Source organism: Vidua macroura, chromosome 4, assembly GCF_024509145.1.
Source record: "Vidua macroura isolate BioBank_ID:100142 chromosome 4, ASM2450914v1, whole genome shotgun sequence".
Classification (NCBI taxonomy): Eukaryota; Metazoa; Chordata; class Aves; order Passeriformes; family Viduidae; genus Vidua; species Vidua macroura.
Window position 1 is genome coordinate 56,175,706 of NC_071574.1, and position 144,179 is coordinate 56,319,884.

Sequence of the window (144,179 nt, forward strand, 5' to 3'; positions counted from 1 at the left end):
TTACTCTATTCCATCTCTAAAAAGGAACAAAACCACTTTTCATGGCTTTGTAGGTTTCTGCTGTTGGTTTTAACACTGAAAAGATCACTTTAAAATGACATGACATGCATTCACGATTTTCATATGATATTAAAAATTGGTTATGTCATTGATTCTTTCTAATATGTTAAGAGTAATAGTTATCCAGACTGCATTTGTGGAGCCAAGTCTAGTTCTAGTTGATTGGAGAAGAGGCTTTTGCATTGTGGATTTTAAATGATGTCTTTACAGGCAAAAAGAGAATTTTCTCTAATTCTTCTGTAATATTGCAGTATTCCTCTAACAATACCACGGTATATTTATGAAATGCTGATATTTTCACATAGATTTTTCCAATAATATTGGGGCTAGTCTTTCCCACAAGCCAGCCAGTAGACTGACCAAGACTTCTGAGTGTGGGACAATGTGAAAAGGTGGATGCTATTTAAAAATAGGTAAAAGAAAAAAACCCGAAGCCCAAGCAAACATAGGTTAATGATTTTCTGCAATGGTTTCACAGCCTCTCAACATTCTCCAGCTGTCTTCTCTGCTTTTCAGTTCAGTGTGCTACTTCTAGGCTGAGGTTGATATTACTAATTTGCATGTGGTATTATTTTAATAACATACACATATATACCATAGTGCTGATCTGGAAAGAGGAAGAAGAATGTCTCATGAAACCTGTGATAGAGGACGTGATGTGAACATAGGGAAAAGATCTAGATTATATCTCGCCCTCATGATTTAAGCACACAGTGAACTAGTCCTCCTGAAGTAAATACATGCATTATGAACAGAATAGAAGTCCATGTAATTTAGGTTCCTAATCCCTAATTAATTAGATTTCTAATCCTGGTCTCCCTCTGTGCAGGCTTTCAAAGGCATCTATCTCTCTTTGTTGATTACAGAGAAAATTTCCACCCTCATCTCCAAAAACATGATGGAGTGGGTTAAGCAGTAGTGGTGAAGAAAGCCTGGAAACTGGAGTAACTGGGAACAATGGAATGAAATCTGATTTAAAATATGGAACTTAGAAATTATGCAGACATGTCTATGTGTATGAGTTTATGATGGAAAGGGGAGACTTTTCAGAAGCACCAGAAAAAAGAAAAAGGGAGTTTTTCTACACTCATTGCACAAAGCTGTTCATAATCATTGCTCATATGCACTCCCTTCAGTTTAGCTACTGCTTGATAATTTTACTGTGATGCCTATTTTCAGTGGAACCTCTTCAACTTAATGAGTTGTTCCTTGACCATTGGAAATCTAAAGGCAAAAAACTTGCCCAAAAAGTAGTACTAGAGGTACTTGAGTTCTGCAGAACAACAGTGGCTTTTAAACTTAACTTCAAAAGTCTGGTTCCTGCCTGGATTCCTGGTTTGTTTGCAATCCGGTTAACTAATCAAAAATGAGCAACATTTTCTCTTGCCTAAGTTGCAGCAGCTATATAAATATCAAACTGTTATTCTGGGTAATCAAACAATGGGAAATTTGTTTATACTGTGTTATTGTTAATTAATTTACATCCAGATGTACTTCAAATATATATGCAAACATACATTAATCATGTTTTAAAGGCGAATGTGGGAAGAGCAGAGCTTGGAAGAGTAGCCATGTAGATATAGAAACCATTAATGTTTCTTCCCTGTGGTAGGAAGAAATATATTAAACATTGATTTTTGGTTTCTGCTTTTTTCTTGGTAGCATTTACAATAAAGGATATAGCAGAAAGTAGTCTTTAAATTGATATTTCAAAGCTTTTTATGTTGGGGATATGTTTTTCTGTATTGTTAATGGGTTTATATAGCAGAGTAAAAAGGTCAGCTTCTGAATATGATGGTTTTATTCTTCTATTAAAAAAAGAGATGAGTTTAGCATTCATGAATTATTTAAATATCAACCAAAATATCTGGCATGGTGCTACAGTAAGTGGTATTCTTAAAACAAGGCTCAGAGGAGTGTGCTGTCCTTTGAATGTAAAGTGAATGCTGTGCAGGAAGGTGGATAACATTAACTCTCTCTCACCTTGTAGCAAGGTGTTGCTTGCTGCTGTATCTGTACACTGTGTGCAGTGAGTGATGAGACATGTATTTATGGGACTTTCACTGCCGTGATTCAATCTTCACCCATTTACACTTCTGTAATTGAAGAGCCTCTCTTCATCCAAAGAAAGTGAACTATAATGTATTTCATAGCCTCTCCCAGTTCATAGCCACACTGTATTGAGCAAGCAGGCCTGTCAGATTGTTTTCTTTTAAAAAGATGCTTTGGAAAATAATAGTGCTTCCCAGCTTTTAGGTACATCTGAAACATGTCTCTGAGAAACCACAGCAGTATGGAGTTGTTCTAGACGCATTCTCATTAATCAAATCCTAACTCTAACACTTTTTTTTATAACTTTTGCAAATAACATGCATTTTTTGAATAATTTCATAAAAGTAGTATTGTCAGGTGGTAAGATTTACAATGTTTTGTTCTAATTCAGCAGAATTCTTCAGGGATATGATTCTGGGTTTTTTTTTCCACAAGTATTTTTTCAACCTTCAATACAGTCATAATGTTTTGAAGTGCTAATTGCCAAACCTCCTAAAGTGTATAAAGAATGGCATTTCATACAGAATCATTGATCATATTTTTAGGGAGCCCATTGATAGATTAATAAACCGCTGTAACCTTCTGTGCAAAAACCACGTTGATAATAAATGGACTGTAATCTAAAAAGCCTACTGCTAAATGAATTGAAGTGGCAGCAGTAACTGAAAAACTGAATAATTATAATATCCTGAAGACAAAACCCTAGTGGGAAAGTTTACTTTCCTGGTTAAGCTCTTTGCAAAGAGCTGCTCATGGAGGTCAGGAACACGTTGTCCCTCCGGTGGTTCCCACTACTTGGCTTGTCAGTGGGGCAGTCAGGATGGGTGGCAGTGGGACTGGGCAGTCCATTCAACCTGGAAAGAGCCTTATCTACAAATATTCATTCTAATTGATGCCATTCAGTGCACTGTGGCAAAATGCTTAGTGCTTTTTTAATGTTGGCATAGCAGCTATAGTACATGAAAAGTGAAAATTTCCATGGTAGGTGAAATAATGTATGAAAAATAATCAGTAATTTAAAATGTAAAGGTAAACGTAAAGGTGTCACTTAGCACTGGTTTAAATTTTTGCAAACTTAAGCTCTTGTTCCTTGAAGTTTGATTACCACATAACCAGATGGATTCATTTTAACATATTTAATCATGATGAAAACAATTGATTCTTGTTTACATTTATATTTAATTAAGTCAGATAGCAAGTTAAAGGTACAGAGAGAGAGAGAGGATTATGATACAGTCTTCTACATGCAGGCTAGTGTTGAGTCAACTTTCTCATCAATTCTGTTAGGACATTCCTTTGCCCTTTTACCTCCCAGCTTATCAGCTATGCAAGGCGTATTTCTGGAAGGGGTTTCAAGCCTTTGTCCTCACAAAGGACATAGAGGACTTGGTGGGTTGTCTCTAAGATGTTGTATTAAAGGCCTCAAACTCCAAGTATTCCCATGACAGTTCTGCATCTGCCTTATTTTTCACATTTATTTTTCATGTTTTTAGGATGTGATGTTATACGGTAACTTGCTAATGTATTTCAGTATCAGCACTTGATGTACAATCAGAAAAATAACTGTATGGACCCTTTATGCATACAAACAGATTCATGTACACATGTACTTGGTCATGTGTATCTGTGTATAGAAAGGTTTTGCATTCTAGTCGCACGCTGTGGTGCCATCATACCTCTCTACCCACCATGTCCACATGAGTTCTGTTTTACAGTGTTGTGCTGTGGGAAAGGGTTAAACCCAGCCAATATCAGTCTCTTACTATACTGGTCTCCATAGCACTGCTGTCCCCTGTCCTGCCAGGCAGGATTTTGGAGTGGCTGGCATGAACAGGAGTCAGCAGGGTCCAGCCTGCGGGTGACCCTGTCACGGGTGATGGTGCTGACCCAGTGGATGCATGTAGGGACTTCAGATGCACAGCAGCCATTTTCAGACTGGGACTTCCCTGTGAAAGGAGGGACTCAGGGCAAACCATGAATTTTTAGACCCTTTCTTTTATCATAATTGATGTTTCCATCTTACTCTTCTGTTCTTCTAAGTTATGACATTGTGTCCAAAACGACATTATGATATTCCCTCAAAATGTCATGGCATGAATGAGTAATTTCTCCTGAATGAATCCCCAAAGGGACAATTTGAACTCTCTCTGCTCCTGCTATTGAATCCTATTCAATTAAACGTGGAAGTCCACAGTCAGTTAAATGTGGAAGAGGAAAGCTTCATGGGATCTTGCCTGAAAGGCAACTGTTAGCAGTAGGAAAACATTGAAGTCAGCACTCTTTAGTGGTGTTTCCTTTGTAAGACATACATTAAAAGAGCTGAAATCTCTTGAGGTGCTTGTGATAAGCCCTGATATTAAATACCACGGTCCTATCATGCTTCTTTAAAGGTAAGCATTATTAATAGAGCACTGTTTCTTTCCATTGTGCTTTAGCTGTCTTAATTCTTTGGTTTCTTATGGTTTCTCTCAGGTGCTTTGCTGACTGCTGGGTCCAATGTAGCTAATTTTCTGACATCAGAGTAGCTATATCTTGATGCAGAAGCAGCTCTCCCCTTCTTAGCTTTTAAAGAAAACAACTTACACTTGCATGTTAGGTGGCTTTGGTTACTTTAGTATCTATTCTGCAATAAAGATTAGGGGGCAGCGATGCTGTTGTTATTAGTATCACCTTTGTCATCACCATCACCATCATTTTTTTTGTCAACCTGGGTCCTAGTGCTGGCTGGCTCTACTCCAAGTCCTTTACCTTAAAATTTTTCTGGAAGGTATCTGTGTTTTGCTCCTCTGTGACTGAAGCCTGTACATCTTTTCTTAGCCCTGCTTTATCAAAGCTGGTGTGATCCCAGCCAGCCTCCACAAAGAACTTTAATATGCACAATGCTCAAAACAATCCTCATTTTCAGGCCCTCAGCACACTAAATAGGACATTTTTGGTGGTTTCTTCTGCATTGCTTATCCAGATCTCGTCTCCGAGCGCAGCAGCTCTTTGCACTGTGCGCCGGTCGCTTCCACGTGAGTCCACAAAGAGCAAGCAAAGGCTTGGTTGAGCACCTTGCTCAACTCAAGAGATTAAAATGCTTTTGATCAAAGTTATTGGTTCATTGTTCAGCATTTCCACATGTAATCCATAGTAGTTCATGTTTTCAAACAAAACTTCAAACTAATGCTGCCGTTGTCTCATTTATAGTGGGTTGCAAATCTGTAGTGATTTTCAGCTCAAAAATTGAGTTCACTAAAAGAACAGTATGCTTGGTGGACCATCAGTGCTACTTTCAAGGTTGTGTTTCTCTATAAACACTACAAACTTCCATACATTCTGTTCCTGTAAACCATTCCATGATGTCTCTGTATCAAATAGATAAATGCTGGTATTATTATTTCAATAAATTACAATTCATCAAGAACTTTTGCTGAGAGAAAGTCTCAGATTTCAGTTTTCCAAGGGTAGACCAAAGCGAGGGCCAGTGTTTCAGTTATTCAACTAAACTGTCCTTACTTCCCAGGGTAGCAAATTGAACAGTGGTGCTTTACATTTACATTTACGTTCTTCTTTTCAACTAGAGAAGGTGTGCTGGGGAAGGTTGCATTTACATTCAATTAAGGCAGAAATATTGCATGCTTACAGGTGGATATTTTCAACTGTGTGGAGTGTACCCAGTTATTGAAATGTATGTGAAATACTACTGTGTAATGAGAATGCAGTTCTGTTCAACCAAAGAAAAGGGTGCATGAAATTTTAGTATAGACGGTTGGCTTTATCTTTAAGGAACATTAAAATGGACATCAAAAAATATAGTAATGTAGCGGGTTTAAAAAAAAAAACAGCAAGGAGAAGCACATGAATTTGTGTGACAACCAATTTCATAGCAAAAACTTTGCAAGAAAAAATTATGTATGTCCAATACTGATAAGACGTTGTGAGTGTACATTTTCAGATGTGGTTCTCTTAGTATTCCACCCATTCACGACAGCACTCCAAGAATAGTAAGCACAGTCACCAGCCTTCTCTCTATGAAAGGGGAATATATATAGGGCATGAAACAAAACTTCAGCATACAGAACTGACACTGCAAAGTTAAGGACCTGACATTGAAAGGAAATTGTAAAATTCCCTTCCTTGGCTCATCCTGGCACTGAGAAGCCCTGTCCTGCTGCGTGCCATTTCTGTTTCCAGTGAGGAATATATTTCTGTGTCTTCTTTCAACACTGCTAGACCTAAATACATGAGCTGGTCAGCAGTGAGTAAAAATGTGTCTATCTAAAGCAGCCACTGACACTCACTCATTTTAAATTCATTTGCTGGGCACAGTTTATTTAAATTTTAGCAAAGGTGCTCTTTGTCATGGAGCTTTGAGTTCCCTGCCTGAGATGTGGCTGTTGGCAAAGGGCAGCAGAAATACGAGTCAGGCTCATAGTTGGTGGCATGAAAGAGAGAAGAGCCAGTCCTCAGACTTGTTTCTGGTGGCAGCACGTCCTGAGCAGCTGCAGTGTGTTTCAGCTGAGCTGTAGCCTGCCGGTATTCAGGGCTTCTTCCAACAGCACCAGTCTGAGAGAAGTCATGGTAAAATATGAGCTCTGCATAGTTGCTGTTTTTGCCCCTGAAAAAACAGACTTCTTCTTCCACAAGTTGCTTCTCTATCATCTTGTAAAGAACAGCCCTTAGTAACATGCATTTGCATGTATGTAGACAAAGTGATTTTGAGAAGGGTTTTTCTGAGTGTTTATTTTAGACATAGGCTTACTTATGACATTCTCATGTGACATTCCTGGAGGCTTGATATTTGTGATCCTCACATAGTAATAACATTCACTGTGGTAAGTTAAACATAGGTAGAATAATTCTGCCTTACTGATCTTCGATGACAGGATGTTGTTTCTTTTTGCTTCCAAATAAAACCATGAGGAAAGAAAAGAAGAGCAGTACCCTGCTGCCAGGGAGGGGAGGAGCGATTGGCATGACACGGACTGGCTGTGGTGAAGAGGCCAGCCCATGGCTGCTGCTGCTTCGCTGAGAACTAATTTGTGTGCTGAATGTCAGGAGCCTACCCAAAAAAACCTAGGAGTCCCCATTTCTGCAGTGATAGCAGGCCCTATATCTATAAAGCACACAATATGCAGACAGATGTGGGGATCAGTGACAGCATCATTCTTTTTATGATCTTCATATGTGTAGAAAAGGGCAGGTCAGAAAACAAAGCGTTTATAGGAGAACAGAAGCAGAAAGTGTTAAAATCCCATGGACTGAAACAATCACTTCTTAATGGTGCATCTTTTCATACCAACCCATTCAGAGATGTTGCATACCAGAATATATATTCAGAGCCACTGCTCCCTTCCCCTCACACAAATCGCATTTCATTTTATTGAGATGTAGATAAATGTGCAGGGGGAGAGTATTCTGTTTTTTCAGGCCCGCCCTTAATACTATTAAATAATTGTGTAATTAAAGGCTCCAGCAATTTGCCATCTCTTTTCACATAGAATTACTTCAGATGTCTGGCATACACACTCACCCTGTTGTTCAAAGCCATTACAGTCCATACAGTCAATAATCTGCAGATTAAAAATTCAATAAGTAGACGCATTAAAAATTGCATGGTTCCAATTCAGTCCATACTCCCAATTCAGGCTGCTTAGTGTTGGAAGGTGGTTTCTGAAAAGCAGGAGATGGTGCCACCATTTCAGGATGCCTCAGCTCGTGCCTAACCACGTCGTAGCTGCAGAACAAGGGCTTGCTTGCAAGGGCTGTAGTGAATCTGTAGGTACTATATGAATAGAAAACATAATAAATGGGCATCCATGGCAAATTCTCTCTTAAAACCAAGCTCTCCATGCAGCTTGGCAACCGGGGTGTGCCTGAAATAGGCTTCCCAGTCTCCCTCCATCTCAGCTGGGAAGGGTGTGGTTGAAAGTCTTCCATTTTGAGAATCACTCAGTGCAGATTATTGATGGAGTCTGATGTTACATCTTCACAGAGTGTTTGTTTGTTTGTTTGAATTCAGACTGTTGTTATGGATTTTGGGGAAGAGAGGTAGAAAGGCTGCAAACCATCACGGTTAATGTTTGTGCTTCCAGTTGTTTCCAGTTGTTTTGATGGTGTTTCAAGTCCAGTTTCTAGAAGGGGATTTTTGTATGAAAGCCCAAAATCTTGCAAATGTTGCTTTTCAGTAAGCAGTCCCCACTAGGGAGAGGCCACTGTAATCCAAAATTTACATTTTCAAAATGTCTCTGATCTTACTCCTGGCAGGAAAAAAATGTAATACCTTTGCAGTGGTGAAATTGTTAATGTTGAGCACAGTGAAGGCAGTTTTCCTTTCAAACAAAATGCATGGCTAAGAACTAGCTAATACACCTCACCTGCAGTTTGGGGGCTCTGTATTGTGTGCAGTCTTTGGGAGAAGTTCTGTAGGCACAGGTTGTCTGGCTCCCTTTAAAGGTCACTTAAAGCTGGCAAAATTATTGCTTCCCAAAATCCGGATGACCCTGCTTGTGAAAGGCCTTCTTCTTTACTAGGATTCCTATTCTACCCACTGTTACTTTCCAGAGCTTTATCCATCCCCACCTTTTCCCCCTGATGTGAAAGAAGCTTCTTTACTGCAGCAATTGTGTCTCCTTTGAATCCCTGTCAGTCTTTGCCTTTTATGCAAGAGATGCCATCAGACTGCATAGCATGCTCAGGAAGATGTAAAGCCCCTGATGGCTGTGCCCAGCACAGGCTTGACTTGACAGCAAAGCTAAAAAAAAACCCACTGCCAAAGCTACCAGATGACATTAGTTTTAATCATGACCAACCAATGCAAAAAATATTTTAGACCTTTACCCACACATGTTATTAAGGGCAGTTTTATCTCTAATTATGCTTCATTCATGCAGTGTAGTACAAATGCTTTATATGTCTATTTTATCTGTGGTGAAATGTTTACAGGATGATATTTTTTTCTCTCTCCCTTGTGGCAAAAGGCAGAAAGACCATGAAAGAGGAATTTCCTTCTGGTGCTGGAATGTAAGGGGCAAGGCAGTCACAAGCCCAGTGACAGACGAGACTGTGAACCTTGTACTCAGAGGGGCAGAGATCCCCTCTCTGTGAAGGAGCAGAATCCTGTGTGCTTTACCTGTTTGCTGTGTTTCTGTCCCAGGTGTACAGGGTGATGAGCAGGTGTGGGGATGCCTGAAGAATAAATTACATCAGTCTATTATGCATAATACACCCTGAAGTGGGAGTAAAAATTTTATTCAGTGTTTGGGAAGAGATAGGGATGATGAATTTTAGTTCTGGTGGGTTTGCACCTGAGCAAACCTGATCCTTTGGAGGCTGAGAGGAGTTGGATCTGATAAGGATGCACAGTACTACAGCACACTGTTGGTCTTGGGCTCCTCTCCCAAGTGCATTTAGCCAAGCAGAACTTAGCCTGTTTATCCTGATAATTAGAATCTGGTTTTCTATTTAATATTTACTAATAACACCATGCACTTACAAGGCCTTCCAACCAAGCACTTGACAAACCTTAATGGAATAAGCCTCATAGCACTCTGGGGAGGGAAGTGAATACCATTTTCTTTATCATGCTAAAAGAGTAAGATGATGTAATTGTACCTCCCTGAGTTTATTTATTTCTTGTCTCCCATTATCTGTCTGATAAAAACCACTAAGTAGCAAAAAAATCTATTGTTTTAGAAATCCTTCTGGTAGTTTAACTATAATCCAAGACTAGTAACTAATTTAGACAGAAGCATAATTAGTGTAAATGTTTCTCGTAACTCCCTCTGATGCATGCTGTTGCATTTGGATATTCGCTTGTAGAACATGCAGCTGAGTAGTGAAGAGGTTTTCTCTACAAAAAGTGTGTGAGCGGTGTCTGTGTGTGTATGTATGTATGTATGTATGTATGTATGTATGTATGTGACTTTCTGATCTTAAGTGCAACCAGCTGTTGGTGAGAAGTGGCAGAGCCATTTGAAGTGTAGGTTGAGTGGGGCACCAAGAGTACACAGGATGCCAGGTGAAAGGTGCTGCAGGAGATGGGAGCAGGCCAGACCGATCAAGCATTGGGTGGAAGATGCCAAGGGCACCAACATGTCATGCAGTGGTTCTGACTGCGAGGATAAGGAGTAATTAGAAGGTTGTGTGAGGTGCTAGTGGTCTCTGACAGGCACTGTTCATATAGTCAACTTCGAGGAGTTGAAACAATTGCTTAAAAAAAAGGCAGGAACTGACTTGTATGGGTGATGTATACTGCTGATGTGAGTTGGGGCAGACAAAGAAAAACTGCAAGCTTTTCTTCATTACCAGTACATGCTGGGCTTTACATGTTGGATGTACCCACAAGTCTGTCATCTGCCTGGGCAGTTGCTGGAATTAATACTGTGCTTTATGCAATAACAAAAAAGTAAATGTTGTTTTATATCAAGCTGGGACAGGACTTTATTAGTCCTAATTTGAAGGTAATGCACTAATGGCAGTATTTGTCAGATGGGTTTTTGCAGTGTGAAAGCTGCTAGGAACTGTAGGAAAACAATCCAATGCAATGCTTTGTTTTCACACTCCGGCCCAGAGTGCCTTCTGATACGGCACAACAGCTGAAATGCATAAGGGAAACACATTTTACTTCTTCTGGCTCTGAACTGCAGCAGCAATTTGGCGAATGGGCCTGACATTCCAATCCTGCTGCATTTTAAATGACCAGGTGTCCCCTCACTTGCCTGCCTAGTTCGTTGTCAAAAAGAGGAGCTTCTCACTCTCTGCAGAGTTCATTCTGTGTGAGCACATGGTATATGATACCTCCCCTTCAATCACCATGATACCATTTATTTACCTTTCTTCTCTGATCAGACAGAGAAGGAAGATTCTTCATATTGCATATTTTCTTCCTGTCAGTCTGCCCAACAGATAACTGCCAATACTGGGACATGAGCTACAGCAGTTTTGGGTTTTGGACACATCCCTGCAACAAACCGGTTAGGTATCTTCTCATTAGAACTCCTGAGGTTTCTGCACAACTCCTGTGCATCAAGATAAAAATACCTTGAGCTTTGCATTTTAACAGAAATATCCTCTATCTTTAAAAATATATTTTTAAATATTCACATATGAATGACAGTAGTGCAGTAAAATATTACATCAGACAGAAAATTTTTCTCCCTCCCTTCTCCTTTCTTTCTTTCTTTCTTATAAAGGACTGCTTTCCCATCTGCTTCAGATGGGAAAGCCTAGCCAGCAGGCTGGACTATCTGTTAATTAAAGGGATTTTCTGTGAACTACTGAATTCAAGTGTTAACTCTAAACTCGAAATGCATATATATACATATATATTAATATATATGTATTTATATATATATTTGTATAATAAAAACATATCAATACTCTTTAAAATACCATTATAGAATTGAAATTAAATCACCATGATATTTTGCTTAATTCTTTACAGCGTATCTGAAATATTTGTTGAGACCTCTTTAGTAGGCATTGGTTCAGGCCCTAAACAAGGCAACTTCAAGGGTTTCTGGGTTTGGTTTTTTTCTTTCTTTTTTTTTTTTTTTTTTTTTTTGCAGCCCTTCTTTGTATATTATTATGATGATGCTACTAATACTAATAGTAACAATAATTTCAAGAACAGGAGTAGTAACAAAACAACTGTTAATCTAGGATAGCCTTTAAAATAACTCCCGTGCACATTTAAAAATTCTAAATATAATTTAGTTTGAGATTTTTATGCCATCATAAGTAATTTTTATTAATTTTAAACACAATTCTAGTTGTATAAATCAGTTTTGTTTAGTATTCACTGCAGATAAGGAAATGTATTTCCAAGGGTTTTAAGGTGCAAAAAAATTTAGCAGTTCTTAACAGAAACATAAATGTTATCTAGTGGTTTTGATATAATTAGAAAGTATCAGCAAAAAATCCTAGCCTTGGATTTGTTACCCATTTCATATAATTCATTACAAGCACTGTCTAATAAATTTAGCAGTTTGAAATTGATTTATGCTGAACCTTTGTAGTATTAACATTCTTGTTTTATAATTACAAGCAAAAGGAGCATAACCTTTTCCTAATATATGGAAAAGAGATGTAATGTTTCAGAAAAAAAATCACCGATTCTACTTTTCTCTCTGCCGTTAGCCTTGCTCTCGGTTCTTCAGCTAATGCTGATGCACAGTGACACATAGTGAAAGTACCAAGACTGCAGCAAAACTCTATGACTGTCTCGGTGTTGGGAATACAACATGGTCTTCTGGCACATTCTGTACAGACTGAAGGAGCTTACGGATCCTTGCAGGTTTCTGGGATCTTCAGTAGTACAAAATTAACAAATGCCTTCATAATCTCTACTTTAAAATGTTGACACAGACAAATAAGGACTAATTTTAAACTGCCCTGAGCAGCAATAGCTACACGTCTTTGTTTTTTAGAACCATCTTCAATATGGTACTTCTCATTGGGAGAAATTAAGTATATTAAGATAAAAGAGTTTTATATTTCATTCTGCCTGTGAAAGCAGCCACTATGTACATGCTGTTGTTCTGTGTTGATCCTGATGCTGAAGAAACATCAAAGATTTTTTCCTGCCCTTTGGATTGCTGGTATCCCTTTACACCTTAAATTCCCATTAATATAGTTACAGGGGTTGCTACGAAAATCCCGGAACAACCTACATGCAGTTGTGCTGTCTGTTTAAAGGGCAGCTCCCTTTCCCAGCTCCATCCAGCCTTTGGTCTGCCAAGGTCTGCACAGGTATGTAACAGAGCTGCTGTGGACAATCAGGAATCAAAAGCTGCCCATGACATAGTATAGAATTGCTGCTCTCTCTTAAGCAAAAGAGGAAAAAAAATGTTTTATTTGTTTTTTTAATACTTTTAAGTTCTGAAAATCAGAACACAGGCAAGGTTTTCATCTTTACAGCAGATGGCCATTTTTTTTTTGTCTTATCTTGGCAAAGTACCACCTCCCTATCCCAAAATTATTGAAAAGCATCCAGTACCAAACAATGAAGTGAGTAGCTTTGTAAGAAGAATAGGTTTTCTCTGGATAAAATGTGTGTTGAAAAGAGAGATTTCTGATCAATAACTTTATTGCTACAAAAGGATGACTTTCTATGAATACATTTTTAATAGGCTTTAAAAAAGACACCCTGGAGGCACCCATCACGGCAATGGAAAGCAGCTGCAGCTTCCAACTGATGTTAGAAGACATTTTTACATTGTCTCACCTGGGTGCTATATGAGGTTCTGAAAATACCACAGGTGCTTCATCCTCCTCTCCCACATACCCTCTGGATTTTGGGAGCCCCTGCAGAGACAGACTGTATGCTATGCATAAGGTCTGAAATCTAGAAGAGCGTTTAATTTTTAAGTATGTGAATAATCCTATTGAAGTAATTTAAAGTAATCATATGCTCAAAGTTAAGTGTGTGCTTAAAACCTTTGCTAGGCTGGGGCATAGCCTGTCCCCCTCCCTCAGACACCATACAAAATCAGATCTGTTGTCAAGAGATGTACCACATCCAGCAGGATTGCTTCCCATGCCTTCTGAACTTGAATCTTGTCAGCTAATTTATATAGTTGCTATTAGTATTTCATGACATGTGAAATACCCCAAAATATTGAAGAGAAGGTTCTCAAGAGATTCAAAAGTATAAAATGTGAATGATGTAAGGGAAAATTTCAAATATGACACAAGTGATAAAAAAGTAATTAAAGAAATTATTAATGCTAAAACCAAATAAGTTTTATGTTATGCAAGCATATGCCTGGGATTTGCCTATTACCAAAACTGCAATACACAGAAACAGTGAAAAATCCCTGTACATTACAAAGCTGCTGGAGTGCCAAATTTAAACATGCTTTTTCTTCCCCCCATCCACATTCAGTTCAGTCAGTTTGTTCTAAAGGCCATCCCTTTTCTGTTCTAATGCCCTGTGTTCCTTGGTTTTGTTTTTGATTTGAGAAGGTAAACGTCCTGGATACAGTTTGAGAGAAGATATTATCATAAAGGTAACATATATTACATTTAGAAGCTGATAAAATGGATTTGGATTTCACTTGCTCTGCTGCAGTTGATGATGTTTCAGAAAATTTAATACAAAGGGACTTTATATATTTTTATAATTTTAGCTATTTAAGTCCACTATCAAAACCTGGTTTTGAATCAATGTATAGGTGTCAGAAACATGCATGATACTAACTCTCTCTTGCCTGTACTGCAAGAGAAATAGGCTGTGTTATACCATAGTTTGTGAACTATACCTTATATTTTTGAAATGCTGTTATTTGCCCAGTTAATTCAGTTTTAACTGTCCATTCAATTTCAAAATATAAGTGAGTTCTGTTTACCCAATTTCTTAGTGGGTGGATGTTGTGGTATATGCCAAGTATATTTATGGTTTAAAATGATGATGGTTCAGCAAACTTACTGCATAATAATCTTTACTTCATTGTTATACTGTAAGTGGTTAAAGCCAAGTGTACATGAATATATTAATGTGTTCCTCCAGTTATGTAGCATAGCAATACATTATACTGTTGAGCTACTAAGACATTTATTCCAAAGGAAATGCAGAGAGTGATTTAGAAATGCCAATAACAATAATGCAATTACAGTTGCAAAACATCTTAGTTGACCAAACAAATCTTTTCTAAATGCACCTAGAATATTTCTTTAGCACATTTAATTAAGTATATATTCAGCATATTTAGTTTAGGACCCAATTAAGTACCAGAAGCATAGCAGTATAAAATACAGCACTTGCCTTCCAGGCACTCCAGCTTAAAGTCAGCAACAGTTGCATTTGAAGCTGTAATGCTGCTGCAGAGATGGGAAAGACAATGCATGCACAAGAGGCCATATTGCAAAGTGGCACTGGTATCTACAGTAATTATAGCAATCATTCAGATGTTCTAGCAGTCGATACAGCTGAACTTTAGACACGTTGCAGCTCTTAATTTATTAATGCAATATTTTTTCTTTATGAATTTCTCACATCAATCTCTTCCTTGTACATGTGCAATTACTCGTGTTAGATTCTTTTCAACTTTTTAGGGATGGATCCTAGTGCAGTATTTACAACCATCTTTGCATCTCTGGTTTGTATATCAATGTGTCAAGATGTCTCAGAGGCAAAGAGCAGAACTCATGCAGCAAAAGTGACAGTGACATGAAGTTACATCGCTCCAAACACTAAATCATGTTGCTGAAGAAGCAGAAGACTTTGACAATAAGGTCTAAACAGAAGGACATTTTGACCTACCACATAACACCAGATTAATGACTTGCTGATATTAACTGGCCCTATTTCCAGTGGCTGATAAAGAGCTGCTCTTGATGTTTGTCCAGCTCCTGTCCTATACAGTCTGGGTGCCAGGCAGGACAAGGCAGGAAGCAGTGCCCAGCATGCATGCCAGAAGTGACTCTCATTTGGGTGGACAAGGGGCACCATCCAGCTTCCCTTCCAGCGGGGATCCCACGCTCACAGGCATTGCCAGCTACAGGGAATGTTCATACGTTCCTGCTGGTACTTTCCATGGCACTTGCACATATGCCAGGAAATCTTGTCTCCTCCTATAAAGAAAAGTAGCACTGCTTGTGCCTGGCTGTGTGTTTCTGTCTGGCTCCCCTCGCTCAGAGTCCAGTAGAGTGGCTCCTTGAGCACTGGGGCTGTCATAGCTTCATCTTCCCCTTGCATAGTCATGGCTAGTAAAGCTATCAGTTTTCTTGTCTGTCCTTGGCGTGGTCTAAAGCTTTTTGTCAGGGTTGAAGCAGCAAGGTGCCTTTGTGGTGAGTGGTGCCCACGGAAGTCCCTTCTAGAATTGCTGGGAGGGCTGTGCTTGTGTTCAGGAGTGGGTGCCAACACTGGGCATGGTGTAACTGACTAATGGCAGTGGCTCTGCCATAGAAACAGAGCCGATGAGATCTCGTATGATTACCATAATTGATGTGTGTTTTCAGGATGGGCATATGGTACATCTTTCTGAGATTTTTTTTTCAATGTTGACTGATGGTTTCTGTTGCAGCAGCATGTCCTTAAACTCTGGTGTATTCTTGAGATTTAGGTTAGGCAAACAATGAAAAAATGCTAGAAGGAAAAAACTCTGAATGTCTCATAAAGGGTTTCTTGCCCTTGAAAAATTGATAGGCTGTCATTTAACCTTGTGGCACCTCTTCAAGCTGTCAATCAGACACTGAATATTTGAGACTTGTGAAGTACGATACAGAGTAACAGAATGGTATCTGCTCATTCAAAATTATGAGTATTGGATTAATCTCTTGAAGTATGTTGATAACAGATGGAATAAAAGATCATATGGCACAGATCACTTAGGGTAAGGTTAACCCCAGTGTCCTGCTCAGTGTCCGTTTTCTCGTTTAATGCCGCTGCTAATTAACTGGCACGAGTGTTTGCAGCCGTATGTATGATGTTGCTGAAATCCTGCTGACTTTTGGCATACCTTAATTCCCACCTGTATGGTACTGCCTGGTTTTACTTTAGTTTTGTGCTTGGGGCCCTTAGTAATAGGCTCTTAAATTTACCTGTTTCTCATGTTCTTGCAAGTGAGGGAAGTTCAGTTGCCTCATCAGGAGTTTGGTGAGCTGCTCTGCTTTTTGATCTGTTTGCTTCTCTTGCAGCAGTAGAACAGGTCAGATAAAACTGAAAAAGAATACAGCTGCTAACACAGAGATGCTGGTCTTCTCCCCAAGTTTGCTTTCTTACATTTTGCACTTCATGCAAAATATATCAAGGCTTGAAATAGGAACTGTGGCACAGAGCCCTTACTTTGTTATAAACAGGGGGATGATATTTCATGGGTGCACAGCTGTGGTTTAAGTTCAGTAGATTGCACAGTAAACTTTTTTTCTCTGAAATTTCATTTAGGTTCAGGGTAAAATAATGATTTTTTCCTTGCTAAGCTAAAGAAAATCTTCCTGTCTTTGTTTGTCTAAATACTTGTGTTTTAATATATTTATGTCTTGATTTTGAGGCAGTAAATGCCAAATACATTTATGAGTCTATGTATTCAAGAATAACAGGAACATCCCAGGGATCTGGTCCCATATCTCTTCTGCTTATGCTATTTCCACGGCTTATTTCGTGATGTGACCCCATCAAAAATACTATGTACAATTCAGGTCTTTTGTGTGCACAAAACTGATAAATTCAGTTTAGAATGGTTACCAAGAAGATCAGAGGAATGGAGAGCCTGTCTTGTGAGAGGAGACTTAAAGAGCTTGGCTCGGATAGCCTAGCAAAACAAAGGCAGAGAGAGGATCTGATTGCTTACCATAAATACTTCAGAAGGATAAACACCAGGGAGGGAAAGGACTGTTCAAGCTACAAAACAATGTTGCCACAAGAATAAAAGGGTATAAACTAGCCATGAGTAAAGGCAGGTTGAAAATTGGAGAAAGTTCAGACCATGAACAGTGAAGTCCTGGAAGAGCCTGCTGCTGATGGTAGCAGGGGATTTTTTTTATGGAAGCTGGTGATTGCTTTCCAAGAGGGAATGCATCACATTCTGCCTGTGACACCAAGGGCCTGGATTTGATGACTGAGAAGATCATTTTCATTCCTGAATCCCTGTTGCCCTATTTAGTGCAAGGTTTGTCTTGTACAGATATGCTGGCAGGGCTCCTTTCCCCCTCTTCCATCTAAGAGGAAGGCTTACCAGGCTAAGTCTTGCTTTTCTCTCTGGGCATCATACTGCTGAGATTAGAATCAGGACTTAAATGAATATACAAGAATATGTAACGCTGTGATCTTTCAGAGGATGTTTTATTTTCATCTCTATTTCCTTTCTCACACACATGTGATGCAGGGAGATGTTACTCCTTTGTATGCCAATGTTACTCTTCTGTCAGCTTTTTGGCATGCAAAATTAGGAAAGAAATTGTCCTGGTGTTAAACTATAGATCCAAGGACTGGGAAATTCTCCTGCTCTCTACATGTAGCAGTACAAGGCTATTCTTCAACCTGAAGGAGCTATAGAAGGCAACACATTATGTTGGCAATTGTTGCAGTGAATGCTGCATCGTCTGGCAAGAGGCTCAGTTTGATGTGGACAAAAAGTGAATTTCTCCTTTGTGCCTACATCCTTAGCTCCCTTGTGATGAAAATAGAACCTGCTTTAATCTTCCTGAGGCTGACGGAAAGATACCTTGCAGACTGCAAGTCAGCAGTTGCCCACACAATTGTTTGGCAAAATCTATTTTTAAAAGTCCATAAATTCCCCAACTAGACAAACCGGGATGTAACAAAAAAACATCGTCACTAATGTACTATCCTTTTAAAGAAAGACAATACTCTCTCCTCCCCTCCTTTCCTCTTGTGGAAAACCTGGCTATTCTAAAATGTGAGTGCTGAGTGCCTGCGAGGAGCGCATCAGGCCGGCTGCTGCCCCTGTGCTCTTGCTTCAGAGGTGGTTTGCAGCCCCCATTGATGGCCATGGGCTGGAGACGCTCCCTGACCACCGAGGGTGCGGGAGCGGGTGGCAGGGGACAAGATCCCTGCAGCGACGCCTCGGCAGATCTCATGCGAGCAGCCTTCTCGGGCGTGCGTCAGCAGGGCTGGAAATACAAACTAGGAAATCAGGTTAAGCCTCTTCACGGTTGTCGTTCCTCTGTGCATACCCTTCTTTCCTGCTCACTGGAGTGCACTATGTGGGAAGCTTTAGCTGACTGTGGAATCCACCTCATAATTTTTTTCACTTATTAAAGTTACAGATTAAGAATGAGTTAAAATTGCCTGTTTTTACCGCTGCTTAAAAACGTGGAAGATGTAAGAACTTACTGTGCACATGAGTCACCTAAACACCTTTTGAAAATATAGCCCCAGGCTTTGATCTACAGGCTTGTATTATTTTTCCTACATTTTAAATCATTCACAAGTGATTTTCAGGCTGACCTAAAGGTCTTTTATGCAGAAAATTGTACAGACTACCTGAATTGAATCTGTAGTGCAGAAGTTTTTTTAACTCTCTAGCTTTACATGTAAGAATTTCATATGTGAAAGGGTTATTCGTGCATGAATGAGCTTGCACTTCAAACTTAAACTGTTTATGTAAATAGGCAAATCTTACTGTACATCCTCAGTGCAAAAGTCTCCTTTTTTGAATTAACAACTCCTTCCCTCTAAAAAAACCTCCTCCCCAAACCTGAAACCAACAACGCGGAATGAGAAATGATTATGATAGAATTATGGTTTTCAACTTGTATTATTATATGTGCCTACATTTAGATTCCCAAAGGGACCAATTTACTAATATTAAGTATTCTTGCAATAAATGGGATGTGGTAAAGAGAGCTGCATATATTTTATTTTTTTTTTAAACTTAAGAGTTGAATTTCAAATGAATAATACTAGCACTGGAGTTCCAAATGAGTGGGACTTTTTCCTAAACCTCTTATTAATTAGGAATTATCATAAGGCAAAATATCTGCATTAATTTGCCAAAGGGAGAATAAAGATTGGTGTATTGCAGTACTCACAAACTTGTACTGGTGGTGCTGCAATGCACAAAACTTCTAATAAATTGTGGGAAATGATAAATTTGACAACAGGCAATTAATGCTAATCTTTCCCTTTGCAGGGGTACATTTTATGCTGGTGTTATAAGAGCAGAATTATTAGCTCTTATACTTTGCTTTCAGCCATACTGCATGCAGCACTCTGCAGTATGTTGTAGTAATCTATAAAATGCCCCCTCAATATAATGCTTGTGGCACACAAGCACGAAGTAGATGGATTTGGGGATGATCCTTTAGATAGCAGACGAAGTAAGACTGCTTGCTTGCTTTTACTGTCCCCTTTATAAACTCCTTGTCTTCAGCAATGAGAAGATGCTTTCAGAATAGGTTGCATTGTATTCTTGAGCAGCTCATTGTTGTGACTCTGAAATTTGGATGGATGTGATTCATTTTCTGAGGAAAAGAGCTAAACACTTACTGAAGTAAATGGCAGCTTTTTATAAAGACAATTATTCAAATTTTACTTCATATATAATTAAAATCATGTTGAACTATTGCAGAAAAAAAACCAAAAACCACTATAATTTCTTGTGGTTACAATGGTGTCTGGTTAGTTAACTCTTGTTCTTCTGAATACCCCATGCATGAAATAGAGCATGGGACACATTCAGAGTTATTTGTGAAATTATCTCAATGCAGAGCTGACACATATCATAAAAATAAATAGCTTAATGTGTTTGTATGCATTGTGAGTGAGGGTTTAATTTTTTTAAGTCCCTATTGTTCTTTTTTATAATTTCTGAGCTGTTTCATATTGGAATAGACCCTGGCACAATGGGAAACAACAATAATATTTAAGCATTGAGAATTTGCAGCTTTGGTTGGATTTCTATTGCGATTTTAGTTGGTAGGAGAAAAGATACGCACACATATGTATCAGACTTTTTGGTTTTTCCCTTCCTCTTCCCCTTCCCCTTCCCCTTCCCCTTCCCCTTCCCCTTCCCCTTCCCTTCCCAACTCTGCCTCTCTATCTCCCTCTCTACCAATCTCCCGCCTAGTATGAGGTATTTACTAAACAAATTATGTTCTTTGCTTTGTGTGTATATAGATACAAGGTGTAAAGATACAAAACTCCATGTGAGCTCATACATCAGTGCTGACAAAGCCCAGTGTTTCCTGACCTGAGCATGGGATTACCAGAAGAAAATAGCCACATTGTTTGGAGCAGATGTTAAAGAGCTGGTTTAGCATTATTGTCATTCTATATTGAAATTAATTTCAAAACTAATTATAGTGCTTGCTTCTACTATTCCTTTTCTTACTTGTGAATCTAGCTGCGTCTTGTGTATTTTTAGATTATATATATATATATATATGCATTTTTTTCTTCTCCTTTCTTATCAAACATTTCCAACAAAAGCCATGTCCTGCTTCATTAGCTAGAAGTGTCAATATGCCAAAGGCCCATATTTGTGTATTACTTTAATCTGTGGTTGCAGTAGCAAAAACAATAGCCATCTACATTTGTTTGTTTACCTTTATATGCCACTGTAAAGCAATTGTTGTCCTGTATGTCTGACATGAAATTAGTCAAGTATTGCATTGCTTCCATTGCCGAGTGGTCGCTGGACCATCCAGTGGGCACAGAAAATTGTGCTCCTGGTCTAGCTCAAATAGCTGAGCTGAACCCAGGGGATCTTGGTATGAACAGTGGGAAGAGGAAATTGCCTGTAGCAGGCTGGAGAGAAGGAAAAAAGTCTAGATGATTTTTCAGACCATGTTGCTTGGTTTCTGGAGTGCTTGCAGGTTTATTGCATATATAAGAAGATATAAAAGTTCTTGTGTGCCCACACATGCACACAAATGCCCCACAGCATGTGTAGGTAATTTCTTCTGTGTTCAAGATTTCAGGGTATATCCAAAGTTCTCAACCATTATTCTTTTGGATTCTGATGTACTGAGTCCAGTGGCAAGCTCTATATAGCACCATGCCAGATTCTGCTGGAGCAGTGGGAAGCCAGAAGTGGACCTTCTGTAAGCCCAAGTAGTTCCTTAGACCAAAAGCCTCTCAGAGGAATATTCTAGACATGAGCTTTTCAGTGAGGGAATTAGGAGGGTTATAAAGGTGTAAGAGGCAGAAACAGTCCATTAGGTCTCCCTAGATGAGTAGCTCTCCTCATTGAAGTGGCTGAGGGAGGAGAGTGGAGATTTCTGTAGCAAATCAGAGAGTTTCTCTGCCAGCAGCAAAATCCCATATGGGAGCATCAGCTGCACTTCCAGACAGGAGTGGAGTCCTGTGGCTGTTGGAGAGATAGTGTTAGTTCCAGCCTTAAGATTGCTGCAACTCCCCACAGGGCTTTCCAACCAAGAATAAATCTGTTATTCTCTGACACAAACTGCTGAAGCTGGGTCTTCCCCATCTGCACAGTGCCCCTTTTTCCCCTGAACACAAATAAGGCATCTCTTGCCTTCCAGAGCTCCTGTGGTTCAAGCAGGAATTGGTATTTTCCACTGGGTTAGGTTCTGTGAGCTTTGCATATTCTTTTCCCTGTATTTTACTGTGCAGACCTGCTCAGGAGATGGGGGATGTTCTTACCACCTGGACATGGCATACGTGTGGTAGGGTCCAGGACTGCTTGTTGAGTTCTCACCCGCAATGTTGCTTCGCATTTTTTAGCACTTATTTGTGCTGCATCTTAAAAGTCACTGCAGTGCTCACTGTGAAGGTGCCCCATAGACGTTGATACTGCAATTTTTAAGGAGCAAAGATCATTACATTTTTAAATGTTCATTTAGGATTCTGATTTAAAGCCAGAAGAAAAGCCTAAAAGAATCTAAGTTAAAGCAGGAATAGTTCCATGCTAGAATAGCTGCAAATAGTAAATTATACACTTAGTTACATTTGATTGAGAGAGTTTATTGCTCATGTGAGCAAAATGTCTAGCCCCAGGCACTGTGCAGGTAGCTACTGCACAAGCATACCACCTGCAGTCATGCCAGAATACCCAAGCCCCCTGATACCACAGTGCTTGCTGTCCTGAATAGGAATTGGAGGTCATGCCAGATTGCGTTGCAGTGCAGTGAAGTGGACTAGAAAGTGGCCACCCACCTCATTTGCACTTGTGCCTTACAGTAATAGGAGCTTGAATGTCAGTGGGTGGTGATAAAAGGCTCATTTACTCACCCCCAGTGCTGGGCGCACCCCCTTTCTGCATGTGCAGTGGTGATCATAAAGTCTGAGATATTGCCCACTGTACAGAGGCCTCTCTGTTACTTTATATCTTTTCTAAAAAATTATTATTTAATCTTGTATGCTCCAGTTTAGCTACATTAATGGATTAGAATACAGCGTGATCTTAGGAGAATTCACTACAATAGATAGATAGTTGGATGGACGGACAGACAGATGCAAGTTTAAAGCACAAGAGGATTTGCATATTTAGTTCTGCTTTACAGCCTCCTTTAGAGAGGGGGATTAATGATCTGCTAAATTATCACAGTTGAGAGTCTTCAGCATTAGTGTGAATGCATATCCTGCTAGAGCTAGTTTTACAACTTTTCTAGAGACATTTACAAATCTTACTGGGGGAAAGGCAGGGAGGGGAGTGGGGGATATGTAGTTGTTGACAAAGCAGCTGGTAACTCAAGGAGAAAAGAGAAAAATCAGAAAACCGTCCCTTTTCTGGCATGACTAAGAGCCTTTCCATCACCCACTGCATGCATTTAGAGTGAGAGTAGGAAGAGTGTTCTCCAAGGACTGTTTGAGTACTCGAGATGCTATGTTAAGCACTCAACTGCAAGTTGGCTTAGAGAAATGTCTTCCAAAAGCATTTATTTGAAAAGGGAAAAAAGCTCATAAAGGCAAGTGAACTTAAGATGTCTAGCACACCTTTTGGTCCCCGATTTTAAAGATTTAAAACATGTGGTTGAGTAAGGTGTGCTGCAGAGGACTAGGGGCAAATGTGACTACTGTCTTAGACAGCACCAGCCTCATAAACTTCCTTTTGATCTAGCCATTAAAAGAAAGAACATTACTTGGCACATTTCTTGGTTACACATACTGCATTCTTTGGTCCCATTAAATAATAATGAATAATAAATGGCATCATTTGGAACAAAATTCTGCACAGCTCAGTAAGAGAAGTGGGCAAACATACCTTCTGCCTCTCATGGAGGGAGATGTGAGTGCATCCTAGCACCCTGCCTAGGGTTAGAGGTCTTAAAAAAGCAGGGAGCTGTTTCCAGCCATTTCACTATTGTGTAACGGTTTTGACTTGCATTAGCAGAAGAGAAAACACACACAGGTTTCAGTTAGGTAGGAAAAAAAAGAGTGCTGGATTCGGAGATGACACCAGCAAGACTCCCCACCATATCCAGACTGTATCCTAGAGGAGATTGTTCACAAAAACAGTGCAGGAACTGAGGCTACCTAATCTTAGGAAACAAATTTATGGCCCTAGATTTGTTCATTTTAATTTAAGGCCTTAAAGAGCACAGTTGGTTTTCTTTCCCTGTGCAGTGAAGAGAACAAGACAGATAACGTCCATAAAGTTATTCAACTTTCAACTGAGCTAAGAGGTGCCAGTTTATGTCTACTGACTGTATGCAACCCAGCCTTTGTACCTAAGTCTTAATGTGAATGCCCCTTTTCCTTAACTCCAATACCCAGGAGAGCAGGTATTTACGTAATAGTCAAGAGACTTGCAAGTGCCAGGGAAGGAATGTCTTTCTGTTATGCAGTTTTTCTCTCTGCTGAAGGTGTCTTGCTGGATGGGTGAGAGACTGATCATCATTTTTGGCAAGCCAGGGCCTAATCCAGCCACCCCTTGTCTTCAGGACAGATCTGTATGAGCAGCCTCTGCAGCTGGCCTGAGTTGACTGTTGGCAGGTGGGTACCAACCACTTGCCTTTTTCTCTCTTCTGTTTGGAATGCTCTAGCTTCACCAAGCTTGTTCAACATGATCCTTTTTTGGCTTAAAGGGGTCTTATATGGGAGTGTGTTAGGTGCTCAGAGCAGTTTAATGTTAAAGATGAACACTTATCGGACACTTGGCAGTAAGATTCAAAATCCAGATCTCCTCCTCGGGGGGCAAAACTTGCTGGTTTAGGGCATACAGGTGGAGTGTGTTGCAATTTATAAGGGAAGAGATAATTCAGAAAAATAAAGCAAGATCCATTTTGGTACTGTTTTTCCATTTTCTTTTAACCTCTCTCTAATGCTGTGCTTCCCTGTCTTTTTTTCTTTCCCCAGTTTTTTTCACTCATTTTACCTTTTTTCCCTTGAATTCCCTTCCTTCACACAGCAGTTCCTTTCTACATTTCCTTTTCCTCCCCTTGCCCTTTGCCCAGGCTGATCCTCTGCTCTACTCTGCTCAGTTCTTCTCATTTCTTGGTGGTGCAGCTGTCCCCCATGCCTTCTCCAGAGAGCTGCTCCACACCGTGTGGCCAGGCTGGCAGCTGCTGGAGCTTTGCTGTTTACTGGGATGCACCCTAGTAGAGCCTGAGAGTGGAGCCATAGGACACGAGCAGTCTTGTGCCACTGGAGTTCTGGCAGGGTAACGTGATACTTGTCAAGAAAGATGTCTTCACATCTCTTTTAACACTGCAATGGATTTCCCTTCATCTCTTCTAAAACAGGGTATTTGTACCATTTCCCCGGTTTGCTCAGCACCAGTTTATAGCCTGCTGCTGGATTGGGCTTGCTGTTATTACCCTCATAGAATACCAAGGCAGGATTGTGCAGGAAACTTTACACTCACAAACAAAAAAGGCAGCTCTCTTGCCTAAAAAAGAAAACAGCAGACAGCTATTTGGGGAGATCACATTAACTCCCCCAGGGATGATGTGGAAGCTAAGTGATGAGTAGGAGCTGGTTCATAAGGTACAGAGGAAGTTGTTCCCTGTGTTCCCTGTCTCTGGGGCTGGCTGTGGGCACCTTTTCAGTGCTGGAATGCTCTTGCTATTTTTTTTTTTTTTTTTTTTTTTTTTTTGGTGTGTGGGGGTGTGTGTGTGTCTTAAAGGCACACACACAACAACCAGTTCTGTCGGTGTTTTTTTGGTTTTTTTTTTGACTCGATTTCTCGCACCAATTTCTCTGCTTCTAATATTTCCTTTCCCTCTTTTGACTACCGCAGTTTGCCTACTTTTGCCCTCCCTGTTTCAGAGCCTTACAGTCTTACAGCCTTGCTGCTTTTCCTTGTGGCACCTGCACCCCTCCATGTTCCTCTCCCCTGCTCTTGCCTCCTTCCTCCTCCTCAGCTAGGGTCCCTCCTGCTACCGTGCCTCTCTGCTCCTCTGCTTGGCTGCCTTCAACAAAGGAGGCAGGGGAGAAGCAGGAAGTACTGTTAAAAAAAGGAAAAGTCACCCTGCATGCCCCGTGCCAAAAGTGCTTCTCTTACCCTGCAGCCAGCTTAGAAAAAATGAAGGGGGATGTCCAGAGGGTGTCCCAGCAGGAGAAATCCCCTCTGCAGGTGATGGCTGTGGGGTGCTTGGGGGGGCAGGTGGTTTCCCACTGCCCGTGCAGGGAAGGGGCTCTGACGCCAGCACACCTTGTGCTGGTATAAAACTATCTGAGCCAAAGTTCAGGTGAAGGGCAGCCATGTAGCCAGAAAGTCATGTGGCTCTCATGTTGGTTAGTATGTCACTTTGAACAGCTCTTATCTGATATTATTATGACTAACCCAGTGCTGACAGCATGGAACAGATTACAGGAGCCATGTGATGATTATTTAAGGCATCGCTGAGTATAACACACAGCTAATATTAACCCCTTCTTTCCAGAGCAACTCTCTCACCCTGTGAGCGACACCTGCAGCAGGCACCTGCCCTACCCTGCCTGGGAGTGCTCCCTTACCACACTTACCTTGGGTGCCCTATTTCAGACAAGGCTATTTTTGAGTCATTTCTCTGTTTCAATGTGGCCTTACAGTTCAGAGCAGCTCTCTATGGTTGCTCTTTCATTATTATTTTTTTTAATTTTTTTTGTTTGGATTTTCTCTTTTTTTTTTTCAGATTTATGAAGGATCAGTTATGACAGGTACCCATATTTAATATTTCCTGTGTCAGCACGTGCCAATAAAATTCAGAAGCCTTTTTGTTTTGTTATGGTTGATCTTTAAAGGTATTGAGAATGACGTTGAAGTCATAGCTGGCAAAATAGACCTCACCGTTCTACATAAATGTCAGCAGCGCCAAGGCAATGCGTTCTGAGCGGTAACAATTCGTGCGCTCGCGGTGAAGGTGAGGTGTGCACACAGACTGTACCCTTTAAACAGGCTGACACCTGCACCAGGCATTTCAAAAACAATGCAAAAAATGTGGCGCTGTATAAAGCATGACTGGCCCTGACTGTACAGCCACTTTGCAGATGTGTTGAAAGTTGTGTTGTCAGGATTCTGGGCGAAAAAAACTTGGGCTTCTGGGGAGGACTGGGGCCATGGTGTCTCCCCCTCATGAACTAACGTCAAAGGTGTGAAGAATTTAAATTCCACGCCTGGAAATCCTGGTCACATGAGTGGCATTACTTAGGTGGTAACACAGAGGGTAACATTACACCAGCAGCTTCTGGAGTAAAAAGGGAAACACTGGTGGGATGGGGTTCACAGTGACCTCCCCACGTGGGCCCATGTGCTGCTGGGCATGAGACACTCGCCGTCTCTCTTTGGGGCTGCCTGCAGCCACCCTGTGCCCCTCCAGCAGGACCCGGGAGCAGGGTGGTATAAATTTATCAGCTTTCTTTTGCACAAAGGGAAGATGGAGGATTATGAAATCAGTGTGTGATTTCAGCATTGTGAAAGCCTTTCCCAGGGCTGTGAAGCCAGAGGAGGTTTGGCTGCTGGTTTGGTTGGGAGCCAGGAGGAAGGCCAACAGAAAGGCCCTCTGTATGAACCCATATTTCTCTTCCTCTCCTGTCTGCAAAACCTCAAGAAGAAAAAAGGGAGAAAGGTGGAGAAAGTCTGGAGCAGGAATACCAGTAGCAACCCTTCCCTCCATTTCACCAAACCCAAGTGTGATCACAAGCACTACAAAACACAATGGAGACTAATTACAGCTGAGACTCAAAAGCTTTTGGAAAGGGGTTAAAAATCCCTTAGATGGAGCCCTGAGCACCCTTTATTTGAATTAAAAACTAAAAGAAAGAAAGATTAAAAAAAGAGGCAAATAAAATAGAAGCAAAAATCCCCTTGGCTCTACCAACAGCACATGCACAAGTGAGTATGTTGGCAGAGAGCATCCATGTGGGATTTGTATTTCTTGAGAGGTAGGCAGAATGACACACTGTGAAAGTGCAGGAATGCCTGTGCTGGTGAGGGGCTTTGTTCCCTCTTCCAGCAAAGCTGTAAGAGACAGAGCCACCGGACTAGGTTGAACTATGTAACAGTAATAGTCAAAGTAGCAGTGACAATACTGATTCCCTGTGAGCTTTAGTCAACGCTTGAGCCCATCTCTCAACACAGTCAGGCATGCTGGTCACTTCACTCTACCTATCATGAATTGGAGTTGCTTCGTCTGTAAAATATGATTGATAAATTGATAATGCGCAGATTTGTGATGAACTCAGATCAGTAATAGTTTGCATTGCTTGGAGATCTGCTATGAGAAAGTGCACAAAAGGCAAAATCATTACTTGTTTCTTTTCTTGAGCTGAATTGCTCACTTCTGGAAAAAACTGTTTTCTGCCGATGCTCTATGAAATGTTTGTCCTAATGCTCATTTATCGTGACTGGCACTGATGGAACGGGTGCTGGTACGAAGCAGATGTATCTTTGTAATAGTTTACTTTGATGGCTCCTTTAAGAGGGTTCATAATCTTTATATTTTACCACTGGGTTTGGAATTTTATGCTCCTTTAACAGGTGTATTACCTTGATCAGATGTTTTCATTTTAAACTATTGACTAATGAGCACATGGCCTGCAGGGATTGATGTGCAGAAAATTGATTCCTTTTAAAAGATTTACTTTTATATTCTCTATTTAGTGTAAGAGTTCACTAGAAAACATAAATGATTGATAATGACAGTTCATGAGTAAAAATGCAATTAAAACCTTTGTTTCCCTTAGTTTAAAAGTAGAAAGAAAACAGTAGGGATGGGAATACACATAGAAAGATCCAATCTAAAATGAGACAGAGTTTTGTTTTCTGGGTTAACATTTAACAAACCCAGCTTTTAAAATGTTTCTTCTCCAGTCACAGCCACTATTGTTTTTGTGCACTTTTATCATTCAAAGAGTTCAGGCTATTTGAAAAGGATGTGTACAAAGATTACCTTAAAATGACTCATTGTAAAAGCTCCCTACCTGATGAATTTGTCCTATTGGAACAAACATCTATTTTAATAGAATCCTCTAAAAAAGCTCAATCTGTTCAGCCTGTGAGATGGAATGCAGTAGTAGAGTCCTGCCATGAAAATAGCTTGTGTAATCAGTGGAATATAAATGGCAACAGCATCTTGTACTCCCTTTTATGATGGTGGAAATAGAAGGAATTCAGTGGGCAGCCATATGACCAGGTCCTGCATGACTGAGGAGCTCACATTTTTGCATTGCGCTGTAGCACAGTATCTCATGTGTCCAAGAGGAGGTAAATTGTTCCCATGCCTTGTGACCAGAATCTCTGTCTGGAGGAAGAAGCAGAATAAAGGACCATTATTCTAGCAGAGGCATTAGAAATCTGTGTAACTGCTGTAAGCATTGATTAACAAAATATTTTCTCATAATGGCTAGTATCCTTCTGAAAGTAAGACTGGGGAAACTGCTTGAAATAAAAAACTGCATATATGTATGTCTGACACCTTTAAAGCACTGCCTATGCCGACAGAAGAGGCATGGCTGTGACAATTACTGAAGGCTTAGTACCAGGATAAATTTAAAGCAACTTTATTCTAGAGTGAGCCTTCTGCATGAATGCATGACTTGTGTTGGTGCCAGTGTGGGTGGCATTTGTTAGATTCTGGAGTCCAGTCTGTGTTGCTGCATGAAATGAGTGTGATGGGGTCAGGTCAGTCCTTGCTGAATGATAATCCACATCATAAAGCTACTGTAAATGATTCAGCATGGTTTAGTATTATTTTCAGCCAGTGCCCAGGAGAGGCCAGGACTGAGCTAGCATTAAGAATGAATTGTCCATGCTTCCCACTCTTACATAACTGAGGGTTCAGGTCACAGAAAAGTACAGCAGGAAAATGAGCACAGCCTCTTTTCACAATGTAGATTACTTATCTTCCTTAAACAAAGGTTATGAACCAGGATGGAGGTTTGGTTTTCAGAAAGTATCTCAGAACTTCCTAGAGAAATTGAGTTATGATTCTACAAATTGACTTTTAGGACAGGTGCTCAATACCCATTATTTCAGCAGTGACCAGAGTAATTTGCCCCATTTTTGCAAGGAGTTCACATGTTGAGGTTGCAGCTTTTAATTTCTAAGTGGATATTATGTGTTAGTTTAAAGCCAAGAATTCAGTTGCAGACAGGTTATTGCTGCAATTGGTGCTTATTGTGATCTTTTTTCTTTGATCTCTTACTAAGGCACGTTTGCAACATTAATTTGATTAAGTTGTTGTTTGAGGTCATACCAAATTGCTGTGTTCTTTTGTTGTTGCCCAGAAAGGGTTCTGAATAAGTTACTCATGTACATACTTAGATAGTTTTTTTCAGGTGTTTGTAGAAGGCTACAAAAAGGAAGGCTGGGATACAGGACTTCAAAAAAAGAACAGACCAAAAGGAAAGACAGAAGGAAAGAAAGAGAGAGAGGAAGAACAGAAAAAAAGAAAAGAAAAGAAAAGAAAAGAAAAGAAAAGAAAAGAAAAGAAAAGAAAAGAAAAGAAAAGAAAAGAAAAGAAAAGAAAAGAAAAGAAAAGAAAAGAAAAGAAAAGAAAAGAAAAGAAAAGAAAAGAAAAGAAAAGAAAGAAAAGAAAGAAAGAAAGAAAGAAAGAAAGAAAGAAAGAAAGAAAGAAAGAAAGAAAGAAAGAAAGAAAGAAAGAAAGAAAGAAAGAAAGAAAGAAAGAAAGAAAGAAAGAAAGAAAGAAAGAAAGAAAGAAAGAAAGAAAGAAAGAAAGAAAGAAAATTTGCAAAAATCAGAAACCATAATTCCTAATTGTCTAAATTAATTTTTTAGCAGCTACAGTTAGGCTGGACTGATGGCTGTGTGATTGCTCTACTTCATTCAGTAAAAAACAGGACTATTGTGGAGTTTTACTTACATACCAGGAAAAAAATAAAGCAAAGCTCTGTGTGCTTCAGACTTGGCTAGCGAGTCCAGCCAAGAACAGATGGAAACTCTGCCAAGCACTTTTTCATTGAAGAGTTTTCTTGAAGCTTTAAGAGGGGAAGATCAGGGTTTGCAGACAAAATTGCTGATTCCTGCTCAGAATGTTATTCTCTCTCTTGCATTTAGGGCCATCTTGCAAATATGGGCTGGACATCTGGCAAACGTAGGCTGGGCTCAGTGGCTGTGTTTGTCTGGACTACTCATGCATGAGGACCATTTGACTTGGGACTGAAATAAGCATTATCTGCTGGGGTTTGTACATGTACTTTTAGGGGTTTTGAAATCTTGGTGTTTGCATTGCTGCAAAACCCTTTGAGCTCACCCCGAGTAGTAGAAGGTCCCATGTGGAAGGCTCAGTATTGTTCATGTTACTATCTCATGATGGAGCTTATTCTATCAGCTATAATGTTGTACTAGGCCAGGCCCCACACTTGAGCTCTTCTTGACCTACGGAAAGGTCATTATCTTTTTTTCACCCTAGTTCTTCAGCAGTTACATTCTCTTTACAAGTACAAATGTGTTCCTTTACTTGCAGACTTTCCTGTCCTTCAGGACTATACAATTATTTCAGAGGGAGAATAAAAAAAGTTGTTTGTTTCTGGTTTGTTTTTTTTTTTTTTTTCACTCTTTCTTATAAAGAAATGCCATGAAAAAGCCATGAAGATGGAGTTCATTACGTTAATCCCATCTCTAAAAGCGTTGCTGTGCTGCGGGCCTTTGTTGTCAATAAAATGTCAAGCAATGGCATGTACAGCATGTTGTGCAGACTTCAAAATGCCGCAGCTGTAGCACTGCACTGTGTTTTCTACATGAGAGCTGAGAAATATGGGAGGGATTAATATCAGGTGGCCAAAGTGTTAATACTGAAAACCAAAGCAAGAAAAAACACAAACCTTACAGAGTTTTCTTCAGTGTATTTGTAAAAATTGGTTGTCATTCTTCGTAGTTTGAAAGGCATCTGTTTACCCCTAGTTTATCCAGGAAAGCTGGTGTAGTGGTTTGCCTTCTCAGAGGGGCAATATCCTTCCAAGTGTTCATGGCAGTGTAGAGCATAGTGGTGCTATAATATAGCTATAGACATTAATTTGTCATGCCTGTGGTAATATGGGAGGCAGGTGAAATACCGGAAAGCAAATTGCCTATTTTAATTCCCAGAAAAGAGACTTTTCTTCACACTGACCCATTTTATGAAATCATGGATTTCATGCTGTAAAGGACCTGATGCTTTTTTGGTACAAATGTGACCAGCTTGTAGGTCTCAACACCTGTTGTGGGAAAGTCTGGCTGCAGGAAGGTGAGCCAAATACATTAATAATACGTCCCTCACCAGCAGAAGCCAACAAGGAAAATATTACGTTCCTGGAGATGTATTTTGTAGGTGTGGTACAGAGACTAAAGGACAGCACCCTTTTTGGTTCTCCCAAGCACTGAAACAGGAAAATTTGCCATGGTCATGGGGTAAGAGAGGAAGGACTGTGAGCAGATAAACTGCTCCTGACCTAATTCTGAAATAAGTATCACACTTTGTTTCTCAGACACAGTATTCTGAAATTTTTCATATTTTCTTTGAGGAGTATCACCATTTCTTCACACATCAGTGGTGTGTTTTAATACCAAGTCTGTGTTACAGATCAGTTACTACTGATTTTCAAGAAAAATTAAATACATTAGAATGAAGACTGGCCATACTGTGCTAGTAAAACTTTTGAGACCAGTGACTTAGTTAAGGATGTAAGAGGGATGAGGGTTGTCATGTGGAAATACGAGGGAAGAGGGATGATGGTTGTAGTCTCAGGTCATGTAGGAAGGTCTAACCTAATACCTGACCACAGCATTTTGATCTCCATGCTGCTTTCACACTGATTTCAGTGACCGGATGGCAGAAGGAAGAGACACATTCCTGTTATTATTTGATACATGTGAGCTCCTGTAGCCTTCCCACTGTATTTGTGTGGACTGAGCTTTGCCATCTGCACTGCAGGCCAGGCACTCTGCTGTGTGACTCCATCCACCTCTCCCTGGAGCAGCTTGCTTAGGTTTCATATAATTACAACTGATGTCTCTCAAAAAATATTGCATGTTATGTTTTATGTTCCTTTTTGACACCTCCTGATAGGGTTTCTTACTGCAAATCACCATGTTCAAAATGTAGAAAGATTGCAGCTGTAAAATTAATTTCATCTGTATTTATCCAGGTATGGGTATTAGAAGTCAACCAAAATCTAGCATCATAAATCCTCTTCCAGGAAAGAAAAAAAAATTTGTATCTGCATCCAGGCTTTCTCTTGTCTTCCAAGCTCCTCTTTATTGTTTCCCTCAAAATGCTGGTACTGCCAGGTTCCTTTCAGCTGTTCTCATTTCGTCTGTATACCCTTCATCCTTTCCTCCTTCTCTCCTTTCTTCCCTGTCTTTCCTACTTTCTTTTTCTCTTTCTCCAGTATGGGTGTAAACAACTTGAAAAGTACTTTCATCAACACATAGGAAGGTTACTCTTGCAACAAGTTCGGCATCCAGGAATACTGTGACAAAGTGTTTTATCAAACATCATTTTTTCAGTGTGGAGGCGTATCTTCTTGTGTGCAGTATCAAGAGAGATGCTGTCTTTCTGTAGGGTTTGGGGCTGTTACAGGTAGCTCTGAAACAACCTGCCCTTACAGAAAAGTAATTTTCTTCTTGGAGGAAGATCTGGGTTTAGCACAGGGAGCCAGAGCTGTTGACAGGGCTTTGGTAGGTGGTGTGGTCTGTTGGGCTAACTTAGGCAGCAGCACAGGACTTTCTAAGAGTAGGTATGAGGATGAAGAGGTGCTACTTTTGCACAGAGCCCTTGTGACTCAACTGACATTTCTACTTGGAAGAATTCCCTTTTTAACGGTGAGAAATATTTTAGTTTGTCTGCTTGGCCCTCTGTGATATGTTCCTACCTCACACTAATGCCAGTCGTATCAGATCGTTCTAATTATAAATGTGACAACTCTGAGAATTTGGATTTTAAAATCCTGGGGGGATTATGGGATATTTTCTAACTCCAAACCAGAAAAAAGTTACTAGTAGATTTAACCAGGTTAGAAGGTGGTGTTTTAGCCACAAAAGTATCGTAGTCCGCACCTGGATTTGAGCCAGGGTGTACATCTGCTATATATCTGAGAGAGGGAAACGAATGTATCCTATGCTGTGAGATTGGTATCAGCAGGGTCCCCTGTTTCCAACCATGCTCATTTGCTCTAAGTCATGAAATTAATTAATGGAGAAAATTTCTTGTAAAATAGAGCAGCAGTTCTGATTTACATGACTTCTGTGCATTTGCAAGTATTTTTTTCCCCCTATGGCTAGAGCTGTATTAACAGGTTTTGTTCCAATAAATGAACTAACACGCATGTATTAAGCAGAGATCTCAGGGAATCCAGTCTCTGCAACAGCTTTGGCATTCCCTCCTATTTGTACCAATGAAGATGCCCCCCTGCTCTGTGCCATCTTCCCCCCACCCCCAGCTTAGCTACTAAGCAACCTCTTCAGTGGCTGCAGTGAATCAGCACTTCTGGCAGGCTCGTCGCTCCCCTGCTCTGCCTCTAAGCGTGACTCCGGTGCAGCACACAGACCCCTCCTGGTCTGCCTGGCTGCCCAAGGAACAGGGCTCGGCCCTTAAAGCACAAGTTTTCCTTCAGTTTTAAAAAACAGCAAATAGTAGATCAAAAAGTTGTGCTGGGTTTTATTTCCCTCTAGGAGGAGAAGCTTTTTGCAGATGGTGATCAAGGGGATATTTGCAGCCCCATTTAAAGCACTGTGTGGGCATTCAGGTAATTATTAGTAAGTACAATAAATATACTAAGAAATAAAAGAAAATTAAGCTAGACACATTGCTCTTGGAAAAGGTGAACCTTATAAGATTGACAGATGTTTGAAAATTTTGAGAAATTCCCTGAAATAACTTCAGAAAATAAACAAAAATCCAATAAATGCAAGATTGCTCTCTCCTCTCCAAGTATGTCTGCAAATCCTTTTTTAGGTCATATTACCTAGAAAAAAAAAAGGAAGAGAAAGGAGTTCTATTTATTTCATTTGAGCCTTCAAACTCAGGAAGCTCTCTCACTCCAAAGAAAACCCCACAGAAGATACTGAGGTTCTCTCTGAGCCTTTGGTAATGTTCCCCAAATTGTTCATATCTTCTTCAGTCTAGCAATACAGAGAAAGAGGGTGTTTGTAGACCCATTGCTGTGAATGAATAACACTTGAAACCACAGCTAATCTCACGGAACAAGTTGGTGAATAAGTTGTTGAATTAAGGACTCAGAGCATGGCCCATGGGAAAGGATAAATCCTGCTTCACTGGAGTTTGTGGTAAGGCTGAGATTGATGGGGTTGCAGAAGGGCAGGATCAGGCTCTGTGTTCTGCTTTGAATGCATTTTTCTTAAATGGTGAGGGAAATTAAAATAATTTGCTTCCAAAAATTGTTTTCTCATAACCAGTACAATAGCAGTATGCAGCAGGACTTGAAGGTCCTGAGCTATATTTTTGTTGTTTTGTTGTTGAATATTTTTTTTCTCCTTACATTGAAATCCAAACTGAAATGTTGGCTGAAATCTGTCATGTGTATTTTCATGTATGGTTCCATAGGCATTGTTTTCCTTGATCTCCATTTACATAAATAGTTAAATAACTGAGGAAACTGGAACTATGTAGTATTACTTCTCTTCATCAGATAATTGGCACTTTGCAGGCCTAATATGCAATATGTTGATTAGTGCTTTTGTTATATTAAGGAGTTTACTTTTACCATACATAAAATTTTCTACAGATTAGGCTCCTGTATGCAATTCATTGGATGTCTTGGATGTGGTTTTCAAGGCGATGTCCACCTTGCCTCTGCTTGAGAACTGAGTCCCGCAGAAAATCATGATATAATCTATGCATGCAATGCCTGTCATCCTGAGTGAGACACTGAGACTGGGGACATCCAGGGTTCAAAAAGAGCTCCTGATATTGGCTCTGGAGTGCCAGTGCTCCCAGCGTGGTATAGAACAGACTCTCCTATGTGTAGGTGGTGCAGAGGGAGCACCCCACAGCAGAGTTGTGCTGGGCTGCTGCACATCTCAGATGGCATTGCGGTGTGGCCGTGTGAGACAGTGTGTGCTGAAGGGTGCTCACCTCAGCCCTACAGCATTGTATGAAAGAGCACATGCAGGTGTTGGCACATAGAGTCATGTGCCAATAGAAATGGAGCCTGTAGTTTCAAAAGTGTCCATTGTCTTGGGGATTAATGAGAAACTTGATTGTCTGGTTATTGCCTGCAACTGCATACCCTGTGAATACACCACGCATTCCATGTCTAGCGGCAGGGGTGTGTTTTTGAAGGTGATGGTTGTGGAGAGGATTATCTTTTTTTAGGTTTGTTTTATTAAGCCAATCAGCAATGTTCAAAACTAGGAGGTGTTTCTCCAAGTCTTATGATCCCATTAGTTAAACAACAGAGGGAGAAGTGAAGCAAACAAGCAAGCAGACTACAGAATAAAATGTGTAAATAAAATACAGTAACAAACTTTTGGTCAGGTAGCATCTTGCTGAGCAGTCAGATTATTGACTACCCAGCCAGTTCTGCTGATATGACCAACATAAATTCATCTTTGCTGTTTTTGTTACTGATGCCAAAAAACAGAGGAGCTCTAGGAAAGGGGAACTGGATTCAATTCTGGTTCATGAATCACATATTGAATTGTCAGGAAAGGAACAAATTCTGCCCCAATTGCCACTATAACTATGATAGGTTGTACTCATGTGCCTCAGGGCAGAATATGGTCTGAAATGAAATAGATGAGGTCAAAATCTGTTTTCATTGATCACAGAGAAGGCAGTGAAGCTGTAGAGGCAAATGTGACAGCAAAGTATTGTCAGTAAGGCCGTTCCTCTAGCCAGTGATGCATCATGGCAAAAAGAAGGCTGTTTGATTTTCAACCTCCATGACGTCTTGGTTGGATTGATAAAAAAAAAAAAAAATCATTCTGTAAGCAAGTAAATTGAACTGAAAGTAAGACTCAGTGATTGACACTGAGTTGCAAGATGCCATTCATTTAAAGTCTTTTTGCATGGAAAAAGAAAGGGCCATTTTGTTTTTGTAGCAGAAAGTATTGTTTTTTTTACTTATGTTTTTAGGAGCTTGCAAAAGGGAGACAAGGAATGTGGTTTTAGGAGTAAACTTCTTTTATTCCATCAGATATATTCTGCAGCCCATTCCATAAAGATGACAATAATAAAAAAGCAAGGGACACAATATAAGAAGCAACTTTCTTTCTGTTAGGGCGGATGGCTTTATAGGCGGATGGCTTTATAGAATAGATACTGAAGCAGCAAAGAACTGAAAGTGGTTTCTGAGAAGTGTTGACCTCCTTTCGTGCCACTTACTGTGAATTAAAGCTGTGAGTGAGAACTAGTTTGGGCATGTGGTACAGCACTTACAGCAACTGCTGCCAAGGAACAAGATTTGTGTTTCTAAGGAAATGCAACAAAAGAAAATGGTTTAAGAGGCAGTGGCTGTCACTGTGTAAAAAAAAAAAAGTATCTATTTATGTACAGATAGGAAAGAAAAGGCCAAATTGGGTTATTCTATATACAGGTTACCATACTGTAAACTGTTGTAATGTGAGATTCAAAGTCAAACTACTGTGGATTGTACAGGGTTTAGCATATCTCACACTGTTAGAGTTTACAAAGTTGAGCTAGCTAAAAGCAGTTGTGACCTGCTCTGTGCCTGTGATTGACTATTGTTTGTCATTCTTACAGGCATTATTAGTAACAATGATCTGCTATAGGAAAGGGATACATTTAGAGCAAGGAAACTGGGTTTTTGTGGCTTTTTGGAGCTCCTTTCTTACGAAACCAAAAGGCAAATAACTTCAGCACTTCTAAACCAAGGCTGCCAAACAGTATCACTTACCACTACCTTTAAGGCTATAAATATCTTAGGACATGACATCCACTCACTGATTTGTAGCAAAGATGTTATGAGAATTGTTCATGCACTGCAGTTTCATTAAGGGTTGAAAACTGTAGCAAAACACTGAGGAAAAAAATATTGCTATATTTACACCGTGTCTTAACTCATTTTTTTCACCCCTCCGGGGTTGGAAAGGGAACCACCTGTCTCCTTTGCTGATGTCAGACTGCTGCCTGGAGACATGGTGCTATTGGAAAGCACACGATACTGTACATATTTACACCAAGCTTGTATCTGATTGAGATTGTGCTACGAGACCTGTGAGTTCACAAGTTTCTTCATCATACTCTCATGCATTAAACATGTATTTGAACTCTGGCTTGAAATCCGTGTGATCTTATGATAGACGTATTTATGTAATAGTTAAATGAATGATCATGTGCTCTCCAGCTCCTTTTCCATGCAAATGCAGAGGAAATTGAATATTATAATATTTCAGTGAGATGTCCTCAATAACAAATTACTGTTTAAAATAACCAATATTTGTGTATATATAAATTGCCTAGCAGTTATTTTTGTCTGCTATTTGCATGATATGGAAAAGATTTTTTCTAGCAAACGTTTTAAGCTACTTGGTGCTGCTTTCCTTTTGGAATGATCACAAGGGTGCACATTTAGGGACGTATTTTCCATCTGTTTTTTTGAAGCTGGCAAAGCACATAATTTGGATTAGAAAAGAACTCTGAAAGTACCCATATTTGAACTGGTATGTGTTTGAGCTGTTCTAGGAATTCTTACTCTGTAGCAGTTGGTAAAAGTGAAGGACTGTATTGTGCCTTTGGATGCAGTATGCAGGCAGGGCTCAAGGCCAGTGGGAGCCCTATGGGAGTGCCCAGGGGCACATCAGGGCCCCCCTAAGAGTTTTGCTGCTCAGTTAACAAGGCAAGATTCTGAAATGATCAGGGGAGCTCTTTGAACTCCTGCTGTTTGATGTGGTCCTGTGTTGTGGAGGTTTGTTTGAGGTGGCTCATCCTGCAAAGGCTGGGCTTGAGATTGTCTACGTACAGCCTTGAGTGATGTGCCTGTTGGAGAGAGTCACTGAGTCTTCTGTGTCCTGCAGTGGTGGGTGGGGGGCTGACCTCCCTTGGAGAGCAGCACTGGCATGATGGTGATTCTTTTCAGAGTGAGGATCTTCACCTGGTGAGCTGCAGCTCACGTACACTCCCTCTGCTCATCTGTAAGCATTGCCTTACCTCTTCACATCAGCTCACCCTTTTGATGGCGCTGCTCGTTGTACATGGTGAATAAGGGTGGCAGAATCTGGCCCTGTTGCTCTGTCAGTGGTTGGATCACGTTGGGCACCATTTAGTGCAGTCATTTCTCTTAGTTGGGCATTTTGAAAGCACCAAAATACTTGTGAATACTAGTGCTCCTGGGAATCCATGGGACTGGGAACAGCTAGGTAAAAAAGGCTCCAAGAAATGTGAACTGTTGCTGCAAAATCTAAGTAAAAGAGCAAATTTTGGGATAGTGGCATGCCTAGGGTATCAGATTGCCCAAATTAAGTTCTGACAAAAGAACTGGATTTCTTCTTGCTGAGGTCTAAAGAAGATCTAGACAACACCACAGCTGTTGAGCTGCTTATGTCTTCTGAGCAGTTCAGGCACAATTCCTGGCGTGTGGAGATGGTTTTTCACTATCAGCTGGATGGGTATTTTTGGCTGAAGACTGTTCCAGTGGGAAAACTCATATCAGTGGGTGTTGCTGAAGACACTACTTCTGGATTACTGTGGGAACTAGTTAATTGCTAGTGGGCACCAAACGCACCGGGGGAGATGTCAGTATCTCATCTTCCAAGATCTTCTTACTCCTTTTTTTTTTTTTTTTTTTTAATAATTTGTGATTTGTTTAGTGTAGTTCTTCAGTGAAGAAGTACACTGTATGTTAGGTTTGTTTTTTTTTTAATGGAGATTGAAGGGTAAGAAAACTGGCCTTCCCTATGCTAGAGACCGATAAGTTACAGCTAGAATTGAATTCTTTGGTCTTCTATTTCGTCCTCATGTGTTTTTTTTTTGTATACTAAACAGAGTGTTCTAATGTATGATTCATATTAATTAGGTTTCTGCAAAGTACTGCACACCTCAACTTGAACTGAACCAGAAATAAATATATTGCCATATATTAACATTTTATTAGTTGAGAAGAAGAATAGGATGAAAGCATCTATGTGAAATCCCAAGTATGAGCTTCAGATTGAATTAATGCCAGCAGTGCCTTGAGATTAATTTGGTTATTGTGGGTACAGAATAAGAAATAGTATACCATAATGTAAATATGTTTACTGATTAATTTCTGGCATTAAAAACTAAAACCACATTATACATGAAACAACAGCTTTTCTTTTTCTTATTTGGAAGAAGGTGGGTACATTTTAGTAATTAAAGTGAATGTTTCCCTCTGTAAAGTGCCAGTACTCCGGTAGAAGATGAGCGCTGTTCTTATTGAGCATCTGCCCCATCACAAGCAGCAGAACTGCAATACACCAAAAGAGACCTGAAACAAAAAATACTACCAACCCAGGAAGCTGCCAGTCTTCTACAGCTTCTCATTAAATATCTCTTGTAACATGATAACATCTGTTTCATGTACCATTCAACTGGTCAAATGTGAGTTTTCTATCCTTGTGCCACTTCCCATCTCATCAGTATGTAGGAGAAGGAAAAAGTTTTGCATCTTAAGATGTTGAAAGCTGAGTAATAATTAAACAAGGCAATAGAAATACTATATATTCAGAAAGCAATTATTTTAAGGAGTTTCAGTTTTGACATGGCTAGATTAAGTATGAAGCTTTTTGTTTTTATACTTACTGTCAAGAATGTTGTTAAATACTGATACCACCTCCTAAGAGAACAACTTTTAAATACCAAAATGAAAAGGATAAGCATTAAATATTTTGGTAGATATATTGTGCCATAATGTATACTGTCTTGTTCTTAATACAAGGCACAGTAGGGCTTAATTAAAAAGTGATTGTACGATCTATCACAAACCTGCATTAGGGATATGGATGCCAAGAAAATTAAGTTGAATAGGTGGTGATAATGAAATCGATATTTTATTGAATAGCTTTTATTCCTATGCCTTTGTTTGCTGTTCTTGCCTTCCTGTCAGCAGGTAAGACATTTTCCATCCAAAATTCTTTGAAGGAATTCATTTATTCTGATGCTGCTTTATTTCATTATTTTATCAGTATAAGTTATTTTATTCATTTTTGACAGCGTAGAATGCCTTGACAAACTTCCGACTCCGTCAGAGCAGAGCAGAACAGTAAACAAAGAAATGCAAGTCCTCACGAGCTCGTTCCTGTTAGGAGTAGCTAGCTAACAACTGGTACAAGGGTGATTTTCTAGTTCGTGTAAGCAAAAGTCATAGTCACTCAAAGCCTCCAGGGCAGCCCCACAACTGGATTTTAGTACAGATTTCTCCTATTCCAGCTCCTAGTGTGGCTTTAGGATCTGCTAAGTAAAATGTTTAGCAGTAGAGAACTATGAAATACAGCACAATACCAAGTGAAGAATATATACAATAAAAGTAAGTATTTGTAGAGCCTGGGCCAAAATCCCCCTTGTTATAACTTCATCAACTTAAATGCTATTGATTTTTCAGGTACCGCTGACCTGCAATTGCTGGGATTGTGCTTGGGATGAATTTGACCTATGCTGTTAAGGCCAAGCAGAATGACAGTTTTGAAAGTGTAATGCAAAGAAATAGTTACCGAGTATTCTGTTGTCTTGTAATTCTACACCAGTCACTCAGTTCAGTGCACTGTTGCAAAATCTCTTCTTTAGATGGGTAGAACTGTGTCTGCAAGCACTGTAGAAAACAATAAAGAGCTTATTGTTCCCCTTCATATTTTTAAGAGTGGTGTGCTGCAAACCAGACAGCCTGTGCTTTCTGAACAAAGCTGCTGGGGCAGCCGGCACAGCTTCATTTTCACATCCCCACTTACTAGGTTCAATGTTGTCAGTGTCCTTTTTGTGGCAAAAATCCAATAGCCAAAAGGGAAGGCTGGTTTTCATGATCTTTCTGCTTGTGTGTCTCAAATGGAACATTCCACATAGTGCAGTGCACTGCACATTGCAACTTGCGGCTTGTCTCATGCCTGGGTGCAGTAGGCAACGTGGGATAATGTGCTAGAGGAGAAGACAGGCACAGCACAAGGCTCCTGAAAGCCATGAGAGCCACTGAAAGCTTGTGTTCGTGGTATGCAGCAGTATAGATATTTGAAAGGTTAGGTTCTATTTTTAGGTAGCCTTCACATTGGAACTGATCTAAAAATGAAGGGGACATAAAAAAATGGCACTCTCCTGATTTATCAGAGATTTTTGACAAAATGCATTAAAAAAGGCTGTCCTCTGAATCAGAGATTTTTTTTCCTGAAGTATAGCTGTGCTTCTTATTTAGAAGAGGAGTCTTTATGTTCTTGATTAAAATGCCAGTGCTGTCTATTTCACTCCAAGATCAGCATTTTCAGATTTTAGCAAAGTTAAAGAAATATGACTTTCCTACTTATTGTTTGGGAAGATTTATTCACTTGTGTAAATGAATTTTAAAAAATTGGCAAGGCCTTTTATCTCATATAAAATAAATCTGAAGATAAATGATCTTTTCCGCTAACATCACCTATCATTAAAGTGGCTAAATGAAAATCAAAATGTGTTGCTATTTAGTGCCTGCTCGCCTTTTTACGGGAGATGAAATTGAGCATGTTTACTGGGCAGGAATTGTCAGCGATGCTTCGATTTACAGCATTGTCCCGGATATAAATTAACAACCACCATGTGTTTTCCCCTGGAAAGATGGTAGCCCTATCTCCCAAAGTGTACATCTCCAGCTCACTGGGCTTGCTTCTACCCTTCCTTAAAGAAAACCTGCAAACAATCTAAAATTGTGTTGCATTGAACTAAAGTGCAGATATTTTTCCATGTCCCTGCAAACCAGAGTGCATGTGAGAATAAAACAGCTGGAGGTCTACCTGCAGAAAACCCCCGGGGATGTGTCACACTCATTTCTCCAGTCTGTGCAATCTTGGTTTAATAAATTGGTAATAATATTGTGACGAAGTGCTCTTTGGTGTTGGTTTGCTGGTTTTTTTCAGAGGTTTTTTTAACGTAACAACTTGTAACAGAAATTAAAATAATCTTCCATTCTGACAATTTCCTATTTTTACTTGGTTCTTTGTTCCTCAGAGAGAAGGGGGAGGCTGCAGTGGGCAAGAGGGAAAGGTGCACTCTGATGAAGTCTCTGTTTCAGTGTGAATCCTACACAGTCCTTTCAATGCTTTTGGTTAAATGCATTGCCCTCACTTGCACTTCCACATGCGGAGTTCAAAAGAGCAGAAACAACAAATAGTATTTAATTGAGCCAGATTGTTGGGGAATTTTACAATGGTAGAGATCCATTTGGGACAAATTTGTTGATAGACATGAAGTAATGAAAGTACAGTTACTGCTCTTTTGGGGAGCAACCATGAATCTTCCTGGTACCCACTTACAAAATAATATATAATCAGTGTCCCAGGGCAAAGATGTTCAGCAAATACTAAATTTCTTGGGAACAAAGATGTCTAACATGGTGATAGCTGTTGCAATCGATGTGCTTTATTCCTGCTGTATTCACAGGGGAAAGCTAGGGAAGCCTGAATTGTATGAAAATTAAAAAAAAAAAAACCCAAAAAAAACCGTGGAGGAGTTTCTGCTTTGAACTGTCTTGGTCCCACCTTCTGTGATAAGGTCTGATTCAAAGCCTGCCTAAATCCATTTAAAGATTTCCATTCCCTTCCAAAGGATTTAGAGCAGTCACCCCTTCCAGCTACTTTAACCCCTCCTTTTACTGCATTTTCCTTACTGCAATTTCTCATTCAGGTATTGAAGCAACTGATTTGGATAGAATAAAATAAAATAAAATTAAAAAAAAATAGTAACTCACCCATGCCTTTCTGTGGCTAGTTCTCCCATTTCATCTCTGCACTAGCATGTTTGGCCCTGAGTCAGAGGTGAAAGTACTGACAAATTTCTCATCAAAAGCATCGCTGGAGGAGGGTCAGCCTCTAAAGGTTTACAGTTGCACTTTGTATTGCTAATAAGCCCTGGGCTAAATGCTTATCTTCTTTATTTCAGTTATCTGAACTGGGGATGGAGGGAGGATGACATCTCTTGCCATTTGTGCAACTTTTTTAGATTAATATTGCAGCTCTGAGAAAAATGAATAATTGGACTTTTGAGCAGGGAGTGTGGAACCATGAAACCCATAGGGATTCCTCTAGCAGTAGTCACTAGTTTGCATATCGCAAGTTAACTGCAATTCATGAAGGGTTCTGGCTAAAAATAACTCCAGGGCTCAATTTTGGCTGGCAGGAACTACTAGTTAAGAGGTCAGGCAAAGCTGATCCTTCAGAAGCCTTGTCTGCATGAGACTGTTGGGTGTTGCAATGAGGTGATGCCATGTCTGCTTGGCTTGTCCTTGGCTGACTCAGGAAAACGGGGTGCAGGGGCTGTGGGGAGCTGGGGAAGGGGACCTTTGCTGCAGCCTGGGAGCTTCAGAAGCCAAGCAGTGAGTGCTGGCTGCTGCATGAGTGGAGCTATGTTCTCCACTGACAGGAGTTTCCGCAAAAGCTCACACTTTTCCACAGGCAGGCATAACCCTATAAAGGGTAACTTGATCTGTAAGTGTATTTAAAAAAAAACCCACACGAGGTATTTTGTGTGATATCTTATTTTGTTTGCCTAAAATTGTTGCAGAGCAAATCTGTGGCCTGTGTTACTGAAATCCCATCAGATTACTACAGTCCTGAATTATTTCTGCATTATACTTTGTTTTAATATGAAAAATGCCAAGAGCTAGGCCCAAGAAAAAAGGCTGACTCAGTTCCACTGAGCTCTGTCTGAAAAAAGTCATATTTGAAGATGAGAGATGTGTTGGTAAGGCTGTCTGTCATCTCTAGTTTATTAAAAAGAATTGCTAGGAGGCACTAAAACTGTCCACTGCCTTTCCCTCTGTTCCTTCACTCAAAGGTGCTTCATTCACATCGACTTTACCATAGCAGTTTTGTGTAAAACAAGATTTGATTTTAGAGTATTTAAAGCTTACTGTTCTCTCCAGTGCTGTGCTGCAGCCTTGTGTGTGCTCCACTGCAGTTGCCTTACCAGCCATTTTAGAGAGGAGATAGCCTATGCTATGGAAATTTTTTTTTTCCTTCCCCTAGCTACTGCAAGCCTCAGCGTGGCAGAGCACACTAACCTCTCCTGCATTGCTGTGGCAGCCAGGGCATCACAGCTCCCCTTCAGGCTGGGAGGCCCTGTCTGGGTGGCTAAATGGCCAGATGGCAAAGCAAACCCCAAATGCAGTGTGACAGCTGGGTGGCCACCTCAGCGAAGGCTGGTAGCTTTGAAGGCTGATACCTCCCATGAACTTCCTTATGGTTGTACAGAATCTTTTCCGTACCCTAAGATAACAAATCCATGGTGGTTGTTTATAGAATCATCCTCTTCAGATCCCTCTCAGAAAAAGTCAGTTAAAACCAGATTGGCATTCTATAAACAAGTCAGGGAAGAAGAGCTCCAGGGTAATTCTTTAGGTGCTCAGGGGAAAGGGTGCAAGGTGGATGGTAATATGTGTAATGAGAAAGGTCTGGGTGGGGTGTTCCAGAGCTCTGCAGAGTGTTCCAAATACAAGGGGTGTTCCTGAAGCTTCCCCATGTTCTGCCCTGTGTGGCTGAAGCTGAAGAAGACAATTGCCTGTCGTCGGAAGGGCATGAACATCCCAGCAAGGCTGGGAGTGGGAGAGGAAGGGCACCACTTCTGAGTGGGGGCAGATGTTCCAGACCTCTGAACAGGAATGTCCAAAACCAGCTCCTTGGGTCTAATAATATCAGATATGAGCAGGTTTTGGTCTCTTCCCAGGGACTTGAATGTGTGGAAGGATAAGGGAATAATAAGAACTTTATGACTTCTTTTGTTCCAAGGAAATATCAGCAGTGAGGTGAGTAAAGGAGAGATGATGAAGATCTGCAACGGTCTGCGATTTTGATGTGGTCCTGCCTGCTCTGCCAACCTGCAAGACAGTGCAAAACTGGAATCTGTCTCCTTGGCTTGCCTGGGTGTCTCTGCTCAGACAGCAGCACAGCCTCCCCAGGAAACGGATGTGTTTACATGGCTCTGTTTCTCAAACATATAGAGGTCATAAATTTAAAGGTAGATACTCTTTTACAGATCAGCCCTTCTAAAAAACAGTAACACCCAAGTGAAAGATATTGTTCATATTCCCTTTAGCAAGCCTGACAAGCTGTATTTTTCTGGAAATTATAGCAAATGAGGATTCTGGAGAATGCTTCAAATGTTGGAGGGAAACAAGTGACAAATACATTTTTTACATAATCAGCTGGAGTCAGTTTTTCTTGTTTATAATAACAAGTAAGTGAAACACGTTTATAAATAGGGTGATGTTCAGGGAGGTATAAGAAAAATTACAAGATTTCTTGTAGTGGGTACCTGTGATTCTCCTGCTTCACTTGAACATTGCTGGAAGGTTTTACTACAAGCTCCCAGTTACAAAGACTTGCATGTCTGGTTAACGCTGATAATCAGGTAATCTGCACTGATAGTAAATAGTCATAGTCAGGTCCAGTTGCACATGAACAAGCAAGTGATTTCCCCTGGCATTCAATGCTCTTTATTTGAGCCCTCAGTCTGTGGAGGCAGATGTGGCAAAATTCAGCCTGGTGTCAGTAATGTCAGTAATGCATTGCTGTTCGGAGAAAGTTATTTTGGACTCTCGAATATACAGCTCCTCAGACAGCAGCCTGTGACCCAGAGCTGGGCCAGGAATTAACTTGGCCCTTGAGTTTTTCAGAGAGCTGGTACAGAGAACTATCCTGGGTTTCTCTGTTAAAAAAATCTCAGATCGTAACAGCCCTAACAAAACTAGAGAGAGCAGATGGCTTTATTCCATTGTAGAATTACTGCACCAGTGAACCCAGAAGTTCAAGGAGTTTGATTCACTGGCTTACGCTATTGAATACACTGGCAATACGCTATTGGGTGTATTCTGGGTAGGATGAACTGGATAAATAAAGAAAAGATGATGAGAAAGGGGGGGGAAAAGAGCAAATAAATAGGATAGAAGTGGAACAGAGACTGGAGAACAAATACAGGACTGCGCAAAAAATAAGAGTAAAGATGCACAGAAGGAAGATTTTTAATAAAAAATTAATAGGGTACATATACTTTATATAGAACACCATCCACACTAATCCACCTTTGGAGTGCAGTTTGCTCTTTTATATACAGCATTGGCTGATCTTTTGCTGTAACTCTTGGAGAGTTGAGCAGAAAGGGTTGAGTTGATGCAAGAACTGATTTGCAAACCTCATCCGTCTGAAACTCCAGCATTATTTTTATGTACAAGTTTGCTTGTTCTTACTCCCCTAGGAAAGTAGCAAACTTACTAAAAAATCAGCAAGTACCATAGTCTTGGGAGCAAGGAAAGAAAATATTTCTTCCTCAGTCCCTAATCAAGGGACTAATTTTTGGTCATAGGGTCTCCAAAATCAGTAGCTTCTTTGAGAAATCTAAATTACAGGGAATAAAAACCTGACCCATAGCTAAAAAATGTGGGTGAAAGAGGAGGATAAAATGATTGCTGAATCCAGGGAAAAAGTCAAGGACAGGGGGCTTGAAGGTTTTGGTCTTTGATTTGTATTTCCTGCTATTGCAGGCAGTTGTACCTTCCAGTTCGGTTAGAAATGTATCAGGATTTGGGAATTAGTGCCCAAATGTTGTTGGAAGGCTTACCAGAACTTTCTTGAATCATGGCCCTTAAAGAAGAAAAGGCAAAATTTAGGAATTACTGAGACCTGGTACAAACTAACCTGAAAATAGGGGAAATTCAGTGTTTGAAGAGGTGGTCTGACCTGCAGATTTTGTCAGCTGTAGGAGGGTTTTCTTTGTATGTGTTTGTTATGGAACCAAATATCATGTGTGTATGTGCTCAGATATTGCCCCACAAAAGATGTTTGTGCAATTCTTTAGTGTTGTCAAAACAGAGGGAAGAGCATTGCTAAAGCTTCTACGGAATGTTCAGAAGACAAAGTTTCCTTTGAGGAAGCAGCTTAGGTGCTGGCTGGGTTTCACAGGCTTCATTTGCATATGCGGAGGCTGCGTGGTTTCCAAACTACCCCACCACTGCAGCTGTCTTCCTTGTTTTTCTCCTCCTTGGGGTACTGTACTCAAAACCCACAGTAAAACATGGGAAAAAAGATCCTAGCGGGTAAATTTATACCATGGCTGGGGTTAGACACTTCAGTTAAAATAAAATTCATCCCAAGCAATGTGGAACCCTTGTTGAAATCTCAGTCTTTTTTAGATGGAGTTTGGTTTTGCATCTCTTCCAGTTAACACTGGAACTGCCAGCAAAGTTCAAGCTATAATGTGGACAGGGCCATAGAAAAGCTCTGGGGCTCTGTAATTATTACCTTTGGTTGCTCTGTTTATAGTGCACTACAAAAGTTCTTCAATCTCTAAAGCTTGTATGGTGAGAGCACCACTAAGGTCACAGTTTATATTTATCAGTTAACTTGCTAATTTGAAGGGAAAGCATTCAAGTGGAAATGTAGAAAATAGAAACAACATGAGCAGGTCACAATATCCAAAACAGCAATATGAAATGTTCCAGTGTAAATACATTTCTATAAAAGGTGTGAATGAAACTTCAAAAAAAAAAAAAAAACAGATGATGGATTCGGCACAGTCAATGAACACAATTATAAGTAGGTATTGAAGGAGAATATTCCACCAACCATGGATCCACAGATAATAATTAATAAGAACCAACTGTATTCCAGGTAGGCAGGTGCCCAGTATTATTTCACAGTTGACTGTTCAGGGGGTAGAGGTACTCACCTTTGCCACAGATCTTAATAATTTACTGCAGTTTTATCATTAAATCAGCATATAATTTGGAAGGAAATTAGTTTTTTGGGTTTTTTTTGTTTTTGTTTTGTTTTGTTTTTTTTTTTTTTGGTGGTTTTTTTTTTGTTTGTTTGTTGTTTTTTTTTTTTTTTTTTTTTGTTGAGAGCAAAGCAATACCACTCATTTAATTATTTGTAGGAAAGGCTTTCTGTAGTTATTTGGTATTTTGCTGTGGTTTTTGTTTTTAAAAGTAAATGCAATTTTTGTCATCAGTGCTTGGTGAATGTATGACAGTGTGATGTGATTTGCAACTTAAGCACAAGCTCAGAAAAATGTACATTTTATCAGGACTGGCAATAATGAATTACAAGGAAACACAAATAAGCTAAGAATATATCTGAGACCTCCTACCATTTCTGAAGGTTCCAATGTCTGTGGGGAAAAGGCTATTTCAAGAATTGTACTCTTTATTTATTTTTTTTTCCTCTCAGCAAAATTGCCATAGCCTTGTATAATAATTGAATTCATTTAGTCTTTAGAATACTCAAGTTTGCAAATAACAATGAAAATGAATATTTCATGGCATGGAGGATGATAAGCTATAGTTTTGTAACTTTGACTGGTAGCCCAGCACAAGGGAGCCAGCATTTACATTTCACAAGAATTTTTGCACCTAGATAATTAAAAAAACTGCAGCTTAAGACAATAAGCAGGCAGGTGGGGATAGTTAAACAAGACCTTTATTTTTGGGTTTTCTTTCCCTGTTCTGGACAACAATTTGCAGTTCAGCTTTGTTCATGGAATTTGTTCCGTACGCAATGCTAAGGGGCATCTTAAACCAGTTGCACCTGCAGCAGCCGCTATTGTCTGGGAAAGGCTTTGACGGGGAGACAGGTGTTAACAGTGTGTCTGGATTTCCACACGACAAGAGATCTTTAATTAATTTATTTTCAATGAACAAACACTGGGCTCAGGTCGGGAGGGTACAGCAGTGCGCCCTGAGGCAGCTTACAGAGGCGGGCGGGGGTCACGGCGGCGGTGGGCAGGACGGAGGCAGCTCCTTGTCACAGCCCTGGTTTCTTGGGGAATGCACCGAGACGGGGGAGTGATTAAAGAGCAGCTCGAAGTACTGTAATCCATCTGGGAACGGGATCAGGCTTCCCCCTCGGAGCAGGTGAGATAACGATAGGAACATTTTTTATAGACGCTGAGTCCGTGTCAGAGAAATGCTGGGGTGGGGGTGTGTGTGGCGGGGGGCGGGGTTGCCGATATATTTACCGTGCAAAAACTAACTTGAGTTGCAATTGCCTGTGAGAAACCAGAACATAACCAAAATACTCGGGGAGGTGCAAAATCCCCGAGTGCAAAAAAAAAATGTTGGGAGGTGGCGTAACTTTTGCCGAACTCTGGGATAGCCTCTCCAAAGGGAGGCAGGGGAGCGGTGTAGGCATGGGAAAAGTGCTCGGGCTACTCAGAGCACGCAGGCTGTGGCTCGGCTGGGCGTCACTTCACTTTTTCTTTCTTATAAGCACAGCTCTGCCTATTGTGTGCTGGGGTGTGGGGGGAAGACAAAGAACGCAAGCTAAGAAATTAGAAAAGATGGGGAGGGATAGGAGCTGTGCTACGGCAGGAGCAGTGTTCCGGGGGTGTGGCGTGGAAATCTGCTTTGAATCACAGCGTGTTGCCGCGGCCGACGAGGTCTGAGCGGGTTTTGCAAAGATTTACTTCACTTCAGGCTGGGTCTGCCCCTGGCTGACGTCACGGGCTGGAGCAGCGGCTCCAGAAGGCTGGATGAGTGACAGCCCAGCCTACTTTTTAATAGCTTTGTCATGTGACGGGGAACAGTAGTAAGACAGGTGCCTTCGGTTCACTCTCAGAGAGGGTCTCGTTGCCTGCATGAGTGTCTGCTGCCTGCCCGCCTGCCTCTGGACTGTAGTTTGCCAGCTTTCCTGCCGTCGCTCCGCAGCTGGATGGCGTGGGACATGTGCAACCAGGATTCTGTATGGAGTGATCTCGAGGTGAGGAGTGCGCGGCGTGGGCGGCCGTGGGGTGCCGGCAGCCGGCGGGGCCGTGGGCTCGGCAGGGCACCGGCAGGACGGCCGAGGCAGCGCACTTTGCAAACAAGTCCGTATCTTATCTTAACTCCAGTAAGTTTGCTATTTTAAGGTTACTCTGCGATGCCTTGAGCAAATCAAAGCTGAGCTCCTGTCATCAGTATAGTATCTCCTGCACTTGGAAACTATTTTCATGTGCCTCTGGCTCGCTTTCCCGTCATATGCAATATTTATGCTCTAAGGTATTGATATGAATCAGTGTCTGAAGTGGCATTTCCAGTGGCATTCGGTGGCCTGGTTGGAAAAATGCCATTCTAATTTAGAATAAGACTAATATTTCTTAAAAAAAAAAAAAAAAAAGTTATAATTAACTCATGGCTTCATATTTTAATTCCTTGTTTCACTATGCTCTGTCGAAGGTTTTTTCCTTGTTTATCAGCTGCAGAATACAAACACGCACGCAGGAATGAATACCCTGTTGTTTGTCTTTAGATGCTTTTAAAAGAGATTTCTGGAAGGAGACGTTTCCTTGCTACTTGTGGTATTGGAATACTGACGCTGTAGCTAATGCCTCGTAGAGCAGGGTTTGCAGTCAATCTAAGTAGTCCAAGAAATGGTTAAATCCCACTGTACAGAGACAACAGGATGAACCATGAGAATAGAGTTTATGCAGGACTGTGTGAACTGCTGCTGCTGCTGCCGCTGCTGCTGCTTGTGTAAAAATAGACGGCAATACATCAAATCCACAGCTTCTGCTGGCTACAATTCATAAAGGAAAAAATAAAAAAGGCAAGCAGCCCCGTGGTAATCTCCGGAGTATAATGTGAGGTTTGAGGATTTCTGCATATTTGCATTCAGCAAAATGGAGCATTGCCTGAAAGTTTGGGCAACTTGCGAAGCGAGGCAAACTTTCTTTGGACCCCATGAAGAGGAATCCCGAATACAGACCTGCTCAAAGGAACTAATCCTCTGGATTCAGGCTTGGAATAAGTGCTTAAAATGCTTCCCTTGGGCACTGGGGAGGGAAAAACAGGTTACAGGCAATGCTTTTTAAATAAGATGTTCATGCTGTAGAGAGCTACCCATCTAAAGTGTACCGTTTCAATGTTCTCCAGTAATTTTTTCATATCTGGCAGACCATGTGTGTGGATTCTCAAGTCATTTTGTCATGTTTTAAATTTTTGCAGCTTGCCATTGTATCCACAGATTTCTGTTTGCATATTGTAATTGGTCTTATCTTGTTTTGATTTCTTGGTAAAGTGGAATAGATATGGATAATTCATATGTCCTGTAGCTATTATGAGTCAAGGCAGTAAGTGGATGACTTTCTGGCTCCAAAGTCCTAATTGTTTCTGAGTAGCTGGAGTGTCCTGTGGGTTGTTGTCTGGCTTGCAGCATGGGTCTCAGCTGCCATAGCTTCATTTTTCCATCGTGTATTATTCTTAATGCTACTAGGAACTGATTGAGGAACCAGCTTATATGGAAATACTGAAGAATTATTTTAATCACTAGAGTTCCTGTGGTAATTTCAAGCTAGTAACAGAATAATTTATGTCGATGACTTTTTCATAGTGCAGAGAGAAAAAAAAGGAACCAAAAAAAGAGTTTGATCTTAATATTAATTGTGTGGTGGATGGATTAACTGTGGGTAGGATTTTGCGAGTGTGCTCCTGCACTGCACTTCCTGTAGCAACGCTAGCATCTGCGTGCTGCTTTGGCTCAGGGGATCACCTTTACTGAGCTAAAATAACGCAGGCAGCAAGCACTGGAGGCAGCTTTCATTCTTTGAATCATTAATATTTGCTGTCAATGTTAAATGTATTATATTCTCACTCACATAATGACAGGACGGCGTGTTGTTTAATAAAGGCCTGCATCACTGTAGCTGATCAGCGTCCCCAGTGCTTCACAGCTTAATGAAGGTGATGTACAGTAAGGTTGTGAAGATTGATAGAGAGAATCCACCTGACACACATTTTGTCAAGTCTCTCTTTCTTTCCTGAGTTCATCCTCTTGGCACTTTGAAAAACTTAAAAATAAAACAAAGATTATATTTTCATTAATATAATTAATATGGCATAAGTCCAGTCGTCTTCTTTTTTTTTTTTTTTTTTTTAATTTACCTTCAAAGGCACAAAAACAGCCAAAAGGTTAATGGAGAATTATACTTAATTATAATGATTCATTACCATCAGTGCAGTTAAGCTAATTTACTGTTTGCATCTGAACTAAGAGAAAAAAGGTCTGTTGGAGTGAAATAACACACAGTAATTAGCCTTTTGTGTTTAGTGACTGCTTTATCCTCCTAAATGTTACTGTAAAATTAGGGCTATAGTTATGGAATAACTATCATATCAAGTAACAGTGGGAAGACAGTAAAATGTGTGCTAGCAATGCAGGTGCACCTGTTACAGATGTATAGGCAAACAGCAAATATCAGCGTGTCAGATGAGGACAGTTTTAGGACTTGGAGTGTTAAATCTGGCATCATCCAAAGGCCAAATATAAATTAATAACAGGAACACTTGCTGCTAATGTGTCTCAGATTAATGTGCTCTGTGTGCTCAGAAGCATAGTGTCATATTCAGAAACATTGATTTTATTATCATGTCAACATTGGCAAGGCATATATACTTTATTTCAGCAGGTATAGTTTTAGGTGACATTGTAGTCACTCTAGGTAAATGAAGACTGTGATAAGCAGGATTTTTTTTTAAATACCATTGTTTGCGTTGCTTCAAAAGCCCACTGTAGGAACTTAAAAATGCAGATTACCAAAAGTAAACATGTTTAAGTAGGTGGTTCACAGGGTGAAGCTATTTTTATAAATGAAAGCAGTAACAGATCAGCAGGATACTTTAGAAGTCTATGGCATCAGTTATAAGCTACTGACCTCCAGAACACAAATCTGAGAATGATGCGGAGAATCTACCTTTTCAGTCAAAAACTAGATTATCCTTTAATGAGATCAGAGATTTCGGCCAAGCATCAAAAAAGGTCATCTCTGTATTATAAGATTGCTGCCAGAAGCTTGTGTCTCGCACTAAAGAAGAGGAAATGCTCTAATTTTTTTTTTTTTTTTTTCCTTACACTCAAAACAATGGTTAAAAAATTCAGATTAAAAAAAAAAGTTAACATTACTTAAGTGGGATTTTGACTTCTTAGAGTTCTACAGCCCCTTAAATAATAGGAAGAAAAACAACTGCTATTTCAGAGTCTCGTTTTGCAGCCTCTCAGCTTCCTTGCCCCTTGGCCTACTCTATGATTATCTTGTAGTGTCCTGGTAGATGTAGAAGTTGTCTGGTAAATTATAGCTCACACCAGCTGCACCAAGTCTTTGTGCCAACAGACAAAATCTTTGCTCACGGCTACGCTGCTGCATCCAGCCCGTGCACTGCAGGCACACCGAGATTCCAGGGACAAAAACATCAATGAAATGCACCTTCAGCAGCTCTCGCTTACATTGTTGTTAAAGGCGGTCCTTGTGAGAGCGACATAGCCAGTATTGAGCAATTCACACCTATGGACACTGGTTAGTGCCCTACAGACATCCGCCTTCAGAAAGCGGCGCTTTCTCCATTCACTTCAGTCCAAGTAGAAGTTGGGAAATCATTCAAGCCACCCAGTCAACTGACAGGAGTTTCGGAGGTGCTGCTGTTGGCCATCCTTAACGCAGTGCCACAAATGCGGTAGATACCCTTAGACTCAGTTGTCTTTAGATGGCTTTTAACCATTCAGCACCTGGTGCCTCTGCAGCTCCATGTGTGCTTTGCAATGTGCCCATATCGACGTAGATGTTTGGAGATGAGTTACAAGGATACATGGTACAGTGCAGTAGGAATTGCTTCATTGAGCAGCACTGACATATGGGACTCAGCTATTTGCCAAACTGTTACTACATGTTTTCTATAATTAGGAAATGGTTTTGGTGGATACACTAACATTTCAATTGCTGTGTTGAAGTGGATGTATGTTATTAATTTTTTCTTCCTTAGTAGGTCAGTCAATACCCTATCTAGCTTCATACTGGCATATAAAAGGACACTTATTCCAGGTTTGTTTTTATTTATCCTCACTCTCTTCCTAAGTTGTGCAGACAAAAACATTTTGCACTGCTGAAGAGGATTCCTGCAGACTAGACTTTGTTTACTGCCTCAACCAAAATGTTTCACAGACCTTCTTGTAGGATTACTGAATTAGAGGCTGCTAGAAGAGGAAAACCCATTTAGTTCTTTGAGTACGGCTTCTCTCTGGGGATATTTTGGAAACTGGCTAGGATAATAGATGTGTTCACACCAAGCAGGTAAAAGGCTGCATGAACTAACTATGCCCATCACTGAGAGGAGAATATAGGGATATTTCAAGCCATGCTTTGGTTACCAGGGCCCTTATGTAAAACTGGGTGGCTGTGGTTTGTGCATCAGGAAAAGAGCACAGCAGCGTCACTAACCCATACTTTTTTTATGCCCATATGGTAGCCACCATCATGAGTGGCTGTAAGGATTACAGTAAGGTTCTGTAGAAGTGAAAGTGTGACTGTCTCCAGCTTGAACTAGCCTCCAGGGCTGAAGGCTGTAACAGGCTGTGCCTCTTTAACCTGAATGTATCAGGAAATGCATGACAGACCTTGCCCAGAGGTATTCATCTGTAACTTCTACCTGCACTGGTTCACTCTGAAAGGAGAATAAGGCCATGCTTTGGCTTCTGCTGTTGGATTTAAAGCTTTGAATATGATCATTATCAAATGGTATAGGGAGAAGGAAGGTCATCTTCCCTGGACAGAGATGTGATAGAGAAGGCAGCTTATGCCCTGCTGCTTTCTCTGCCCCTTTACATACCTATGTTAGACCTAACAGTGACGAAATAATATGTGTTTCTTTTTTCAGAAAACAACGTCAATCCTAGTCACCCTGTGTCATAGCTTAATTGAGGCTTAATTCTTATCACATGATATTAGTTAATAGATTCTTGGTAATTAATGAAACTGTTCTGTGTTGCTCTATCTTGCAGTGTGCTGCTCTGGTTGGTGAAGACCAGCCTCTTTGCCCAGATCTCCCAGAACTTGACCTCTCTGAACTAGATGTGAACGACCTGGATGCAGACAGCTTTCTGGGGGGACTCAAGTGGTACAGCGACCAGTCAGAGATCATCTCCAATCAGTACAGCAATGAACCCGCCAATATATTCGAGGTAAGGCAAGATGATGCAAGTGTATGTTGCAAAGTCCTTGCTTGCTTTTTTTTCTGGTTTGTTTTTTTTTTTTTTTTAATTAGCCTGTTGGACAACAGTTTACTATTTTTCCACCATTAAGAGACAAGAAAACTGCTGGTGGATTACGGGTTCTGACTGGTTCCTTTAATCCTCATTATCAAAACCAGACCTGCAATCTGAAGGGTCTGGGGGTGAAAGCCTTAAAAGGATTTAAATGGAGGTTTTGATTTTTGAGAGGAAACAGCAAAAGAGTACCTAGAGCACACTGCCCTGTGGTGTCATGATGAGGAGTTGCACTGTTGTCAGCTACAGAGCAAAACAGAAGTTGAAGCTTGTTTGTTGTCTTCCACTTGAATTCCTCAGCAAGAAGCAGAGTTCTGCACAGCAGCTAGCTGATGAGTAGCTAGAACATTTCTAGTAAAGATTTTTACCACTCAGAGCCTTACTGTGCAAGTTACTTGCACACAAATTGAGAGGTCCGCAATTTGTTTATGCACAGGGGAGAGGAAGGGTGAATGTGGCAGAGAAGGCAGGGAGGGCCGTCGGTAGCTCAGGGACCAGCTCAGCGTTCTGATGTTTCATAGATCTCCTGGTGGTGGACAATCTAAAAGTAAAAGTCAGAGGGTGATAGGAGAGATTTAATTGTTTTCTGTCCAACTGTGCTTTGGGGGTTAGGGTGTATGAGAGGAGGGTTACTGTCTCTTTATCTCTGTCCTGGGTCTTCTTTCTTTTGTTGTGTAAAGCCTTCATAATTCATAAAACCTTGTGGTTTCGGGCAGCCATGCCCCTCCTAAACTCTAACCTCCTTCCCTTCCCTGTTGATAGGAGAGGCCATAGATAGTTCACTGACTGGGAAATTGAACAATAAATTGATTAGCTGGCAGGAAGACCTTGTACAAAAGCAAGCTCTGGGTGCTGTTTCTCACACACCAAGTACTACAGCTCCAGGAAGTACAGCTAGCCCGCTGGTTCTGGAAAGCCCCGGATTATCATGGTAGAATTTTAAAGGCTGGAAAAAATTAACTGAAATGGTATAGTAAAATGCCTACCTAGGATGTGATGTCCTGAATAAAATTCTCCTTCCTTTGTATACTGCTCTAAACTCACAGTGATCTCCCTGATGCAGATTAATTGCTCTGCATTTAAACCAGTGTAATTGATAGCAGAAACTGGTCTTCTCTGTTTAGTTTCTGTAATTTAAATCCAAGTAAATTGGAATTAATTTTATTTTAATCAAATCAGCCCTGCAAAGGCTTGTGCTCAGGCCCTCTTTTTTTTTCCTTAAGTTGTATAATGTTCCACACTTTGTTTTACAAAGTTTCCAAATCCTGTCTGGTTCTTGAATTGCAGTTGTACTGCCTCAGGCAGGGTAGGGGCATGTTGGTGGCGGCAGGGCGGCAGGGTCCACATTTGCAGCGACTGGAGACATGTTTTGCTTTTTTTATTACTGAGAACACATATTTTTTCCACATTCATCAGAAACTAAATGCAGAAGCCTTTTCCTTTAGGAAAAATCAGTTGAAGATGCAGACTTTCAAAGTGTAAGTTCCAGATAAGTAATACAATTACGTCTTTACCAAATCTAAGCATACAAATTATTCTAGTAAAACCAGTGGAACTTGGCTTCATTTCTTGTCCCGTTTGTTACTGCCGGTCTGCTCTGATGGCCACAGCTGCTGAGTGTAAAGTTGCCTCAGATAAGTAGTGACCATTCCCCTACATGCCTTGTATAGGAAACAATTCCTGTTCTGAACATCGAAGCATGTTGCAAATAGCAGGATGACCAGACAGGCTGGTGGTTAACTCACTGGGAGATGGTAACAGGGGCAACATCTCATGGGCAAGTTTGGGTCTGTCTGAGGATGAGCTGCCCCGGTGTGAAGAAACAGGGATATGTGTGGAGAGACAGGGGCAATGCAGCTGGGGGAATGAATCTACACAGCAAGTAATAGGTCAGAAATAATAGTTCGGAAATGAAATATGCTGCTTCTTTCCTAACACACAAATTCTGTTGTTTTCTGTCCTCACACTCATTGACTTCAGCTGCAGGCTGCATTGCTGTCTCATCACAGCTTGGCCCATGCTTACCTGTAGGGACAAATTGTGCCCTAATGGTATTTTACAATACTGCAGTGCAAAAATAGACTATTTTCAGCTTCTTAGAGTGTTGTATTTACATTTCTTGGTTGCTTGGCCTAGGAAGATGGGAACAAAACAGTTATTTTCTCCTCCCGTACATTAACCCTGTCCCCATTCTCCACTGTGCAGCTGGATACTTTGCACTATTTCCTGCCTCTGCCGCTCAGTAATGTGACGATTGGGGGTGCTCAAGATCAGAAGAAGATGTCTTCTTCCTCCAGAGACTATCTCAAATACTGTGTGAGGAACTATTTGTTTTAGCTGAGAGAATGGAAGTTTTATGCAGTTTCTCATTTGATAATCACTAGATTTTTCCATATTGATCCTCAATAGCTTTTTAAAAAAGAAAATAATGTCTTTTTATACCTTTTTTTTTTACTTTTGTTTTCCTCTCATCATTGTGGGAGTAGTATGTTTTATCTAACTTAAGGTTCCAGATGAGGCATTGTCATACAAAAATAGAAATACAGCCTATTTGGAGTGGAAAGGAAGGAACCAGAATGACAAGCAAATGATGGGAAGTACATGAGCAGCATTACTTGCACAAGTTGTACAGTACATTGCCAAATCTAGCCTTGAATGAAACACACTCTCCTTTGAGGTATTAATGCAGTACATGTGGCATTGTCTACGTGAGGGACAGTGTCCAAAAGCCCTTTACAAAGTTTCTGAGTATCTCTGATGCACTTTTTTTTTTTGAGAAAGGTTTGTATTTCATAACGTGAATTTTCAATCTTTCTGCAAATCGTGTTCCTGAAAGCTCACTTGAGCTGAGCACCCACAAGCTTAGTGGCACTGGGAGTCTCATGGACTAGAAATTATTAATAGTTATGGTAGCAACCAGGAGCCAAGTGAGATAAAGGTCCAATTAGTCTAGATAGTATGTGTTAAGTATAAATCCCTGCTCTCATCCGCTTAGGTGTGATGAGATACTGGCCTTCACTTGAGGATTAAAACACACCAATATTTTGCAGAAACACCTAATTCATCACTGCATCATTCTGCTCACATGCCACTGTAACCGATACGAGTCCCAGAACAAGCCTGTACTGCCCCAGCACAGAGACTCTTCTTACCAATGTTTGTACTTATGTACAGTATGAATTAGGTGATTTCTTTCTATTCACAGCTTGATCACGTCTGTTTTTCACCTAATTTTGTTTGCCTGTTGCTTAAAAAGATAAAATGAAGGAGTTCTTGCCCCTCAGGCCACTCTCTATTGACACAAATTCATGCAAGTAAATAGTTAACAAGTCATCCAAGACCAGTTATTTAGATAGTTTGCTGCACCATTCACTTTTATAATTTGTTTTTGTGAAGAACTAGACTTTAAAAAATTGTATTTATAGAAAATTTAATTTGGCTACTTTCAGAAAATCAAAGTGGTTAAATTTTCATTCTCAAAGCCAGTGCTATGTGAAATGGTGAACAAACATAAAACTTTTTGTGTCATGAGTGAGAAGGCTTTTTGTTCATGAAAGGTGTTGTCCCTTGAGGCTTCTTGAAATATTCTGTACCATATCATGTAAGATTAGTCATATTTAAAATTATTTATGATCCTTACCTAGCATTGTGGAAAGGGAAGATATCTACAGTGGGTGTTTCTCTTTGCTGGTATTTTTTACAAATAACTCAGCTGATGGTAAGAGAATATTCAGCCTGTAGATAGGCAATAACCTGTTAAACTACGATGAACTTGTATAGAATCCTAAATCTTGTACTTGGCAAAACACTTTCTTTAGCCTTCAAAAAGACTTTAGAAAACTCACATTACTTGCCCTTCTGCAGATTTAATTTATTTACATAAATAAAAAAAAGTGATGGTCGCAATATTTGATGACTTTGTTTTTAATTGTTTTATATAGGTGTATCCCAGGTTACTTCTCAAGGCCATTCTATGTGCCATGTATACATTTAGAAAGCCTAAAAAGATAACTACGTTTTATTGTAGACTGCCAAAAAGGGCTGTATTACAAGCAATGAGAATTTGAGGAGAGAAAGAAATACACAATGAAATGCAGTCTGTCTTTCCCCTGGCAGCAGGGAAATGCATGGAGATAAATGATTTCTTATTTATTTGGAAGGGGTTGTATCAGGGAGATGATGAGTGTTGAGGGAAGCCTTAAACATCACCAGGGTAATTTGCATTGGTTCAGATTATAAAATCCCTCATGTTCTGTGGTGCTGCTGGTCTCTTTCACCATTGCAGGTTATTCATTCAAGGTTTGCATCCAGACTGATTAATGAATTACCAGATCTTGCGTAAAATGACTTGGCCTGACTTTTAAACAACCACCAGTGTTTTCTTTGCCAGTCTTGTGACTGGTGTTAATGGGTTCCAGAGAACTGAGCCTATATAGACATTCTGTAGTGGCCTTCCCTAGCATTTTTTCCACTTTTTAATTTTCTCCAAAACTAGTAGCCCAGGGCAGGCAGTTCAAGGAGATACAATCTCAGGAAAAAAAAAAAAAAAAAGACATAGTAGTCAAATCCTTGATGGCTGATGCCCTTCAGTGCCAAATCAGCATGATTTATCATAGCCATCTATTCAGCACAACAGAGGCTGGAGGTGAGCTGCATGGTGTACCTCACACAATATGCATAACTAGAGCTCTGAACTTTGAAGGAAAGCCTCAGAGCTATTTGCAAAGTGCTGGTGCTTAGTGAATACTAAATTACATTTAGGAAATAGTCTACTGCTACCAGTTATACTTCATTTTTATTCTTGACACAGACACCTAAATCAGAGAACAGTAACATTTCAGAGATTATGGTAGCAGTTTGGGTATGTTCCAACACTATAATAGGATCAGAATTTTAAGGCCTTTTTTATTATTACCAATAGTCACTTAGTTTCTACTGCAGCGTACTTTGTAGGGAATTACAGCTTTTACTAAAAAGATTAAAATGCTATTATGCAAATGATTGCAGTATGTTATTATGTTTACAAATTAACATCCATGGCTCAACACACAAATTAACTAACTTCCATCTATATTATTAAGGATTTAATAAAGTAACTGTTGATAAAAATGAGGAGCTTGGAACAGTTAATAGGAGCTGATCGTGATTTAACATAGAACTTAAACATTGTGTTTAATGTTCTAGATGGCATAATGGCAGAATAAAGCTTATCAAAGTGCTTGAAAGGACTGTGATTGTGTGCACCACATAGCAGCCTGTCTGAGACCCCGCAGGGCATGAACAAAATAGCTCTGGGCAGTAGCGTAGAGCATACTGGTGAATCTGGAAGCAACACAGGACCAAGTCGTATAAACATGTACTTTCCTGCTCTAATAAGTAGGCTTTTTTAAATTTCAGATTCATGCAGATTGAATGTTTTACATGATAAGCACATGCATTTGAGTATTTGGGAACTTGTGTCCTTCTAAAATGCAGGCTGTAATGAACTGCTTTTATGGCAAATTGGATTTCATTGCGAAGAGTATCGCTGTATGGTAAAAAAGGGGAAGGCTGAGTTCAGTCTGAGATGACTTTACAAACATTCCTGCAAGTTGTTATTCCTAACAGTTCATAAGAGATCATAAAAGCAAACAGGTAAGACCTACTGAGGTCCTAGAGAAATGAAGATACAGTATGTGGCTATGGGATAGATTTAGTAGTGAAACAGACGACATCATAGGTTTAATACAACAATAAACATAAAAGGCAAAAGATGCAGATTTGGGATAGGAAACTTTATAAGGATGATAAAAGGTAACAATGTATCATAAAACCTACTTGCGAAACTAGGAGAAGACCCTCATTTCCAAGGAAAGAAAATAGCAGACACTTGACAAAAGTGCTGGACTTTTTATATTCCTAATGGAGCAATGACACATTTCTTGTGTGTTTGAATGTATTACCTTTACCAGTCTGTGGCCTGACTCAGGGTTCTACATCTGCTAAATAGCAGCACAATAACATCCTGTCTATGTGGGATGATGTATGTAAACGATAATCTATGATTAGCTATGCTGACATTTAAAAAGGCTCAAGCAGTAAGTGGAATTTATTTTACTCGAACCAGCTGCTATGTAATTGGAAAGAGTTTATGCAAATGCTCTGTATCTAGTGTTACCAAGGTGTGCTGCTGCTCCTTTTTTCATTCCCGCTTGGACAAACTACAGTGCTTTAATGCAAGAACCACCTGGCACGCTGGTTGAAACCTTCAGGCAGGAAAGAAGTCCCAAATGAGCAAAAAAACAATTGCTTTGAGGGTTTATTTTTTGATGTATGTGGCCACCAAGACTATTCCCCAGGCGCGCAGTCAAGAAAATGTGACTGATCCACTTCACGGTCCCATTAAGGAGACATTTCACCTAGAGCAGTCATGGCTTGAGATGCCCACTGTGCTGCTGCTCTGTAGAGCACCTGTGCTTTTTCTAAGAGGGAAGACTAGCACTCACCAGAACACTAGTGAGCTAATTAGGTCATTAGATGAATGTCTTGGCCTGTGTTAAAACCAGCCCTCGAGGACACTGTGTTACACTGTGTTCCCACTGGCTACATAGCTAAATATGAAATGGTGTCAGCTGCCATACAAACAAAAATGTAATCACCTCCTTTCACAGAGGTCATCTTAAATCCACTTTGGTCACAGTCACACTCCACATCTGTTTTAGTGAGATGCAGCTTCTTAAGGTGGCGTTTGGACTTCATAAGCACACGAACAACCGAGGTATAAATTGCTACTGCTGGAGTTATTTTGAATAAGTGTATACTGATTCATATTTATAATGGTGAGGCTTCATAATATTCACAGTGAATATATAACACAGATCAGTTCAACAAGCATGAAATTGTATGTTGTCAACTTGTCACATAAATAGAGCCATATTCTAGCTTACGATAATGTTGAACTAAATATTTTCTCCCTGGAACTGCAGAGAGGGTCACAAAAATGTGGGACAGTAGCTCTGTCTTTTGTTAGAAAAACAATCCCAGACTGATTGCTAGTGGGAAGTAAATATTTCTGATAAGATTCTTCTGTGTTTTTAATTCCCCCTTGGCTTACCAACAGCAACAGAAAGTTTGCCTTTCATAGACAAATGCTAACTGGTTATATTAAATTTATTTCTGTTAATGGTTTTGTTTTTAATGGTTTTGTTTCTAGTGTAACTTCTTTTCTTTTTTTTTTTCCTTGTTGCTATTTTTGCTCAATGCATCATTGCTAATTGCTACTAAACAGTCCATCTTAACCCTGCCGTGCTCTTTCCCTGCTGCCCCATCCCACTTAACATTAACTCTGGCCCATGCCATTACAGAAGGATAAAATTATCACAAGTCTTCATTTAGGAATTCTTTTTCCCTAGTGCCACTAACCTATTGTGCATGTGTAGGTCAGGAGGAGGAAATTGTACAGAGCATATTTGTTGCAGGGAGAAAGTTTTGGTATTGAATCATGATGAACTGTTTTTTTCCCCATGAACAAGGAAAAAATACAAAGAAGAGTTTATGTGTGTCTGTGAAAACATACCTATTTGTAGCTTTTGTTGTACTACTGTGGGTAATCCTCAGATGCACTGGAAATTTGCAGCCTTTCTGGAGGAGTACCCCCTGCCAGCTTTATAGGCCTCTTTCTCTCCAGTGTCTAATTTTTATTTTGGTAGCTTTGTGCAGGTGCATACAGGATCCTAGTGCCTTTGTAAGTGATGGGCTGCAGCCTTGGCAGGCATGGAGCTCTGACTGTGTGTGCAGGCACACTCAGCCGTGGAGGCTGGGTTCAGGTCTCGGTGGAAATCATCCCCTTTGCAACGCATAGCTGGTTGCTCTGGCTGAATTTTCCGTTCTGACACAACGGAGCAACAGTCTTGCTTCGTAATGATTGAGAAATTAATTAGTACTTTGTGGCGGTGATGAGTCTGAAGGGCCATGATTGGAGTTTGCTTTTTACCACATGCAGTAATCACCGGGTTTTGTTTATGAAAGCACAAACCCAAAACCTATTGGGATTTTGGTGTTGTCATGAAGCGTGAGCTGTGTGATGCACTAGAATAATACTTCCATTTCCTCACACACATCTGTGCTTTTGTGCTTTACTGTGAGTAACACAATGGGGTGCTGGTCCATAATGGGTACTTCTAATCACTAAGACGATAATCAGAAGAAGAGTATTTTCTGTGAGGAGCTGTGGTGGCAGCCTCAGGCAAGTGTTGTTGCCTTGTTGATTTATGACAGGTTTGAGTTGCCTGAACTGCTCGCAGCTATCCAGCTTATCACATAAAGTTTAGGAGGATCATCCCTTCCAGGCATATTATGGGGCTGGAGGTGTCAAATGGGCAGGGAGAACTTCTACTTCTGGCTGCTGCCATAGCTGCTCCTTGAAGGCTCAGTGATACTAAATCTTATCAGGATTTGGAGGGGCTGCCATCAAGCGGTGTGAAGGACTGCAGATCTCTCCTACAGGAGATACACTTGAATAAAAATAGAGAAATGGGGTAAAAAAGTTTCTTGCCTCTTGTCAGGGAGGTGGTGATAATGGTTGTCTGGAGGATTGGTTTGGTCAGAGGAACTTCCACATAAGCTGCTAAAAGAAACAATGGGAGTTTTCTCCTGGAATGGTAGTGTCTCCTGGAGGACAAAAAATTCTTTCTGAAAATACTCCAAAACCTTTGCAAAAAATCCAATTTTTCTTCTCCCATGTTGCTGTATAAGCAGTGACATAATGACTCAGGAAGCTCATCAGAGACCTTAGGTAATAAATGTAACGGAAGTGAGACATCTCACTGGAATTTTTAATTTGGTGAGAATGCTGCAGGCTTGCATATTTCCACAGAGCAGTCAGTGACCAGAAGTGAAAAGCAGGTATTACAAGAGTTTTAGAACTCTTCTAGTGTTAGGGGTTGGTTTCTTGGGGGTTTTTTTGGCTTGTAAATATGTATCACTTGGCTAGGTAGATCTAACAGTGATGTTCTCCCTCTACGAGGCCCTGTGTGTTGAGACTGAGTGAACAGGATCTTTGGTTTGTTGGTATCCGCTTTAAGAGGGCTTCTGGGTGAGGTAGGCAGCCAGGTAGTGCAGGTGACAGTGTGTGTGGTAAAGGATCAAGAAAGAACTTGGAGCAGGGGAGGGCTTTGCAGAATCAGAGTGGCTGAAGTGGAAAGGGAACTCAAGAGGCCATTCGGCCCAACCCAGCCTGTTCAGGAAGGACTACATGGAACAAGAAGTTGAAATATTTCTGTGTTCCTCTGCTGCTGCTTCTTCTCTCTTTGAAATTACTTTATTAGTACTGGTAAGGAGTTTCTGATCCCATTTTGAAAATATTAACCCATAGTCCTAAGCAGCTATGGAATTTCTGTGAGACATGCCTTGGTATAGCTAGAAGCCTGTTACTGCCAAGTCCTTCCCAGAGGAAGATGGGTGGTAGTCAAGGGTTCACAGTCTGGCCATAGTTTTCATGACAAATTTTCATATAAGGAAACCTGCTTCTTGGGCTAATCTTAGTTTCCACAGGTACTGAGCTTGGCCATTTTCACAGTCTTATTGTTAGACTAGTGGAACTGTAAATTAAGGTTGAAATGGATGCATATGCAATTATTTTCATAAACAAAACATAAATGCATGCTTCCTGGCCCCTGGTTGGAAGTGCTCTGTTAGGCATTTGACCCTCCAAGCCTACACAAAGGAGCAATAGGCTTTTATTTTTACTTGTCTGGGGGAAACGTATGCATTTTTGAAATTATTTTTCTGGCTTTGTGTTTGCTTTACTGTTTTTTCTCTCACCAGGACTGGTGTGGATTTTCTTGGCCATATTGACTGTCCTTAAAAGCCCAGCAATCACTCTTCACATTAGCATGAAGACATCAGGCAAAACATTGGCAATTGTCACGTCAATTGCATCTGGGAAAAAATCAAAAAACTTGAGGATTTTTTTCCTTAACACTGCAGAATCATTCATCCATTTCCACTGAAAGGGTGTCATAGTGATTCTGTTTATGTGTGATGGGAGTGTTGCCACGTCTTGTCATTTTCTTTGCTGTTGATCCCACTCTCCTATAGGAAGGGTCAGGTGAAATGCTTCTCTGAAGACCAAGTCTCCCATTTGCAGCAGGAAATCTCTTGGGTGGAGAGGATAATATTACAAAATAGAGACTAACATTACAAACCAGCTCTGCTGCCTCTGGCGCAGTCTGGAGCATCACAGACCAATAACTCCTATCATGTCACTCTTGCGGCACCTTATTATCTATGTTTTTCTGTAAATCCGATCTGAGACTGTCATTACCAGTTTCAGGTAGGTGAACACCATCTGGGTGAAATAACCATGTACCAGTGATGAGCTGGAGGGGGCTCTTGTTAGTTAATCATCCCTACCTTCCCTTTGATGAGTTAATTTGTCTGTTGAGCCATGGAAGAGCCCCCAAGAGCTCCCAGGAGCCCCTTGTTAAAATTCTGCCAACAAATGGAAAGATAGGGATGATTTCACTCTTCTTGCTGAAGCCTTTGCTATCTATGATATTGCTAAATCATCCATAATGCATAACTTTCTATGCAATCTTTTTGTTACAGTTCTGGAGGCATATTATTGCTTTGTGCATTTACTTTTTAAACATTGTCACTGGATACCTAACCCTTCTGAAAATCTCATACCATGAATTCAGTACTTCCATGTGGCCTTTTAGTAGTTGGCATGCGAAGTTCCTTGGTTGTGATGCTGGGACATACTCTTTTTTTTCCCCCTTCAGTTATTAAACACTGTGTTTATTTACTTGTTTTGTGATAATGCCTAAAAACCCTGTAGTAGGAGGAGAGTCTGTATGTACTAGTGACCAGCCCATCCCAGTTTTATGGTGTGCACTTTGAAGTCCTTGGAAGGAGCAAAGGTAGTGAAAGAAGAAAAGAGCTGGTCCTTGGGGTTTGTGAGTGAAGATAAACCCATCTTATTTTTCCTTCAGAGGTCTGTGAGCACTGCTCTTTAACCAGACTCCTCTTCCTCTCAGGCAGCTGGAGGCAGCTACAGCCTGCTGAGCTTGCCTAATCCAGAGAACAACACAGGTCAGAGTTGCAGTTGTGTCAATGTGATGTGGGACTACCAAACCCAAGGAGAAGCTGCCTTAAGTAATATATCCCAACATGGAGACTTATTTATCTCCAAACCTGAGATGAAGAAGAAAATTTAATTTAAAAAAATTTAAAAACTCAACTGGACAAAAACCCATAGAAGACTAGGAAGCCAAAAAATGCTATCATTTGGAAGATGCTCTAGTCCCTTTGTAACTGGTCAGAGAGGGTGTGTTAGCTGTGATACAGCCAGATCAGGGCGAGCTCTTGCAAGGCCATATGTATGCCTGTGTATAGTGCTGATGGCTGCTGTGGGGGGATTTAACAGCTTTCACTCAATGTTCCTCCTCTAGGCTCTCTTCTGAGAGAGACCAAATCTCTCAGATGAACACAGGCACACAGAGAAAGTGATGAAGGGATACTGGAGTAGATCTGGAAGAGTGAGTGGGATCCTAGTGGGCTATGAGCTCTGGCTGAAAATGACCATAATGTACCAAAGAGGTTCCTGCAGAGTTAGTTAGCATCTTCTGTATTGTGTTTTCAGAACTGTGCAGGGAAGGACGATTTGGCTATGTCGTCTACAGACACAAATGATTTCCAGGAATCTGCACTCCACTGCAACTGGAATCACGTCAGGGTCTCCACATTGGTCAGTTCAAGTCCAGTATGATCCAGTAATAGACCACAGGGGAGTAACTCTCTGCTGGACCATCAGCATCACTTTATGGAACTGCTCCTGGCATGTGCAGCTCTGTGAATGCTGTCCAGATGTACTTGAGCTGCCTCTCTGGACTCCATTTAGACCCAAGAGGCCTTGTTATGGGCAGCCCCATGATGTGCAGAGGTTTTTCTCATTCAGGATCTCTCACAAGATTAGACTTGTGAAGCTTTGATTTTTAAGCCCACAGCTAAAGAAGAAAAGAGACATGCCCCTAAACTGATGCCTGTAATAGCTTCTATTTCCTAAACCATGTCTTTGAAAATGATAGATGTATGCTCTTAAAGATACGCATGTCAGAAACTTCCTAATAAATTGCTTTTGTGGGTACTGGTCTTTCCAGCTTGAAACATCCAGGAATGCTGCCTTCTCAGGGCTGCTACTCCAAGTTGCACTATGCGCATAGCGGGAACTTCAAACTGGACCCTTCCACTTGATCTCCCATTATTCTCTCCTGCATGATCACTCCAGCTACACTCCATCACTAGAATGCTACGTGTTTGCCACAGTTTCTGTCAGCTTGGATTTTTCCTCAAACCAAATTCACAGAGATGACAAAAATCCACTCACGTTGTCCTTCCCTACACCTGCTTCTGGGAGTACAGTGACAGATACCAGATTTATTGTGTGCCAGTGTTACTGCTGTGTTTACAGCAGATTTAAGAGTTTACATTAGGCCACAGTGTTACCTTCCAGTTTTCCTAATTCTATCTGCTGGCAATCCCAGCTATGTGGTTGGGGTGGCTGCCCCTGTCCTAAAGGAATTTGTGTCAATTTCTGCAGGGACAAATCCTCCCTGTGCTAAACCGCTTTGCCGTATTTGCTCAAACTCATATTTTGACAAAGGTGTTCTGTCCACATCCACAAGAAGAGATTGCTTTTTTTTCAGATGCACTTGGAGGTAGATGTGTTGGAAGCTGCCTGTACGTGGCTGATAACTGAGACGAAGCATCTATGTAGCACGATCCATGCCCTTTTCTAGTTTGTCTTTGAATGACAAATGTGTCTTCACTGAGTCAGCAAAAGAGGAGATCCTACAGTAGAATTCATTGCCCTTCTATCCCTTTCAACAGAGTGGCTAGGTTTTCCCAATTCCTCCCCAAAATCTGTCTTTAAAAGAACTCTTACAAAGACATCCCTCAAATGCTTTGTGTAGAACTCCATTATGTTCTCTAGTCATTTCTGGTTCAGGCTCATAATGTGCTGTTATTCTTTAGAATTGCCCTCAGCAATGCTGGTGTTTTCCAAATAATAAAGTATATAAATAAAAAAATTAAAATCTTTGTGAAAATCAAAGTTGTGGGGATTTGGAGATATCATCTTCACATTCATTCATCTTCACCACTGTTGTCCCTAGAGAGTCAACTCTTAAAAGTTGAGTGTGAATGACCTCTAAAAAGAAAAACAGATTTCATTACAATCTTCTGCATTTCACAGACAGTACTGTAGTATAATTACATGGTTTTTTTTCAATAGCAGAGGACTGAAAATGCTCACAGACTTGGAATGGAAACCTAGAAAATATTTAAATGTTTGAATCCATTTGAATTGTTTCTGTGCAAATAAAATGCAATTCCTGGTGCCCAATTTGTACACTCCAAAAATTCCTGGAGATGTCTTCCTCCTGCTGCTTAAATGCTTTGGATATGTGCAGGTGTCCTTTCTGGTTTTTAAAGCTACTCAACTAATGAAGGATCAGGGCCACTTCACCAATGTTTTGCATCGGGGTTAATTGTACTTAGAGATATTAGACAAACCCACTGATTCAGACTCGGTAATTCTTGACTATCTTCCCATATTGCATTCCATGATTTGGTTAGATTATATCTTATCTCTAACCTTCTTGCTTCAATAAACACACAATATCTAACTTGTCTTCTTCCACCTCATACACAAGGAAAATCATCAGTGCTTAATCTGTTGCTGGTGTTAATAGCACAATTCTTCATCGTAATTCCAATTCACTCTGCCTGATATCCCACAAATGCCTTTGAGAAAGGCATTTTATCCCTGATACTGTGCCAAAGACACTTTCTTCCTTCGTCACTGCTGTTTGACTTTCTACAGACTTCATCATGACCTTTTGCTGGCTGTGGTAGATGACACAGGCTTACATATGAAAGTCTGTAAAGGAGTGCCACATCCCAGGCTGTCACTTCGGCTCCAAAGGTCCCTGGCAGCAGATCCCTGATCTTGAGCTACTACTGTAGCAAGAAAGTGTATTCTCTTCACTAGCAAAGAAAAGACTGGAAAGAGTATACAGTAAAAAACAAGGCAGTAACACAACAGCTTTTTCTTTTCTTTCTTTCTTTTTCTGTCTGGCAGGTGGTCACACATTGCAGACACCCCATGCTCTGCCCTCCCATAGGCTCTCCTCCTTGGGAGCCTTATTCAGTACAGCTGCCATCATGGCAGCCTGGCGGGGATCAACAGAGATTGCTTTTGTGATTATTTTTGATTCCAAGGGTCATCCAAAATCTAAAGTAAAATATTTTCCTACACAGCTTTATAGTAATTTGGTAATCTTCCAAGATGAAAGCTCTGCTGAACCGTCAGTTCACTTTCTCCTTCATACCTTTCCTTGGGACAAACAAGTCTGTGTGATTACTCTACAGGTAAAGACTTACCTTACAGGCTTTGGATGTTTTCTGGTTTTTATATCCCCAAAGAGAAGGCCCCACTCAAGCAATATGTTTTGTGGGCCCTTTGTTTTTCCAAGACATTTACTGAGTTGCTGTTCTATTATAGCTTCTTCCTCCACTGTTTTAGAGGATTGGCCTGGCTTTTCATGTTAAAGTGGATGGTCTCCATGCTCACTTTTGAACTCAGTCATGACTGTGTTCTTTTCCAGTGGTCCAGACTTGTCTCTTTTGCTGTAGCCCTGATGTTCTCCCTAACATCCACTACATTATAGACATACCTTTGTCGTTCTGATAACAGAGTTATATCTTACACCAGCCTTGCTCTGTGTGTCTGTTCACTACTCTCTCTGTGTCAACTTTCTCTGGAAAATTCCATTCTGGAATGCTAGTATTAAGTGAGCAAATATTATGGTGTCATTTTCTGTACAAAAAATGACAAAATCACCAAGTTCCATGAATGCACCAAATGAGCTTCTTAGCTGTGGGCTGTGACTCCAACACTCTTGACAAACATTTTATCAGTCTTCTTCTGACAACTAGAAGTTCAGGTGAAAGTACTTAGGACTGGGGAATGTGTGCACTGTTGGTGCTGGTGAAATGTCCTCTGCTTGGGAGGAGGTGGTGGTGTTGCTCGTTGGAGCCCTGCTCTCCCACCATGACTACGGCCTACAGGCACTCTGGCCTGGAGAAGCTGACTAATCTGTGAGCATCAAATCCTGTTCTATAAAGGGAGGATTATAATCCTCCTTTCTTGATCTTGTCTGTTTGAACTGTGAGTACTTTCTGCCGATACTTTCCCTTGACAAGTGATTGGAGATTATTCAGTGCAGTGGGGGTGTTTCCTTGGTCGTGCTAGAATACTACTTAAAAATTCAAATTGCAGGAGATGGATAGTAGTGTTAATCATCATAATGAAGATGGAGCATGATTTTTGCTGCATGACAGCGGAAGGAAAGGCTGAGATATAAGATATCTAAAATCACTGAGTGCATACTTTCAAAGACAGGAGTTGCTCAGCAGCCAGGTGACAGCAGACATGTTGTTTATTCGACAGAGAGGCTGTGAACTTAACTCCTTACTCAAAAAGAAAACTTGCTTCCCAAATAAAGACATATGGAGGGTTTTAATAGCAGTTGAAAGACATGTGGCTGGGTTATGCCACTATGTGTGAGCTTATAGAGACACAGGGTGTATATCTGATGACGGAATCTCTGAATGCCACCACTATTTAAAAATAAAAACATTCCTCACCCTGAAAAGAAAGTCAAACAAAAATTGTTTGAGAGGACAGGCTATACCAGCTCCAAGGCAGTCAGATGTGATGTCTGCCCAGTAAGGGAAGACACTTCTGTTCAGCTGCATGGATGGCTTTTAGCCTGACCTAGCCCAGCGTTTCTGTCTAGAAGTTGGCCTCACTCAAGGTGAGAGATTTTTAAACTGTTTTAAAAATGACTCATACTAAAGAGCTGCAAGGGAGGGAAGAAGTACTGGAAAACATACTGAAATGTGTGTGTCTGAATCAGTTTCCATTCAGCACTCTTGTTACGGCAATCATCTGGATGCCAAGACTGGCATAGTACTGGGGGCATCATGTGGAAGGCAGTGGCAGGAATCAGCGTGCAGAGGCCCTTGCTGCTTCAATCCTGTGATGTTCTGATCTGAGCTCGTACAGCGAGTACCTGCAATGGTGTTATCTGCAGAAGTGCAAAGTTGAGGCAACAGCAGCAGCAGGGGTGTTACACCGCATGACTGGTTTCTGTGGTGATGTCTTTCAGACTGGCTGTAGCACGAGTGAGATGTATGTAAGGACAGAGAACATTTGTGCTTTGCTTTGGAGTTTCTTTTTTTTGATATCTTGTCATGGTTTTCAGTGAGGAGCAGATGAATGGGTATCCTGCTTAATAGAGCTTAAAGAGAAACTGCTTGTAGCCTAAAAAACCCACCAAAATATCAATTTATGTGTTTTAAAGATGAGGTGGCTTCATTAAAAATTGTAGGATCTTGCAGTTTTACTCCAAAGAAAATACTGCTAGCTCCACAGTTCAGCTGGCGGGGATCCATGTCAGACTGGAGTTTTAGTCATATGCACAAGTCTTCTTAAGGTACTAAAAATCATTTCATTTTCTTCTAAAGTCACGGACAAGCAGCTAAAATTGTCTCACTCAAATATGCATTTTTTGAATTTCAGAATTAAATGTAATAAAGGGAGTTTTTTTTTTATTCTCTTTTGATGAGACACGCAATGAGAGAGTGAGGATGCTGCGTTAGAGTATCTTTTGATTTGCTATTTGCTATGTGTTAAACTTTTATATTTCAAAGAAGCGTTTGTACCTATACTGGGTGTTTGGCAAATCCAACAGCTCATTAGATGTTAACAATAGCAACACTGCTAAATACAAAGGATTCATAGGCAAAGTACCCCTCAGGCTATATCTCTGAGAGAAAAAGTGGCAAATAGAATCAGAAACTAATTAAATAGTCAGCTAAAGCGAGCATAACTTAAAAAAGCTCTAAAACTACCAAAAATGGAAACATATTACAGTTATCTGCATTCACAGTGCAGAACAAGTTTGGTAGTATTTAAGATAATTCTCTAGTGCCTGCTATTTTTAGTCCAAGGGTAAGCTTCTGTAAGAGCCTTTCAGCGTTGCATCCCTTTAACCTGGCCTAACAAGCTAAGCCAGTAAGCTGGCTGATTTCCGTCTTACAGGAGGCAAAGAGATAGCTGAAACAAACCATTTGTGGTGCAAACGCTCAGCCTATCTTGTCTTAAGAGCTTTCTTTGTATGGATTTTTTTTTTTTTTCCAAACGTCTCAGTATTAAGCTTGCTTGTCAGAGACTAAATTGTCAGGCTTTGCTGTTTGGAAATGGTAGAAGCACAGGAATGAAAGGAAGATTTTATAGACTCACCCTAATGGAAATAAACATTTCCGCATTGCCAATAGTGAAACCTGATTAGGGCAGTTCAAGCTATTGCTATTGATGCATCTGAAGAAAAAAGAATGTATTTAGTTTTTCTCAGGGAAGGAAGGGCAGACACAAAGGGCCTGATTTCCTTCTCAGTTACACTTAATCTCTCCTTGTTTAACTCCACCAGCTTTGCCAGGTGGTGCCTGGTTTGTGCTGCTCTAATCCAAGGGAAGCCAAGCTGGAGTTGGTGTTCTGCTCCCTGTGCCACCAGCACTCGGACTTACGGCACTCTCTGCCATCAAAACGGGGCAAAGCCAGATGCAGTTGTGAAACACCAGTGCTCATTGCACTCTGGTGTTTTGGTGCTTCAGGTGAATAAGACTTGGCAATATTGCTTCCAGGTAGCTAGCTCTTTTTAATTTGAAATAAAAGATTTGAAATAAAAGATGGTGGGGTGTTCTTTCCCCTACTCCTTCATGTGTAGGATCAAGTGCAACCATGTTTTCTTTCTTGTCTCCCTGCTTTCTCTTACAGTCTCCCCTCCTTTCCCCTCCTTACCCCCTGCCGGTGTGCGTAATCCTCATGTACATTTACAAAACATGATTTTATTACTTCCTAAACATGAGTGGTCTCACCCGCTCCTCTCAGCCAGCTGAGCAAGACTTGGACACTCTCATCCTGGGCTCTTTCCAATCTACAGCTCCCTTCCCCTCTTTCTTCCCCCTCAATTTGGGTGCTGAAAGACCAGGGAAAAATACCTCAATACAAAGGGAGGCTATCTTAGCCAGGAAAATGTAGACTGTGTTGAACCAAGTCATCTGCAGGGTCCCATCTCTGGTTTAGTATTGAAATGGTTTCAATTTTCTTACTATTCTTGGGGTTAGGCACATCCCATGGGGTTTTGGCTGTGCATCTAGCCACTACACAGGCTCAAGTTATAACTTGTGTTAACTTCAGCGGGGATAACTTTTAAACTGAAGATGCACTTGACATGAACAAATAATGTCAGTGTATTTCCAGCAGGGAATGCAAGCACAGTGTGTAGCACATTGTAGGCAAGATGAGCCCAAGCCACTTTTAAACTCAGTGTCTCATTGCTTAGTCATAGCAATGTAGTGCTCAGCTGCAAAACTCACTTGGTAGGGAGGAAGAATTAGCCCTTGCTGGCCTGTGGCTGGACTGCTCTTAGTCCTGGGACAGGGTGGTACAGACACACTATGTAGGAGCTGCTGCTCTCAGCTTAGGAATCAAAATACGCAAAGAGCAGAGGACCAGGTCCCTAGCTAGCATAAATCTGCATAGCTCTGTTAAAACCTGTGGAGGGGCCTTAATTTATTGCAGCTGAACATCTGGGTTTAAGTTCTTTGTCTTTTGGTTACCAGCAGGATTAAATAGAAGTACCCAAATTATTTATTGTAGGTGCTGTGGCAGCATCTCGAAGCCCAGTGGTAAAACAGGACACAATTATGAAAGGGGTTGTGTGAACAAATAACAAAAAGTCCCTGTCTAAAGGAACTTCAGCCTAGGACACTTAGAGTACAGGTACCTGAGGTTTATTTTATCTATCTAAACCACCTCTCTAAATGCTGTGTGTGTCAGTTCACACGTCTGCTAGTACATACAAACAAGGAGGATATTGAAGGGCATTGCTCTGCCACCTAAAAATAACATAGAGCTACACAGGTAAAATATACAGAGAAGATGAATCTTTAGGGTTGTAAACAAGTTTTTGTGTTGTATCTGAGTAAACTTTTTTAACCAACCCAAATCAGATAGCTGCCATTCAGTTAAATCACAATAAAAAATGATGGGATGTCCAGATGTATTAATGATACACTCATCTACTCATGCTTCAACTGTAAGGAAAACCAGTGCTTTTCTTCCTGTGAGACATGACTTGTGTTTATCATACCTGTTCAATGGGCATGTGTTAGGCTTGATGAAGCTGAACATGCTGAGAAATTAAAACATCATAAAAAGCATTTAATGAAGTTGATACTTTACAAATGCTAATTTCCTGGTCAAATTAAATTCCAATTTTCTAACAGTAAAAGCACCAGATAGAAGTGTCTTACTTTGTAGCTTAAAAAGGAAATTTTGAGTGTGTGTTTCATTTGTACAAAAACAGTCTCCCCATAAATGAATGAAATTTAAAAATCTTTGTAAACTCTTCTTTGCGATATTGTGTATAATTTTACATTTAAATTTGTATTTCTTTAGAGTCATAAATCTCAAGATAGAAGTAGGGATGATTATAGACATCTTGACTTATCCAGTATAATTAAATTGAAAGGAAGTGCAACACAGAAAGAGAAAATGAACAAAAGTGACAAGATAATGCTTCTTGTTGGCAAAGGAAGAGTCCATGCTGCCACTCAAGTGCAGTTTTTAGAGATATTTGTCATGATAAAGAGGACAAACAAGTTTTTACATCAATTACATGTGTGAAATCATCACTGCAAAATATATGTAGCTTTTTTCCCCTCCAGGATATGCTATGCTGCCTTACAAAGGTATATGAATGTTGAAAAATCTTATGTCAGTGCATAGAGAGACTAGAGTGGGCATGGACCATAAATCAAGTAAATAAATAAATCTGAGCAAGCAGTGCTTGACTATTTGGACTGAAATCCTGCTGACACTGTCATTGAAAGCTCTGCAACAGGAGAGTCCCAAATGTCTTCCCTACCTTATGCTGTACCCTGCCTTCCCCTTCTTCCTTCTTTTTACAATACTCACTCTGTATTAGAGCTTGTTCAGACTGGGGCCCCAGGATCTTTAACTCTCTACCCTCCTCTGTATTACTTAGGTGCATAATAATAATTAAAAATCCCTGTCTGAGTTGTTGCTTAGGACCTTATTACAAGCATGAGAGACTGTCTCTGTGTGGGGAAGGGAGGATGGGCAAGAGGTGCCATTTGCCGCTCCAAGTGGCGAAGCTTCTAGGTGGTGAGCTCAGAGGTAGCCTGCCTAACCTCTTGCACACTGGGCACTGAGTTACTCATGCAGGTCAGGCTACCTGTGCTGCATCCCCTTCCCCAGATCACTCGCTCCTCTGCTCACCTGTGCTGCCCCAGCAGTTCTGGCAGACAGGAAATTTCACCTCCACCCCAGCTTCTCTGGCTTCACTCTTGCACAGTGAAGAAAAACTTACAGCCTTTCTTTTTATTGTGGCTCTTCATCAAGCACTTTCTTTCCTTTGTACTTCTGCACTTTCCCTGCTCTTGGTTTTACCCACCAGGAACACAGAGCGTTTTGTGCTTCATTGTGGAGCTCAGCCCAAACCTAGCCCATTGTGGGCTGGACAAGACATGCCAGATCTTCTCCTGTTGCAGTTCTCCACCCATGATGACCAGGTGGCCTTTGCTAGCACTGGACAAAGCAGCACAATAGTAAGTCCATGGCGTGCCTCAGTGTTATAGACATGCAGTTCCTTTACGGTGTCAAGTCCTGTAGAAGTTAAAAAACCCCCCTGATGATCTAACCCAGTAAGAAACATGGTTAGAGCATTTATTTAGTAATCAGCATTTTAGTCTATATAGTCAGCAAATGTTGAGGGCCAAACTGATGATAAGATGATTTGTTTTCAAATGTTTTCTCAATATTGTGCTCAGGATCAAGTATAAATTGAATAGAGTGACCTTTTGATACTGAGTTAAATTGACTGCATTTGCAAAGATTCTGTGGTTTCACTTACTGTAAATTTTTGATATTTGGTCTACCACCAGTGAAATGAATCCAGCACAATATCTTGTCATTGGTCCCCTTAATGCAGTCAGTAGCACAACAGCTTCCTTGCAGATTGTTTTTTCTTTTACCTTTTCTTCAGAATTGAAGATTACTGTGATAGAGGGGAAAGATGCAGTTTACACAAATCAAATTGAAATGGCTTGCAAAATGTGGATGAATTTTGGTTAAAAGAAGTAAAGCATGGTTTCCTAGCTAGATCCTCAAGTTCATGAGATGAGTAAGTCAGTTAGTAGCTCTTCAGTTTATTATAAGCTTAAGTTCCAGGCTCTAATGGAAACTTCTGAACTGCAACAACTCATTAGAAGTAATACAAAAAGTGACTTTGTGGTAGAGGAATATTCAGTGGGCTTTTTTAAACTGACATGTTTAGGTTAGAGAAGAAAAATTAGGTTTTTCACTTGTAAAGGTAGTTATCTCACAGGAGCTATGGCAGCATTACTTCTGGTGATCCAAGGGCATGATCTTAAAGAAAAGCCTATTTGCAAGTGGTCTGTGTTGTGCTTTTGAGTTGTGATGCTTTAATACCAAGTACTTGACAGAGTCAGGAGAGCATCTTGCAGAGAGAAAACAATCTGAGTTCGGTTACCAGTGTTCCACATAAGAACTTTCTAATAAATAAACAACATGTTGATAATGACGATGATGAAAAAAAAATATATTTTATTTTATTTTATTTTATTTTATTTTATTTTATTTTATTTTATTTTATTTTATTTTATTTTATTTTATTTTATTTTATTTTATTTTATTTTATTTTATTTTATTTTATTTTATTTTATTTTATTTTATTTTATTTTATTTTATTTTATTTTATTTTATTGTTGTTATACCCTGAAGAGGGGAGGGGGGGGAAATGGATAAAATGGGTGCTGCCAGTGCTCCCATTTCCTTCAGCCTGTGGACATTTAGCAGGTCCCTCCAATGTTGCCCTAATGTTCCTGGGAGTGATGCTGGGGGTTTGTGCCCCTCTGGGACCTAGCTGTGGAAATTAGGCATTGCAGTACCTGCATTGTGTAGAATCACAATATTTATTTAATATCGTTTTTGGGGGAGAGCATTTTGGGGTGGTACAGCACATTACTTCAAGTCTATATCTGGAGAAATTCAACTGGAATGGAGCTTTTATATAAATATGGGCAAGTGGTTGGTCCTGCAATTGAGATACGTCTGCATTCCATATGAAGGGCGGTGGGGCTGCTGAAATCAGAACGTAGGCTCTGGATTCAAGTGGTCTTTGCCTGCAGGTGCATATGAGGAGTATGAATATAGCTGTCTCCTTCAAGAAAAGAAAATATCTTGTTTCCTTTCCATACCCTGAAGGCATTTGCACAGGGGTGGTGATAATTAATCCCCACATTTCTACTTCATATAAAGAAATCTAGTTGTAATTTTCTCCTAGTGGGACTCCATTTTGTTTTTAAAGATAATTGATAGCTCTGGACTTAAGCATTTCAATTATGGGAGTGTCTCTTGGGGACCAGACTAACAGAGCTTGGAAAAATGTTCTAATGCAAATGCATCATGTGAATTTTTACTGTAAGACAATGCAGGACACCTAAGGATTTGCAAAGCAGTTGAACAGTAAAATATAAGCTGAGAAAGTTCTTCAAATATATAAGGGCATGGGACTGATTGCGAGAAGGTAAGGTGGAACAAGTGATTCACCACTTGGACCACTAATTCATCTTTGGCCCTGGGTTCAGCCAGCTCTAAGTTGAGGAAAAAGAGGCGCTTGCCTTGGACAGTGCATGGAAAAGGCAACAAAATCAACATGACAGCTCTGTCTGTGCCATGCCACGGCAGGTTGGCTCCTTCTGTGCCAGAAGAGGGAAAACTTGGGCTGTCGTTCTTCCCTTTCATGGTCCTTGACTTCAGTTCTCATTTTTCTCTGTCAGGAGTAGGAATACCAACCAGCCTGCATCCTAATCCCTGTACACCTCCTACCCTCCCAGTGCTTCTGTCCAGCCTGTGGCTCCTTATCCTCTTGTGACAAAGCTTGGTTTGTGGGGCCAAGGCTGAGACAGTATCTGCCCCTACTCCTGCATGTTTGTTGACAGGAGGTGCTCAGGGCCTGAGTGGTGTTAATGAGCTCTTCAGCACCTCTGCATCCTTATGTGCAAAAAAGGGTGAATCTGTACCCCTCATTTCTTAAAGAAAATACAATTTTAAGGACATGCTTACTCCAAAATTTGTAATTAAGGAATTAAGTCCTGTTGGAAATCCCTGATGTGCTCACAAGTCAATTTTGTTTGTTTGAAGGTAGAGCCATGATGCATTAGTATTTTTAGATCACTCATATTTTCAGCTGGAGGAAAATATTTTATTTTTTTTTTTGTTAATTGTGCTATGAATAGATCTTAGGCTGATGAGGAGAAATGAGTTGATATGTTGAAATGGTGATCCCTTGTGAGTTCTGGTGTACACCTGGCTGCTCTGAATTGCTTACCAAGCTGGGCTGCTGGAGTGGTGACAGCTTCTGCCAGCTGTGGATCTGTCCCAAAGTTTCCTGGGCTTTTTACGAAGACGTGGCGAGCTGCCACTGCTCCCAGCTCCTTGGGGCTGTGGATTAATAATGCAGCTTAGACCCTGATCTTTCAGTATGAATCACAGTGGGCCCATGTGCTATTCAAATTGTCAGTAAAGAAGCTTCAGAGCATCATCATTCATTAGCTGCTTTCACTCCTTGAGATACAGTCAGCAAAAGTTGTGTATGTACTAATCACAATTAAAGGGAGAGGAGAAGTCACCCAAAGGGAATATGTTGGAGATACTATTAATATTTTGAAAATATTTTCTAAAAGATGGGCTTGATTCTCTTCTGGAATGGATCAACGTACCTGTGCTGATGACAAGAGCTACAGGAAATCCTGAGTCAGGACATCTGCACACTGGCTTCAGGGTTTTCAAGAAGGGATCATAGAAACACAGATAGGTTGGAAGGGACCACCGTGGGTCAGCTGGACCAACCTCTCTGCTCAAGCAGGGCCATCCTAGAGCATATGGAACAGGATTGTGTCCAGACAGTTCTTGAATGTCTCCAGTGACAGAAACTAAACACAGCCTCTCTGAGCAACCTGTTCCAGTACTCTGTCATTCACAGAGTAAAGAAGTGCTTCCTCATGTTCAGGTAGAACGTTTTGGGCATCAGTTTCTACCCACTGCTTCTTGTCCTGTTGCTTGGCTCCACTGAGCAGAGTCTGGCTCCATCCTCCTGCCACTCTCCCTGCAGATAGTGATAGACATTGATGAGCTCCCCTCCCAGTCATCTCTTCTTGAGGCTGAACAGGCCCAGCTCCCTCAGCCTGTCCTCTTAACAGAGATGCTCCAGTCCCTTCAGCATCTTTGTCTCCCTCCTCTGGACCTGCTCCAGGAGCTCCATGTCTCTCTTGTACCAAGGAGCCCAGAACTGGACATAGCACTGCAGATGCCCAGAGAGCCTCACCAGGGCTGAGCAGAGGGTCAGGATCACCTCCCTCAGCCTGCTGTCAAAGCTCTCCCTAACGCACCCCAGGGTACCACTGGCCCTCCTGGCCACAAGGGCACTGCTGGCTCATGGACACTTGGTGTGCACCAGGTCCTTCTTTGCAGAGCTGCTTTCCAGCAGTTTGGCCCCAAGCATGTGCTGGTCCCTGGGATTATTGTTCCCCAGGTGCAGGATCCTGCATTTGCCTTTGTTGATTTTCAGATGGTCCCTTCCTGCCCATCTCTCCAACCTGCCCAGGTCCTTCTGAAGGGCTGTACAACACTCAGGGGGATCAATCTAAAGCTCCTCCCAGCTTTGTGTCATCCATGAACTTGCTGAGGAGGCATCTGGACATTCATCCAGATTTATTTATTTATTTATTTATCCAGATCCATTTAATTCATTAATAAATTAAATAAATAATTTTAAATTATTTTTTTAAAAAAAATTAAATAAATTAAACAGTGATGGGCCCGGTATTGAACACTGGGCTTTCATGACGGGCCTCCAACTAGAGCCTGTGCCACTGATTAGGACCCTCTGGGATCTGCTGTTCAGCCAGCTCTCAAACCACCTCATTGTCCACTCATCCAAGCCACACTTCCTGAGTTTGCCTATGAGAATGATGTGAGAGACAGTGTCAAAAGCCTTGCTGAAGTCAAGGTAGACAATATCCACTGCTCTCCCCTCATTCATGCAAGTAGTTGTTTCATCATGGAGGGCAATCAGGTTGGTCAAGCATGATTTACTTGAGTGAAACCATGCTTGACTACCTCTGATCACTTTTGTGTCATCCATGTGGATACAGATGGCCTCCAGAATGAGGTGCTCCATCTTTTTAGGGATCAAGGCAAGGCTGACTGGCCAGTTGTTCCATGAGTGGGCCAATACTGGGCCCAGTATTGAACCTCATGAAACACCACTCATGACACCACTCATGACTTCTTGCCATTTTTGAAGACTGGGGTGACATTTGCTTTCTAGCAGTCCTCAGACACGTCTCCTGATCTCCACAACTTTTCAAAGATGACCAGGAAGCAGCCTCACTATGATGTCTGCCAGCTCTCCCAGCATTTGTGGATGCATTCTGTCAGGGCCCATGGACTTGTGGATTTCAAACTTTCTTAGGTTTTCTCTAACCCTCAAGTTTCTCAAGTTTTCTTAGGTTTACTCTCTGTAATGACAGAGATTTTAAAATGTTGCATGATTTTTTTAAAGGAAGAAAATTTAAGGATAAATTACAGCATTGCTCCCTCTATGCACCCTAAAGGGATGCCTGTGAATGACAGCATGGACAAGCTTCTGTTACAGCTCAGTCTTTGGCCTCTGTGGATTGCCAACAAGTAACAGGTATTACAGACATAAAATGCTAACTACAGGGTGAGCCCAGCTCCATCAATAGGCAGAATAAGCAAAAGAGAATGAATCATCAGGGGTAGAGGATTTAAATACCTTTGCGTGGGTAAATGATCAACTCATTTCACTGGCCAAAGAGAGAATATCTCTGGAGATATTTTACTGAAGGCAGAAATGCAATTAGATTGTTACACAACTATTACAGTGTTTTCAGGCAGAGAATTATTTTTAGTGCTGTAGAAATATTAAAGTATTACGGCAAAACATGTAACAGCAGAGAAGAACGCAGTTAGAAACTTTCCGTGGTCTTTAAACTCCCAGATTACTCATGTTTGAGGATTGATGTTCTGGCAGTTTACCTCTGTTGAATTCACCCATAAAGAGTGACAACATAAATACCAAATTTTATTTCCTTTCAGAGCTAATGGCATTCTGGATATGCTGGAAATTTCTATTGTCAGAAACACAGAAGTACATGCATTCATTGGCATACTTGTTTCCCTTGCCTCCTTCATCTGAGCGAAAATTTACAGGGATCAAAACATCTCTGGCCCCAGTCTTTATGCTAACATAACAGTGTGATTTGGAAGTGATGCATAACTGCTTCTGCATTAAAAAGGCAAGTTAGCAACAGTCATTATGATTTATTTTCATAAAAGTTTAATAATTGCATTTGCCATGCAGCTTTACATTTGAGATTATCCTCTGGTCCTTTTTCTTACACACTGTAGTTCATTTAGGTAGTCTAAATACCTAGGATCTGCCCCTACAAAGAGAAGCAAATCCTTCTTGTAAGATCCTGCTTGAAGCTAGGGACATGGTGGAGTCAGTTCCAGTGAGCACACAGCACATCCTCTGGCCTTGGCAGGGGTGGAGGGTGCTCGACTCCTCCTGTTCCACTGAGCCTATGTGGTGAGCAGGTTGGATGCCAGTCTGAAATGTGAACTTCTGCAGTGACAGTGCTGAAACCGTGAAAGAGCCTGCATGTGGCCATGGTGTTGCTTCTCCCCAGTGCTGTCAACACCAAGACTCAGACTGCAACAGCAAAGGAGAAAGCTGCTGCTTCAGTGATTATTGCTCAGACATTGATGTACCCAACCATCTCTCCCTCTGCATCTCTCTCAGTACCATTTCTGCTGTATCTAATAATTGTGTTTCTTTATAAACAGTGATTTAGGACAATTAGGAGCAATAGCATAGTTAAACCTTTAAGAGGTTATCTGACAATGTCATTTTCTTGACTAATGTGTTCCTGCTGCCATGTCGTTTGTGAATAGACATGTGTTAGCCAGCTAGTGTGCTTCATCTGTGGTGACTTTGATTTATTTGCTCTGTAAATTGGGACTGAAGCAATAATGGAAAGTGACATTAATTGTTTAACAGAGTCCTCTTTGTCACATCCTCTGCTTTCTCTGGGGTGTTTGAATGTTGAAACTTGTACAAAACTAATTGAAATTGCTCTGATGAGGACCAGTGTCCACTCAACTTCCTGTTCTTGAATGTCAGCGCACTTGAATGTCTGTTTAAAGCATGAGAGTTGAGCAGCTAACAGCAAATATCAGGATTTCTTCTGGCATACTATTATTAAAGAAGGCATTCCCTGTTAGAAATAGCAACACTTCCAGCTTCATTGTCAGTTTTATAAGCTGCAGGGCTCAGCAGTGTGCCCCACCAGCTGGACTTGATGAAAAAGTTCCTGGTGTAGGGCTGGGGCCAGGCAGCCAAACCAGCTCATGGACACCCTAGGCTTGAGGGCTGGCTCTCACACCATTCATCCCACCACCTGTGAGGGACTTGAAATGCCATTGGGAAAAAACACTGGTACACCCTTTCTTGCCCAGTAATGCCTTTTCTTACTATTCTAGAAGTGACACAGTAATTTTCCTCTTTTCCTCTCAGAAAGTGGCTGTGAAAAGCTGGATTTGGAGCGTGGTTTAATTTGGCTCCCTTCTGCCATTTTCATTCTCTACACGCTGAATTATCACAGCTGTGTGCATATGTCTGCTTAGTATGGTGGAAATCACCTGATATCAAAATTTGGATACTTTTTCTCAGTGGCCAAGTGCCTTTTGGCCTTTCAAGTAAATGCTTCTCCTTAGCATTAGCTTGCCTGAGTATTTATTTGTTTCTTGGAGATGATGCTGTAAGCACCAGAACAGTGCTCTGCCTTAGCTTTCTAGCTCAAAGACAGCTTTTATGTTAGAAGCTGTGAGGTGTGATTTGGCAGAGAAGCCTAGCAGGAGCAATTATCTGCGTGGTTTATGATCATCTCTGTTCAGAGTCTGCTAGATAAAAGTATTACTGAAAAAAGTCATGCTAAGGGGATACCCAGATTCATTTGATTATTTTTTTCCAAAGTGTAACTTGCCAATGTTTTGCTGTTGCCTTTTTTAACTTCTTTTTTGGCTTGTTTGTCTTGCTGGTATTATTTGTCTTGCTAGTTCACTTTCTTACTTTGAGATTTGTACTTAGCTGAAATTTTTTCACAGTGGTGACCTGGAACATGATGAGCTACTCTGAAGGTGGTGGAGAAACTCCCATTTTGATATCACTTGAATCAGTGAAATGCTTTTCATTTACTTCAATAGCACTAGGATCAGCCTAGGAGTTCTAGATAATTGATCTGTCAAGATCAATTTCCAATCTCTCTGAAAAATAAATATAATGATTTTTACACAGTTCTATTTCTCAGTTCTAACTCTTGGCACTCAAAAAAACTGTATCTTAATATACAGTAGGGACTATATTTCTTAAAAATCAGGAGGCACTTAAATTTACTCAATTTGACAAAAAGAACTCTTGCTGCTGAAATAAGATATAAATTAACATTACAGGCACATCTGATTAGAAATTAATCTACTTTTTATAATTGCAGTTGGAAATTGATAAATGCATACAATAGTGTATTGAGCACTCAAAAGACACGATTTGAAAGGACAACTTCAAATGCAACCTGCCTAATATGTTTCTTTAAAAGAAACCCAAACAACCTGTCATTTACCATATGAGTGCTGCTGGCTATTCTTACACCAGAATACTCAGGAATAAGAAGCTGATTGGTTTTGGAGCAAGGATTTGCAGATGTGTGGAAGGGAAACCTTTTCTTGCTTACACTGAACCATATATGTGAATGAAGTTTTCCATGTTTTGGTGTCCTGATCAGCTGTCCAATTCTTGTAATTTTGTCAGGTCAATTAGCTGTTGTTCAGTGTTGAATAGCAAAAGAAAGGGAGAGCCTGGGCTGACACCATCATTAGGCTCATCCTGTAATACAATCCCTGAGTGATTACTTATAATTCTTAACACCTGATAAAAAAAAAAATTGTGGAAGAAAAGCAAACTAGCACAAAGTAAACGAGTGCAAAGAGATTTCTTTTGAACAGAAATGGATCATTTTATTGTACCTACTTACATTGTCTGAGATTCTGTTGCAGGTTACTGTTTCAAGGGCCAGTTTAACCACGTGTTTTCTGCTTGTTCACACACAGAGGCATCGTTTTGTTCCTTTTCTCACCTGGTTCCTTTTTTTGTTTCGTCCTCTCCCACAGAAGCTAGATGAAGAGAGCGAGGCAAACTTGCTAGCTGTTCTCACTGAAACACTGGACAGCATCCCTGTGGATGAGGATGGATTGCCTTCATTTGATGCACTGACAGATGGAGATGTGACCAACGAAAATGCCGCTAGCCCCTCCCCAATGCCCGACGGCGCCCCTCCAACTCAGGAGGCAGAAGAGCCGTCTCTAGTAAGAACCCTTCCTACTGTTTAACAGGAATTGGATGTGCCTCTGGCTACCCGCTGCATGGGTATGATGTAGTCACAGTAAGGTCTGGACTTTGCATTTAGACTGGAGAGGAAAATCAAGTAAAGAACTGAAAATTAAGTGGGGGGGAAACCCCTCACCAAATAGCCATAGGATGATTAATATGACAGTCTATTAAAAAGTTGTTGAAAAGGTTGTTTGTGAAACTCTTACGCTAATGGGGCTGACACTTCTGCTTATCATTCTGTTCAGATAAATCGGGGTAATGGTTCTTAATTCATATTTCATTTCTCGGGGCTCTTTTTGTTGTGTATGTTTAGACATCATTTTTGTTGTTCTCTGAAGAAAGGCCCAATGAGTCTGTTGGGATGCAGAGCTGATTTTGTGTCTTTAACATTGATTTGACCAGTAAGCACCAGCTTAGTGCTAACCAGGGCAAAACTGAATCTTGGATGAGGATGTGGGTGAAACATTATATGCATTTTGCTTAGTAAATCTGGTTGGTGATGTGATTCTGTTTCTGCTGAAAGCCTCTTATCACTGGCTTCAGTGGGAACAGAGCCAGATACCTGAATCTTGACACCATATCCATTAGTCTGTTAAAGTTTATGTCTCTGTATAGATCAGAGGCCTCTTCATGTCAAACAGACTACTGAGAATTTCATTTTGCCATGGATTCAGAAATCCAAGATCCCTGTCACTTCTGCTTGCCCCACAGTATACTGCAGTAAAGGGAGCAGAAATGTACTGCCAAGCCAGAAGAAAATGAAATCTGTTTACTCTGAGGAATATCAAGTCTTGCTTTTTGTTTTATTGTACTTTGCTTGCTGAAATTGATACAACTAACTTTAAGTAACTATGCAAAAATGTAGATAAGTCACTTTAATTGATAAAGATGTATAACTTTACTCTTTTCCTTCCACTTCCTTTTCCCTTATGTGTTTGTAGCTTAAGAAGCTCTTGCTGGCTCCAGCCAACACTCAGCTAAATTACAATGAATGCAGTGGTCTCAGCACACAAAACCATGCAAACACTAATCACAGGATCAGAACAAGCCCTGTGGTTGTTAAGGTACAAACTTAATTTTTATAATAAGGAAAAAAAAGAAAGTGTAACAAGGTCTTTTATGCTTTTAGCAATCAAGCAAGCAGTAGATCTGAATGTATTGTATGTGCTTCTAACTAATTTTTAAAAAATATGAGTTGTAGACGGGGTTCCAGAAAATCATCTGAGCTCTTTTATTCTCTGAATATTTTATTTATGCCCCTTCTCTTGGCAGAGTTCAGTTCTAGTCACACCTTCTGTTACTCTTACTTACTTTTCTGACAGAGTAGGATGGGGTGTGATAAAATTTGCTGATGGTCTGGTGTTGTTTATAAATGACTCCAGGATGTGGGACTGCCATTTTCCCAGCTGTCTGAGCTAAGACAAATGACAGTGGATTCTTGGCAAAAGATGTATATTAGACATTGCTTGGATGGAATGGGGGGCTTAGACATAATTCTGTTAGCAGGCAGTATTAAACAATGTTTGTCTTGCCATTCAGTGTAACTGAAAACAAGACATTTAGGGGTACTTAAGAGAGTTGTGAATACTGGGCCCAAGCAATCAGCAGCAAATTAAGGTTTAAACCAGATTTTTTTTTTTGTTCACACTAAAGGCGCTGTAGGGTCTTGTTAGTTACATGTTGCTGAGTAGGAACATTGCAATGTAGGAGAAATGAAATAAAAAGCTGCATAAATGTCATTTAGGAATTTTAAATGTAATTTTCTTTCCTTGTTCTGCAAACAGTTATTCACAGCTCATAGATCTAGTACACTTAGGCTGAACACTTCATTGACAATCTCATCTCTTCAGAAAACCTATATCCATTCTGATAAGGTTCAGCTCACTAATTTTAGCTTTACTTTATTTTATTTTATTTTATTTTATTATTTTATTTTATTTTACCCTGTTTTAAGACTGAGAATTCATGGAGCAATAAAGCGAAGAGCATTTGTCAACAGCAAAAGCCTCAAAGACGTCCCTGCTCTGAACTTCTCAAATATCTGACTACGAATGATGATCCTCCTCAGACCAAACCAGCAGAGAACAGGAACAGCAGCAAAGAGAAATGCACCTCCAAAAGGAAGCCCCATCTGCAGTCTCAGACAAATCATCTGCAGGGTAGGTGTGGGACTGCAGAATTCAGCTTTGGTACCAGCAGTAACGCTGGGAAGCTGAAGTACCATGGCTGGGAATACCCTCAATACTTCTTCTGTTCTTTGGATTAGTATTGGAAATCCAGCATCTCTTCTGTGTAAAGAGAATTTTAAAACAGAATTAGTTAGCTAGATTTAGCATTTAGACATATTTGATCCTTTTATTTTTTGCCCCAAGCCTCAGAAAAGGATCTCAGGAAAAGTTTAACAAATACCACATGGTAATATACCAAGTTAGCTGGAGATACTTATTCACAGAGAACTGTACCACTAAGAAATCATTGTACCCCTAAACAAGTTCAGCAGGCCAGTTCATTAGTGAGCCTCTTTCTCTTTTGCTGGAGTAAAACTGAGGGCATTGTTAACCTGCCACATAGCCCTTAAGAGACAATAAATAGTGCTCTCAGTGCTACAGAGAAAACAATAAATGTGTCATTCCTGTTAAAGCTGGAATGCTGGTTTGTAATTTTATTTTGTAAATAGTTGGAAGTTTAGATACCATCCTGATCTTTCTCTCTCGTTTTTGGATTTTTTATGGTCAAAACTAAACACTTGTGTTGACTTTTAGTATCCCCTGATGTGTAAAGAACGGGTCTGTATTACAAGTAGCTTCTGTGACAGAGATGCAAGAACTTGCAGAAAGCCTCTTCTCTCACTTTCTCTCCCTCTCTTTCCCTGTCTGTTTTCCCATGATAAAAGAAATCTGTAAAAGCTTACGAACCCAAAGGGAGCTTTTTAAAATTACTGCTACTTTAAAATACATCTATGTATTTATGTTGGCCTGGAATCTGGGAGGCTATGTGCCTATCTCAGACACATCAGTGCCAATCCTGGATGCCTCCACTAAAGTCAATGGAAGTTACCTGTCTGCAACAGAGATCAGGATGTGACCCTAAATGTGTTGTTTGGTATTTTCAAAGCAACAGTTGTAAACTGTATGTTCTTTCTTCTTTTCCCCTCCCTCTTTTTTGCATTTCAGCCTCCATCAAATCTGTTTTCTCATTCTGCACTAGGAAGTATAAACAAACTTAATAAAAAGAATCTTCCCTTCCTGTCACTTAATATTGTTCTTGCAGCTGTACATTCTGACATCCTAAGTATGGGTTTTCTCCTTTATGGTCTAAAATTATCTGAACAATATTTCTTGTAAGAAGGAAATCCAACTGCCCCTAAAGCTTCTTTATGCCAACTGCCACTTCTGGATGGCTTCAGCAGTCTGCTTTCACAGCAGAATCCAGACTGAAGTCTCCATGTGAAACCTGGGTCTGTCACTGCAATGTTACTGAAAAACAGAGCTGCCAGAAGTTACAGGGGGCTTTATTAACACTTTTGGATGTTAAGGTGGCAGGTGATAAGGTGCATCATGCATAACATGCTATATGCACGTTATACCCATACAGAGATGTATAGGCACACAAACATACATACAGATTATAAAGTCTTTTTATTCAGATCAGAACTGCTTTCCCCCCCCCCCCCTCCCTGCCCCCAGCTGAGCAATTGTGTAGATTCAGTTCAAAGAGTCAGGGCACACTGGGTTGTGGAAACAGCACGGAGGAGAGGTTAGGAAAGTCCAAAGGGACATATAGCTAACAACTGTGCTTAACAGATGACTGTGATTTTAGTGGTCTTGCAGGCACAGAGAAATTACCTTCTTCTTTAATTTTCCTGTGTTTTAATTTACAGGCTTCTGAAATATTTTTTCAGCAAATTTGTCTCATACACCAATATATAACTTCAATATCGCTGGATTTGCATATAGTGCAAATACAAGAATATAATGCTTTCAGCTTGGACAGTCAATTTATGCAGAATCAACCTTGCAAATTTAACTGATATTTGCAGACCTGCAGTCATTGGTTTATACATTTAATCAAAAATACAAGAAAATTGGACATTCTGTTTTAAAAAATCTATCACAGTCTGAGATTTTCTTTCAAAGTTAGGGAGAGTTCACAAAGGATAAGTCAAATGTTATTTTCCTTTAGGGTTACTGTTGCAAACATATTGCAAACCCACGGGAATGTCCACAAACGCATTCATGCCAAAGATCATCTGTGGGTTTGCACTGAAATTTGCCCATGAGGAAACGTAGTTCTTTTGAACCTGAATGTTTTCAATTTACAGGGACAAGCAACTTGATGTGAACTCTTTTTAATAAAAAAAAACCCCCACACTACAGTAGACCTTGAAACTCTAATAAACAGGCACCATGGAAAATGACAGTGTCTTGGCTAAATATTTACACTATCAATAGCTGTATGTGAGTATGCATCCTTTGCAGAAAGAGTGTTTGGTCAAGCTCTTGCCTAGCAATAAGAAAACTGATGGGTGTTTTGGTATGTGAACTTCTCAGTGGGAGAGCTCAGTGCTATCTGCCTAAAATTAATACATGGGAGTGTGAGATAATGCCTTGGTTCTGTGCCCATCTCTGGCAGATTTGCACTGTGCCTCAGTGCTTCAGAATTTAATATGTGTATACTCTGATGTGGGACTATTCTGTGGGACTAATAAGAACTAGAAAGAGACTTTTTAGAGATGTAAATAGCTCAATAGCTCTTACACGTTCAGCTTCTTTAACCTAAATTGGTTAAGAGTATGCAGATTTTTATTTCAAAAAAAAAAGAAAAAAAAAAAGAGGAAAGCCTTTGTATAAAACTTTATTCCAGAGCCTTACTGCAAGATCTGGTTTTTTTTTTTAAGCCAGTTGTATCTCTAGGTAGCTACAGGCAAACATTAGTATTCCTAGATGTATATAAATTACACACAAAGATGTGTCAGGTTACATTCAGTTTTACTGCACCTGGTGTAATGCACAAATCAGTGGCCGTGCTGGACCAGACAAATAACTCGTTGAGGAGCATCTCCTCACTCCAGCAGTGACTTCTGAGGAAGGTGAACCCGAGGTGAAGCTTCCATTTCTCATATGGGGAGGAGAAGAAACAATATGCAGCTTTTAAGAATTAATTTTTTAAAAACCTTATATTACTTCAGGAATGCTCTAGAGCATATAAAAGTAATCAATTTGCATATAAAATCCCTTAATGTTGATGGGAGCTCCAAGCCTGTAATGAATATGAAATATGCAGTAGTGGCACTCTGGACAAAAGATCTGCAGTGCAGGAGTGTTCAAGGGGAACATTTTGTCTTAAGTAATTAATCTGCAGAAGAGATCCCCTGCTGTTGTTCTTGCTACAATGCTCTCTGTGTTTAAAACATCAATCTAACTTCTGAAAAGTAAAATTTGCAAGTACTATAATTTTTAATTTTGAAGGAATCTTAGTTGTACTACAATATCCTGGTTCTTGGCTTGCTCTGAGAAAATACAATTTTGCATGAGTAAAAGCTGCAAAGACTTACATTTTTATAGCCAGAGCTTTGTTTTTTGCATATGTCAGGATTGTAGTGCTGAGAGCTTCAACCTCATTTTTAACCATCTGTGACTATGTCCGTGGTTTGTCATAGTTTGCAGCATAATTTGCAAAAATTTGGACTACAACTGGTTGGACTCTGGCCTCACAGAAACAACCTATTCTCAGTGCTATAGATAAAATTGTATCTTGTAGAAGTAAAATGAACTGAATATTCATAACGTTCTGTTACTTTGTAGTTATTCTGCTGCTCCTGTTTCCAAATGAAACGTGAACTGTAGTCTAAATTAACACTGAGAGAAGTAACATTCTCGCAGTGTATCCTGTAGAGATCTTCATTGATTTTTAACATGTACCACTCTTCTTCTGAAAGGTTCTTGTCATTTGGGTTGTGTACTGTATTTCAGAGGTACACTAATTGATGTAAATAATTACTGAAATTTAAGTGCCCTTTTGGTACTAGTAAATAAGGAATCGGGATGAGTCTTTATTTATCTATCTGGGATACACTGAAATGGCAATTGAACTATCAGAATTTGGCCCTAACTGACTACCACACAATTCCAATGCCAAAGTATAAAGAAATGTTTACAGTATACTTTACAGAGTGTTTAAATATTGCATAATTGTTTTCTTTTTTCCTTTAGCCAAACCAACAAGTTTATCACTTCCATTGACACCCGAGTCACCAAAGTAAGTACTAAAAAGTGCAAACATTTATAAAAGGGAGGGGGTTTCAGTAGGTTTTGGCTACAGCAACTCCATTTCAGCTTGTTTTTATAAATGTGCCCTGTCTTCCAGTGATCCCAAGGGTTCCCCATTTGAGAACAAGACTATTGAACAAACCTTAAGTGTGGAACTCTCTGGAACTGCAGGTGAGAAATGCAGAATGATGGCTCTTCCTTTAAGCATGGCTTGTGTGTATTTGTTTACTTTAATATACCACAGGTATGCTGAGATCTCACAGAAGTGTCCAGTAGATTCACTTCAGTGCAGTTCAGCATTACTTTTTTATCCAGCTACCTGAGAAGAAATGTGTTCGAAAATATGGCTCCAAACCTACACAAGAGAGCATAATTTCTGAGAATATATGAATGAAGCCACTTATCTGTTATATTTCTCCATTTCCCCATAGATTTGTGTACTGCTGAGCACCATCTTTCAAAGACAAACCCCACAGCACAGTGTAATAGATGTTACAGATGTAAAAGTTATGTCATTCAGTCTGTCTCCAGGCCAGTCTAGGGCTGTACCTGACTGCATGTTTCAGTGCTTTGTCAATTCTTGATTAATACTTCACAAATAACAGCTTTCTCTTCTACTACTGAACAACTAATTGTTCCATGGCTTAGAGGTAATTTTTAAAAGTGATATTCATTTCATATTCCTGCTTTTTCTTTTTCTTCCATTAACACACTTCACACAACCTCCCTTTATCTTCCTCCTCCTTTCTGATCCCTGGATTTGTACCTTTTGAAGATTTGTAGGATTTTTTTTGTCATGTAGTGGTTTAGTTCACACATCACCCATTTAATCACTCATTTAATTCATCTGCTCTCTTTCTGCTGAAGTCAATTCCTTCAGACTCAGATCTGTTTTATGGCATTCCTCTGAACTCTGTTTTGCCTCTGTTTTCTTCAAGTGTCCAGAGCTGAGCACAAAAGAACACATTGAGCTCCACCTGAGCTATTGCCAAGACCATTTTCTTTCTCAATTGTGTAATATTGAAAAATAAGAGATGTACTTGGCATGTGCTTCTCTCAGGATAGCAGTAGGTTGTAAAATATCTGATCTCTGGCATTGAGGGGGAAGTGGTGTATTGCAAAATATGTCTTTGGGTACCACAAATTAGCTTGGTGCTCCTGAAGTCAGTGGCAGCAGGCCCAGGCTGGGTTTAGGTTGGTACACTGGGCTTTCACCTTCCTACAACCATAATTTTACTTTTTCAGAAACTTTTTCACTAGTTCAGCACTAAAACAGGAACACTTTTCCCTGCTGTCTCCTGGAAGCCTGCAGTCTTAATCATTCTTCTCATGGCAAAAGGAAGCGTTCTTCCTATATACATCTTCATTTTGCAAGACCAACATAAACATGGCAGAATTCACTGTATGCAGGAGGATAATCCTGTTCAGTGCCAATGAGTGAAGTGAAGTGAAGTATGGAGAAGCCTCCTCCATCACTACTGGACAGCAAGTCTGCACAAGGGTGCCCATTTGTAAGCACATGGATAAGTCAGTGCTTAGTGCTGCCAACAGAAAGGGGCAGATGAGGTGACTACAGCAGAGTGGTACAAGCAGCCGTTGAAATCACTGAAGGAAGCAGTGTTTTCTCCCAGCCAAAAAGTCAGCAGCCTGCTTTTCCCATCAGCTGACTAGACAGAAATTGGGAGTCAGTCTGACCCCTGGATAGTCCTCTAGTATTGCGTGCATAGTGCAACAGGAATGATCTTGGTATTACCAAATTCATTCCGCTCCATCAGCTGTGCACAGAGGAGGAAACAAAACAGCTCTGTAGTTGCTTGGACAACATAATCAGCAGAACTGGTGCATTAAAAAAAAGCAACAGAAGCTGGGAAACAGCACAACTGGCCACATATGTAAACAGGAATGCTCTACTACTGTAGCAGCATCTGGCTACAGTGACGATCGTGATCCAGGGAGGCTGCAATGGCACAGGGAAAATAGGCAAGATGGGTCTCTGTTGTTTAGCAGGGGAGTCCATTTTATTCCCCCGTGCCAGGGGGAGCAGGGGGGCAGAGGCCTGGGAGCCTGGGCAAAGCCCAGAGAGCCAGGAGCCGAGAGAGAGAGCAGAAGCAGACCCAGGGCTGTGGGGTTTTATCACCTGTCCCATGGGAGGAGTTTTAAGATCAGATTACAGCCTCTTCGGAACGCCGAGGCTCCACATACTATGATTCTGTGATTTCTTTTCCCGTCTGGAAGTAAAAGAAGTTAGCTAGGAAATAACCTGATGATATTCAGGAAGAATAAGATTGGGAGTGTTGTGTGGCCAGAGAGCTGGGCAGTGTTACCAAGCAGTGTACATAATGGTGGCTCTTGGACTCCATGTTGCACTTGCTCTGGTCTTCACAATGCCTGGTGAGGAGCTTTCAGGAGATCATGCGGTAGCTCTTTTAATCTCTGCCTGCATATACACATAGTTTTTATTTTCATATTCATGTATGTATGTAAACCTATAAAAAGATTCATGTCTTGGTTTTTAAGTAATTTGTACTGCAGTAGTTTTGTGTCCTAAGTCTGCCTGTGCTGGAAGCAAAGTACGTAATAGAAACAGCCTGGAGTACTGAAGAACTTTCAGCATATGTGTGTGTGTAAATCATGGCAGAATTGGGACCCACTTCAGTTTAAAAAACAACCAAAAATAAAACAAGGAAAAAAGTAGTGGCAGTAGTGATTAATAATACCTTGAAGTTCTGTAGTGAGAACCCTGGCAACTCCAAATTATATCCAGATAACCGTATTGCTCATTGTCCTTATATAGGGCAGCTTGCACCATACAAGCACTATTTATTATAATTTAAATAGGAGTTACCTTGATCTCACTACTGAATTGAAAAGACCATTAGCAGTGCTGCTTGCACTATTGAAGCACAAAGTATTTTAATATAAATAGCAACTCCCTTGATCTCTCTGCTGAAAACAACATTGCTTCCCTCACTGATGAATTAACTATAGACCAGAAAAATAAATAAATAAAAACATTTCCCACATGAGCCATCAATCTTCGTCACACACACATTTTGGATTCATGTATCTGAAGTCAAACTGAAACCATTCTCTTGCCAGTGCTATATCTTGCTTTACAACAAATTTGTTAGTAGTCATGAGTGTAACTTTGTCCTCCCTAAAACTGTCAAAACATCGATTTGTCAAATTACAAGGAACAAATATTCTTTGAAGTGTTTTCATGCCACACATAATTCTTTCAATACACTTTAAGTGTCCTAAGTCCATTGCTGTATAAGGTCCTATCTCTTGAAGCTGATTATTCTAGTGTTATTCTAAGGAAGCTGGACCAGAACATCATGGTATGGAGGGAGTCCTAGGTGATGATAATGTAGTGAATGGAATTCCTGTGTCAGATGAGTCTTCTGAGTAAGAGACTCGGAAGAGGTGCATCTCTATTTCCAGATGCATTGCCAGTGCCTTGCTAAGAGGCCATGGGCTTGAACCTCTACAGTGTCCTCCAGAAATCTGGGATGGTTCTGTGTCACCTCTTTCCTCTTTGTTACCAGTCAGAATGGGGGGGAGGGGGTGGCGGGGATGGATGGGACTGCAAACACAGGGGCTGGAATGATGACTCACCTTCAGTGTTTCTCATGGCACTCAAGGGCTCCTCAGTGATTGTTTTAGACTTTTGGTTGTCTTAGACAAACTTCTGAATGCCAGATGTTAGACAGCATGGCTTCTAAGAAATTTCTCTCTGTTCCCTGTGTCTTAAATCTTCACACCTAAATATTCAAAGCCACCATTTAAGTACATTAAGTCGGTTTATGTGCCTATGGCTCGATCAGTAACTAGAAGACTATTTCCACCCTCTTGGTGAAAAGTCTCTCATTTGATACAGATCCCTATAATTTATTGTAGTGTAAAACTCCTCACTGGTCTTGGGGGAAAAGTTTGATTTTTCTGAAAAGATGGCGGAAAAAGCTGTATTTTCTGTCATCGGAAAAGCTGATGTACACAATCAGGTTGAAGAGTGATTTGGAATTTGTGACCATCATTGAGGATACTAATACCCTGCTATTTGCCCACCTGTAGATTTGTGTTACTTCTTACTTGTCAGAGCAAATACTTAAAATCTGTCATCTAAGAACTTCTTTGACCTCAAAATGATTTCTGATAAAATGAGATGTGAGATGGAGAGAGTTGTCCAGAGGGAATAAAATCTAGTGAGTTATTTGATGTTTTTAGGCATCTGTGTTTATTCTCTCCAGTACTAACAGCAGGATTAAACTGAATATTCAACAAGCAGGTAGTTTTTTATTATATGATGACTATTTAATTTTATTACATTTTCCTAGCTTCTGCAATCTAGTGCCATACAAATGCTCTTCTTCTACTGAATTGAGCTATTATCTTGTGGTCATTTTTTAAAGTGGCCTTAAATAATGCTTCCCTTGACAATCCATTTTCAAACTCAAAAGGTATGAAAGAATTCATTTTCAAAGACTCTCAAAAGCCCAGTGCACATGTAGAAAGGTTCCAGGACTGCATTCCCCAAAATACACTAATTATCAGCCCACTCAAAACACAGCAAGCATCATCAAACATTTGAATGCTGAGTTACTGTAGAGATTTAGAAATATCTGTGTCTATGTAAAACACTATTGAAAATCAGTCCTAAGAAGTTCAGATGTCACTTCGAATGCAAAGGCACTCCCTTAATTTCTGCTTATCAACCTAGCTGAGCTAAATGAGTTACACTGCAAGTTTTCTTTAAAGTGGAGTTTTGGAATGTATTGAAATTAGTTTTACCCTCCCAGAGTTTCTGGAAAGAAGTTGCTTGGCCAAGGTGGCAGACTTGGCACATATGCAAACACCTTTTGTTGCACAGACACAGGGAGGATGGTGCTGCTTTGGCAGCAGTGCTGGCAATTTGATATATGCTGTTTTCTAGCACAGGATCATGGAGTGAGTTTGTAGTGTATAGGCAGAGCAAGGCAAAGTGCAAACGTACCATTTAACAAAGCTATTCAATTAAGGAAAAGTCCCTACAAAGAAAATGGTTTTATAGCATGTCATGAAAAAATACTTGCCTTTTACTTTAAAAAGAAAAAAGACTGTTTAAAGGGGTTGATTGTAGAGTATGTACCACTTCTAACAGATTTGCTGTGCAGAAGTACATAAGTGTGAGTGATGTAGAGGTACTTGTTTATTATAGAGCACATTTCAATGCAGTAATCATAAATATTGCTAAGGTTGTGCTCTGTTGAAATATGACCTACATACTCTTGATTGTTTGTGTTACGTGATTTGTCTGACACCCATTACATTCTGGGTAATGGCAGCCATTTGTTGCTGTGCACAGCAGGCTCTTTTGACAAAAGAAAATAGGCGGCAATAAAAAAGCTATAGTCTGAATTACATTCTGCACAGCGCTGCACTGCTGAGAGTTTGTGCAAGTGTGTTAACAATGCTCTGAACTGCCTCTTGTCAGCCTTCAGCCTGTAATGGCCATCTGTCCTTCCATAAATCTGTCAAAACCTGCTAAGTTCAAGAGAGAGTACAGAATATACCTTGTACTGTCAATGCCTAAATGTACACATTGGGGAGAAATCAGTGTGTGTGAAATAATCCAGTGGTTATAGAATATTGTAATGCCGTTGATGTGGGATCATGGCCCTCGGTGAAGATTACCAGGGATTAGAGTGAAGATGAACAAGTGTGCAGCCAACTGGTTTTCTCAGCATTCACAGTTTGGAGATGGGTCAGGGAGCACTCTGGAGGTGGACTTGGAGTGGTGACATGTGTTCAAAACTTCACTCCCTCCTCCATCCCCCAGTGCAGGTTTGTTCAAAAGTTAAATGAACATTTTCCATCCTTTATCTGTTTCTATTTGCCTGTGCACTTCCTGCTTCTGCTAAAATCCAGGAAAAAAGCCAGAATGCCACGAGGAAGCCCTTTCTTAGGCTGTCCCAGCCCTGTTCTGCCAGCAAGGGAAGTGCCAGTAAATTTAGCTCAAGCTGTACTTTCATGAGGGTTTTTTTTGGTACTCACCCCCCCTTCCCCTCCTTTTCTGAAGATTATTGGGCTCCTTGTCAGGTTTCTGGAAATGTTACACTATATGTTTTACTTGCTTATTTCCAGGACAAACTTTAAAGAAGTGGAATTTGAAATAAGATTTTATTTTGAATATTGGATTATCTCTGGGGTTTCTTTGCCTAAAATTCTTAAATATACATGTTCATTGTGGAGTGGTTGTATTTTTGTTTAATTCTTTCTTTAAAACTACATCCAAAAACCCAGTAACTAATGCCAGAATTTGTCATGGACTGTATAATTTCACAGGTAAAAATATAATTTTAAATTTTTTTTTTCCTAGAAATTTGTTTACTGAAGTATTTGTTCAATCTGAGCCTGAAGCTTTAACTTTGAAAGTATTACTGCAGATTTTTGAATAGGACTGTTCTCTTCATTTTAGCAAAACTTCACTTGGTAGTCAAAATATTTGTCAGTGAGGAGGTCTTATAAGGTAAGAAATAGTTAGGACTGTCTCAAGTGAATGTTTGGGAAGAAAAAAGAAAAATTTTGAGGACTTAGAGGAAATAATTTAACAGGGATGACTCCACAAACTTTTTCTAGTATTAAATTTAAATTTGGAGTAACTAATGTTTTAGGTGCCATAATCTTTGCCTCAGTTTCCTTGAATATTGTGGTGTTAGGCAAAGTCTTTGCATAGCCGTGAGTAGCTTGTAACCATTTTTTCCAAACATTCAGGCAAAATCAAGCGTGTCTCTCACATCAAGTATTCATGCCTTGGTACTTCTATTTTCTTTTTTTCTGAAATAGATTCATAGCAGATAATGCAATGGGACTCCCAGTCTCCATTTATGCTCCTCAGGGAGCAGTGTGCATTGATGGACGCTTTTCCTTCTTTACAGCAAAACACTATAAAACATGTTCCATTTGCATTGATCTGCCGAGCTGTATTGCATGTTTAAAAATACAAACCAGAGTTCTATAACCATGTTTGAAACACACATTTCCTGTAACTCTGTCTGCCCTCTCTTTTCATTCTGGCTAAAGAACTAATGGAAAGCTCATTACTTGGGCTAAAAGTATTCTTGGACAGCATGAGCCTCTGGATTGCTTAGGGATGGTCTGGACTACCTTGGAGAACTCCCTAATCTCTGTCTATTTTGTTAATTTTTAAACATATATTACTAGATTATATTAGTGTCAATTGGACAGAAGCAAATTTTTCAAACATAACATACTAAGTACCTTCCTGAAGCGAAATTATTTCCTGAACAGTGTCTGCTGTTTGCTGTTACTCTGCCTTGATGTCTGGGATTATCCTTCTGTAAAATCTGAAGAAATTCTATGATTTCTGTAGAAAATATTGAAAGTTATATTCTACCCTTATAAAAATAATGGGAAGATGTTGCTTCAGTTCCCAGGCTTTACTGGAATGTGCTGTACTCCTTCCTGCAATTTCTTTTCATCACAGTGATACAATCTATTACAGTTATGTAAATAATCCTGTTAGTTAACAGTATATTTAGTCATTGAATTCTAATCTAATACTAACCTAATAATTAATACTAAGACTTACCTGTTTCATTTTGACTCCATACTGCATGATTCTCAGCAAGATTTAGTTCTAAATGCAAAGGTTCATTACACTTGTGGTTGTATTATTGTTCATTTGGGTTTCAGTTGCAGAACCACATTTCAGGCAAAATGTATTAATTATGCTCAAGGAGTGTATTAGACATACATTCTCAATGGTTTTCTAGGTTAATGAACTCTGGAAACAAAGAGTCATTGCCACTGAGTTAGGGTGGCTGTATTTCATTGCTTTAAGTTCTGCATCCTTTGGTACCATTTATTTCCCTTGGCCGTGCTTTTATCCCGGTTCTTCTTTGCTAAGTTCTTTATGTTTTTGATGGTGCCAGTCTTTTGACTTTTCATTTTTACATCAAAATCTATTTTGTATTTAACAAAAACGTCTTTGGGGTTTTATCTCTTGATCTTTTCTATCAAAACCTACAGAGAGAGGGGCGGATGTCATGGAGGAAGGGGAGGGGCAGAAATTATGCTGGAGACTGATGGTGATGCATTAGTATTGTTGCTATTGTTGTTACCAGACCTTTGGTAGTTTTATTCTCAGTATTGGCAGTGTTGAAGTGACATAAAATGGGTCTTGCTTTGTATCTATTTTAAGAAGCATATGAGCCACCTTTATAAACAGTATATGTGTGCTTAAAAGCATTCTGTACCTCCTTTCACTCCCTGTAGGCCTAACTCCACCTACGACCCCTCCTCATAAAGCCAACCAAGATAATCCTTTTAGGACTTCACCTAAACTGAAGTCGTCATGCAAGACTGTTGTACCACCTTCAAAAAAGCCCCGCTATAGTGAGTCTTCCGGTTCTCCAGGAAATAACCCAATCAAGAAGGGTCCAGACCAGTCTGAGCTGTACACACAGCTTAGCAAGACTACAGTACTGTCCAGTGGACATGAGGAGAGAAAGACAAAACGGCCCAGTTTGCGGCTGTTTGGTGACCATGACTACTGTCAATCTGTGAATTCAAAATCGGAAATACACATTAAAATATCCCAGGAACTTCAGGACTCCAGACAACCAGAATTTAAGGATTCTTCACCTGGGTGGCAGTGTCAGATTTGTTCTTCTTTAGAACAAGACCAGTATTTCAAGAAAGAGACTTTACAGACATATAAGCAGGGATCCCATGGTAATAACAGAAAACAGCTCCAAGACCAGGAAATTCGGGCTGAACTGAATAAGCATTTTGGTCACCCCAGCCAAGCTGTTTTTGATGAAGAAGCAGATAAGAGCAGAGAACTAAGGGACAGTGATTACAGTAATGAACAATTCTCCAAACTACCTATGTTTATAAATTCAGGACTAGCAATGGATGGTCTGTTTGATGACAGTGAAGATGAAAGTGATAAACTATGCTACCCTTGGGATGGGACACAAGCCTATTCATTATTTGATGTATCACCTTCTTGCTCTTCTTTTAACTCTCCATGCAGAGATTCAGTGTCTCCACCCAAATCCTTATTTTCTCAAAGATCCCAAAGGACACACTCTAGATCAAGGTCCTTTCCTCAACGCAGGTCTTGTTCCCGTTCTCCATATTCCCGATCGAGATCAAGGTCGCCCTGTAGTAGATCGTCTTCAAGGTATGGTACAGCAAATTCATGTATGATCATTGTAGTTAATAAGACAAACAGCAAAAACAGTAAGAAAGCTATGGGAAAGAAAGAAAAAAAGCAAGAAATAAGTTAATCCAGTGCAACTCATTCTATTGCTCCTGAGCTGATTAACTCTGAAGGTTACAGGTTTGCTACAGAAACACGTGTTTCCAATATCTTTCGAATTTGCCAGGTTACACCTTCGGAGCGGAGGCAGTCAGGTCAGAGGCAGAGCAATTGGTGAGAGATGTACATAACTAACCTTCCCCATTATCTGTGAGCTGCCTGGTGCCAATCTTGCTACAGCCTCTATCAGATGGAGTTGACAATGGCTGACTGTCTGCTCTGTGTTAGCCTCAGTAAGGAAAATTACTGAAGGGCCAGGAGGGGAGAAATCACTTGAGGCCCCTTAGTTGACTAGGAGATTGCAAACTGTCACTGGAAAATCCCACCGGTAGCTTAGAAGAAATTGTAAGTTCAGGGAAGAGGTAGAAAATGGTGTCAGTAGACTCAAGTGGAATGACAGAGGTGAATGTGTTTCTTCCTGCAGATCTTGTTGCAATTGTGAGTCCAGCCACTGTAGACACCGAGCATTCAGAAGTTCTCCCTTAGGTGGAAGATCACGGTCCAGATCACCGTACAGTCGCAGACCCAGGTAGTGCCTTCGGCCTGCATTTGGTATGCTTTGCAGCTGTTCCTCAGGAGATAATCATAGAGTCATAGAATCATTAAGGCTGGAAAAGACCTCTGAGTTCATTGAGTCCAACCTTTGGCTAAACACCACCATGTCACCTAAACTGCAGCACATCCATTCATTTCTTGAACACTTCCAGGGATGGTGACTCCACCACTTCCCTGGGCAGCCCATTCTAATGCCTAATCACCTTTCCAGCAAAGAAATTCTTCCTTGTATGCAACCTGAACCTCCTCTGGTGGAGTTTGAGGCCATTTCCTCTTGTCCTTTCTCTAATTGCCTGGGATAATAAAGCATTCCAGAAATTGTATTTCTAATTTTACATTCACAAATGCAGGTGCTTGATTTGATGACTAAGTTGTGTTTCCTAGATATGACAGCTATGAGGAATATCAGCATGAAAGGCTGAAGAGGGAAGAATACCGCAAAGAGTATGAAAAACGGGAATCTGAAAGGGCCAAGCAAAGGGAGAGACAGAGGCAGAAAGCAATTGTAAGCACTGTAAAGATAACTTTCATATTGAAATAGATCTCTGTTTCTTTTCATGGATTCTAATGCTAGAATTCAGACTTCATTTATTTTTTATAAAAATACAAAAATTTGCTTACATGTATTTCGTAATATTTTTCATTTTAAGCAAATATGTGTTTTCATAATAATTTCTGTTTGGTGTGACACTACTAATTTTTTCAGGTTCTGTAAATTGCAACACTCCAAGTTTTTCACACTGAACATATAAGAGAACTTTCTAGAGAAAGGGGTCATCCCAGACAGTACACCAGTAGAAGAGAATGAATCTATTCCTGATACAGATATATGAGTGAACCTGCCTTTTATACTGTATTTCACCTACCAGACATACACAAAATAAGGAGTCAGATGATATACCAATTGCTGAACTCTCAGAGTGACTGTAATTGTCTATACAGAGAGTGCAGACAACAGAACTCAAAACTGGGATCCAAAGACTTGGCTTGAATTATAATTTTTTCAGTGTCTATCATTTGGTTAATTTTTAAGTTATTTTTAGCAAAATAATCTGAAGACAAGATGCAGTTTAAAAATGTCACTTAGCACTGGCCCTCTCATAATGAATATGTATTATTTAATTATTTTGTTCATTTGTGTTCTCTATGAAACAACTGAAATACCTGAAGCAAAGAAAATAACCCATGTGGGGATAAGCAACTCTCTTGGCTATTGTAGCAGTAGGACAGAAGGAAGAATGGCTATTAAATGGACGGGTGGCTTTTTCCCCTTTTGAGTTCCCCACTGGCAACTGCATTTTGATAAATTAAACTGGGAGCTGCTGTAAATCTGTTGCTGTAAAAGTTGCTAAGCCCATTTGGTGGCTCACCTTAACATTTTGATTTTCAGTGTCCTACTCTTTCCATTCACTTGTACCTACACGGCTGTTCTGGCTGTGCTCTGGCTCTTGCATGACCTGGTACAGACCAGGATACTTCATCTTCGTTCCCAGGTTTTCCATTAGTGCTCTGTCCAGAGGTCACCAAAATTAATAGGTCTTTTTCCCAGTGACATTAGTGGACTTTGTAGCAAAAGGTGATTTGTCACACACTTGGCAGCATTTCTCCTAATGCACCTATAGAACCAGGAGAGTGTAGAGATTGACAGACTAGCATAGTCTACAGCATTGAGGAGTTCTGGGAGTGAACAGACAACTTTATGGTCTGTTTTTTGTCTCTGCTACTGTTGTTCTTAGTGAGCTTCAGCAAATCATTTCACTTTTCTCCATTTCAGGTGTCCTGTCTACAAAGTGGGTGATAGGTGTGTTTTGTAAAGCACAAGGTTTAGAGCTATAACATGCTCTGCTGTGCTGCTCTGAAACGCAGTGACGGCAATGGAATAATTTTGTTTGACTTCAGACAGGGCCATATTTAAGTCAATTGTTGCAGTTAGTTTTAAAATATCTGGCTTCCATCTGCTTAGAGATGAACACTACCTTCCAGCAATTGTAACTTACACTGGCTGTTCTCTCAGAGCTGCTGCAAATTAGAGATTCAAGTAGACTTCTGTCATGGGTGTAGCTTGCTACTTCTCAATTACTGTACCTTACCCATATAAATAAACATGAATCCTGCTGAGGAGGTAGAAAATTTGATTTAGTTTAAAACAAACAAATATTTGGCAAGTAGCTAATCAAGAGAAAAGGAAAAAGGAAAGAAAAGAAACTTTAAAAGCTCCAGATATGCTGCATCATACTGCATTAAAAATTCTAGACAATTCAAAACCAAGGTTAAATTTATTTTCTTTCTAAAGTGATCATTTTGATTATAATTAACTTAATTAATGGAATTATTTATTAATAGACAGAAATAAATCAAAACTAAAAATAAATATCAATAAAGAGAACATGGCAAAAATCTAAAACCCAGTCATCTGTGTGAGTTCTGCAGGAAATGTAGATTAAGTCCTATTAACTACTTTATCCAAAGTCTACCAGCACTTTTACTTTAAAAGTCTGTATTGAATTGTGCTATTTTATACCCTCTGAAAACAGGTAAGGATTAAGAAATAGCAGAGAAAGGGGATCTCCGATCTCATTAATTCAGTGACAAAATTTGTATAATTTCTAGCATTCTCTTGCTTTTTCTTATGCCTTTTGGTTTATGAGTTTCTTTTGTGTTACTCTTTTCAATCTTGAGGGACTCAACTCATTTATTGTTCAGCCACAAGAATGTCCTCTCTTTCTTTCCTTGAGCTCTTTCTACAGTCCCATAAATTTAGATTTCTTTGCTCTCTGTATTGGGGAATTTTTTTATTTTCTTTCTAGCCCATTCTCGTGCTGCCAGGTCTGATTTATGGCCACATACTTGCAGATACTGTTAGAAGAGTGGCCCAAAGATTGGGCAGTACTAATGCCTCAGTTATTACACAGGGCAGCTGACTTTTTTCATGAGAAGCACTGCACTGAGATCTCAAGAGTTAGTTGTAGAAAGGATGCACAGTAAAAAAGGAGCAGAAGTTGTGACAGAGCCAAAAGTCGTTAGGTATTGTAGAAGCAGTATCTAGAATTACTCTCTGTGGGACAACAGGCATGGGAAACCTCGGAAAAAGAAATGAGAAAAAAAAACATTTTAACATCTTTTAATCTGTCAAAACTATATGTGAAGCAATGCCTTCTGATTGTGCAGGCAGCTTGTATTTTGGCAGATGTGAAGACATATTGACAGAATACTGAGGAGGCTTATTTTAGAAGCCTGTGCTCATGCTGTGTGGCACAAGCATGTTTGAACTTTGCCCCTTCAGTCTCACACATACCACCTTCACCGCAAAATATTCAGAGCTAGAAGCCTGGGACAGTATTTTCCTGTATAGATTCCTGAATTCCTGTCTAGACCTAGAACTGTATACAGGTGGTTTGACTTCAGAAGGTACTGTGATATTCTTCTCGTCTTCTTTTTCTTCTTTCCCCCTCTCCAGTTACTGGAGATTCAGTGCCTTTTTTTTTTGTGGATTGAGGTCTTAATTTTGAGCAGGCATGCCTGAAAAATACAGGCTGAGTCTACAAGGTACTTAGAGAGTTAAAAAAAATTTTGTCGGTCATTCATTCACTGATTTATACTTTTAATTGTGATTTCTTTCCTAACTGACCAAATGTTAGCATAGTTTAGTTTGATCTTGTTTTATTTCACTGGGTCACAGTTTTTTTTTTTTTTTTTAATGGATCCTCACTGAACATAGGAATGTTCTGCCACTAAGACTTGCTTAGCCATGTAAGCCAGATCATAGTGGAGACATGGACTATGACTTGAGGAGCACTGCAGGACAGCAGAGTCTACTTAGTGCTTTGTAGAAACTGGGATCCAACCCCCAGCCAAGGCAGACCACAGTGATTTGCTAAGAGGCCTGAGGACCTCTTTTTTTCTTTTGATACACTCCAGGAAATTTCTGAATTGTGTTTTACTCCAGCAGTTCATTAGACCATGTGGCAAATACTTTTCGAAGCATGGCACCAGAAATAGCTAGCACATTCCTGTTCTGGAGTCACTAGTTGGTGATTCCTCATTGATACTGTGCACCAGAGCTGGAGGTTAAGCTGTCTGATGAGCAGCTTGTTGTTGTGGCTCTCTGCTACTCTGCCACTCTGACCATGATACTGACTTACAGTCACATCCTTCACGCAGCTCATTTACTGTGTGCAGTGGCTACTGCCAAGAGATATAACAATATCAGGTTATACTCAAGTAGAAAATTACAATTAACATTACTACTTTTCATTCCTAAATGCTGGCAGCCTTTATAAGACAAGTATCGAGAGTCCCAGTCCCAGAGAGCTTACAGACATAAAAAGATATATGTGCTGTGAGGCCACTGTATTGGAAAGAAACACATGGTTTCAAAGAAAATAAATTGCTCTAAAACAGGAAGGCAGGAGAAAGGTGGTTTCTTAAATGAGTGCCTGCCTTCTCAAAAGTCTAAAACCAGAGTTAGCCTATAATAGAATGCATTTCCACTTATGAAGGATTCAATGTATGTTGTATATTTAGTTTGCATTTTTTGTTGTTGCTCATCTTGATAGCCTAGATCCCAGATACTCTAATTTTACTGTATATGTTTCTACCTAAATTTTGAGTTTTACTGGTCCATTATTATTTTTCAAGCAGTCACCATGGAGTGTATCTGAACTGTTCTGAACAAGATAATAATCTTGTTTGTTTTTTTTTTTTTTCCCTCAGTATTTGTGATTTTTATTTTTGCCATTCATACTTACTCACAGGCCATACTAATTTTTCTTTACTTAATCTAAAGAATTTTTTCTCATTTTTATTACATCAGAAGCTTAAGCTTTAATGGCTTATTTCCACGCATAGCATTTCTAACCAATCCCATTACATTTTCAAAATGGTATTTGGCCTTCAGCTCTAAGGGTAAAAGTCTTCATGGCTTAGTCTCTACTGGCAGAGAAGTCATTTGGCATAGAAGGCAACACAGACATGGAGTGTGTACCCAGCCAGACACCTGTGCTGAAGTGAGCAGCAGAGCCCATAACAGAGCTCAGCTTTACAATGCTCCTGGATTTCTTCTCTCAGCTTAACATAAAGCATTACCTGGCTCTTGGAGAACTAGGTATGCACCACAGACACTCAGGCCAGAAGTGGTAGGAAAAATGGGAACAGCAGCACCATAGGCAGGCAAAGATAGCAACTGTTGGGGGAAGAAGCAAAATATCCAAGGGAAAACAAATACATCTAATGGTCTGTGTTTAGTGAAATAATTGTGAAATAAAGACTTAGGAATAAGGAAGCACAAAGAAAAATAAAGTTTTGGAGGAATCCTTTGCAAGACAAAAAGATCTTTAGCATCAGTCAATATTTAGAGGATGAGTAATTCCTTAGACGTGTAAGTTGTCTTACAGTCTTGTTTTCTCATATTTTGTTATTCTAATGCTTTAGGATTTTCATTTGAGACTTAATATACTGCTTGTCAGTCCAAGATTTTCTGCCACATCTTCCTATTCAAATGTTTTTGCTGCGTTGAAGAACGAGCAAGATTATGAAAGAAGACAGACGTGTTCGGCCTGAGGGAATTGGCTGGACTATTCTCTTTTTTTTAACCTGGCAGAGCAAGGAGCCACACTAAACGCTTATGATGCAAAATAAATCATGTGCACTTTTGGGAGGGAAATATGAACAAATAGCTTCTGGTGTTTCCTGCAGGTTCCCTCTGCCCCTATGAAATTGAAAACAAAAGCTTTTCTCTGCCCTTCTCTAGGTTTCCAAGTCATCTGTCATATCCTCTAACAACTGCAGTAAACATTTTACTTAATATGCCCATATAGACTTACACATGTAACTTATTATCAACATTCAGAAGTATGTTGCAATCTTGTTAGGCTTCTATAGCTGTTATTATTAATGGGAATAAAAGGAAGGCATCTCTGTGAATATTAATATTCATAATTGCTTTAAATAATCCAAAGTTAACCAAGGCAAAGACAATGCTGTGTGAATCCTGGGTATCTTATTCCATCATGGCACTCTGCTTAAAAAAATACTTGAACCCATCTCCTCATATGTTCACACTGGAGGACATATGGTGCATTTCAGCTTTAAATTTGAATTTCCTTAATTTTGCAGGTTTAACTTATTCCCTTAACAGTACTTTAACATGCTTTTTTTTTTTTCTTTTTTTTAATTGTTCAGTTTTGGTTTATTACAGTTGTCTTAAAGGGGTATTAGAGATATAAAGGTTATTAGAGGGATAGAAGAAGGAAAAATTGCACAGGCATGCAGACAGACCCGTGGAAGAGTGTGCAATAGATATTTCCATCACACTGTAATATAGCAATCTCCATGTCAGTGAGTGAAACATTATGTTTTTTTCAGTTGAGATGTATTATCTCAGCTGAAGTATATTAGGCAGTCTGCTGTGTTATGTTCTGCTCCATCTGGTCAGTCATTTAGGTTCAATAGCAAGTATCAATGGAATTGTTTCTTATCAAGTGTTTCAGTGCGGTTAAATCCTTGATTTGGTAAAACAGTCTGAAAAAGTAATTACTGTGCATATGCAGATTTTCCTATTTTTGAAGTTTATGGCACCCAACCATAGTGAAAGTAAGCAGAATTAGAATGGAGAAAAGGAAGAAATGCAGATTTCTGTAGCTTGCACTCTACAGTCCCTGGTTCACAGAAGCCCTACCCAAACTCCTTTGTCAGGAAGGTCAGCAGGGCTATGCATTGGGACACAGTGGAGACAGATAAAAAGCAGCAGCTGTCTGGAAAGTACCCTTGTGCCCTAAATGTATGGCTACCCATGAGCACAAGTGCTTCTTTGAGCCATGCTAGTTTCTCAAAACTGCACTGCTATGGCAGAGAACAAGGGCAGCTTTTGGACCCTGCATTTTGGAAGGTGTAACATTTAAAAGTGGAGGTGTCTGTCCCAGCATGGTTACAGAGGACTATCAAGGCATTCACCTTGGTTCCTTACATAATCAAAGGAGGCGGTAATTTCAAGTATCTAAAAGAGATTGTTACCAGATCCCCCTGATTAAGGAGAGCTGATACATACTTTAGTAGAGCAACCAAGGACTCCACTGTGCTGACCAGGGACCTATAAAGGACATAGGTAATTCTTGTGCCATTCCTTAGTGGGTTGGGCTTTTGGGTAGGAATGTTTGATTCTTGACTGCAATTTTAAACTTTAATTTCTCAGGAGCTTAGATTATCTGGATCTGTGCCCCTGAGATTTGTGAGGCCAGAAAAAGAGTCAGTGAAAATAGTTTACTGAATGTGCTAGTAAGAAGGAGTTTCTGTTGGAAGACAGATATTTTAGTGTTGACTTCCTGCTGCAGCAATTGTTTATTTATTTTGCATTAAGTAGTTCCTGAGAGCAAAGTGCTCTCCTGGGAACAGGAAGACAAGATTTCCAGCACCCCTGACTAAGAATTCTGATGGTCTCTTTGTCTCAAATGAATATTCAAACAAGTAAAGAGGCAACATCAATATAATTTCTGGTTTTACCTGTGTTTTGGTCTGATCTCAATTGTATTGTCCGTGGTCCAAGAACGGCTGGTGCTTTATGCCTCTGTAGGGACTCATGGAAAAGATACATCTCGTGCTATATCTGAATTGTAACACTATAAACTACCTGTCTCTTCAGGCTAGAATGTTTCTGAGCAGGAATGCAAGTCTATATTTAGGTCCCTAGTGCCTTTTGCATTGCACAGTTGAGGTGCCATTAGCCTTTAGGCACCTCCAGGTTACGATAGTCATGAATTCTCAGCAGTCAGTGTAGCTCCTTCGGCATTTGGCACCTAAATTCTGCACAAGTCTCAGGTGCCAAAGTTGATGGTTTAAACTGACATTGCTCCACTGACTGACAGATTTACGCCAGCTGAGAATGTGGTGGTGGTCGGATTTATGGGACTACTGTGTGGGTGTGTAAGGGATGAGCAGTAGGGCCAGTAGTGCCAGGCCAGAGGCAATTGGAGACAGGGAGGCTGAGCACCCAAGCCATGTATAGCTGGTGCTTCTTTGTCCTAGTTACCTTGATGTCAGTATTTTAAAGATCTCCTTTTCCCATTTTCTTTTCTTGCAGCTCACTAAATGGCTCTGCCCTCAGAAAAGTGTTTATCCTAAAATTCATGAAGTGACTCTTAAAGGGTTTTCTAGTCCTTCCCTCATTCAACTGAGCATTTGCACTAAGGAAGGAATGATACGACCATGACTTGATTGTTATAAAAGTATCTCATGCTTTGTTCCAAATGTTGAAAGAACATGCAGAAGAAACCCTAGCCTAGGGTCTTCAGTCAAGTGGTTTTTATTCTGAATAAACCAAAAGGCAGTGGTGACTGTGGGATATTTTTACTTCCTGTCATTACCCCCCAAAATACTTATTTTAATAAAAGACATATTTTGGACTGAGTCCTGGTTTCTGCTGGCATAGAGTTAATTTTATTCATAGTAGCTACAATAGTGTAGTGGTTTTGGTAGGTACAGGACAGTATTTTGGGTTTAGTATTAATGTTGATAAGACATTGATGTTTTAATTATTGTTAAGTAGTGTTATTCTAAATTAAGGACTTTCCAGTTTCCCATGCTCTGCCAGGGAGCAGGTGCACAAGATGCTTGCAGGGAGTATGGCCAGGACAGCTGACCTGAGGTGGCCAAAAGGATATTCCATATCATATGACATTATGCCCAGTATATGAACCAGAGGGAGTTGGCTGGGAGAGGCAGACCACTGCTCGTGGGTGGGCTGGGTGTTGGTCAGCAGGTGCTGCACTTGTTTCTTTTGGGTTTTATTCCTCTCTCTTCCCTTTTCATTACAATTACTGTAATTATAATTATTACTATTATTATATCTTTCTTTATTACCTTTATTAAGCTGATCTTAATACAGGTGTTTCTCCTTTTTCTGGTTTTCCTCCCCATCCCACTGACAAGCAGGGAATGAGCTAGGGGCTGCATAGTACTTAGCTTTTGGCTGGGGTGACAATCTAAAAAAGTTTTCTATTTAAAGGTATGGATTATGGTGGAACAGGACTGTGAGATGAATCAGCTATTGAGTCATATGAGTTTATAATGTTCTGCTTGTAATACATTTTGTTATGTCTGTGGTATACTTATGCAATTACTTTGTTACTTTATGCTACTCTGCAACTAAGATGAGCTTTGCTCGGTATTGCATACATGGCAAGAGAAAGGGAGCTCCTAGTTTGGAAGAGTTTGCAGTTCTGGAGGGGAAGTGGTAGAAAGGGTGAGAGGGAAGAAGGTGCAGTAGGATACAAAGGGAAGCATTTGTCAGTGTACAGAACATAACAGCAATCAGCGAACCCTTCCAGGAGCACACCACCTGACAAATGTAGTGTCACTTAAATACCTTAGATGCTTTGCTTTCCAAGAGAGAACTATTTCTTGTACATGCAAGATGCAGTAGGTCTTCCACAAAAGAGTGTTTCTGTAATTATGCATCCTTTGCACATCTGTGTGTGTATTTGCTTGCATGTATGTATAGGTTCATCTCTACTGCACATTTGTTAAAAGAACCCCTTCCCGGTTGCTCTTTATCAACAGGAAGAACATCGTGTGATTTATCTGGGTAAAATCAGACCTGACACAACCCGAACAGAACTGAGGGACCGGTTTGAAGTTTTTGGTGAAATTGAGGAGTGCACAGTAAATTTGCGGGATGATGGGTAGGAACTTTTGAGATTACTTTTTGTTTGAGAGCTGCCATATGTAAAAAATTATGGCAGTAAGATTACTGGTATGGGAGTTACCAGTAGAAGTCCTGTGACAGATGACATGCTGAGTTCAAAACCTTACTTATTTTCTTTCATCCTTATTTATTAATCTTGCTAGTTGAAATTTCCTGTCCCAGAAATAAGTATTTAGCTGCATGACAGGACAATCATGCTGATAAATGGATGCAGTACTTCTGGCATTTCCACTGCTGGGTCTCCAGCAAGTTCTTGCTTTCAGGAAGGGGTTACACTAATGTGTGTTAACTCTTCTCAGCTTTTGTTCACAACTGTATTTTTCAATGGCAGAGACAGCTATGGTTTCATCACCTACCGCTATACTTGTGACGCCTTCGCTGCTCTTGAAAATGGATACACTTTACGCAGGTCAAATGAACCTGATTTTGAGCTGTACTTCTGTGGACGCAAGCAGTTTTGCAAGTCTAACTATGCAGACCTAGGTAGGTAATTTGGTCTATGTGAAGTACATAACAGGAGTCTTGTAACTCATGAGAATTTAGGGCTTGCTTCTGTTTTGTTTACTGCTGATACCCTTTAAATGATTGGAGAGGTGTTGAAGTGGTTTTCACCTGCTGTAAGAAGTTTAAAAGTCTACTAATCTGAACTGGCTTCTTTCAAATATTCCAAACTGTGAATATTCTTTTAAAGCCCATTTCCATAATTATAAAAAAATCAATGCCCAGTATTCAATAATACATTTCTAAGTTGAAAAGATAGCAGAAAACATCCCACATGCTTTACTATTTATTGCTGTAACTGTTTGATTCCAGTACCTCACTTATGTATATGAGCAGTAAACAGAGGACAAAGTAGATGCCTCAAAGAAAAACTTCATTATGATTCTTACTTTGCTATGAATTCTGTTGTAGATGGGCAGAATTTGCCAGGGGCACTCATTAAACGCAATTCATAGCTGCTCAAGCTAGAAGATCTTCTGGCCAAATCTTACCCTTAGTGTGGCAAAAGCCACTGATCTCAACTGGCGATTCTAAAATGGTGCATAAGCATCTATGTGTATGAAGGTGTCTCCTTGCAAGGCCTTCCAGTCATGATATGAGAGGCTCCAACCTGTGCAAAGCTTAGCAATTCTCTTGGTGTTTGCAGTTACAGTGATGTGGGCTTTATGCATACCAGTCTCCAGCCCCCAGTATGCTGTGATAACTCCAGTTCCAAGTGTGCCTGCTGGGTGTGACAGCACACTTGGGTTTGAGTCTCGCCTGGACAAAAATGTATGGTTCTGTCCTATGCTCCAAGTCAGGGTGTGGTGCTTCCTCTTTCAAGGGTTTTTGGAGATGTTCAAAGTCTTCCAGCAGGAATACTGATGTTAAGTATATGTGTAAAGAGACTATGCAGACTACCAAAACAGCCTCTGTAATATTACAATATACAGTAAACTCACCTCTTATTTAATTAACTTTTAAAATGTAAGGTATTCATTAAATGTTAAACCTTTCCTAATACCTGTATAAATAGACTAGAGGCACGGAAAATACTCCTTTCTGAATAACATAGCAAGGCACATTTTTGCTGTTGAATCTATATTAATCAGATAGTGTGGATTTTTTTATGAATAAATGACCACAGTCATTAAAATCGCTCATAACCCTGTAACACAGTGCTAATGAAATCTTGTATGTGCTGCCCCCGGCTTTATACAATGCAGAAAGTGAATATAGATATATTTTTTCTAACCAATTGATGTCTTTTCAGAATAAATTATGAAGGTTATATGCATTGTTCACAATGAATATGCTATAATTCACTTCAGTGGCTAAACATATAATGTAAAGCTAAGAAAAGGCAATTGACTGCTGAAGAGATACAGGGTTGATGTAGAAAATATAAAAGCTAGCAAGGCATTTGTTGAAATGTAGGCTGATAAAAACAGTAAAACCAGATTAAAGTCTTGATTTGACTTGTCTTCAGCAATGGAAGCCAAGGTCATCTCTGTATCTCAGAAAATCTGGGGTTTAAAGTAAGTTGTCTGAAGGGAACCCTCTTGAACATTATTCATCACTGGGAGTATTCCCTGTCAACTCTCTCCATTGTGAGAGGGATTCCCAGAGTATCTGTGAGCAGACTGTTTTCACTTTGTCCTGCTGACAGCTTGAGCTTCTGTAATTCAGACTGCATTCCCTGTATTTTGCAGAGTATCTGATAGAGAAGCATAAGGAAATGGCAGGATGAACTTTAAAATTCATGAGCTGGTACCAGGACAGAGAGAATTAATCAGCTTTGGGTTGAGTACAGAAGAAAGAAAATACTTGAAAATAGTAGTCAGAAGTTTAACACCTCTCCTCTGTGAGAAGATATTGTCTTAACAGAACTTGTAATGAACATTTAATGTGCAGTGTGTCTTATAGTGGTAGATGGGGAGTTCTGATTAATTCAACACAAGAAATGGCAAGAAAAGGACACTCTCATAAAGGAGCTGTGACACAGGAACTGGTGAGAGTCAGTGTTAGGCAGGGTTGACTCCAAAAGGAAATTCATTGCTTGCAGCCATGTCAATAATTATACTGGAGTTGTGTGGCCACAAATGTACAATCCTTCCTCTGTGCTGGGAACAGACTGACGTCCGTGTCTGAGCAACTGACAAAGCTGGAACAAGTATCCCAGGCTGCAGGAGCTGGGCTGTTGTTGCTGCTGTGGCTTATCACATGTGATGCAGAAAGCTGAGGAGCCCACCTGAGACTGCTCATGCAGCTATGCAGAGGCCCTGCCCAGAATTGCTCACACTCTTAAACAAGCAAACCCAAAAAGATAAATTGAAGCAAAACCAGAGATTCTTTCAGGTGTAAAGACTTCCACAAGACCTTAAGGCAAGGTGGGCTCTGTTGTCTGTGTGCTGCTCACAGACTGCCCTCGCTTTCTTCAGAACCTTTCTTAGGAAAATTAAGTCTTGGACATATTACTAAACAGCAGTTGCAAGAGAAAGGTGGAGTTTTGGTTAAGGCATCTGTCAAGATTATCTGGACTACTTTGAGACTTATACACGACTGTCTTGGTGCTCAAGTCTTTGAGGAAACTGTTTTGAGTTAACCTGCTCTAAATGTATATGCAATCAGCATCATACTGCTGATGATGTGTACCACTTTTGTTAGGTGCTGCTTCTTACCAGGAATGCCTAAAGCTTCTGTGATGGTCATTTCTATGCTTTTATCATCCCTTAAAATTGTGGCTTTAAGTGGATTGTTTCTTCAGTGTCTTGTTTGTACCAATATACAGAGAAAATAAGTAGTTCTTGCTTCTTACTTAAACTTGCATCCTTTGGGTTTCAGATTCAAACTCAGATGATTTTGATCCTGCTTCTACTAAAAGCAAGTATGACTCCATGGATTTTGATAGTTTACTCAAAGAGGCACAGCGGAGCCTGCGTAGGTAACAAGCATGTCATCCGAGGAAAACAAAGGGATGGCAAATACCTCACGGACATCACGTCCTTCAATAATGGACAACTAAAAAGTCGTACTTAGGAATTTCTCCTACTTTACACTCTCTGTTCAAAACCATGGTTTACATGAACACAGCTGCTCGAGGAGTGGAGGGGCAGGATGCTGTCCAGTAAGCACACACATGTCCATGGGTGTCAGCTGCGCTTTCGCGGGTGAGCGGTGGCGGGGGAGCCGGGCGTTCCTTGCGAGTTCAATGCAAATCACGAGACATGGCAGCAGTTCCACAGAGATACACGTACAACGATGAACTGCAAAATCTGTACATACTGCATTTTAACAAAAAAAAAGAACAAAAACAAACAGAAAAAAACCCCCAGTGTGAGAACTATGGCTGCTGATGTCTGGGGATCAGACACTGCATACTTTTTTTTTTTTGTAAAGAAGCTTCTTCTCACAATATGATGATAATATGACAATCCAGAAGAAATCACAGGTCCCAGAAGCCTGCAATTTGTCTTAGCTTTGTTTTAAGATTGTTCTTTTTTTGGTTGGTTTGTTTTTTGGATTTTTTTTTGTGGGTTTTTTTTTGTTTTTGTTTTTTTTTTTTTTGTTTTGGTTTTTTTTTTGTTTTTTTTTTTTTTTTTGGTGGTTTTTTCTTTTTTTTAGAAAAGAAAATTAAAAGGCTCAAGCTTCCCTAACATTTTGAAGTTTCATCTTTTAATTCTGACACCCATGTAAATGTCTACAACATTGATCTTCCACAGCAAAATTTTCAAAGCCTTGTTAATGGTCAAATGTGCAGCTTGTTCAGCGATTTATTCTAATGAGCGGACGTGGTGTTACATTATTAATGAGAGTTGGATATAACTATCTGGGTGTGTGCACAGATAGTTTATTTGCTACATTCTCTAAAGTAGTTGAGTATTTACAAATGTTAAATGGAGTATTTTTATTTATGTACATACAGTATGATGATGTTCTTTTTTGTTACAGCTATGCACTGTAAATGCAGCCTTCTTTTCAAAAACTGCTGAATTTTTCTTAATCAAGAATATTCAAATGTAATTATATGAGGTGAAACAATTATTGTACACTAACATATGTAGAAAGCTGAACTTATGCTTATATATATTTGATTGTAAAAAAAAAAAAGAAAAGCGTGTGGATGAAGGTGTGAGTGTGCATATGTGTGCATGTGTGTCTGAGTGTAAAAATGCATTATTCACATTCATCCCTTCTTTGGTGAGCTTATATTAAAATTTTGTCAAGAATTATCCTAGCCCAAAAGATATTAACCACCTTCTGCAGTATTTTTCCACATTTTTCTCATTGCTTGATTTTCTTTTGCAGTTTTATACACTGAATTTGTTAGGGGAATGAAATTTTCTCATCTAAATTTTTCTAGAAAATATCATAATTTTATGTAAAGTCTCTCAAATGGGTAATCATTAAGAAATGTTTTTATTTTATGTATCAACAGTAGTTTTGGAACTAGAGGTCAAAAATCTTTTTAAAATGCTATTTTGTTTTAATTTTTGTGATTTTAGTTTGATAAAAATATGCTGAGATACTAAGTACAGTATGATTTTTACAGTAATTCTGTGTCTAAACACTCTTCTTGAAGCCAGTAATCTTTACATTGGCAGAGTTTAATGATGGTATTTATCTATATTTTTTACAGTTATACATCCAGTATAAATACCAATCCTTCATTCCTTTGTTTACTAAAGAGACATATTTATCAGTTATAATTATCCTATTTATTATAAATTATGAGATGACTAAAAGAATAAAAAGGCCAGTGGAAATTTTATACCTAGGATGCATGATGGTTGTCAGTTGGGAGTAAGCAAGTGCTTTGTTTGGAAATTCCGCTTTTGCAGAAGCAGTGGGTTGGTTTTGGGTTTTTTCCTTTTTTACTATGTACTAGCATGGCCTCAGATGTGCCCATGACATTGTTGCTGATGACATTGCTTCTGTTAAATTAAATACAAATTTCAGGAAAGAAAAAAAACCACAAGAGTATAAACTATTGCTATTCTGAGCATCAGAATTTCATCTGAACTCAGAGTCTCTACTGAATCAGCAAAGTTTGAAATTTGCTTGTGAATGTATAGATTTCTTATTCTATTACTCTTTGGCATTCATGACTCCTCTTAAAGGTATGGCACACCTAACTATTTAATCTACCTTCCCACTCCAAATCTTAGAAAACTGATTCTACCCCCATGACAGTGCAGTTGATTTTGATGGCTGCATTCATTTTATCACCAGCATATTGTGTTCAGAGAGATTCCACTGTCTGTCCTGTCGGATGCTTGCTTGATTCTTTGGCTTCTTATTTCTCAGTAGATAGATAGCAATAAAACAAAAAAAAAAAAGAAAATAACTTTTCTGGAGGTTCTGTGTTACAAATGTAACATCCTTTACTCTGCATAATTCTTGTTGTTGCTCTGTAGGTTAAAAATGCAGGTATTTTAACTTTGTGTGAATGCCAAACTAAAAGTTTACAATTTTCCTTTCTGGATTTTGAGTATCTTCTGTTGTAAAGAAAAATATTAAAAGCAATAAATTATTTTTAAGAAATCAATATTTAGTATATCATATTATGTGTTCAAGGACCAGACACATTACCTATTTTGCCTTTACATTTCTGTGATTAAATTTTAAAACGTTCTCTTTTGCCCTAGATTGCTGACATTAAGAAATTGGTGTGGGGCTTGTGTGGGGGCATTATTTATTTTTCACCAAGCAGGCATAATGACGTGAGTCAATTTTTTTTTTTCACTGGCCTGGCAAGCATTTTCATCTTGAAGATGGCTTTCCTCTGTGGATTTACAAATTACATATGAAATTAATAGAGCTAGGATTGCTGAATAAAGCTATTTGGATCTTTCATAGACACTGTAGTAGGAAATCCATCAAAATATAAACTCAGTGTTTACTTTTATTTTTTTCTTCCCCAAGAACATTTCAAATTAGCACATGTACCACATTGTCACCAGAGGCAAATTGCAGTATAGCTCTGTGTGTCCTTTATAAGAAGCCTGTACTGTTGCTTTCATGCTGTGGTAAGTACCACATCCACAATACAGGTAACAAAACTGGTACTTAGGAACTGTGGTCTTTCCTAGAGCTGTAACTGAGTAATTCCTACAGAATGAAAAATTATCTAAATACTAATCCAAACAGAGGGAGCCTAAAGATGAAGAAAAATACCTGTGCTAAACTACTCTGAAAAGCAGTTGGGCTGGCATTACCAAGAGCAGCACTGAGAGGAAAGTTTGTGCCTCTGGGGTAATAATACTTGGGTCAGATGAAAAAAAAAAAAAAAAAAAACAAACCAATAACCAACAAACACAACCACACCTCCTTCTCATCCCTTTAGATGTAAGCCTACAGTAGGTAATGATTTGTGTCCTTCTTAATGGCTGTAATGAGAACTTCAATCAGTGTAGTATAAGATCTGATCTATAAATGAACTAGAATAGCCATGTAATATAATGTGATGATTCTAAATTTGTACCTATGTGACAGACATTTTCAATAATGTGAACCACTGACCTGATGGAGCTACTGTAAGATTTGTACAGTAGGTGAACATGTAAAGTTGTAGGTTGGACTATGCTGAACAGGGGAAGTGAGATAGTAGTTAAGCCCAAGCTGGGCTATTTTCCACCTGCCGATTCTACATGTACTTTTGTGGTTTAATTCATTGTATGAAAATTCCTGTGATTTTTTTCTTTTTTTTTAATGTGCAGTACACATCAGCCTCACTGAGAAAATAAAGGGAAACGAATGTTTCAAATCAATTTCTGTTTCTCATTCTTATTACAGGTTTTTTCCCCCCACAATTGGTTGTGTAGTGGGTTTTCTGTTACTTTTTCTAGTGGTTGTAATTTATTTCACATTATTGGCCAGAGCAAGCCTGCATTACTGCACTTCACACAGCATCACCAGTTTTGATATATTTAATGGTAGGAAGTGGTACTTTACTACCATGAGTACCCAAGTCCATTGAAGAGCCGTGTTATAAACCATGTAAGAAAACTTTCAAAACATTCTCAGTGGAGTTTAAGAATTGTGGTTTGAGTTAGAAGTGGATGGGGAATGTAAGGACTTTTCTATCTGGCCACACTGGATCCCAGTGCAGATGGTAGGGACTGAGAAGTGCAAAATGGTTGGCATCTTCCATCCTGAGATGATAAACAGCTGCTCTGGGAGTAAGACTGTCATGAGAGTTCTTCACCGGCTCCTGTCTCAGCAGACAGATCAGGAGACAGGTAGGTGGCAGGACAAGTATGCCTTTCCCGAGTCCTTTGAGGATGATACAGTGTGCAGCATATGGGCTTCCACAGCAGCATTGCCACTGGGCAGGCAACAGGTAGGTCTGGGGATGGCAGAGTATTCACACCCCTGTCCTTTCCATGCACAGAAATAGGAGAAGAATGGCTTTTGTTTGGTTTGCCCAGGGTTCATTCACAGGTAGCCATTTTACGGCTGCAGGCCTGTTCTGCTGTGACGGCAGCCTTCTCTGGGGCTCACAGCACAGCACTGGGTGGCTGAGTCTTCTCGTTGGATGTCAACTCAGCAGGGACCCAGCCGGGATGTGAGGAGCAGCACAGGGCAGCTGCTGGACAGCCTGGCTTTGCTTTTTAAGGAAATGACTACTGAATTCACTTGAAAAAATTGCTTTTCTCAAAACAACCAGCCTCCACCTCATCTCTCTTCCTAACATTGCAATTTAATTTATGCTCCGTAACTTGCAAAAATGTTTAGCTTTTGCATTTTTACTATTTACTAATCCAAACTGTTCTGCTTGGCTCTCGCAAGGGTGGTAGAGTGAAGTTCCTCACTCTGTGGGATTTGCGTTGTTGACTCTCTGGTCAAATTAATGCTCAAAACATTGTAGGCCAAATCGTTCCTGATGTATTTCATCAGTCTTGCTGCTGTTCCTCGAGGAATGAATTCAGCCCAATATTTCTCCAGTTACTAGGCTTTCTAATTTCATTTGTTTATTCATTTCATATTTTTGCATAGCATTTTTGATGCTTGCCAAAAAAACCACTCCATATTAGATTCCCAGGAAACTATTGCCTCCCATCTCCTCTTTTTACATTATTAAGGTATATTGCATAAAATCAGGGCTTTCCATTGCCTGTTATCCTGGGTCACCATTTTTCCCCATGGTGAATACTGCAAGCTGAGCGCCTGAAATCAGATTCAGGCCCCTCAATGAGTGGCCTGATTTTCAGAAATGCTGAGCATCTCACAGCTCCCATTGACTTCAATTAGACCTGCTGTCTCTCAGCACTTTTAAAAATCAAGCTACATATATAGAGCCCCAATTCAGCACAGCGTTTACATTTATGCTTAAGTCTTTCCTGATTCAGCAAAGCACTTAAGCACGTGTGTTTTTAGATCCATTGAAGTCAAGTGCTCGGCTGCTTTGAATAAAAATAGACTCCTGGATTGGGGCCTAAGATTCCAAATACAGAAACCAACACCTAATTTTAGGCTCCATTTGGAAAACTGCCTCTCCTACCACCTTTAACCTTTATTGCTTACAGAAAACACAAAAACAGCTATCAGGTCTTAAGGGGAAGAGACAGAGGGTTAGGGGAGAGAAGTGGAAGCGATGGACAAAATTATTCTTTGAGGAAAATGTTTTGAAAATTTTAAATTCAGCTCTTGCAAGATGCCTTGATTCATCACTAGTATTTCACATTGCACTTCCAGAATCTCTTTGAAGATTAATGTGCAGTTATTCTATTGTCCTTCACCATTAATTAATAAATTGCTATATTAAACTTTAACCAATGCCGACTTCTGCTTTTCCGCTAATCATGTTCTCACCATTGATATTCAATGTTCACAAGCAAACTAATCTATAAATCAATTCTCTCTACTTTATCAAACAGCAGAAAGCAATAAAGAAGGTCACAAATAGTACAGTAGTTCCTTGGAGGTTTGTAACATCATAATTTAAAGCTCAGAAAGATTGAATCAAAAGTTGAATTAATCCCTAAGGGAAAAGATTCTATATAGATTCTATTGATAGATATAGGGCAGCCTGTCTTCATGGGGAGCTGGTATATTTGTTAATACTTCAGGGCAAAGGAGACTAGTCTTCTCAGCAAAGAAGAAAATGAAATCCTCCATGAGAGGAAGTGAGTATGTCCTCTGCTTCCCATCGCTGTGCTCCCCTTACACAGCTCTGCTGGGAAAAAGAGAAAGCCAACTCATCCTTCACTACGTGATCTGCTCTGCTGAACGGCTGGTGGCTGTGCAATGCAATTATGGAAACCAGCTGGAATACATATATAAATCTGAAATGTTGCACTTGATTGGTGTTCATTCCTCAAATGATGCTTTTATTGTCAACCAACCTCAACCCAAAATCTTAGCAGCCTATGAACCCAAAGCAAAGTGAAAGGTTGTTTTCTTCAGTGACAAATTTTGGTGAAGTTACACATACTTATTCTGCAGCTGGAAACATTTTCCTCAAAGCATGTTTAGATTTTGAGATTCCTTTGAATTATTGCAGCTTCCTTTCAACAGTCTTCTGGAATAATAGTTTTGCAAAGGCATTTCTGATTCTCTTTTTAGAAAAAAGTCTATAATCTTAATTATGTGACTGGACCTGGTGAATTAAGCTCTTCCTAATTCAAATGGAATTAATTGGGAGAAAAATACTCTCATATAATGGGAAATATTTTTGTAAAAAATTACTAATAGCTCAGTTGAAAAAACTATACTCACTGGTTTGGTAAACAGTGAAATCTGAGATGAAATGTACCTTTGGTAGGCATGCATGGTGAAGTGCAAGATGATAGAAGGATTTTTGCTTGCATACTGACTTTTCTTCTATTTGCTAGTAGAGAGGAGCTGAGCTGCCCTGAGAAAAGGCAACAGAGGAGAAAACAAGTACTATTCCAGCCTCTTCAAAATCAGTGATTAAACTCTAACCCTCATCAGCCTTTTGCATTAACCCTGGCTTATGTAAATAGTGGGCAGTGATCAAAGGTAAATAATCTCATGTGCCCTATTGGCGTCATGATACCTTGTCCATCAGGTGTAATGTAAATGAAAGCCAAAACTAAGTATGAAGTAAAACATGCCTTAAAGAGCAGAATATGCAAAATTCTCTCAGGACATTTCATCAAATCAAATATTAGCTGCAGTTTATTTTTGAGAATCTGTGTTTCATTCTCTACTAAATTAGTATTCGATAAAGTAATACAATTATTACAGCCATAAAGTTACTGCACTATACCTTCAAGAGATCTTCTCATCCTTGGATTATTGACTTTGGCCTGTGAAAAACACACACTGGTACCTTATACTAATTCTTTCCTACTGGTTTTACAACTCAGGCCTGTGCTTGTTTATGCAATGTGTTTGCAGTAAATTTATTTTAAAAAAATCAGCCCCACACGTGAAAACTAGGAGTGCTTTCTTGTTTTAACCGTTTACTGGAATAGCACCACAGCTAACTAGTTTTCTATTGCATGAATAATTTATTGTCATAGCTAAGCATGCCCTGGGTTATACACTCCTGCCAGCAAGTGTGGAGTGGTGAGTGCTGTTGCTGAATAATGATTAATTACTCACCCTTCTGAAGAAGTCCTGCTTTGTAAGCTGGTCACACAGCATGTTACGTGGATTGTGTCTGCTATACAAAAGGTTACTTGCAATCACATAATGAGACATAATGATGCACATCGCAACAATTCTTTGGTACAAATCTGCACACAATGGAATTTAGACAGAAACCCATTTATTTACATACTTTGTGTGCTGGAGGGTACAAAACCTCACCTCAGTGCTGAAGTGCTGCCATTGCTCTTCTGCAGTGCTGACATTTTGGATGAAAATAGTGTGATGGCTTCTTCAGGAACCTCTAGCCTCAACTTCAGAGTTGTCTTGTGATAATCTGCTGGCAAACTCTGGGAGGAACTTGGCTTCCATTGTGCGTGGACTTGCAGGAGTGGGATTGTTTGCTGACACCTGTCCAACCTCTTGGTGGGAAGCTGGGATACAATTCCTCCCTGCAAGGTGAGGAGTTCACTTGCTGTATGGGGTGAACATCCCTGCCTGTGTTTGTACCTGTCTGACTTAGGAAGGGTGCGCAGGGAATCAAAGTTTTGCCATATATTGTATTTCATGTGGTCTAAGGAAGAAGAGCATTCAGAAGTACTGTTCTAAAACTTAGAGCTGCAGCTCTTCTGAATCCTCGTGGGAAAAAGATCTAGTTTTTCTCAGCTCCTGCTGTCTGGAAAACAAGAAGTGCTTGGCCACAGCTATCCCAGGGTTCCTTGGGGCCACAGCTGGCAGCACCCCTGGCAGAGCAGTGACATATCCATCCCTTCCTGGTCTCAGCCAGAGTAATTTGACTGTTCAGGCAGAATCTCTACTGGTTTTGTCTACTAATTTTTGTGATACTAAGGCCCTGCTGATTAAGCTCATCAACCAAACTGCAGAAGTCTGAGGTGCTAGAGGGTTAGGTGACATTGGGTTGGGTAGGTAATAGGCCTTTTCTTGCTCTGGAGAGGATGGGAAGTCCTGGGTTTGCATCTCTGTGCCACGACAACATGGCAAAGCTGGCTGCAGCAGCCCATGACATTTTTCTTTTCAGGGAGCACAACCATGAGGCACTTGTGGGTTTCCAGGGGCCTGGTGGAGTATGCCAATACCCTGGCAGAAGGGTTGTCATACAACCATGGTGGACACCATGGAATGGCTGTTCTATGCCCAGTCAACAGCTGAAATAATTCTGCAGCTAAAAAGTATGATTTTTCTTCCACAAGTAGTTCCTTGAGAAGTAGATCATGTGCAGGCTCATTTACTGCAGCACTATCCTGTGTGGATCCTCTGATCTGTAATAATCTGAGGTGGCTCTGTAGCAGCAATAATGGAGAGTATTTCTGCCTCTGCCTCTTCCCTTGATTTCCTGAAATAAAATGTGCTGTGCTAGATCGCTCTATGCTGAAGTCTTCTACCCTGCTACCAAACTTTGCTTTAAGTGGGTTAACATGGTCAGACAATACTGGAGAATGGGGGCCAGGAGGAAACAATACGGGCAGGAAGCAGAAGCACCTGAGTCTCCGTCCTCTCAGGAACCAAGGGAAAAAAACCCCAGTGGAATCCTCCACTATGATGGCTGAATAGTATTGGTATTATTTCCTAGACCCCAGATATTGTTCATCTAACAAATGCGGTGTCAGTAGTTTCAGATTTGGACCTTTGCATATTTGCAACTGGGCAACTGTAAAGAGATTTATGTGGAAACCTTAATGAGAGTAGATAGAGAATGGACATGAAGCATCAAGCATGAAGTCTCACAGCTCTGAAACTGCATGGAGAGCCGTATCAGACATATATCACAATCCCACCGGCTCTTGCTTGTTCTGGTACTAAGCTGTTGACACTGTATGGAAGCTGATATATAATTGAAGAAATTACATGCTCATTTAAAAATGGAAAAGGCATAGCAATAAAAAGTGCTCTGTAGTGTGACTCCTAGAATGCCTCTTCCTAGCAGAAGCAGCTTTGCAGGTAGCATTTATGCTTTTACTCCAAGTTTCATGGCACTGATCTTGCTACACAATGTTTGGTCTGATGAGATTGGATGAGGTTAAGCTGCCTCAAATAGCTGCTGACTGGCAGTTTATTCCCTCACTTGCTCAACAATGCCAGACTCACTATATGTCTGGGAGGCAAAGAATACAGTTAGACTAGACAAATGGAATAGGAACCAACAACAAAGTGAATCCTGTGCTGTCCTATACATTTTTTATTCACATTGCACATAAATCTCATCCAAGCTCATGGGAGAACTTTAGCATCCCCTTAAACTCGCATTTATTCTCCATCCTTCTCATTCTTTGCACTATTAAGAAAAAGATTTATTTTCTGAAAACTGCTCTTAATCATTGTGTAAATAGCAATGGAACATTTATACACAAAGTAATAAATAGATGATTTGCATCTTAATACGAGACTGGAGATTCTTCTGACTTATTTGCATTTATTGTATCTAACACAGATGCTATTCTTATTCTCTAATAGTAATGTTAATTAAGGGATTTCATTATTCTTATTTAGATTTAGGGTTGGGTTTTTTTTTTTCTCTGCCACAGTGTGCATGGGATAGTTCTACAGGACAGGAAATTAGTATGTTCAGCACTCCAAAATGCTTATGATAGAGGAAAAAAAGTTTGCTTTAACTGGTCAAGGCAAAAATCTGAAGCTCTTTGAAAGATGCAGAGTAATGGAGAGCATGGAAATGCATCTGTTATTATGCTGGATAGTGGTATAGCTAGAGGAATCAGTCATAGCTGTTGATGATAATGAGGACATAGTGAAGCAGGTCAGTGCCAGAGTTTATGTCCTTTGTCACAGAAAGGTAATATTGTCAATTCAAGCACCTCTGAGTGTGGGAAAGTGGATTGTCAAGTCCTGTTAAAGTGGTTCTTCTCAGAGGAACAGAAGATGTTTTCTCTCTCTCTCCTGGTTATATCTGTCTCTATTATATTATACTGCCAAGGGCAGTATCTGGTCCTTGAAACTATTTATTTCTTGTGTGCAGAGGGAAACACTGAGCAATATTTTCATTGTTCCGTTTCATTGTTCTGCTCACACAAGTTCAGGTAATGCCAAGGAAAATATTCCTTTGGTCAAACTGAAAGTCTTATGGAGCTTTGGTTCCTTAACAAGGGCTGTAAGACTTGTTTAACATTCAATCTTTTAAGGTATGTTTAATCTTCAGAAACCTTCTGTCATGCCTGCTTTTCAGCCAACATATGTACACGCCTGCAAACATACCAGATAAGCAGGATTTTATATATGCACATATAAATATCATTACCCTGATATATAAAATATATATATGCATGTAGACCCCTTCATCTGGGATTTGTCACCTATGTTATTGCTATTAGTCACCAAGCAATAAAACACAGACTGCATGGACTGCAATAATAGTTTTCTCTCCAAACAAGGACATAGGCTATATCTACATCCTTATGTTGCAGAAGAATAATACTGCAGGCCAGCAATAAGTTCTGATTTCACTTGTGCTCTGGCTGAGAGTATTGCAAAAAAGCCTTCCTGACTGGGTAACCATCACGGGTGGAGTCAAAGGGAATGCCTTGAGCTCTGTGGTCATGGCTGCTCACTGTGTCCATACTGTTGTTCATAAACTGCTAGGAAGTAGATAGTACCAGCTTAACTCATGGCAATTTGAGCATTTCTAATAATTTGTCTCAAAACAGTTTTCTATAGCTTTGCAGTTACAGTAACTGAATTCAGGGCTGCCTGAAAAATAAATGATTGTTCCTTAAGATGTTATTTAGAAATAGATTTGTGTGTTTTTTGAACTATTAGTAATGGGCAGACTGAGACCCTCAGAGTTTAACCCAATGAGCCCATGACCCGCTAAAAGATGGAAAGCAGCAGTGCCTGGTTTTCACTCACACTGAACTAGGATCCACTGAAATTGCTCTGCAAATATCCTTTGTCCCCAAGATTGTAGAGTCCAAAACACTTCTACAACATCTTGGATTCTTTTCAGGAATGGAAACTGGCCTGGGGATCCAACAAGTCCCAGGCTTGGCATGATGCTGGTCTAATCAGGGACTACTTCAACATGAAGGAAATTGTGATTTCCTTAAATCTAGGACAGTGTATCGAAGATATGTGAAGATATGTTGAAGATATGCAAACTAGTAAGAGACACTTTTAGCTAACAAACTGTTATGAACCCTTTTTTCCATCCATACAGGGCCATATCTGACAACTGAAAACAGGGTTGATTTTCTCCCCCATTTTCATATGTTCACTTTGTGATTAAATTTATAGCTGGCTGCAGTATTTTAAATGCCATTTCCAGTCCCTGGTCTTAAACCAGTAAATGGTCTCCTTCAACCCATTCAGTTGACAGTGATGACATTTTAAGACTTTTTTCCAGCTCCTGTATTTAAGAATGCATTTATTTGTTTGATTGTTTGTTTTCAATAGTGTTTCTAAACTGAAATAGTTCAAGTTACATGTAGCAACACCAGGTGAGTTCTCAACACAGCCTTCCTAGGTCACCTTAAATCACTAGAGCTTTGGAGAAAATGGTGGGAGCATGTTGTGTTGTGCAGGAGTGCCCAGGACACCCGTAGTAACACTTACTTTAAAGTCTAAGTTTTGTACATGTCACATACAGGCTCTGCACTGAAAATTCCCTGTCTATTTTTGGGTGTTAGTACCATGGCCCTTCAGGGGTAAGTAGCATATGTCATTTCTGTTGATGTCTGACTTTGCATTTACAATATGTGACACTATATTATTTATTTAATAAGATCTATCTACTTCCATTTAAGAAATCTTTTTATTCAGATTTGTAAAGGGAGATAATTGCTCTGTTCTACTGATTGTCTATTATTAAGGAAAAGAGTATTTAAAGATTTGAAGATACCCCTGCTACCCTCTTCAATGGCTTTACAATTTCTTCCTTGTGTTTTTATCACTTCAGCATTGCATTAGCTTTCCTTCAGCTTTTGATGAAATCACCTCCTTGATGAAATCACTGAAAAAACAGGCTCTGGGAAAGTGCTTTATGTGAGATCCCAAAGACAAGTTTGTTCCAAAGATGTTCACGCTTTGCAGTCTACGTATTTAGACCTCTCTGGTGATACTACAAAATCTTTGCAAATGCTCATATTGTTTTTCAAGGCTTTGGGATACTTTGCTAGAGAGATGTTCCTATATGAATTAAGTGCTCTTTGAGGATAAAATGTTCATCAGAAGTATTCAGAGTTGCAATATCAACATTTTCATCATATTACTTTGAAAAGACATAATTTTTTAAACATACTTTCTTGGGGCATATATAGCAAAGGACTTTTCCTGCTTCCTCATTGAACTTCATAGCAATTATGTACTGGGGCAAAGCACAGTCTCCAGCCAGCCCATTTGGCTGGATATCTGAAATTAAAAACCTCTTCTGGGTTTATTTTTGGCATCCTTTTGTAGTCATACATTGTTTTACTTTCCCTCTCTTTGTACTTTCCTTACTATGCAGTGCTCTCTTCCAAAAATATCTAGGTAAATTGCAGATATATAAATGGAGGCAATTAACAAAGTAAATAAAAATAGAACTAGTACTGTCTAGTGGCACATGCTAAGAGTATGTAAATATATATACACACATAGGTATATTTAAACACATGCATATGTGTGCAAAAATGTGCATGTATCTGTACTCTGAAAATATTCCCAGCTTGAATAAGAACAAATTCTGGAAGGAGCTGCTTAATACCTTTCACAGGAACAACCCCAGATGACCCTTGAGGATGGTCTGATAGATGTGAATTGTGACTGGCATTATGAAATTGGAGGAACAGGGCTACTGTGCCAAAAAATGAATCCATTTAGTCATAAACACTATAGCTAAGTTGATGCAGGGTTTATCTAAAAAAGCCCAGCAGGTTTGGTGTAAAATGAAAGGCAGAATTTTAATTTGAATGACAATTGTTTTTCAATAACACTAATTTGTACTAAACATCCTGATTTACATAAGAAAACAAAGGCCAAATATTAGGCCAAGGAGCACAATCAAAATTGGGTTCAGCTATGGGAGAAAGCAGGCTGCTGGAACATAATTCACTAAAGCCATTTTTTTTTAGCTTTTGCAAACTTCCAGTCACTAAGAATTTTCTAGTGGAGGTGTGGGCACCTCTGTAACTAAATGTAACCCACTACATGCATACTTACTTAATTATCCCCCAGATTTCTGGTGAAAGTAACTTGAGAGGCTCCTGGATCACAGGCTGAGGAAACCTGCAATGCTCTCTCTGCTCATTTCTTCCTCACTTTCTCCTTGTCCTTTGTTTCCAGTATGACATCTGTCTTCATCTTTGGGGTCACAAGAGCTTCTTATTCATCAGGTATTTGCCTAGATTTATCTACAGGCACTTCGTTGCTCTCATCTAATGGTTCTCTTTTGATCCATCTCGTAATGCAGCCCCTCATAAAAGAGGTGGGGTTATTTCTCTTGAAGAATGGACAAATTTTTCAGCCTGGTCCAATTTAGGTCACTCCTTCCGGAGTTGACTTCTGGATTAATTTTGTGCCTTGAGCCGGGAACTGAACTTACTCCACTGATAGATGAAAGTTTTCAGTGTGAGCTTGTGCATTTGGGTATATCTGTGTTGACAGTTATGCAAAGTCTTCCCAAGAAGAAGAAGATATTCCCATTGTTGCTGATGGACCCATGGGCCCATCTCTGCTCCTCCCCAGCCCTGCAGCTCCAGTTACCAGAAGCCCATTTCTCTGTCTCATGGTCAAAACCATCACCTAAAGGCAGCCCACTAACAGATTTCTTGAACCTGTCTCTTACCACAGAAGAAATTTTTTTTAAAAAAGGAAACTTTCATTTTTTATAAAAAAGCTTTTTTTTCCTTGAGAGTCATCTCAACTTTTTCTTTAATGAATGAAAAGAGAAATAATCTTTAAAACAATGTCCAAAATTATGTTACTGCTATTTTAGTTAAATTCATCAGATGTAGATGCAACTTACAGCTAATACATATTCACAATAAAGTTTCTTAATTAATTTTCTTGGATTAAGAAAATATAATGCCTATATATTGAATTTATCAGTTTTGGTCGTGAATTAAAGATACATACTATGTAATCATCATTTTCCCAAGCTTATTTAGTAGAAATTTGAGTTTGTCCTGCATCATTTATTATACCACATCTTTACAACATTACATCAATGTCATCTATTAGCATACTATCTGAAAGTCTACAGTATACCTAACTTTTGATTATGGTAACAATATTGGTTCCTTTTTTTGTCAAGATATATTCTAATTTAAAGGAATGACTGGCTGTATACTTGCAGAGTGTTTAGCCTATTCTATTCCAGAATGTATAGCTGTATACTGGCTGCAGTTCACCTAGTCTGTACAAGAACCAGTCTAGTTGGGTTCCAAGACTTGCCCCCAGTCAGGGGACTTTCTGTGCCATTTTCCCAGTTCTCATAGCCCATGCAGCTTTTACAATGGTTAAGAGGGAATGGCTGTCACTTGAGGTATTGATTTCTCTTCATTAATTATGTAGGAAGGACAGGGCCTGATTTAGAGACCTAAAATTTGGATGGATGAAATCAGATGTAATGACACCTGCTCTTGTGGTGTACCTTACCTCAGCCCCTGGCAGTAGCTGTCTTCGTCATTACCTAAAGTGGAGAACACATGCTCATTTATTTAATAAACATATGTATGAGTCCTCTGTGTGCTGAATAAATATCACTCAATTACTTGCCCATCCTTAAAGTAGCAAAGGAAGTTTTGATATTTAGGGTCTCCACCCCTTAGAGAAGGACATTACTCTTCTTCCTCCTTCCCAGGATCTCAGAGAGGAATGACATCACTTCTTCCTTGTAGCAATGTGGGCACAATCAGTGCTCTGAGCAACCTGCAGCTGGATTACTGCGGCAAAAAACTTGTGACTGAAAGAGTTTGAAATACAGAAATGAAGCCCCAAGTCCTGTCTTCTGACCAGAATCCAGCATAGACATTCATTATTTCATTGCAGTGAGCTATGATGCAGGTTTGTGAGAGAAAGTTTTAAAATCTCACCAAAATCCCAGGCACTCCTTTGCAGTGATATAGAGGTTTCCATGCAGTTTTTTCCCTTATTCATCTGTAACAGAAGAGAATTAATGTTCATAGTGATTTACTATCTCTGAAGAGTCATGTCCTTTTTATTTTTAAACCCAAGCAAAAAAAGCTTCAAAGTGCAAATCCTTTTTAAAAAAATGGATCTCTGGCTCTAGCAAAATAAAAGTCAGACTTTCAAAAGAAAAGCAGATGTTTCCTTAAATTAATTAGACAAACGCTTCCTGACATTGGTGCACGGTAATGTCCTAAAAATCACACTACTATATTATTTTACCTTATCTTTGTACTTACTGCTCGGCTCAAGGTTTAAATATATGATTGATATAATGAACCATTAAGATTTTGTAACCTTGTTGTGCTCTACCATTCTTGCTTATTAAACAGGAATAAAATTTGCCAAAGGGAGCTGAGGTTATGCTAGTAACTATGTCAAAGAAAAACAGTTGCTGCAAGGTCCATTTCTTGCTCAGGCTACGTGTCCTTTTCCCACTGGCAATCATACATTGCACTGCGGCCCCAAAGACTGTTTGCTATTTCTTTTTCACACATGCCTATGCAGTAACATGGATTCTCTAGAGTGGGCTTTACTTTGCCCCTGGCCTTTTAGGCATTCTTTCAAAACCTGTTCTTGCAATAGTAACCAATTAAACTAGTTACGAAGAAAGAAGCATGTTTCAGCACTTACGTTAATTGAACTGTTACAAACTAAATATGATTCCAAATTGTTTCTGTATTCCAAATCACTTCATGCATGCAGATAAAATGAAAAAATGAAAAAATTACTAAATCGTTTTGAAATGTGCAAATCAGGCATACAATACTGACATTTAGATCTGTGACCTGATCACAATGTAGTAAGTACCTCTGAAAACTTTGCAGATTTTAAAGCTGTCATATGAAACCCTTGAACCACTGCCTGATGTGATATTCAATAAGTGGAAGTCAGGCTGCAATCAAATTGTGGAACTGTCTGCATCAGGGTTTTACTACCAATTTATCCAGAAAATAATCTTTCCCTGATTCATTTCACGGGCCAAGTAAGAAAGGAGGAATGACTTAATGTATAAAACACATGCTTTATTCTTTGGGACCTTGGTTTGAGTTCAATTTGTGGTCCTAACTAAAATGAGCAGCTCAATCCCCAATGAACAGTAGTCCATATCACTGAACTACCACACACGATTAGGCACAATTGGCTGTCTATGCTTAGAAGAAGTTGAAGAGTGATTTAGCATGGAAACTAAATCACTTCTTTCATCTGTAAAGTGAAGTGGCCCTATCTGGGACTCTGTGACCAAAAAAAAAAAAAATACACAAACCATATTGCTTCTTTATTTCAGCATTTCTTCAGTAGAATAAAAATAAGAGATAGGAAAAGGTTCATTCTGTAGGAATAAAAGCCATATGGCAGCCCTAATTTGCAGCTATTCTCTTTTATTAAGAAATTAGTAACTACCATAACTGGCAGAGTGATGGTGAAAATACTGGTACATGGAACAAATGGATGCTGCTAAAAAGAGAAGGGGGAAAAATATGCCAAAGAAGAAAAGCAATGATGTTGGAAGATGGCAAAAGCTTTTCTCTCTGAATCCTGGAGCAGGAGAAATGCTTGCTGGGTAATACATCTATCTAGTTACATGTCATACATGACCACGCTATTGAAGGGTTTAACTGTCCTGGGATTTAAACTTGCCACTACTGGGATAAGCTGCACTTGTGCACAACAGAGTAGTGTAAACTATTTTGCCAGTGGTAGAGTGCTGAAGCTCTAGCAGAGAGGTGATTTGAGAATACCAAGGCTTGCACAGGAGCACGAGAAGGAGAGGGCAATAGCTGGATAGGCTGTGTGGGCACAACGAGCTCAGTGAGGGGTGAAGGGAGCTGCAGAACCTCTAAGCAGGGGATTAGAGGGAAACTAAAGGGGAAAAAAGAACTTACATCAGGGTGGCATAAAGAGAGAATTAAATTAAGTCACTGGATCTATTTCACAATACTCCATCAGAGGGTATTGGCTAGTACTACAGAAAAGAGAGATTTAGTAGTATCTGTACCTAGAACCTTTCTAAAACATAAGGCTCAGAATAAGACTCTACTATAATATTAGGTATAAACAGGCTCTATGAAGTACTGGAAAAGTCTTAAGTGTGGTGCCCCACTTTGAGAAATGGGACATGGTAGCTTGGCAGTGGGATGCACAGGCATGGCTTTCAGCACCTGAGCTGGTGCAACCAGGGTGATCTCCTGAGCCCTGGCTGGTCAGAGCATTCCTACAGAACAGTTGTCCATGGCATACAGACAGGAGGCAAAGAGGGCAGTGGAATAAACTCTCAGCCCTTACAAACTTCTGTTTGCAAACTTCTGTTCAACTCTGTTACTAACATTAGACCTCAAATTCACAAGCTTTTATTTTTAACAGTGATTTTTTTCTCAGGGATTCCATTAATTTTCATTATGAACTATACTTGCCTCTTTCATCTCAGGAAGAAAAGACTATGACTGGAGGTACGTGACAGCTTTCCCTTTTTAGTTGCTGGAAATAAGTTAATAAATGCAGTCACAATCCAGGATACCATTCTCATTCCTTATTGATACCAACTATACTCTAACAATGAATTTCAAAGTGCTGCTGATGTAAACTCTACCTGAAGCCTGTTTGATCTCAGATAAGTATCTTCATCCCATTCTTCATTTCAAGAAAAGAAAATCTTACCACACAGAAACATATTCATTTGCTTTGGGTTCAGTTCAAGATAAGCCGTGCTTTGCAGAAAACCTAATTAATATCAATCACAAGGAAAACAGAAACTGGAAGAAAATGTTCTTTCATTTCTTGATAAACAGATCACCTATAAGACATACACAAATGGACATACCAATTTGCTTTATTATGAAAGTATCTCCCTGCAGGGAGGATTTTTAAAGAATAAAGAGGTAGTTGCACTTTTGCTCTTTTGCTCTTTTGTGTACATGACAGTAACTTTGTTCTGTTAAATTAAAGTTGAATAGTGCAAATCAGACCAGAATTACATCCTGCAAATGCAGGTTTAGTGGCATTTAAAAGAGTGTTTACTCCCAACACTCAAAATAATAATTATTAACAATAACTCATAAATACTTCTTTTAATGTTTCTATAATGCTTTTCAGGCATTTCTTTTCTCCTTTCTATTACCCCCTGCCAAAGAGAAAGCCACAGCTTATGACCTCAGAGACCTTATGGGCTTAGAATAGAACCTTTAGTGATAAATATTCATATTTGGAAAAAGCTTGCAAAATCAGAGCAGCTAACTTCTGTCACAAGTCTGCATCACATAATAACATTTCAACTGACCTTTACAGAATTTTGCTGTTGACCAGCATCCTTTCCCATCCATGGATTTCAGTCTTGGAGGTAGCCATATAGCACTGGCTATGTAGCTCCTTCCAAATGAATGTAGGAGTTAGTTCAGATCTGATTAATAAAATTTTCATGCACAAAGCAGAGTTCTGCTCTTATGAGTGCTCTAGGTCATGTTGTGAAAGGGAGGGTTTGGAGGAACGGTCACTAATCTTTAGAGAAGTCCCTACCTTGACTATCAATCCACCTTTAAAGTCCTTGATGTCAACATTTCAAGTGGCAGTATGGTATATACCAAGCTTGTGAAGAGATACAAGCATCAGACGGGTTTTTTTCACCACAGCATTGACTCAACAATGAATTTATGTGTGTGGAATATCATTCTATTTGGCCCCAAGTGAATATCAAAAAAAAAAAAAAAAAAAATTGTATTTTATTACTTTGAGCTTCCCAGTACTTTCACCTTTGTTCTAGCTTGCTCTCAGCTGTCTTTGTATGATGCAACATTTTTAGCTGCAACATTTAGGGTTTGCTCCCACACAAAACTATCCAAAAACCCAACAAACAACCAAAGGACTCAGCTGTTAATACACTAAATGTTTAAAGGAAAGGTCAAAACAATGGATCATTGGAATGGCTGGTACAGGATAGCTGAGGAAGCTCCTCCTTTTCCTCTTAACATCTATGTGCACACATTCTTTAATGTATTTCAGATAATGTGTCTTCACAGCCTCTCCTTTCCTTATGTAGTGATATTCTATGTTTGCCTTTGAGAATTATTTATTTTTTGTCATCCTGTGGCAGTGAGGAAGCTTCTGATGCAATGGTCACTTTAAGGACACAGAATCTGCTGCCCATGCTGAAAGGACCAATATTTTCATTTCAAGAGGAAAAAGAAAGAGGAAATAAAAGGGTTGGAAAAGCTTCCCTCAACAGCTTTGAAGGAGATATAAACATGAAGAACAAAAAGCACTGGCTAAAGATGAAGCTTCAGATCTTGGACTAATTCCTGATTCAGCATGTGTGCACTACTATTTAGCTACTGGTCTGTAAGCTCTTGGTGGTCCATACAAACAATTCTTGTCATTGCTTGTTGGCAGGAGCCATTAGCAGCGTGTAAGCCAGTCCTTAGATATCTCTGAAAATCAATGCATCTCTAATGGGGAAAAAAAAAAATGAAGAGCTACCAAACTAGTTAATTCTTCTTTCTGCTCTCTTTTATTTTAATTTCTTAGTGTTTATCTGCACTGACATTAAGATATAACCTATCCAGTCTACCTTTAACTGCAGAGTCTGCCAAGCAGTCTAGCTGCATCAATGCCATTTTACTGTCAAAAAACGTCCTCAGATACTTGTTTCCTTAAACCCCTGCACACATATTTTCTGCTGAAGCTTTCCTACCTGAAAGATAGCTGGGGTATGCCTGTGTGGTACATCTGTAATAATAAACCTTAGCTACAGCATGGACCTACTTCACAGAATTCATTTGGGTATTGTATTAAGCTGTAAATAATATGGGAAGTATTCAGAGGGATGGATTTATGTTGCTATTTTTCAAGTAATGGTGGCTTTGAGGCATATTATATGTATCTGTCAAAATAATACACACAGCTCTGTGGTTAACTATTTACAAAGGATTAAAGTTTAGCTCCTAATAAGATGTTCTCTCTGATGCTTTTGCATTTGCTATCTAATACCATGAGAAAAGTCTGTACAAATTATGAAGAGAATGTAGTAATTCATGCAGATCCAAAATATTCTGTTCAAAGGTAGATATAGTGAAAATCCAGGATAGAAAAAGCAGTCCAGACAAAAGCATTTCTTGCACATTGTAAGAAGGAAAATGGAAACAAACCGTTAGTGAAGTTTGGGAATGATTTAGACACATTTCTTGATTTTGGTTGGGTTTTTGTAAGGCAAAAGAACCATAAAGCTGCCATAGTAGAACTCACATTTCTACTAGCACTTCAGATGAAACACTACTGTCCTGTCAAAAAACTTAATAAGCTATTGAAAGAGAAAAGTCTTTTTGAGGATTTTGACTACATAAAAGCCAAAAGGAATCAGTATGAAATTTACAGATACGTATTGCCTATTTGCTATTTTTTTTATTTGTCTCTCCATTATTTTGTATGTTTATCATCCTCAGTCTCCTTTTGGTAGCATGTCATTCTTTGAATAAGGGAAAGCAGATACTACATGGCTACTCCTCTGCAGCTGTGTTTCTAAGTTAGCTGCTCTTTATTTTCTAATTGGGAACCATGCAAGCATATGGGCTCACCATTGGTAAAAAATATTATCATTCTGCACATATCCACTGAATAACTAAGATTTTGGAAGCAATAAGAACTTCATTAAAAACAAAATCGAAACAGTCAAATGGCATTTAAAATTAGAAAGATGTGTGGGAAATTTTAAAAATAAAGACAAAAAAAAAAGTAAAAGTTGTAGGAAATCATGGGTTTCTGGATACGTTCTTCCAGTTGAAATCTAGAGATGCTGTAATCTGAAAGCTAGACTATATTAAACTGAAGCTGAAAAAGCTGAAAAAATTAAACCAGCTAATAGTAAGGTCAGGTGACCAAATCATTTCCTATTTAAATGCATCCCGGAAAAGTAGCAACTGAACTAAGGACTGTCACTGCTTTACAAATGCTAGAAGCCTAAAGAAGAGGAGTTTGTTGCTTCAAACATGAATTTGGCATATCATAAACTTTATAGAAGAACGATAATTAGAATTTTAGCATCATAGACTCCTTTAGATTGAAAAATACCTTTAGCATCATTGAGTTCAACTATAGACCCAACACTGCCAAGCCCACTGCTAGACGTTTCCCCAAGTGCCACACTTACATGTCTTTTAAATTCCTCCCAGTGGTGACTCAACCACTTCCCTGGGCAGCCTGTTCCAATGTTTGGTGACCCTTTCCATGAAGCAATTTTGCCTGATGTCCAATCTAAACCTCCCCTGGTACAATCTGAGGCCATTTTCTCTCATCCTGTTGTTATCTGGGAGCAGAGACTAACCCCCACCTGGCTAAAACCTCATTTCTGGTAGTTGTAGAGAGTGATAAGGTCTCCCCTGAGCCTCCTTTTCTCCAGCCTAAACAAACCCAAATCCCTCAGCTGCTCCTCATAAGACTTGTGCCCGCACTATTTATTGTCAGGGGGCAAAGTCTGCAGGAAAGATAAAGCATTTCCTGGAGAGCATGTGTACAGCATGTGACAGCATTCAAAGAGTTAAATTTTCTGATTAATTTAAGCATCTCAAGAGATAGTATGGATTCTGTACAGATTTTTACCCTGCACCTACACAAAAAAAAAAAAAAAAAATGCCTGCACTGCCTGTTGACATCAGCCACCTGTTCAAGTTAGTTATAATACCTCATTGTGACAAACAGCAAGATCCAAGAGGCTATTGTGATAGAATACTTCAGTAGTAAATTAGGATGTAAATTAAGATGTCACAGACACAATATGATGCCAAGGTTAAGTTTTTTGATGTAATGAATGATTGTTTAGTGGAGAGAAAGCCAGACATCCCAGAGGAGAAAAGCAGCTCTGTACTAACAGAAGATCTGGCTCAAAATTTTGCTACCAGTAAACCAGCACAGAAGCCTATGATGTACCTATATCCAAAAACCTTGTTTGAACTGCAAAATCCAACAGAAAGTGAAAATTAAAAGTGAATATTTAAGAGGTGGAAACCTCACATTTTTCTCATTTAGCCTTTTACTATTATAACTATGAATGCAACATTAGAAACTCTTCTTGCCCTTGATGTCTCTTGTAAGCATCGGCTCCAGGTGAGCTTTGACTTTCCTAACACCATCCTTACATTCACAGGCATTTCATAGTCCTACCATAGACTAAGAAACAAAGAGATGTAAGAAACAAGTGGAGTTCACAAGTGAATCTGTGGCAAAAAAGGGAAAATTGCCTATGATTCATAGCATATGCATAAAAGGCTCTAGAAATTAACTTAAATTTGCTGAGGATTTTAAGCTATTCACTTTAAGGAAGACCAGAATAATGGCAGACTGTTGCCAAGGGATTCTACAGAGTCAATTCCACCCAGCAATAAAATCGCAGATATATTTGAAGTTTATAAATGCAATTTGACATGTGTTTCAAAAAAATATCTAGACATTATATTCATAATGTTAGCTCAATTCTCTGTGCTGGTTGAACAAATAAGATGGATGGCAGGAAGCACTAAGACAGTAGCAGCAAACTTCTTTATATCATTGTTTAAACTATTATGACCACAACTTTAATATTACACACGGTTCTCTGGCCTCAGTTTTGAAAAGTACATCACAGCATCAAAAAGGATGGAAAGAAAGAAGATTATGGGACAATCCACTTCTGCATCAAAAGTGACTAAAATTGGCAAAAACAGTTTAGTCTGGAGACCTAAGGAGGACAGATGTGATGGGATATCAAGAAAAAATAAATGGAAAGAGGACACAGTTAGAAAATTATTATTCACTGAGTAATATAATACCAAAATGAAGGACATAAAATCTAACTGTCTAGGATGTCTCAGACACAAAAAGAGGAAATTTTGGGATGCCGAGAACAATCAAATTGTGGACTTCATTGTCACAGGCGGTCCATGTGGTTACTGCCAAATTTTGCATATGTTCAGAAAGCACCTGACAAACTCATGGAAAGGAATTATCCTGCATTTTTAACTCAAGAGTAGTCTTGAGAAGTCCAAGCTGCAGGTCACTAAAAGGGAAACACCACTGTCTAGATATTTGCATTTAGCTTATCCTGTCCTGGCACTCCTCACTAGGTTTTATATTATATATTAAACCCAGGGCACACACATATGCAGAGGATATGATCAGCTCTATGTTTCTTTGTGGTGCACTTATTCAATGGAACAGGAGCTGTGCTCAGTGTTTTCAGTTGGCCCTAGTTGGTCCATTGTGCCATAAAAGCATCCACTGATCTTATAATCTGAAAGAGACTAAATCAGGCACTAGGATAAAGAAAGATGTGTCCCTAATGGGCATTGGGCTGTCCGTCTTGAAATCATCCCAGGAGTGCCAAATATATGGCTGGAGAGAAACAGAAATAAATAATAGAGGGAAATTAGTTTTCAATTGCTCATTTAGAATTGCTAGTTTCAATCAATGACAATTTTAAGGCATTAAACACATTCCAGAGTAACTTGTCAAAAAACCCCACCCTGCAATTGCTGACATTCTCTGAGGTTTTTTAATAAGATCAGGGTCAGTGATGGGAAATAAGCGGGAAGATGAATAGGATGTCAAAATTAAATTGAGTTCCAGAAGAGTTATCTTAAGTTCCAAGAAAAATAGAAACTCATGAAACTTTGTCTGAAACTAAGCGGGAAATGTGTGTTTTAGCTTAGAGGGAACAAGAAGGCTGATGACTGTCTTTAGCAGTATTAACTACCCATGCTATTTTAGCAGCTTGAAAAACACCCTTGTCCTTTGAAGTCTGAAACAGAGAAGGTTCTACTTACTTTAAATCCTAATGATTTCTGGTGCATCAAGCTCTTTCATTTTTATACAGGGAACCCAGATTAATTGTTTCAACCATCTGACTATCCATTACAATCAGAGGATGTACTTCTTGTTAAACTATCAGAACTGTTGAATAAAATACCATTTTAACAACCCATATGTCTGTGTTTTCGTTTTGTTCTCTTTTGCTAGATGTTGTAGCACTTCATCTTCTGGAGTGTAAGTACACTATTGGCCAGACTGTTATTAATCATAATTGTTGTGAATGAACAAAAATCCAGTGAAAGAAAACAATTAAATACCTAGTACTACAGAGCAGCTCCTGTTTCAGAATGACCACACTGAATAATAATATTACTTTTATTTGGGAATTTGTCTCTGCATTTAAAAATCCTGTTCTGGACTGTGCTCTTGCAACATATTTGCACCATTGTTTAAAATACCCTTTCTACTTCATCCTTGGGATCAAGGAGGCAGGATAGTGGGTTTGAATATGAGCATTAAAAGTGTTATTAAAATTATTCTTTTCCAGCCAAAACCATGCCATGGGTTCATCACAGCAAAACAAGTTTTCTCTTGTTGTCTGCAGATGACAATCTAGAGTTTTAAGGAACTTGAAACAAAGAAAGAGAACATACGAAGGAAGGGCTAAGTTAAAAAAAAAAGACTGGAGAAGCAGGGAGTCACACAGGAATAGATTTAGTTAAGGAATTCCAAGATAACAGAAACACTGGAGAAAGTGAAAGAAATAAAGCACAGCTTTAAAGGACTCAATGTGGTAATGCATTCCAGCAGGAATGTGAAACTCCAAGGTCAGTAAGATTTTTGGGATTCTGAGAAAGAGGGTGGAGATGTTGCATGTTTTGCATAAAACTGTGTATCTCTTGGTATATGTAAAATACATAAAAATCATGTGGTGAGTACTGTCTATTTGCTTCCAGTAGCTTGAAGTCTTTAAAAGTGAAATGGCCCTCAAGAACAAAAGTAAGGGAAGGGATGTTTTTAATCAGTTTAGGAGCTCTCTTTTGTAAGACTGTCTCCTATTTACAAGTAAAGCAAGAAACCCATCATGTTCTATTTCACAGAATGAATTGGACCCAGAAATGATGGCTGGAGGCAATCCAGGCACAAAGGAAGGCTTACAAGTCCAGGGACCCAACTTGGAGGTACATCATAGCAGACCGGTAGAATCCAATGAAGTGACTGGATGAGCTTCATAAAAAACCATTTGAGTTCATTGCTTAACCAAGTTCACAATATAAATGCTAGGTCTTTTATGCCTTCTGCCATATTCCAACTAATGGCTTGACTGCAGTGTTGCTATAAGTACCTAGTGGATTGGTTTTATAGTTACATTTATATATATCAAATTAGTGCTGTTTTCTCCCCTGCAAACTTGGGATTTTAATTTAGATTCTGCTCTTAGCTGAAAACCAGCACTTTAATGTCTCTTTAATCTACACTACAGTCTCTTAACTAAATGTCATTTCACACCTTCTTGGTTCTCCAATAAGGTGTTCTTGCCTTACTACTCTCTAAAAAGCACTGTTGTAGGGACTTACAGCATCATTAGTTTCTATGCTTAAACATGGAAAATGATATATAAGAACTAAGCTTTATCATTCTTAATGTTTTCATATGCTTGCAGGGAACTGAAAGCCCGAAGGGGATAGAAATAAAAATGGAAATATAGCAGCATTGCACTAATATAGCAGTGGCTGTGAGAGAATGAATGTTATGCTCTTGAGCACAAGGAACACTCATGCAAGAAAAGACTGACTCATCTGAACTCAGAAACCAGAGACCACCTACAAGTACATGCTGGACATGAAGGAAAAGGCTGGACACACTCATTATGCCTTCTTATATCTCTGAACTAGAATCCCAGGACATGAGGCTATTTGATAATGCAGAAGAACTTGGATGTACCAAGCTATATGATATGAGGGGGTGAGGGGGCCACGTGCGTTAGCCATGGATATATATAATGGATGTGAGTCCTTGTGCGTCTTGTCACACAATGAGGGACTGGTGGTGGGTAGGACTGGTGGTGAGAAATGCACGAGTGCAATGGTGCAGATTCATCCATGATCATTCTGGTCACTGACTGCAGCATGCTATTCCTCCTTTTCCCCATGGAATGGGGCACTGCTCTTCTCCTCCAGACTGAAGGCAATGACACAGTGACAACTGTGCAGATTTATATATATATAAATATATATATTTGTGAATACGTCTCTGAATCAGAGCTGTAGGCACCAGGCTGTTGCACTTGGTATTTTCTCTAGGCCTGATGGAAGAAAGTATTAAAATGACTGATAAGTTTTCTGTGTTAACAGTTTTTAAGGAAAAGTTAGATATTCTGGGTCACAGTGCGGGAAGTTTATTTACTTCAGTAATTTAAAACCTAATGACTTTCATGGTTAATCCTGTTTCCTTTGCTGCTGCCTTATCTCTTTTGATAATGATGTAAGCTTGAATGCAAGTGTGAAGGGCATAGGTTTATACCTGGAAAATCACTGAGGTACTCTATTTGATCATGCAGATCTGTCTCACAAAGACCTGAAACCTTGTGACGGCCTATGCACTACATTTATTACAACACCCATTTCTTTCCTGATGTTCTCATTGAAAATGAAAATTGCCTGCTTCCTAGTCCTAGAAATACATAATTTTCTGTATATTTCTTCCCTCTTACTTATTTCAATCTCTTCTTCTAATCTAACTCAGCATTACATGTAGCAGCACTGGTGACAACTCAAGCAAGTGAATTTAGAGTGGTTCACTTCACTGAAAGCCTGACTCCTTCGCTGTTAGTATCAGAGACAAAATTCAATTATTTCATTAGTGCACAGAACCTGCTAAATAGCTAAAGTCAGAATATAGAGAACAGGGATGGCCAAACTTTTGGAAGAAATCATTCAAGATGCCAGATTACAAATTTAAAAGGAAGTCCCAAGAAGAATAGATAACTATGGAGGAAACTGAAGTTCTGCAGTGTAGGTATGTATTGATTTCCCAGGAAGTGTTCTCAATGAAACACTGGTGAGATGAAGAGTTTCTCCATATTTCAGTATTCTCTTTGGCTTGTGAATGTCAAGGGCAGTTTGCATTTCCTTCTGGAACTGAGATGTCCTCAGAAGTAGCTGAGCCATATGACACAAGCATGACTCATTTCTTGACTCAGCTGAGTTCAGAAAGAGTAATGGAGGAGGATTGATAAAGATTGGGATTTAACAGCTCACCATTTCAGGCAGTTTGTTTGCTCTTTAAATGAAGTGGGCAAAATTCTGAATCTCAAAGAAAAAATAGAATATGATAGCAACTTGAAAAAACATTGCAAACCCAAAATTTCTCTGTAAAGCTGTACATTTAAGGAAAAAAAGATTAATATTTCACCCACTTACTGGCTTGCATGTAAATGAACAGAATTCCATTTTTTGTTTTGTATTGTATTGCTTCTCTATTGAACTAAGTCTTTGTCCCATTTAAAAGCCCCATCTTGTTCTGTCAATCTCTAAAGCAGCTATTCAGCAGCCAACCAACACAACAGAAATTGCCTATGCTGAATTTTCTTTTCCATTTTTGCATTGTATCCTAGTCTTTTATTATAATGGCACTGCCAGCAGAACTATAGTTGAGCGTGTGTCAATATTTCTATGCCAAACACTGTTTTATTAGTAGATGTTTGTAACAAGACCATTCTAATTTGTATAATCAAGATGAAGCTAAATACAATTATTCTCCATCCTGACACTAATTTTCTCTAAAAATATGGTTTTTTTCTCAATCTCTTTTAAAAGATGGACAATCAATAAGTTAAAAAGTGCTGAGGTTGAAAATTCCATATTGCTGGTTATTCCTCCTCAGGTAGAAAGGGACAAGAAAGAGCATAAGAGACCACGTAAGTATTTAACTCATGTTTTGATACAATATGCTGGAAACCAGGGAAGTCCTTCTCATGGCTGAAAGAATTATTTTTCTTCAGAATGTTTATTTTGACCTTGGTCTACAAAGTAAGAGACTATTTGAAGCTGCAGATGCATTTTATCTTTCATTTAAATAAATGTGTATGTAATTTGTATTTTCCATTGCACACTGCTTTGCCATTTGGGGTTTTTTTCCCTTTTTCCTCTTCATGAGTGCAGAGAACACTAACAATACTTGTGTCTATGCCATGGCTATTTTCAGGAAAAGTGTTTGCTACTGACCACAGCTACGAGTGTGAAAGGAAAAGATAAGGTTGTAGGAAGCACTGCCTCATTTGCATGCTATTTTTAGTACAGACCAATTCTTTCATCTTTGTAATGACTTCACTTCTTGCACAAGGTGAACTAAAAATAGAACTTGTTTCTCCCTTGGTAGTATAAGGCAACAAACTGTACTGCAGATGTCCAGCTTTCAGATCTGCCGAGTTTTGAAGTCCAGAGCTTTTGACATTTACAGACCTCACAGGCTCTCTTAAAATAGTCTTGAAAGTTCAACCAATGACCAAAAGATTGCTTGAATTCCACCTAATACCATGGTAGATTTTCATATAACCAGGCATTTATTTCAATACCAGTATTAGTAGTCTGAGGTAAATAATTATTATGGTTTTAGCTTACAGTGATGTCAACATATGTGAGCCTA

At 39.7% G+C, this 144,179-nt stretch overlaps 1 protein-coding gene across 1 annotated transcript; it reads left to right on the forward strand.

Moving 5' to 3' along the window:
- The first annotated feature begins 50,637 nt into the window (after positions 1 to 50,637).
- On the forward strand, positions 50,638 to 115,637 carry PPARGC1A (PPARG coactivator 1 alpha). Its single transcript, XM_053976394.1, has 13 exons — positions 50,638 to 50,747; positions 55,794 to 55,973; positions 85,525 to 85,719; positions 86,686 to 86,808; positions 87,699 to 87,903; positions 91,957 to 92,002; positions 92,111 to 92,184; positions 100,291 to 101,203; positions 101,766 to 101,870; positions 102,281 to 102,401; positions 111,449 to 111,570; positions 111,925 to 112,076; positions 114,918 to 115,637. Exons 1-13 carry the CDS (start codon positions 50,700 to 50,702, stop codon positions 115,019 to 115,021), a joined length of 2,388 nt encoding a protein of 795 aa, XP_053832369.1. The 5' UTR covers positions 50,638 to 50,699; the 3' UTR covers positions 115,022 to 115,637.
- The last annotated feature ends 28,542 nt before the right edge of the window (positions 115,638 to 144,179 follow it).

Bases quoted from the DNA above. Each gene is read 5' to 3' on its own strand.
- PPARGC1A (XM_053976394.1), top strand. From the start codon at position 50,700: ATGGCGTGGGACATGTGCAACCAGGATTCTGTATGGAGTGATCTCGAG. The intron at 92,185-100,290 runs GTGAGAAATGCA...CACTCCCTGTAG, and splicing joins GGAACTCTCTGGAACTGCAG to GCCTAACTCCACCTACGACC. The intron at 112,077-114,917 runs GTAGGTAATTTG...TTTGGGTTTCAG, and splicing joins GTCTAACTATGCAGACCTAG to ATTCAAACTCAGATGATTTT.